The 114,915-nt window shown below is 35.6% G+C and overlaps 8 protein-coding genes across 8 annotated transcripts; 4 read left to right on the forward strand and 4 right to left on the reverse strand.

Moving 5' to 3' along the window:
- Nucleotides 1-9,166: 9,166 nt before the first annotated feature.
- LOC133317182 (uncharacterized) lies at nucleotides 9,167-10,550 on the reverse strand. Its single transcript, XM_061519017.1, has 3 exons — nucleotides 10,194-10,550; nucleotides 9,555-9,662; nucleotides 9,167-9,448 (listed from the first exon to the last, which is right to left on the reverse strand). The coding sequence occupies exons 1-3, from the start codon at nucleotides 10,548-10,550 to the stop codon at nucleotides 9,167-9,169; spliced, it is 747 nt and encodes a 248-aa protein (XP_061375001.1).
- Nucleotides 10,551-16,291: 5,741 nt separating this feature from the next.
- LOC133317177 (B3 domain-containing protein Os01g0723500-like) lies at nucleotides 16,292-19,300 on the forward strand. The gene is made up of 4 exons (XM_061519011.1): nucleotides 16,292-16,435; nucleotides 18,135-18,498; nucleotides 18,717-18,889; nucleotides 19,046-19,300. The coding sequence occupies exons 1-4, from the start codon at nucleotides 16,292-16,294 to the stop codon at nucleotides 19,298-19,300; spliced, it is 936 nt and encodes a 311-aa protein (XP_061374995.1).
- An 11,103-nt stretch (nucleotides 19,301-30,403) lies between these two features.
- Nucleotides 30,404-33,821, forward strand: LOC133317180 (B3 domain-containing transcription factor VRN1-like). The gene is made up of 4 exons (XM_061519015.1): nucleotides 30,404-30,870; nucleotides 32,261-32,933; nucleotides 33,025-33,224; nucleotides 33,313-33,821. Exons 1-4 carry the CDS (start codon nucleotides 30,811-30,813, stop codon nucleotides 33,667-33,669), a joined length of 1,290 nt encoding a protein of 429 aa, XP_061374999.1. The 5' UTR covers nucleotides 30,404-30,810; the 3' UTR covers nucleotides 33,670-33,821.
- A 13,542-nt stretch (nucleotides 33,822-47,363) lies between these two features.
- Nucleotides 47,364-48,189, forward strand: LOC133317183 (uncharacterized). The gene is made up of 2 exons (XM_061519018.1): nucleotides 47,364-47,496; nucleotides 47,618-48,189. Exon 2 carries the CDS (start codon nucleotides 47,624-47,626, stop codon nucleotides 47,999-48,001), a length of 378 nt encoding a protein of 125 aa, XP_061375002.1. The 5' UTR covers nucleotides 47,364-47,496; nucleotides 47,618-47,623; the 3' UTR covers nucleotides 48,002-48,189.
- Nucleotides 48,190-48,556: 367 nt separating this feature from the next.
- Nucleotides 48,557-49,901, reverse strand: LOC133317181 (uncharacterized). Its single transcript, XM_061519016.1, has one exon. The coding sequence runs from the start codon at nucleotides 49,782-49,784 to the stop codon at nucleotides 48,885-48,887; it is 900 nt and encodes a 299-aa protein (XP_061375000.1). The 5' UTR covers nucleotides 49,785-49,901; the 3' UTR covers nucleotides 48,557-48,884.
- Nucleotides 49,902-65,951: 16,050 nt separating this feature from the next.
- LOC133317179 (pentatricopeptide repeat-containing protein At2g15630, mitochondrial) lies at nucleotides 65,952-67,951 on the reverse strand. The gene has a single exon (XM_061519014.1). It carries the CDS (start codon nucleotides 67,949-67,951, stop codon nucleotides 66,047-66,049), a length of 1,905 nt encoding a protein of 634 aa, XP_061374998.1. The 3' UTR covers nucleotides 65,952-66,046.
- A 2,574-nt stretch (nucleotides 67,952-70,525) lies between these two features.
- LOC133317184 (diphthamide biosynthesis protein 3-like) lies at nucleotides 70,526-73,089 on the reverse strand. Its single transcript, XM_061519019.1, has 2 exons — nucleotides 72,668-73,089; nucleotides 70,526-70,827 (listed from the first exon to the last, which is right to left on the reverse strand). Exon 1 carries the CDS (start codon nucleotides 72,933-72,935, stop codon nucleotides 72,675-72,677), a length of 261 nt encoding a protein of 86 aa, XP_061375003.1. The 5' UTR covers nucleotides 72,936-73,089; the 3' UTR covers nucleotides 70,526-70,827; nucleotides 72,668-72,674.
- A 5,145-nt stretch (nucleotides 73,090-78,234) lies between these two features.
- Nucleotides 78,235-101,790, forward strand: LOC133317178 (uncharacterized). Its single transcript, XM_061519013.1, is given in 18 exon segments — nucleotides 78,235-78,470; nucleotides 78,561-83,311; nucleotides 83,358-83,399; nucleotides 83,402-83,517; nucleotides 83,610-83,798; nucleotides 90,358-90,472; nucleotides 90,650-91,700; nucleotides 93,193-93,640; nucleotides 94,034-94,087; nucleotides 94,377-97,230; nucleotides 97,325-97,438; nucleotides 97,575-97,705; nucleotides 98,304-98,396; nucleotides 98,528-98,797; nucleotides 99,168-99,477; nucleotides 99,535-99,720; nucleotides 100,837-100,912; nucleotides 100,992-101,790. Coding segments are annotated over 18 exon segments (11,136 nt in total). The 3' UTR covers nucleotides 101,092-101,790.
- Nucleotides 101,791-114,915: the final 13,125 nt, after the last annotated feature.

A 114,915-nucleotide genomic window follows, 5' to 3' on the forward strand; every position in this document is an offset into this window, starting at 1 on the left:
AAAATCAAATATCAAATATACATATACCTGACATCAAACTAACTATATCGCTGGAGAATTTCATTCTCCCGCTCCCAAGCTTGCGTCCTCAGGAGTCAGATCCTTCCCATTGTACCTTGATCATGGGAATAGTCCTGTTTCTCAACACTTTTTCATCACGTGCTAGAACCTTAAACGGTCCCACAACAAACTTCAAGTCTTTTCTTACTTCGATATTGTCCGGCTGTACAATTGTGGATTCATCCGGCACGTATTTTCGAAGTCGACTGATGTGAAAAACACTATGCAAATTTGACAGACTGTGGAGGTAAGGCAAGCTGATAAGCCACAGGTCCAACCCTTTTCATAATCTGGTAGGGCCCAATGAACCTAGGACTCAACTTCCTCACTCCTAGAGCACGCCCAATACCCGTAGTCGGAGACAAACGGATAAATACATGATCCCCTTCTGAAAATTCAAGGGGTCTATGCTTTGCATCATAATAACTCTTTTTTGGCGACTCTGTGCTTTCTTCAATCGATCCTTAATCATCATAATTTGATCGGTAGTCTCTTGGACCATATCAGGCCCAAATAACTGCCTCTCTCCAATTTCTTGACCAACAAGTAGGCGCCCTGCACCTACGGCCATACAAAGCTTCATACGGAGCCATGCCCAAACTGGCATGATAACTATTATTGTAGGAAAATTCCACTAGAGGAAGATATTTATCCCATGCATTTCCCTGCTCTAAGGCACAAGCCCTCAACATGTCCTCCAGGGTCTGAATAGTCCTCTCAGTCTGACCATCAGTCTGGGGATGATAAGCCGTGCTCAGCCTCAACTGTGTACCGAAGGCCTGTTGCACTGCATCCCAGAGTCTAGAAGTAAATTTAGGGTCCCGATCACTAATGATACTTTCAGGAACACCATGAAGTTTCACAATCTCTCTTACATATATCCGAGCCAACTGCTCTGTGGAGAAACTCGTTTTAACTGGTATGAAATGTGCAGACTTTGTCAATCTGTCAACAACTACCCAGATGGAATCAAAACCAGCCTGAGTTCTCGGTAATGCTACTACAAAATCCATAGAATACTGACTCATTTCCATTCCGGAATATCCAAGGGCCGCAGTAATCCAGAAGGTCTCTGATGCTCAATCTTAACTTTCTGACATGTCAAACACTTACTCACAAATAGAGCAATGTCTTTCTTTATTCCCGACCACCAGAAATTCCGTTTCAAGTCTTGGTACAACTTGGTAGCACCAGGATGGATAGTGTACTTACCCATGTGACCCTCAGTTAATACCTCATCTACCATCTGACCTTTTGGAACAATGATCGATCTTGTAAAACTTAAGACCGAACCTATCAGTGGACACAAAGTCCTGCTCTTTCATAGACTGAATCTCTTCATCAAGCAATTGAGCTTCTTTAATCCGCTCAACTAATGAATTCAGGACTACCGTAGTAGTCAATAAATGCGGACTATCTTCTGTATTCACAGGAATGTGGATCCGTGAGAATCCCTCAATAAAACGCCTATAATATCCAGCCAAACCAAAGTAAAACCTCCTGATCTCTGCCTATAATATAACATTTTTAGGACGTTCCCATTCTACCACTGCTTCAATCTTGCTCGGGTCCACTGCCACTCCTTCAGATGAGATGACATGGCCCAGAAATTGTATCTCGGAAAGCCAGAATTCACATTTTGATGGTTTAGCATACAACTGATGCTCTCTCAGAATCTGCAAAACAACCTTTAGATGCTCAGAATGCTCTTCTTTACTCTTTGAATATATCAGATTCATATAACCCATGAAAACGGCTGGTGCATTTGTAAGCCCAAAAGGAATAACCAGATACTCATAGTGCCCATAACGGGACCTGAAAGCTGTCTTCGGAACGTCATCCGGCTTTACCCGGATCTGATGATACCCGGACCGGAGATCAATCTTAGAAAATACAGTCGCACCACGCAACTGATCCAACAAATCATCTATACGCGGCAAAGGATACTTATTCTTAACAGTAACCTTATTCAACTGCCGGTAGTCTGTACATAATCTCATAGACCCATCCTTCTTCTTAACAAAGATCACCGGGGCTCCCCAAGGAGACACACTCGGCCTAATAAAATTCTTTCCGGATAAGTCTTCAATCTGCTTCTTCAATTCGGATAATTCCAGAGGTGACATCCGGTATGGGGCAAGAGAGATAGGTCCCACACCAGGCAATAAGTCAATTGCAAATTCAATTTCCCTCTCTGGAGGGAAGTGCGGAATTTCATCCGGAAAGACATCCTCAAATTCAGAGACAATCGGAATAACAGAAACTGGCTCCTTGTTGACGCCAACCAAACCTCCCAATAAAACATACCCGGAATCTCCTTCCTTCAAGGCCTTTACCACCTGAAGTACAGACAAATAAGGAGACTCCCTTTCTTCATCTTGAGATGAGACAGAAATGGTTTTACTGCAGCAGTCAATCTTCACACAGTACTTGGACAACCAATCCATCCCCAGAATTAAATTCACAGAAGCAAGGTGCAAGACAATAAAGTCGGCAGAATATTCCCTGCCTTCATACTTGAATTTCACATTTTCACAAACATAGTCTTCATTAAAAACTCTTCCCACAGCCGTAACAATACGCATAGGAGTTTTCATTTTTATCACATGCAGACCAAATGCTTCAGCTACATAATCAGCAATAAAAGAATGCGTGGCACCAGAATCAAACAAAACACTAAGCATTTCATCATGAATAGAAATCATACCTCGCACCAAACTAGCTGACCTCTCAGCCTCTTGCTGAGTCACTGCATATACTCGGGCAACTGGAGGTGGGAGAGGTAGAGATGGTTCCTCAACCACAATAGGAGCCGGAGTGGCCTGAATAGTAGAAACCTGTCCCCCATTAAAGGGGCAGTCCCTAATAAAATGCCCAGGTTGGCCACATTTGTAACACAATCTTTGCTCTTTTCTGCAAACCCCAGCATGAACTTTACCACATGTAGCACATAGAGAAGCAGGCTTAATATTTCCAGGCTTAGAATTTCCCGCCTTTTTGAACTTACCATCAGACTGTCTAACCTGCAACCCTTTTCCTTTAGAATTCCCAGAAGTGTTTTTAGGACCAGAATTAGGAGCAGATTGGTCCTTATGCTTCCTTCTGTAATATTCTTGAATATTTTTACACTTTTTAACAAGTGCAGCAAAAGTATCAAATGAGTCACCTGCAAGTTTTTCAGAGATGTTATCATGTAATCCTCTATGAAATTTAAAAATCAAGTCATCCTCTGTAGGTGGAGCTCTCTGGAAATGAGAGTATTTGGCCAGCTTATTGAACTTATTCAAGTATTCATCAATAGACATCTGACCCTGCTTTAGTTCTTCAAATTCACCCTTCTTCCTTATCCGGGCTTCAGCCGGAAAGTATTTCAGCAAGAATTGCCTTTCAAATAAAGGCCAGGTAATAGCATAACCCTGACATTCCAAGGGCAGACGGGTATTTCTCCACCAATCAGCTGCATCATTCTGCAACATATAAGAAGCATACAACAATTTCTGCTGATCATCACACTCCATGACAGTAAAAATGCGATCCAATTCTTCTAACCACTGAATTGCAGCAATAGGATCAATGCCTCCTTTATAATTTGGTGGTGCATGTTTTCGGAAGGCATTTAGCATTCTTTCTCTTTGCTCTCTATTAGTGGCTGGCTGTGCCACACCACCCCTGTGACTAGATTCTTCATTCACATCATTATTTCCTTCACCCTCCACAACAATGGGATTATGAGGAGGAGGAACAGGCTGTTGTGGTTGTGGCTCAGGCTGTGGCTGTTGCAAAGGCTGTGGCTGTGGACCTTGCCCACCCGCCCTCACCTCAACCAAGAGTAATCTCATCATTTCAATATTCGCCATTCTGCTTGCTGCCATCATTTCTTGATTGGCCAACCTATTAGCCTCTAACAGATCTTGATTTGCTTTCATCATCACTTCTAGCTCTCGCTGCCTAGCTGCAGCCATATTTTGTTGCATCTCAGTTAAGGCCATTATCATTGGATCTGGCTGTGAAGTATTTCCCCGCGGGTTAAGTCGGGGTCTTGCCAAATCTGCCAATATTGGATCGGTCGGGTCAATAGGAGGATCAGAAGTCCTTCTTGGGCGAACCATAATTCTGCATATTTCACACAAAGGAATGAGTTAGCTACGCTCACACTCGGTGATCAGACATGCATATCATAGTATTCCAAGAAAAACTCAAGAATATAACAACCCGAACAGTTCATGCAATATTTCACAGGCTCTTCTAGAGAAACTGCTCTGATACCATAAATGTAACATCCCCGTCTCGAGCCGGTTCAATTAACATACATATGATAAAACAGAAAACAGCGGAAGACTTAACTTACGAAAATATGAGCTAACTTTTTCTTTTTCTAACTTAATTCTTTCTCGGCGTAAACGAAAATCGGGCAGAGTTTCCTCTATAAATCGGACAACTGGGGATTTTCCAATCCCACTCAGAAGCATTTCCTGATAAACAGTTTATACAACATATCAATTCGGAAATACCAGATATCCAAATATAATCGAATACCCATACATGGGCGCATGCATAACATGGCTCCGTGCCGCTAAATCTAACAGCATGCCATCAAAACATAAACCTATCTGAATACTACATCATCATATAACGTTCCTGAATACTCAAATGTACATGCATCAAACTGACAGACATGTACAAAACATATACAGGCCATATACAAAATAAAGGATCAATATCATGATCCATCAAATGCGAAAATACTAAAATACATCAAACACTCCAAAAAGGTAGCAGCCTACAGCCACTCAAAATCCGGTCTGTCAACTGCCTCAGCCACGTGTCGTGTCCCTGCCTAGTGAGGACTCACCGGAAATCTGGGCACCTGAAAATGTGTCCCCAAAGAGGGGTGAGATTACAAATCTCAATAAGCTCCAGGTTTATAGAGAATTCTCCATACCCCTGGCTCACTCCTGCATGAAAGTCAGATACAGAGTATACAAATACAACATATAACAGATATCATAACAGAACAGAGCATATATCCATATCATATCAGAGATGTGCGCCGTCATTCCCAAGGGAGGACCCCAAGCGGAAATCAACGCACGTGTTCCCGAGGGAGGACCCCAAAGCGGAACCAGACATATCAGAGGAGTACACCATCAGTCCCGAGGGAGGACCCCAAAGCGGACGTCCGGGTACTATACAATCAATGGCCAGAGATTGTTACAGAAATCATATTACAGAAGTCATATTAGAGCAAAACATATCATGTTATCAAATAACTCTATATGAATGCATCTATACAAAGCATCTAAATCACAGCCATACAGTCCAACCATAGTTCACTAACCATGGTGGAGCACTCAAGCAGGAAAAGACTCCTTAAACATAGAGCTTACCTCTTGAAGCTTTACCAATACGCTTACTTGTGGAACAAGTTACTTTTATCGCTTCAAGAGATTTCCGATTCTTCTCAATCCCTAGGCACACCTAGAGAATAATTTACAATGCATCAATAAAATGATGCAATACCATAATTATTTCATAAGCATACATTTTATCGCTTATTTTCCTTTCTTTGCATTTTTGCCAATCCTATGCCAATACACAAGTCTAGACCTCTTTATAACCGTTGGTGTTCTTTAATTTAATCAACCATTCCCTTAGGAATTTTCAACATAAATCATGCTATTTTTCTTCAAAACTCATCACCTTTATACAATTTGTTACAACACATTTTATTTACAATAAAATGAACAAAATATGTCCCTAAATACCCTATAGGTCGAATCCTACAAGGGGAATTTCCAAAGATCCTTCTCTTTTACAATGCATTTTCGTTACTTCATTACAACTTGCAAACACCTAGGAATGCTTCCACTAAATTCCTATTTTGAGTTTAGACACCAAGTCCTTTTTACTTAGGCATTCTTACTAACTCATCCATTTTCACTCATTTCCAACACACTATACCTTCACAATACATAATATAATTTTTTTCCACAATAACTCCTACTCACTCCATGATGGCCGAAACCTAGGAGGAATATGCAATAGGACTTTTAAATTTTTATATCACATGTGGATGCTTACTCAACACTATAACTTCCTAAACAACAATAATCCATCATAAATTTCACATTCTAACATCAATTATTTCCCAACAAAATATGCTCATCAATTTCATAACTTAAATCATCAAAATAATATCATGGAAATAGAGGTTTCTTACCTCTAAACACTTGTACAAAGCCTAGAGAGCAATCTCCAAGCCAAGCTCCATCCAAAAACTCACTTTTTCTCCTCCAATGAATAGTAACTCGAAAATGAGAGGAGGAATAACTCTTCACACACTCAACTATAGCTCAAATGGATAGGTGGAATGGATTCATTGAGTGGTTTCCAATCAATTTCATGTGGTGGGTCATTGGATTTGGTGGATGGATGATGAAGAAATCAAAGAAGGAAAATTTGAAACCCTAGCCCCTTCCCCTCCATGTGCAGCTCGGCCATGCAAGAGAGAGAAGAAGAAAATCTGAAATGAATAGTGTTTCATTTAAGTGACAAGGCTATATAGGCACATGTGGCCATTTTCATCGGATGTTTTTTTATCGCGTATTTTAACTTAAATTGACCCGGAACTAACTCAAAGCTACAAACATATTTTTTTATTTCCTAAAATCATTTACATTAATTTTTTTATTTCCTAAGGAACAATATTCATAATTCACAGTATGGTTTTTGCACCGTTTTTGACGAAATGCACTGGGCATCACTAATTGTACTTCCTTTACTTACGAAACTTAAAACTTATAAACTTATCATTTTCTTGGGCCTATATTGACTTGCTTGGCATATATTGGACTTTCTTATTCTTATTTCATCAATTATTTATTTCTGGACTCTACCGGTTGCTTAAACAGCAGTACAAAATACCCGGTAGAAACACTATTCACGAGATTTTCACGGAAAGTGCCAGACTATACAATTTTTCGTTCTGAACTCATATTTGTCATCAGAATTTTCAAATTATGTTCCTAAAATTATTTTGCTCATTTTAAGCTCTACCGGTTAATTCACAAAACTGTAAATTCTCCGGCAGAACGCACTGTTCATAACATAGTCATGATTACAGTCAAAATACTCGAAATCGCTCACTGAATCTAATTATGGCATTTAAATCCTTAAATTAAATCTCTAACTAAGATTTACCAGTTAGGGTCATTATATAAGCCCTCATTTCAAAATATCAAGGTCCGTGTCTTTCCAATGCTTGGCCAAACAGTGGACCTTTTTATTTGCATCTCGTATTTTCTTGATCAGTAAAGGCTAGTGAAATGGTCATCATAACCTTGGCATCAGTGGTCTTGATCTTGGTTTTTGCTTGAGGGCCTTACCAAGGTAAGCCCTTGGATGCCCATTTTAAGACTTTCTATTTGTTTAGTGAGAAAATCTACCTTGTTTCTCTGTGAACCCTTGGACCTCAACCTCCAGTCATTCGACCTTCCTATAGTACCAACTATGCAACCCAATGATGAGAATAACGTGAAAATAAAGGAAACTGGACTCCAATTTAGTATTCACAATTATATTGAGATGCACTGCCTATTTAAATTTTTCTTGCTGTTGATATGATTTTACATGTGATGTTCATCATAGTTAAGTATTTTAGCAGCATAAGAAGTTGCAGTTCATGAATTCTAACCATATTACATTGTGCATGTGATGTGCGAACTGCTCCAGGAAAATCATCGAAGGTGTGTGATTTCCACTCAAGTTTTTATATTTGATGAATTATTATTTTGTATCTTTTAATATGTAAATTATTCACTCATTCTTCTGTAATATTGTTAATAATATCAATATAATTAAAATGTTAGCATCAATCACTTGGATGGTTAGGTTTTTCTATCAATTCTCTTTCCCCAGTCAATGAGTTATCTCTCAAAAAAATTTATTTTTTACAAGGCAATCAGTCCTTGAGTACTGATGAATGCAACAGAACATCCGTAGATCATTATCATGTATGCTTTAGTCTTCCTTGAAGATGACTTGGTTAGGAAATCCATGCAGATCCCAAAATTCTTCCTTATAGAGATGCTTGGGGAAGAACGTGTTACTAAGTTTACAATACAAGAAATACTCAACTCTACCATGGCTGATTATGCAAAAAAGGCAAGTCATTTTTATTGCTCCATGTGTGGCTGTCATGGATATAAACTTATTTCCATATTTGATGACCCAATACCAGGAAAACTTGGATGTGAAGGACAAGAAGGTAAGCACTACTCAAACAGAAGAAGAACTCAAACAATCATTCACACCTGGAAATGAATTTGGCTTCAATGTTATAATTGAGCCTGAAAATTCATAACTTCTAGATAACTTGTTATGATGGATCTAGTTGTTGAGCTTAACCATATTCACAGTTAATCGAGCAACAAGATTTGTCTCGCTCAATGATATACACAACTTAAAAGAGTTATTTTTAGATTAGGATTATTTTACATCAGTGTAAATTACATTCTCAATATTGGCAGTTGATCTCATTTATATCTAACAATTCTAATTTTATAATTACGTAAGCTATTAGATATAAGTGAATTAATAGTCAAGAATGAGAATAAATTTTTTTATTTTTATACCAAAGTAAGAATAACCTGTCATATTATTTTTATGGTCTCTTTGGTGTTCTCATAAAAATGGGCTGAAATATTCTGATGAGACTAGAAGGTAACACCAAACCGACTAAGGAGTGATATATTATACTGCCTTCGAGAATATACAGACTTTGAATTTCTTTTATTATATCCTTTTAATTGGCGACTTGTCAATGATGACCTTAGTTTTTTATGCTCTTGTGTGTTTGCGTTTTGCTCAATTTAATGTACCTGCATGATTTTGCTAACAGGATTTCCTCAGTGTACGATCAACATAATTACATGTCTTGTTAAGGGTAAAAACCTCATTCAATAACTTCAGACTAAATAGAAATAGCCAAGTTGTTGGGATTTTTGAATGTGAAGACAGAAGACAATTAAGCTCACACAAATAACATTTGAATGAGTACAGTCTCCTGTGCATATAGGATGAAAGTATGTAAACTTAAAAAAAATTCTCATATGATGGAATCACGAAGATTGGAAAATAGACCATAGAGGGAGTACTGCCGTAGATTTTTCACTTCATACCAAGAATTAAGAGCATCAAGATTCTTGTCAGTCCCTGAGAATGTCAACTGTATGCCTATGTTGCAGGCAGTCCCACCATTGTTTTGACACTTTGTGTTTGGCACTGCACAGTCTGTCTTGTTCAAGCAAACGTTTCCACCAGAACATGCATCACAACCGAAACTCTTCCAAAACAAGTTTTGAAGGGTTCCCTCTTGAAATTCAAGAACCTGTTAATCAATCAACATCCAAATTCAAAATTACATTCCTAGAGGTGGCCTTAAAGGAAATTGCATTCCTAGAGAAGCACAAGTTGATCATGTCAAATATGTTTACCAGAGTAAAACTAGTAATTGTGTGACTGTTGTCAGCAAACATAATTGGCAGTGACCTTGCTGCATATTTCTGTCCAGCAAATGCAACCATATATCCACCATTTTTGTCCTGATAAACTCACAAAATTAATAGAGAACAAACAACCAAATTTTGCAAAAGAATATGTGGCTGCAGGTAACAAAGCAGAAATAATTCTTCCAACGAAACCATGCATATTTTTAAAACTTTCTAACTTACTCCAAGGAATATTGTATACCAGTTGGTAGCCGCCTAAATTACAAAAATGTCTTAAGTTTTTCCTTGCTATTATTAACAAGTGAAAATTTGATTAGCTAGTATACAGTCTTAATTATAAGGATGTGTCATCAATTAGACTAAACACAAATTCCAAACCCACAAAAGCTATTTGATACAATTATATATCATGCCATAATATATCTTTTGTCCTTACCTAATGTAATGCCCCAAAGCTGACATAATGCAATTAACAGAGCAAATGATAATAAAGGGAACATAAAAAGAAGTGTAAAGCCAAACATATCATTCTCATCAAACTGAGTCATGCTAAGAACATCTCCTATCCGTTGCAATATACACAAAGCATTCGATTTTGAATCATGAAAACATATAATTGCATACCGAGGAGATACTCCTGTTAATGGTAAGTAGGGAGATCTCATCGACCTTTGGCCTAAAAACAGCAAGTTGTGCTCCTTTGTTTGAGAGGTCGAGGCGTTGGTCACAAGGTGAAAGCTGTGGACCATTATCTTGGAAGAAAGATTGTTTGTCTGAAAATGCAATACCAAAGGTAAAACCATCTCCTCTTTGAACTTTAGCATCAAGACATGGACCATAAACATCATTTGTATCAGCTGCATCTGCAACAAACATAGCTATCACTGCAGTGATCAACACCCGTTTCACGAAATCTGCTTTCCTCATCTTGTACATGGCAAAAACTTCTTCATCCAACCCCATCTTCAACAGGGTCATCATTTTCTGAGCAAAACCAGAAGTGAAGAATAAAACTAGTTATATAATATTCACACACCAAAAGGAAAAAAAAAAAAAAAAAAATCATTTTTTTGGGTCAACCTGTATGTATGACAGAAAAGAACAATTTTTGCGGTGATAGAAACAAAGTGGTGTTAATGTTAAGATTTCATTAAGAAAAAGTGTAATATTCGTGAGTTTAGGATCTATAGGCGGCACATTAATCCAGGATATAATATGATAAATTAAACAAGAACAATGGAAAGATTCATTTAAATTAATTAAATGAATGCAAAAATAAAAATTACTTACAAAGCAAGGAACCGATCTCAATACCTCAAAAATCAAAATATAATATTAAAGAGATTCAAGTTGAGGGCTTGGCGTGTTTGTGATTCCAAGACATGGAAAAAGGTTAACTAATCCAGGAAGGATGGTGGCAACCTTGTTTCAGAAGCGGTTATGGAAGTTGGCTTTTACGAGATATTAAAAATTGGTATTCTGTTTGCCACAGGGAAATGCCAATTTCTCGGGAGAAAACCAGAACAAGTATTACCTGTTCTAACAACAAGATAATTTACTAAGAGGAAACATAAATTTAGAGAAAGCGAAAAGGGTTTCCTTTTATTTTTTTTTCTTTCAAATTGGCCTAAAAATGCATTAAATATTTTTTTTAATGTATACTTTAATTTTGAAAAATAAAATTACATTTATGAGGACCTTAACATAGACAAAGACCTTGAGTTAGAATTATATGTTAACAACTCGGCAAAACAAACATACATATTTTCGTCATTTTAAATGTGAATGATTAAATGAGACGGACCAATCAATGTGTATCATCGTCTATTGTCAGATTGAATGAATTTTACTTTTTGTTATTAGTTTATTTTCTTCCTTTATTTTTGCTTTCGTGTGTTCCTGAAAAATATACCCTCCTACACAAATATAAAAATCTCGTCGATTATTTTTTTTTTAATTGGTGGGTTCACAAATTTTTGTTTCAGCAGGGGAGAGAAAAGTTTCAGAAACTTAATTATACCCCTTAAAAAATATATAAAGAAAAATTCAAAAAAATCTCATTTGGTATTGCTTTGAATCACTTATACTCATATACTTTTTTTTAATCACTTAATCCCGTATTATTTTTTTCATCCACACCCCTCATTAACACTATTAGAAAATTAACTAAGTATACATATTCTACCATTCTTAGAAGAAGAAAATAAAGTGATAAAAAAGAAGAAAAAAATAAGATAAAATGTTATAAAAAATTAGAACACTTAATAAAAGAAAAGAAAAAAATGGTAAAAAAAAAATCAAACGTGTCTAAATAAAAAAAATGTATAAAAAAAGAAAAAAGAATAAGAAAAGAATAGAAGAAAAAGAAATCACATTTATAAATTTTAAATATATTTACTTTTACTTTTTTCTATATTTTTTGCCCTTAGTCTATTTGTTCTTTTTATTTAGATATGTTTGGTCTTTTTTTATATCTCTATTTTATTCTCTCTTTTCTTTTTAACATTTTTTTTTTACGAAATTTTTTAGTAAATGGGGTGGCACACAAAGAAGAAAATCAGAATAAAATAGACCAAAAAATGAAAAAAAAAATAGAAAAAAATCAAACATATCTAAATGAAAAAGAATAAAATAGACCAAGGACAAAAAAAAATTAAACTAAATATATTCGAAACTCATACATAACTGTGATTTCTTTTAATTCTATTTGTTTTTCATTTTATTTTATCTTAATTTTTCCTTTTAGTTTTTTGTCTTTAATGTTTTTTTTTTCATTTGGTCTATTTTCATTTTTATTTTATGTTAGTCTTCTCTACTATTGTGTTTTTTAATATATTTGGTCTCCATATTTAGTCGACTAAATCTCTCAACAGACAACAAAGGAAAACAAGTCAGTATGATTTTTTAATCGATTAAGTAGGGAGATTTAGTCGATTAAATCTCCAACAACCATTTAGTCGATTAAAAATGCAAGGTAGTCGATTAAAGAAGGACAAATTGATAGATAGTTTCAAATCAGGGACAAAATGGTTATTAATTAATTAATGAGGGGTAAAATGGTCAAATAGCCACTTACATTCATATACTTTTTTTAATCACTTATCCCGTATGGTTTTTTTCATCCACACTCCTCCTTAACACTATTAGAAAATTAACTAAGTATACATATTCTACCCTTCATAGAAGAAAAAATAAAGTGATAAAAAAGAAGAAAAAAATAAGACCAAATGTAATAAAAAATTAGAACACTTAATAAAAGGAAAGAAAAAAATGGTAAAAAAAATCAAATGTGTCTAAATAAAAAAACGTATAAAAAAGAGAAAAAAGAAAAAGAATAGAATAGAATAGAAGAAAAAGAAATCACATTTATAAATTTTAAATATATTTACTTTTACTTTTTTCTATATTTTTTGTCCTTGGTCTGTTTATTCTTTTTATTTAGATATGTTTGATCTTTTTTTATATATCTATTTTATTCTCTCTTTTCTTTTTAATTTTTTTTTACGAAATTTTTAGTAAATGGGGTGGCACAAAGAAGAAAATCCGAATAAAATAGACCAAAAAATGAAAAAAAAAAAATAGAAAAAAAAATCAAACATATCTAAATGAAAAAGAATAAATAGACCAAGGACAAAAAAAAAGAAGAAAGAAAAAATTAAACTAAATACATTTGAAACTCATAAATAACTGTGATTTATTTTAATTCTATTTATTTTTCCTTTTATTTTATCTTAATTTTTTCTTTTAGTTTTTTGTCTTTAGTATTTTTTTTTTATTTGGACTATTTTCATTTTCATTTTATTTTAGTCTTCTATGTTACTGTTGTGATTTTTAATATATTTGGTCTTATTTTTTCTTCAATTTTTTTAGATAAATCACATGTATCCTCCACGGGAAGTAATCCTGTTCGGGACAGTTCAAAATTAAAGTTTTAAACCTCTCCCAAAAATAGTATTGAGGAAGATCGAAAATATTCTCTAATCATCACATGCTCAACTCACATGTGCCAACTGAATTATCATCAATTCATTTCTTCTATTTTATTCTATTTTCTTTTGACACATTTAATTTTGTTTACTATTTTTTTCTTTTAGTCTTTTATTAAGCGTTCTAAATTTTCATAACAATAGATTTTCTTTTTCTTTTTTTATCACTTTATTTTTTCCTATGGGTAGAATAGGTATATTTAATTAATTTTCTAACGGTTTTAATTGAGAAAACCACTTGAGATTAAGTGATTAAAAGAAAAAGTACAAGAAAATAAGTGATTCAAACCAATACCACATAGGATTTTTTGAACTTTTCCCAAATATATATAAATGTGACTTAAAAGCTTACATAAATATTATCTTTATTTTTTGCTTTCTTATTTATTGATTTATTCACTAGTTAACATAAATTTAAGGACAGACAATAATTCAGTCTTAATTGAGAACAAGTATTAATTCATGATTTTATTTTATGTAATATCAACTAAAGAAAAATACATGATTCTGTGCAATGAGGTGGAAGTGATAAGTTTTTTCTATATATAGTAGGGGTTTGAACGTGAAACAAAAGTGATAAGCTTATTTCCTTCCTTTATTTTTGCTTTCGTGTGTTCCTGAAAAACATACCCTCCTACACAAACATAAAATATCTCGTCGATTAATTTTTTTTAAATGGTGGGCCTACAAATTTTTCTTTCAGCTAGAGGGAGAAAAGTTTCAGAAACTTAATTATACCCCTTAAAAAATATATAAGGAAAAATTCAAAAAAAATCTCATTTGGTATTGCTTTGAATCACTTACACTCATATACTTTTTTAATCACTTAACCTTGTATGGTTTTTTTCATTCACATTCCTCCTTAAGACTATTAGAAAATTAACTAAGTACACATATTCTACCCTTCTTAGAAGAAAAAAATAAGACCAAATGTTGTAAAAAATTAGAACACTTAATAAAAGAAAAGAAAAAAATGGTAAAAAAAATCAAATGTGTCTAAATAAATAAAAAATGTATAAAAAAAGAGAAAAGAATAGAAGAAAAAGAGATCACATTTATAAATTTTCAATATATTTACTTTTACTTTTTTCAATATTTTTTGTGCTTGATCTATTTATTTAGATATTTTTGGTCTTTTTTTATATCTCTATTTTATTCTCTCTTTTCTTTTTAATTTTTTTTTTACAAAAATTTTTAGTAAATGGGGTGGCACAAAGAAGAAAATCCGAATAAAATAGACCAAAAAAAGAAAAAAAGAAAAAAAAATCAAACATATTTAAATGAAAAAGAATAAAATAGACCTAGGACTAAAAAAGAAAAAGAAAAAATTAAACTAAATATATTTGAAACTCATATATAACTGTGATTTCTTTTAATTCTATTTATTTTTCATTTTAATTTTTCTTAATTTTTTCTTTTAGTTTTTTGTCTTTAGTATGTTTTTTTTTCATTTGGACTATTTTCATTTTTATTTTATTTTAGTGTTCTCTGTTATTGTTGTGATTTTTAATATATTTGATCTTATTTTTTCTTCTATTTTTTTCTGAATAAAACACATGTATCCCCCACGGGAAGAAATCGTGTTCGGAACGGGTCGAGAATTAAAGCTTTAAACCTCTTCCAAATATAGTATTGAGAAAAATCAAAAATATGCTCTAATCATCACATGCTCAATCTCATGCGCCAACTGAATTATCATCAATTAATTTTTTATATTTTTTTGTTCTTATTCTATTTTATTTTATTTTATTTTGACACATTTAATTTTGTGTACTATTTTTTTCTTTTAATCTTTTATTAAGCGTTCTAAATTTTAATAACACTTGATTTTATTTTTCTTTTTTTATCACTTTATTTTTTTCTAAGGGTAGAATAGGTACATTTAATTAATTTTCTAACGGCTTTAATGGAGAAAACCACGTGAGATTAAGTGATTAAAAGAAAAAGTACAAGGGTACAAGTGATTAAAGCAATACCACATAGGATTTTTTGAACTTTTTCCAAACATATATAAATGTGACTTAAAAGCTTACATAAATATTTTTATTTTTTTTCTTTCAAATTGGCCTAAAAATGCATTAAATATTTTTTATTGTATACTTTAATTTTGAAAAATAAAATTACATGTATGAGGACCTTAACATAGACAAAGACCTTGAGTTAGAATTATATGTTAACAACTCGGCAAAACAAACATACATATTTTCGTCATTTCAAATGTGAATGATTAAATGAGACGGACCAATCAATGTGTATCATCGTCTATTGTCAGATTGAATGAATTTTACTTCTTGTTATTAGTTTCTTTTCTTTCTTTATTTTTGCTTTGGTGTATTAAAAAAATATAAATATGTGCCTTAAAAGTTTACATAAATATCTTTCTTTATTTTTTGCTTTCTTATTTATTGATTTATTCACTAGTTAATATAAATTTAAGGAAAGACAATAATTCAGTCTTAATTGAGAACAAGTATTAATTCATGATTTTATTTTATGTAATATCAACTAAAGAAAAATACATGATTCTGTGCAATGAGTTAGAACTTGGAAGTGATAAGTTTTTTCTATATATAGTAGGGGTTCGTTCAAACGTGAAACAAAAGTGGAAACCTAGAAGGAACTACTACATAGGTTACCATTACCACATTTTTGTGTGTGGACCAGTGGCTTGCATGCCACATTCATGATTCCACAATTCTATCTCCATCTATGATATCCTCTGTTACATTGATCTCTATGGCAATGATAAACTCTTCGTTTCAAACTCAAATACTGTACTCTTACAAGGAAACAACCAGGCCAGTTGAGCAGATGAATGATCAACAGGACAAGCCTTCCTTCTTTACTATCATCAAGGAAGGCCTCAACACCAAGACCATGGTGATTGTTTTGTTTATATTTTACTCCCATTTATTTCATGCTACTTTTCTAGCGAGAAATACTAGCCTTTCTTTTTTCTTTTTTTTTTCTTTTTTTTTTGATAACAATACTAGCCTTTCTTTGGATGATGAGAAACTTGAACAAAAGAAGGATTTTTAACATTAGCATTCTTGTTATATATACATGTTCTGTTTTTTTAATATAGCTTCTGGTGAAGCTACTACCATGGGCTTTTTTCCATAATCTACCCGAGTTCTTCATCAGCATTCTTGTTGATTATCAGGGTTTTGGTCTATAGGGTACAAAATGAATCTTGCTTCCTTAACCACACACAAAGGAGGTAGCTTTTATGGTCATGAACTCAGTTGTTTGTGCTATGAACCATACTACATGAACCATCCCATTTGCCTTCACTTCTGCATGTTGTGGGTAGTAGAACTAGAAAATGAACTTGTCAGTTTTTGCTATTCATCAAAGAAAGAAAATATCTACTTACTTTATGAATAAAAGAAAAGGAATGAAAAGATCTCGTGATTAAGCAATGGGACCTCTATAACATGAATAGTTATATTATCATATTTTCCTTCCAGAAAAACACTAAATGCTCTTGGTTGGTATGGATTACAGATGAAGAACTGAGGTTGCATCAGTGAGTAGAGTTTTTGAAAACCATATATTTTATCCGTGTATATTTGGTATCAGAGAGGCTGGCCATGGACCGGTGTGTATAGCGGAGACGCTGAATTTTCAGTGGGGGAGGATGTAATGTCCCACATCGGTTGTAGAGGGGAACGAAGCATGCCTTATATAAGGGTGTGGATACCTCTTCTAGTGTGAGGCCTTTTGTGGGGTGTCCCAAGAAACAAAACCGTGAGCTCGACGGTGCTTGTGCGCGGGGCAAAGCGGACAATATCATGCTACAGGGTTTGGGGCTTACATTTGGTATCAGAGCCTCGCCGCCCCCCACTTTCTCTTGTGGCGTTTCTTAGCACAGGTAGGCTGGGCCTGTTGCATTGTTCACTCTTCAAGCCCAATGGGCTCTCGTGTGAGGGAGCGTGTTGAGATATATAGTCCCACATTGGTTGTATGTGCAACTAATGTGGAGTTGGGCTCTTGCGTGAGGGGACGTGTTGAGATATATAGTCCCACATTAATTGTATGTGCAACTAATGTGGAGTTTATAAGACCTTGGGCACTCCCACCCCTTGAGCTAGCTTTTAGGGTGGTGTATCCCAAGGTTCTTTACATTAGTGTACATGTTTAAACCCCCGCAAGTACCCATTTTTCCTGTCTTTGCCATATGTGGAATGGCATTTGCAGAATATGATTATATACATAATACATTTATGCCCATTCAATTTGTAACTCAACCTGTAGATTAGTGGTTATGCATTAAAAACAAAACTTTGAAAAAGTCACTTGTTTCCTAACTATATTACTGTGGGGCTGGGGCATCACTTTCAAACTCTACAGCTTTATATTTCTTGACAATAGTTTTGTCCTTAAAATGCATGAGGAAGCCTAAGTAATGCATCATTTAGCATTTACTTAAATATTTCCGGTATTATGTAGCACAAGTCTGCAAGGAATGCCTTCGATTGTGTAATAGCTCAAGCTGTGTCCTTATCACCACTTTGGCAATCATGTTTATTAATTATTATGGCATGTATGCTGGTTTCAAGCCTAGTGTTGTTTGCAGAGAGTCCCACCGAAGTTTCTAAAGTATTTGGATGAAGACTTCTCCAGTAAAGCAATTCTTATAGGCCCTTCTAGTGACCTATGGCAAGTAACTATTTATGAGAAAGGAAATGACATATATATTCAACATGGTTGGCCACAATTTCTGAGAGACAACTTGGTAATGCATGATGAGTTTTTGCTGTTTACATATGATGGAGGGAACTATTTCCGGGTGCAAATTTTTGGTAAGAATGGATGTGAGAGTCTACACTTCAAAAAAATAAGACAAGAAGAAGTTGTCATCCCGAGGAAAGAGAAGGGTTGGCCAGAAATAACTTCTGCTGGTTCTTTACACCTCCATGAAACTAAGCCTTGTCAAGAAGGTAAATATGCTGTCTAACACATAATACATGCATGTATACAAAAATATGTGGTTACAAGTTATTACAACCTATGACTGACAATTTTAATTTGACAAAATTGTTTTGAAATGAAGAACATGTAAAGAGCATCAAGGATTTGGCCTTGTATTCCTTCATTACTCTCCAACTCCTAAAAAATGTTTCATTTCTTAAATTTTTGTTTCATGTATGTAAAACAGAACTGCTTCTGGGCAACGAAGGCTCAGTTCCTGAGAAGTACTTTTTAAAGCCTCATATTTCAACTGAACTTGAAACATCAGATGCTTACAAATTGGCCGAGTCTTTTACCTCTGACAATCCTTATTTGAAGCACCACTTGACAAAATCTAACGTGAAAAATTGTTGCATATTGGTAAGTATGAAATTTGATGAGCCTTAGTATCACAGGTACATATTGAGTGACATGCTTATTTACATGTAAAAATTTTATGTTAATATTAATATCTACGAGAGTTTTCATTCTGAATGAAGAATGATCTAACCTAAGTTGGGGTTATCATGCATGCAGCCTATCGCTACCAAGTTTGCCAGAAAGTATATTCCTGAAGTCATAGAAGAGATCATCCTTCAGAATTTGGAAGGAAAATATTGGAGAGTGACTGTGGCTTTTAATGGCACTCCAAGTCAAAGGTATACTCAATTTACAAAAGGATGGGCAAAATTCGTTCGTGATAACAAGCTCAAGAAAGGTGACATTTGCATATTTGAACTTGAACGCATAAACCATATGAGGGTTCACTTTTTTAGAAGTGCACCAAATTAGTTTGAATCCAGTGTCTGCCAAAGCTGAGCCTTATTTGATTTATGTCATGTTATTGATCTCAGCTCGTAGGAACTATATATTACAGTATGGTGTGTATTCTTAGAAGCACTCTTAAACATTACCATTTATCTTTAAGCATTTAGCTTTAGCTTTTACTCTACTACTAAAATTTGGCTGATATATATTATAAAGGCCTAATAGAAGATCAACAAACCTGAGCTTATGTACTGTCTATTTCAATTAATATTTCGTTGTGTTCTTCTAACAAACAAATCCGTCTTTCTTGAGCCTCGAGTTCTGTCAATTGCTGTCTTAAAGAATTACACTACTATTACAATACAACTTGACAAAATATATAGTGTATACTGTAAAAAAATTCGAACGTGTAACTTTCCAATTACAAAGGAGTAATTATTATTATTATTTTTTAAATTTCTCAATTGGTTTATCGATTAATCAACTAATCTGGTTAAGTCGCGGAAGACCAAGGGTGGCAAAGCTCTTCTTACCAAGTTTTAACACAGCTGCATATTCAAAATTCAAACTCAAGATCACTAGTTAAGCTGGAACATCCTCTTACCAGTGGATCCACATGTTCGATGATTTGGCTACCTTTATTTAATTAAAATGCTGAATATATCATCAAATTTCTTGCATTTATAATTAAAATGAATTTTTATTGGAATCTCTAGTAATGCATTAGATTAGCTTCAACTTACTATTATTATAATTGTATGAAACTTTTTTCCATTTTCATAACATTGCTTTTGCGTTCATCCCCTTTTCTGTTGTTATCTTATCTACTAATTTTAAACAGAGCAACACTGACATGATTAAAAGTAGTGTATAAAAATACTATCTTCGATCATCCTCAGAGCCCTTGGTAAAGAACTTATTCTCAGGCCTACATGATTATGTAACTTAAGTTGCTCCCTGTCATGTTTTGATGTGCATATTTAAAAAAATATTAAATTCAAAACGTACTTCTTTATTCAAATGTCTGCTGGGAAATGTGTTATACATTGCCACATTCTCCTAACACAATCTAAATACCAAATACAGAATAATCTATATTCTGCATAGATGAGATAATTTTCCTCAAATCATTGAAGAGATCATCCTTCAGAACTCAGAAGGATAACCTCGAGAAGTGACTTGAATTTAACGATAAAAAACAAAGTTGTACCATGTTATCCTAAGAATGGGTAGCCTTAGCACCTGATAACAAGATCAAGATTGGTGACATATGCTCATTTGAACTTGTAGCCAGAAACCAAATATTAGGGTCCACATCTGTGTAATATAGCTTGAATCCATAAAGTATGACAAAGGCTGAGAGTGATATGTCATCTTTCTCATGCTATAGTGAGTTCTGCATGTAGAAGTTGTATTAGACAATTGGGTATTTTCTCCAATGTAACATAACATTATTTATCATTAAGTAACTAGTTGTACTCTTTTTTTTGTTCAAATAACTAATTGGACTTCACCTATATTCCAAAGGACAGTCCAAAAGCTTGAGGAATATATAAGGCATGTTCTCTCTATATAGTTTCTTTGTGCCTACACTTGTAGGATGAGTAGTTTAATTATATATATGGTAATTTGATTTTTCATTAAGTGCACCTTCTGGACTATAGACTTTTGATATAACTTTTTCCATGTGCTTGCCAATTGCTACTTATGGAGATGGTTCAATGGGGAAATATCAGACTATTCAGAGAAGCATCCCTCAAAAAAAGAAAAGAGAAAACCAGGAGTGAAAGGATTTTAACAATATATAAAAGGAAATGGAATTCCTTTCTTCCTGCTCCATCCTTTTCCATGTATTTTCGGTCTCTTCTACTAATTAACTACGGATGTCACCTTTAATTTTTTTGTGGTCCCCCATCAGATACCTTGTGTTGACACGTGTAAATTTTTTGCATTTCTTAACAGTCCATTTTTTTTTAATTATTATTATTTATTTATTTTTAAAAAAAATGATATGACATAGAAGAATGGAATAAAGTGTTACAAGATCTTCCTTTTGACAATTGGGGATCTCTATATATAAATATATAGCAATCGGGTAGGGAATCTCTTTTCTTGCAGAAACCCTTTTTTTTTCTGCCTTTTTTGGCTTTCTGTGAACTACTCCAACTTTCATTAAGCCTTAAACTAAGTTGGCTTAATCAAAACAGGTTATCATTTCGAAAAAAAAAATAAAAGGAAAAAGATAATAGATATTTTTTAAACAGATTATTATAACAGTAAAAAAAAGATATATATATATATATATGTGTGTGTGTGTTAATTTTCTAATGTACTTTAGTTTTCACATTGAATAAGTAAAAACAATGATAAATATTCATTTCATATACTAGTATCACATCAAATAAATAAAATAGTAGGGTAAATTTTGGTTATAAATTGAGGCCAAAACTCCAATTGATCTATTTATCTCGCGTGTTATATAAAAAATATTTCACCACCTTTGTCATGTGGCAAAAACCTTATTGAATTCTCTTAAATGATTTATTGCTTTTATATGAGAAATTAAATTGATTTATTTTTCAATTTAATGAGATATGACTCTATTGTTAACACAAATTGATGGAAATGAGAATTTAATTGCACTTAATTTTTTACTTAATGACAAGATGATTATTTAAAGTGAGTAACTATATTATATGAAAAAGAAAAACCCAAAAATAATAATTTTGGAGGAAAATGAAGGGCATTTTGGAAAGTTTGGTTCTCTATTACAACATAAATTTCTTAAATGGCCTTTCATTTTTTTTCCCAAACTCCAATACCACATCGTTTTATAGTTTGGGAAATAAAGTTAGTGTGCATATATTATATAGGATTTAGTCATTCTCTTTTCACAATAAATAATCTTATTATGCTTTGATTGATAAAAATCACATTTTATGTTAAATTATTGGATAGGATGTTGGGAAAACTCGGTTCCCTCAAGCTCGGCTCAGGGGCCTTTGCGGAAGTCAGTCAATGAGATCCTCGATCTCAGATCTCGACAATACCTCAGCCTGAATTTCACCAGGTCGGGCAGCGCAGCGGAAAAATCAAAACGAAAAATCACAAAACAAGAGAAAGAAGAAGAACACAACCAGATTTAACGTGGAAAAACCTTCTTCAATGAAGAAGTGAAAATCCACGGGACCTAGTCCAGATCAAAAATCTACTATGAAAATAATGGTTACAAAAAATCAAATACACCAATGTGGTGGTTTCACTCAAACTCTCTCTGGAGATCTCTCAAATGCAAAACATAAAGCTTTGCTCAAATCTATCAAATAATTCTCTCAAATTTTTCTCTCTAATCTGTATACCGTTTCGCATAAGTAGTAAAGTAGTAATAAAGATCGTCTCCTCAAGGATTGAAAACCAAGTACTAAAATAATCAGTCACTTTAAGTTGAAAAACTTGATCTCTTGTTGGAAAAATTAAATTGAATCTTAGTAACCATAAAAGTAAAGGCTTATTTTTGAGTTTTTGTATTTTCAAGAATGAAAAGAAGAATAATAATGGAGTTGGTTTTGAAAATATGAGAAAGAATTGCAGTTAGGGAACACTCTCCCTATGATCTCCACTTATTACTTTGGATTGATACAAAATACTTATTTATATAATTTCTCAGATAATTATGATCTCAATATATTAATAGTTAAATCTCAATCCCTTGGTAACTTAACCCTTTAACCTCACTTAGAATCCTAATCCCTTAGTAACACCTCATGAAAATTAAGCAATGAACACAATAATTCCAACATCTGCAATTAAATATACATCTATCCCTAGTATGCATACCAATAGTTATCTTATCTCCTTTCAAGATCAGAAACCCCAATATCCCTATTTAAGGTTCTAACCCTCAAACTATTTTCAACTATCAAATTGATCAGGTTTAATAAAGAAAATATCAAATACGCACAAGGTAAGATAAATAAATTTATATAAACGAGTAAAATAATGTAAATCAATCTGTCATAACAAGGGTTCACATAGGGTTTATGACCCTAACTACAATAAAAGAACTTAGCCAGACATAGTCATATCTGTCATAAACAAATATTCAAAAGAAAGCATAAAAACTATAATTACTGGAAGGAATGGAGAAGAATTCTTGATCTTCAGTCCTCTACTGCTTGCTCCGAGTTGTGAATTGGTTACTTTGGTTGTGCTCCCAAGCTCCTTATTTATAACCACAAGAATTGAGCCCATTATCTAATCGTCCTTTTGAGTCCATCCAAGAATTTGTATTTGATTTAAACTTTGTTTCCTTTTTCATGTAAAAATCTTGGAGATTTGATTGATAAATTAGAATTTCAAATCTTTATTGTATCTTGATTCAATCTTCTCACAAATCATCTAGATTTGTTTCCGCTTTATATCCTTTTCGCATCTCTTTTAATCTTATCTCTAATTTGGAGAGAGATCTAATTGCTAAATATCCACACTTTATTTTTAAATCTTTTCCTTTTCCAAAATTGCCCCGTTGCAAAACACGGGATCTGAGAATTCGCAAACTGACGCTCTCAGCGTCAAATTCACGCTTCAAGCGTGAACGCTTCTGTCTGAAAAATTCCTTCCACGCTTCCAGCGTGAGATCCACGCTTTGAGCGTGGATTTTGATTTTTAAAAATCCTCGTTTTGCTCCAGTTTGTTTGCTTTTTCCTACAAAATTAGCATAAAATTAGTATTCAATCCTTGATTAAGATTTTGACAAATTAACAGTGATTCTTGCTCTTTTTCTCAAGATTTCATCAACATTCTTTCTCTTTTTTGGCTCAGATTTCTTATATGCTAAGTGCATATCAAACAATTCCCAGATTAGGACTTTGCTGTCCTCAGCAATGTAATATATTCAAGTTATCAGCAAAGAATAATTCAGTGAAAACATGGAACACAACATCTTAAGAATTCAGACTGCTATGCATGTATAACTCTTTGTTAAAAACTCCCAACAATGCTTTTCAGTTATATCAAGAATTAAAACTCCAGCATGAATATTCCTCATCAGTTATAAATATACTCTCATTACGCTCAGTGTTTGAGGGTTTCACACTTATTCCATCAGTGTAGCAGTAATTCTGTAACACCCCGTTCTAGAACCGGTTTGTTAACATCGCATTATGATATTAAGCGCAGTTACAATCACATGGGTTCAATTAAAATCCGGATAAATTTTTCATTTTAAAACGTACCGAACTTATAATACCCAATTTCGTGATCATAACCATATTACCTTGCGGAAACAGATAAATTAAGCTTAACATCATGTTCATTTCCCATTTTTAAACCATTAATTTACTTCTTGTTTAGTTCAATACTTCTACTATATTGTAGGTTTCTTCATTAGCTACCCGTGGCTTCAAACCGTGCTCAAATCGGAGCACTGTAGTCCAAGTTAGGACAATTTGAAGCAACACAAGAGAGTGTTGGTCACAGGCCCAGCGCGCTTCAGCGCGCTACCGGGCGCTCAAGCGCGCGTTATCGGGCGCTAAAGCCTCCATCTGGGCGCTTAAGCGCACGGAGGCAGTAAGCATCAGGCATTCCAGTGTGGATGGGCGCTTAAGCGCGCAACAGGGCGCTCAGGCGCGCTATCCTGGGCGCTCAAGCTCCCACGGGGACGTTTTAGCGCGCAGAGGCAGAAGCATCTCCTCCTTCAGTGGCGAAGGGCGCTTAAGCGCGGACCAGGGCGCTCAAGCGCGCAACCCTGGGCGCTTAAGCCCCACCCTGGGCGCTAAAACACGAGGGGGCAGTAAGCCACCCAACTTTCTGCAGCAAAGGGCGCTTAAGCGCACGCCAGGGCGCTCCAGCGCGCAATCCTGGGCGCTTCAGCCCCCACTTGGGCGCTCCAGCGCGAGGAGGCAGAATGCATTGGCACTCGCAAGGGCAGCAGGGCGCTTGGGCGCGCTCCTAGGCGCTTAAGCGCGCTGCCAGGGAATTCCAATTCCCTGATTTCTCAAGTCCAAGCCTAGGGGAAAATGCATCCCCATTACAAACCCCAAATGTCCATGCCCCAAAACTAAATCCTAGCACTCATCCAACCTCTCCTCATGAGATTTAGCTAGAATTTGGGCAGCATGACCTTTGTTTTCTCATTGTTTACCAGTTTAAACAAAAGGGTACCTAATTGATTTTCAGCCCAACCAATTCAACAACTCAATACATAACAAGCATGCATATATTGAATTTCAAGTAGGCATCATTTACATTACATATCCTTTACAAATCATAGAACTTAGCTTACAAAACACTATGATCATTCCCTTGGCTCCCATCAACAAAAGGTGTAACCAAAGGCATGAGCATAGGCTAAGTTCATCCAATGAATCAAGATATACAAATGATCATGGGCTTTCAAAATAAAATCCTATACATGTCAACTACAAAAGGCATGCATAAACTCAAAGAAATGCCATATTTCATGCATAATCCAGATATGGCCACTTGCCACCAGAGGCTCCTGCAGCATCCTTACCTGAAAGGGGGTCCCCACAACACGGGGTGAGATATACGAATATATCCAGTAAACCAGGGGTCCTTGGAGCATCTCTCCACCCCACAGTTCCATATCAGTGTAATAGCAATAACAATAATAATGCAGTAAATACATATCTATGCAAAGTGCACTACATCTCCAGGAGAAATCCCTCGAGCTCCCAAGCTGTCCTAAGGAAACTCAGATGCAAATAGTCCTACTGGCCAGCTAACTACCATGTATGATTTACGCATCGTCATGCAACATACCCACATAGGGAAACACCATCCTATGCCACACCAAATGCATACACATACGTATAACAAAGCATTACACTATTTTATTGCATTTATATACACAATCACAACCTCCACCCTTTCAGGGCTTGGTAGAACAGTCAAGGGAATTACACCCAAGGTCCGAAGGCTTACCTCAATGCTTCAGTCAACCTTTGTTCTTCACCAACAGTTTCAGCAATCAACTTTTACAAACATACACCTACACATGGTGTAATGCAATCAACACATTGCATCCAAGAGTATTTCACAATCAACCATCAATTACTCAATTCAAAGCACAACACAAGTATGAGCTTACCAATTCCAATGAGCTATTCAAGCTCCATAGCTTGCTCCAATGGTTGATCACTCACGGTTGGTCCAAATGTCTCAATCCTAGACATCACAAGGATCCAATCAATCATTCAACTCACTAATTGTTCAACATGCTAGAATACTAACCAATCCAAGCATGAATTTTCCAATATTATGAACAATTATCAAATGACTATCTAGGCTCATTTCCACCGATTAAATGACATTCCTAGCATTTTCCATAACATGCTTTAAGCTCCATTCTTCCTAGAACATAGCTAATTCAACTACATTTCATAAAAATCCCAATTTACTATTCACAAACCCTAACTCATGCAAATTTCAAGGAATCATGAGGTTCAAGGGTTAGAATCTTACCACCAATGGTCACACAACCAAGGATTGATGGCTCCTCAAGCTTCAATGGAGGTAGAAACTCTCAAAACCCCAATTTTCACCAAAGGGCCGAATTTTTGAGAGGTAATATCTCTCTCCACAATGCTCCCCACTCAAAACAAAGCTAGGATTATGAAAGAGGGGAAGAATCTAAGTGGTTTAAGCTTTTGAACGGATGAATTTGGTTGAGATTTGCTCTCTCTCCCTTTTCTCTTCCTCCCTTCTCCTTCTTCCTCTTTCTCCTTCTTTCTCCTTCTCTGGCTGCTCGACGAAATGGGGGTGGGAAATGGGGCTCATTTGGCTTTTAGTCACTTAACATAGGTTAAGTGACTTTAAGCGGGTATTGGTTCGTCTATCTATTCAACTCCAATAATTACCAAACTTTACCCAAAAGTCTGGAATATTATTCTAGGAATATTACTATTTTTATTTTTATATTTTGGGCACTTTCACCAGTACCCATTTATACCCCTTAATTTTCACTGAGTACACTTTCTAACTCCAAAGTGACTCAGATTCATTTAATTAAGCCTTATACTTAATTTCACTCACTAAAACATGTTTAATTAATTAATTACACTTGATTTACTAATTAATTAAGATGGGCTATTATAAATTCCATAGACTTGAACTTATTCTCAATTCCTAAGAATGAGGAATCCATTTGTCATGCACAGACTGATCAAAAGGTCTTTGATAGGTTGTAACTTGGCCTGGTTTGGGGGTGAGAATCATTTGGTCGGAAGCTTTATTGGAAAGATTGAAATACTGATTTTAACAATACTTCCTTCTCTTCTTCATTATGCCTCATTTTACAAACTTGGGATTCTTTTCCTTCATTTGCTACCTTTTTCTTTCCTTGTTTGCAGATGTTTTCTTTCTTTTCTCTTTTGAGCTGCAATCCTTTTTCTTTTCCTTGTTCCACTACTTAACTTTTCCTTTTGAGAAGTACTTTGATTTTTCTTCTTTTGTTCAGCGTTCAATCTCTCAAGGTGTGTCAAGAAGAACAGGATTAAGTAATTTTCATCAGGTTGAAATGAACTGGTTTAAGGCTCAAAGGGGCTTAACAATGGAAATTCTTATGGGTAGGCTATTTGGCTCTAAGTTAATAAGAATAAAAATGCCCTTATCATTTTAGTTATGCATGACAAGCCAAAGAAACAGTTCAAGTTCTAGAATCTACTACAGTGAGGCCTCTCTAAAATAAAATTCCGTTTAGGCTCAAATCCTCACAGTTAAAATCCAAACTAGAATCTCAATTCATTGTTTCACATCAAGCATTATCAAACATTTTAGCAAAACAGTTATAAAAACGAGTAGTCATCATTCTCAGATTAAAACAAGTAATTGCTCACAGTTATAATGCTTCATCCAACTCAATCTAATTACTTACTGAGTAAGCTCAGAACATTCTGGAACTGCTTGTTTAGGAATAATCTAAATTTTATTTTTTTTCTTTTCTTAAAATAAAAATAAAAATTGAATCTAACTCAAAACAGCAAATAAAATAAAAAATAAAAATAAAAATTGAAGGTTAAAATATCTCCCTTTTTTAGAAAATTTTCTGTTTAGACCGTTCTTTCTGTGGTGTAGTTCTGCAGTTCTTAACAGGTCTCGCATACAGCATGCCATGCGAAAATTCTCAGATTAGAATGTTGCTGTCCTCAGCAACAACTATACTAGTCGGAAAGTAATTAAGTGCATAATCATCAGCAGTCCTCCATAGCAGCATCATCATCCTCATCATCAGCAACAACATCATCCGGAACGGCCTGTGATGTTGCCTCTGCTGGAGATGGAGGTGGTTGAAACTGTGGTCTGAAACTCGCAGTGTCAATCCCGCGATCACTGCATAGCCTCTCCATCATCTCCCTCAGGTACCTCTGCTCGATCCTCATCTCTTGTATCTGAAGCATAAGGGAATCTGCAGGAGGTGCAGCTACGGGTTCTTCATCATGCTCAGGTGCAGGTGGTGATGCTGGAGGTGCTCCACCTGCTGCACGGGCTGCCTTCCAAAGAGCATTCCGACTAGATTTTGCGCTCATAGTAGCAAAATTTGTCTGTGTGAGCTCTGTTTTAACCTGCACATCACGGGGCTCATCATCAGGAATCTCCACTCCAGCCGCTTGACAGAGCTTCTGTATCAAAGAACTGTGAGCAAGGTGGATCTCAGCCTTCTTCTGAGTGATGATGTATACTATTCTGTCAGACAAAGTATCAGCAATATGGAGATTTTCTGTACCCATAAGGGTATATAACAGCACTGCTCTCTCAACATTGACATCACTTAAATTAGTAGATGCAATGATTGTGGAATTGATGAAAGTGTGCCAGAACATTGCTTCTGGAGTTAGATCCTCCCTTTTCAACTTTTCTGGCACTTGTGGCTGCCCACTCTTTGATTTCCACTTAGAATGAGGATGAGTGATAGCAGCTCGGACTCTCTCTGCAATTTCAGGCATGTCTTCCCAGTACAGATCTTTTTCAGCAGTAGGTTGCAATCTATTAAATGTCTGTATAGAGTGGCAGGGCTTGCTACGGTCATATGTGGTCCCCAGGAATTGCTCTATTGCTTCAGAGGAGAAAGAGATCTCATGTCCTCTCACCCAGCTCTTCCTAGTTTCATCCACTGTCTCTTGGTCAGCATTGGCACAAAATTCTTTCAGAATTGTGCTGGAGCTTGGTGCAGCAAATCCCACTAAATTCCCCCATTTTCTCCTCTTCACTGTTCGTTTCACTGGGCAATCATCATGTAGGAAGGAACTGATTTGCCTTTCTGGTATGATTTTCTTGGGGCCAAACCATTTGTAAAACCTGTCTTGAGCCTCATGTGATAAGAACCTGATACTATCAAAAACAGATGAAGAAGAGGTCCGAGCCCTTTTTGTGCCAGCAACACGACTTGCTCCAGTTTTCTTGCCAGAACTAGTTCCTTTTGTGGTGATCTGCTTGCCTTTCTTTCCCTGCACTCAGAAAAGTAACTCAAAAACAAGGAAACTCATGCATGTCAGGATTTAACAATGAAAAGCAGTCATGAAATTCCCAGAATTATTTTCCACAATGGTTCTTTTGGTATCTTTGATCATCAGAATACTTATCCAAAATAGAAGTGCACTGTATCAATAGAGTATGCTAAAAAAAAAATTATTACATACTTACACAGAATATCATAAGCATGGCCTGTAATTTCAACATTTGAATTCCAATGATCATCAATCAGACTTAAAGCATTGCTGACATGAATATTATCAAACTACTGAAATAGTCTAATATAACCCAATTTAGCTTTTAGTGCACTCATTATCAGGCCAACTCAGATACAAAACGTGATGCTCCCAATTTCAGATTTTTCTTGGCAATGAAAACAACACAAGTAATATGAAATCTCTCAATGAACTTGGGCTTAGCATTGATGAAGGAATCCCACGTAAGATATTCAATGTGGTTAAAAAAATCATGCGCTTTCCATTCATGACATTACCTCACCTGGGTCGGGCAACGCATTGTCGTTTTTTCATTTATAGGGAAGGCTGCTATAAATGGAGGTGTCCGTTAGCTTTTAATTGTTTCTGCTATTAGTAACGCACAAAACCAGAAATAATGAAAAGTACAGGGACCAAAAAGCAAATAACTCGCTCTGTTTCCATTTCCAAACTCCAAAGGCTAACAAAACAAATGGGTTTTAGAATTGCAAAGAGAAAGTTGCTGGGAAAATCCAAACTGGGAAAGCCTTTGAGTTTGAAGTGACTCACCGAGTCATTAACTCGTTAACTTTTTAATAAGATTTCGGACAAGTTGAGGTTTTTTTTTTTTTTTTTTAATTAAGGTTTTAAAAACCATTGTTTGACTCAAAAAGCAGAGAAGGTTGTATAGGGTGGGGACTGGAGAATAGGGAGTGAGGTTGTGATGGTGAAGTAGATCTGAAAGGTGAAGAAATTCAAGTAGCTAGTGCCCAAAGTTTTCATCTTTGAATCAAAGGGATATCAAATGATTTAAGGTTTGGTTTAACTGTCTCCTGACACATTCAGAAAATGCCGCATCATTCCTTCCACAAGCTTGTTCTTCCCTCTACTCTCCAAGCCAGGCAACTGGTACCTTAATTTTCTCCCCCTTTTCTCTTTCAATATATCTTTTTCTTTGCAATTTTTTTTTTTTTTTTTTTGGTTTTACACTTGAATTTTTTATACTTTTTTTGAGTTGAAATTCTTGGGTTTATCAGAAATTTGAATAAGAGTGAAAGAAAAAAGTAGAGAATGTTTATGGGTTTTCTTTTTCTTCACCCCACCACCCTTAAACCTTGTCACTCTTTCATCAAGTTTTTGTACTCCTTTATTCTGCTAAGGTTGGGAGGGAAAGTGTGGGTGATCATGGTTCGTCTCAAAAGATTTTTTATTGGAAAAAAAATTGCTTCTAACTTCTAAGAATGTCTCTTTGGTGGAGTCCTGAGTTCTGATCCTGAACTCCTGGGTTTTGTTATGTTTATTTCATGACAGTCATGCTTTGAGTGGATATGAAGAAAAATCAGAAAATTTCTATTGGGGTCAAGGTCTTAGGATTTCAGAAGAGATACTTCCTTGGGTTGACTGAGCTCAAATTAGTCCTGAACTTAAAGTCAATAAAGTGTGGTTGGCTAATTTTATGTCTTTTTTTTTTTTTACCAGCGTGTGTGTACTCATATAAACTATTCAGTTTTCTCCATGTTCCTAGTTGAAAAACCTCCCATAAAATTGCCTGATTCCTTCTTCTTCTTTTTGTAGAAATTAAGATTCTGATGGAGGAAGTACTTGAAGTAAACCCATATCTATTCAATGCAATTATATTGTTATAATTAATATCAACCGATGTAATCTTTATTGAGTCTATCTCTGTATTTGGCATTTGAGCTTCACTGTTCACATTAGGTTAAGTGTTGTAGTGGATTTGGAAAGTTCCATTATTCTGAAGTTGGCATACTTAAGCTGGACTTGTTAAAACAAATTCAAAAGCATAGAATATTGCACTTTTGAAGTGAATAAATGTTTTTGTATATCTCCATATGTGAGGTCATCAATTTGATAACTCATTAGTGAAGCATTGTGATGTTTATCCAAAGTTGCCTTGAGTTGAGGGTTCTCTCTCTCTATTAAACACTGGGATACCACAGGTATTTGTCTTATTTTTTGTTGTTATGGTGCTCCAATGACTTTTGAGAATTAGTCTAGTTTTGGATCTTGTTAGGGATAAATGCAAGATAAATCCTAGTTGCAGTTTTTGTACACATGTTAAAACCATGTTTACTTATAATATAATCGCTGCATTATGTTTCTTGTGGGTGAGCAGTGGGCATTTTAAGAAGGGCTACGGTCAGCCTATTATCTTCATCAATTAAAGTTTGGTTCTTAGAGTTAAAAACATTATCATCATGGTGGAAAGCTCCTTCTGCAGTCTTGTATTGCAAGCATTTACCATTATTTGGAACCTAACTTGATTTGTGAATTGCAGAGGATTCCGGATAACTTTATGAGGAAATATGGGGGTGAGCTTTCTCCAGTTGCTACCCTCTCTGTTCCTGATGGTAGTATCTGGCGTGTAGGATTAAAAAAGGCAGACAACAAATTTTGTTTCCATGATGGTTGGCAAGAATTTGTTCAGCGCTATGCCATTGGTGTTGGATACTTGTTGGTATTCAGATATGAAGGAAAATCATCTTTCAATGTTCATATTTTTAATTTGGCTTCTTCTGAGGTGAACTATCAATCAGCAGTACGAAACAGTAATGAAGGGCCTTACTTTGCAAATCGTCTTAAAATTTTTGAAGAAATGGAAGATGAAGATTCCATTGAAATCTTGGATTTGTCACCTTCCCGCATTACTCCTGGTACATTGCAAAACAAAGTTTTTCCTGGATCAGTAGATAAATTAACACCTGCCAAGAGTTATACGCCTCCAGCATTGCATAATCTCTTTAACGGATCAAAACTTAATAGCATAAATTGGGGAGAGGATGGGAATGCCCTTTCTTCAAGAAGTGCCAATTCATTAGACAATCAGTTGACAAGAGATATAGGTGTTCAGTTTAATGCAGTTGAGTTTAAAAGGTCTACTGAAGAATTGAAGTTGCGCACATCTATCGAGGAAAGGGTTAAAAAAACTGTAAGAAAGAAGCGGAAATCAGGTATTACTAAGCTCTTATTACTCAGTTTTCTTTATAAATATGGTTACTTCAAATTTGAATTTTATGATCAATGCTATGTGTGGAAGTACAGATGGCCATGAACCCTCTGCTGAACATGAAGAGGAGGCAGAAATGCGCCTTAGATTTTATGAAAGTGCTTCTGCAAGAAAAAGAACTGTGACAGCAGAGGAAAGAGAAAGGGCCATCAATGCCGCAAAAGCATTTGAACCATCTAATCCTTTCTGCCGGGTTGTCCTGCGGCCCTCCTATTTATATAGAGGGTGCATAATGGTGAGCCTTTTAATTCAAGGTGATATACATTTTTATTCTTCTTTAACAAGTTCAAGTTGCATGCTAAACTCATCTTTCTGCTTTTCAGTATTTGCCATCTTGCTTTGCAGAAAAGCATTTGAATGGGGTTTCAGGATTTATAAAACTTCAAATCTCTGATGGGAGACAATGGCCTGTTCGCTGTCTTTATAGAGGAGGTAGAGCTAAGTTAAGCCAGGGATGGTTTGAATTTTCGTTAGAGAACAATTTAGGAGAAGGTGATGTATGTGTGTTTGAGCTTCTTAGAGGGAAGGATGTAGTGCTTCAAGTTACTGTATTTCGTGTCACTGAGGATGTGGGATTGTTGAGCACTCCTTTGCATCAGAACCAAAACGTGAGCCATGCTAAACTGTTGAACACTCCCTTGCACCATCACCTAACTTCAACTAAAATGGTTAGGAATTAGCAGCAGGTTCATTCCTGATAGCTCAAATGTATCAAGTAGCCCTTGCTTCTGTGTGATATTTATCTAGTTTCTTTCTTCTCGTGGAACTTAGATGCTCTTTATGTCCATAAATATTTCAGGATGACTTAAGTGGAACACAGTCATTATAGTTTTCATACATGTTTCTCTTTTTTTGTTCTTTTGTTTTTGACTTGAGTTGTAAATAGAGTGTTCAATCTAGCTTTATCAGAAACCAAGTCAATGCTTGTCCTGTTGTTGTTTATATCTTGGTTTTTAATGTTTATTTTTAGTTTGGGGTTATCTTTTATAGCTTCTCCTGCATGACGGCTTGATTCACTGTTTTTAATCAAGGTTTTTTTTTTTTTTTAAACAAATTATTCATTCGAAAGTTTTTTTTTTTTTTTTGGCATCTGTATGTAACCGGAAGTAGTTAAAAAATATATTTAAAGATGATCAAATAATAATGTGAATAATCAACTTGGATCACCCATAATCTAACTCGTGTTGTCATGAAAATAAGTAATGCAAATTCGACATTTTAAAGGACATGTTAATTATGTCATTGATAGTTTAGCAAATGCAAACAGTGGAAAATAGATTCTGCACTTTCTAAGGGACCTACGCTTTGACCAAACTCTATAGTTAGTGGTAGTGGGTGCCTTAAAAGTTGTTAACGTGCATTGCTTTTTGTATGGAAATTAATGTAGATGTGAAGGGATGGAAACTAATGTCACAGCTAGGAAAAACAGATGAAGGTGAATGTCTCCAATCAAGTTCTCTGGCATTGGCAATACTTTTTATTCTTTTCTATATATTAATGGATGCTTCCAATATCCAACAAATGAAGCTGGTAAACTTCAAAAAATTATTTATTTATTTGGAATAAAATAGAAGGTTCTGCATTTTATTAGCTAAGTACTTCCCTTAATAGGAGTAGAGAAACATATTCTCCTCTATTTTTCTTTTTGAGTTAATTCCACCTTAATTATTTCTTTGAGGCCTGGTATTCTCATTAACTTCGACTCTTTGAGTCAGTTATGTGACTAATCCGGAGTTTGTGGCGGATTAGGGATGAAGATATTTAAACCTCTCCCAAAGGTGGTATGTTGAGATCGAACCGAAGCTTTTTTTTTTTACTTACTCAACTCCCTTGCTACTAACTGAGTTATCACTACTTGGTATTTTCTCTTCTATTCTGTTGGGGCCGGTTCTCTAAACAAATGATAAAGCCAAACACAAATATATATATATATATATATATATATATATATATATATATATGACGAAGAACTTTTTTTTTTTTTGGTTAATATATATTTTCTTTTTTATCTTGTGTGCAACTTTTAATTTTTCCTGGTGAGTTGGTTGCTGAGAATCTTAAAAGATATAAACTTACATGTATGCATTTGGTTTTGTAGGAAAAGGAGAATGTATCAAAATAGAACAAAAGATAGTGTGTTTAAATTGGTTACTTTTGGTTTTTGTTGGGTCTCTATTTTATCTTGGATGGTAGACCCTCTCTGGCTTCATGGGTCCAGCTGTTCCTTTCTCTTGTCCTTTTGTGGAACATCATTTTAGCGTCTTTCTTTAGCCAAAGTGATCTTTTTCTTGTGCAAGAGAAAATTATATATATATTCCTGCATTTTTGGCTTTATGGGGATTCCTTTAAAAAAAAATTTAGCCTTAGGTGAAAGCAGACGTCAAAGGCTACATTGAAAAATGTTATGTTATTTTACAACTTGATAAATTGCACTGAATTCTTTACTGGCTTGAATGTTATGTTCTTTGCTCTCCTCTTCCTATAAGTTAAAAAAAAAAAAAAAAAAAAAAAATTTCTTAGCATTTCCTCATAGTAATTTAAAATAGTTTTAATTCATGGTAAGTTTAAGGAATTTGGGAAGGCACATAATTCCCATCTGGCAGTTTAGAACAATTCTTCTTCTTTTTAAAGGTTAGAACTGAATGATTGATGTAGTAATTGTGATGGTTGCACAAACTAAAAGCATATGAATTGGGTCATAGCTAATGGGAACCCAATTTACACAGTGGCCAGGCCAGCTTCTATGTTTGCCTTAGTGTACGTTAATCATGGATATCACTGTCCAATATTCACCCCAAAAAGAAGAAAAAGTTGTCTAAATGAAATAAAACCAAAGAAGTTGTAGTCAAAGAGAATTTGATGCCAAGTACTCAGAAAATAAAATATTCAGATATTTGAATGATGAAGAAAATGGCTTAATAAAGGTCGCTAGCAACCTTCACATCATAAAACTTGATGCCGTTAAAGTTTTTATCAATATACAGTAATCGTTTCAGTAAATTATGATAAAAACTGGGAATCAAACAAATTGAAACCTGAATTTTTCGGTGTTGTCTGCGAATTGCAATTATTTCATCAAAAATATGGGCAACTTTTTACTTAGTTATTAGCTATGTACAAAAATACAAAAGAAAGAACAACTTATGGCGGTTGAACTTTTCAGAAATTGCATTTCGTAATAAAGTTTTAACCAAGGTTCAGTTAAGTTCAATAAGAAAAAGTGGCGGAGCCACGCGAAATAATCAGGTAGTGCCAAAAAAAAATTAATAACCAAATTTTTATTATTTTTCTTGTTCGGCCAAGTAATCAATTAAATACTAGAAAGAAGAAAGAATATTATAATATAAAAAAAGAAAAGAGAACAAAAATTCAATTCTTAAAATAAGTAAAAAAAGAAATTATTAGACATAATTTGGTATCATTATCTTGATTTCTTAATAATTCTTTTACAAACTACAATTTACAATATTAAAAAATTCTTATTACCGACAAAGTGGTAGATAAGCTCATAGAAAATCTAAAGTTTCTTAAATTTTAATTTTTTGATGAAAAGTGGGAGCCTAGCCCAGAAACAAATAGGAAAATTAAGGAAACCAACACACAACAATATACTCACATGAATGCCACGTGTCCCATGAAATTGTCCATCTTCTCCTACCATCTACCCCGACAAACCCCCCATAGCATCACTTTTTTTTTTGAAACTGATTCTAATTATCTCTTTGAGGCGAATCAGAACTCTCGGTATCTCTACGGGTTCGACTCTTTGAGCCGTCTATGAGACTAATCCAGAATTCGAGTGCGAGTCTAAGGATTACAGTACTTATGTCCCTCCCCAAATGGTGTTGGTGGGATTCGGACTGAGGTCCTCTCCCACCACTCAGTCCTCATGCTACCAACTGAGCCACCGGGTTCACAGCACCATTCTTTCTCTTAGCTAACTACTCAAATTTTCTCAAAACTTATTATATCCCTTTTTATAACTCTCTGTAAAGTTCGAATCTTTAGCAAAAGAAGAACAAGACTTGAAAACCTTTCTCACAATCATTTTTTGAAACCAAGCCAGTGCCCAGGAAATTTCTTGTGTTTATCCCTACCAAGATTACAATGGACAGTGAATCATTTCTGAAAACCAAGCCACTGGCTCGTCTCAATATGGCTCCGCCGTTATGGTTAAGGTGACGTTAATGGTAAGGTTGATGGAATATATATATATATATATATATATAGGGAAAAGATCTGTTTATAAATTTTTGCAAATTACTTTATATATTCCCGAAAAATATATACTTTATATATTCCTAGAAAATATATACTTTATATATTTGGACTTTTCTAGTAGTCGAAGTACATAATGTAACCTAGTGTATTTTCGGGAGTATATAGTGTAGTTTGTAATAGTTTATAAACAAAAAGTTTGTAAATATAACCCTCCATATATATATATATATATATATATATATATATATATATATATATATATATATGGGGCAGGTTATATTTACAAACTTTTTTGTTTACAAACTACACTATGTAGGGCCGGTCCTACATTAATCACACAGTGTACGACCGGTCCTACATTAGTGTAATTGCAAAAAAAGTTTGTAAACGGATCATGTCCCTATATATATATAATGTTATACCTACTATCATTTTAGCTTTACTACTCTTAATACATGATTAGTTACCGTTAGATCAATTTGAAATTAACGGTTGAAAAAAGGAAAAATTAACTACCGTTAATTTTAAATTCACTACAAAAAAACTGGTATTTGGAGGCGGTTTAACTAAGGCGGTTACCCTTAAACCGCCTCCAATTGACACATAAAGGTTGTTCTCCCGGTGCTTAAATTGATTCGAGGCAGTTAACGTGAAATCACCTCCAAAAAGATACTAGAGTCGGTTAAAATAACCACCTCTAAATGTAGCAATTAGATGCGATTTTAATGTAACCGCCTCCAAAGCACATTTAGAAGTGGTTCATGGCCTGTTGGACAATGAGATTCAAAGACAGAGATCTCTTTGTTCAGCCGTTGGGTTGTCCTCAAATTTGATCGGTGTTCTTATCTTGTAATACTTTAATTTGACCGTTCAGATTCTTAAATTGAATCATATAGTGTTATATATAAATTTTCAAAAATGGTTGTTGCACACTAAAAAAAAATCATCTTACTTTCACTTTAAAGTCACACATTGGAAGACATTTGCTCCTTCTTCTCCATTCCCTTCTATATGAGAACTCACACTAACACACACCTGCACTTGAATACAAGTACACTATTATTTATAATCTTATATTATTCTTATTATATTATTTTTAAATAAGATAAGAAATATATTTTAATTTATACTTTTTTATCTTTATTTTTTTATTTAAACAAAATATAAAGGTAATTTATAAATATTGGGATGTAAATATTTATGGTATTTGGACTGCTTTTTTGAAGGCGGTCACACATTATTTCTCAGAATATATTTTGGAGGCGGTTAAAATAACTGTCTTAGATTAACATATTTGGAGGAGGTTATTTCAACGGTTTGTGAAAACCACCGCATTTTGCCTCCCTATGGTGGTAAATGAGGCGGTTCATGAACCGCTGACCCAAGTATTTAGAGGCGGTTTTAACCACCCCAAATTCCTAAAATAACTGCCTCTGTATACCAGATTTCTTGTAATGTTTAATTCAACGGTAACCAATTACGTGCCCGTTTGAATGAGCTTTTATTCCCTAAAAAGTTGCTTTTTTTAAAAATAAAAGTCCTTTTGAAAATTTTAGATGTTTGGATAACAACTTTTAAAAAAAGAAAAATTTAAAATAAAAATTAAGATGCTTCTTTTTTTATAGCCAGTAGTTGGTTGCTTTTGAAAAAAAGCAGAAATTAAAAGATAATGTAAATTTTTAAAATACAATTTTAACCTCATCCTATCATGCTTATTTTATCTCTCCTTATCTCTATTTTATCTCTCTATAATAGCCCTAACCTAATTAATTAGCAAATTGCATGTAATTAAATAATTAAGCATGTATTAGTGAGTAAAATTAAGAATAAGATTTAATTAAATGAATCTGAGTCACTTTGGAGTTAAAAAGTGTACTCAGTGAAAATTAAGGGGTATAAATGGGTACTGGCGAAAGTGCCCAAAATATAAAAATAAAAATAGTAATATTCCTAGAATAATATTCCAGACTTTTGGGTAAAGTTTGGTAATTAATGGAGTTGAATAGATAGATGAACCGATACCCGCTTTTTAACCACTTAACAAAGTTAAGTGGCATAAAGTAAAAAGCAACCAATTCCCCTCCCCATTTTCACGACACCAGCAGAAAGAAAAGAAGGAGAGAGAAGAAGAAGGAGAAAGAAGGAAGAGGAAAGGGAGAGAGAGAGAGAGAAAGTTAATCTCAACCAAATCCATCCGTTCAAAAGCCTAAACCACTTAGATTCTTCCCCTCTTTCATAATCCTAGCTTTGTTTTGAGTGAGAGTTATTGGGGAGAGAGATATCAACCCTCCAAAATTCGCCCCTTTTGGTGAGAGTTGGGGTTTTGGGGTGATTCTCTCCATTGAAGCTTGGGGAGCGCTCATTGCATCGTTGTGTGGTCATTGGTGGTAAGTTTCCACTACTTTGCACACTAAATCCCTAGATTTTTGCATGAGTTAGGGTTTGTGAATAGTGTATTAGGGTTTTCATATAAATGTGATTAAATTGGCTATGCTCTAGGAAGTTTGAGACTTAGTAGATGTTATGAAAAATGCTAGAAACGAGCTTAGTAGTCAAATGAGTAGGTTTGGAAAAATTACAAGAATATGACACTTGGTTATGAGTTTTCTTGCATTGTTGAACCATTGTTTGGTTGGTCATTGATTGTATCATTGTGTTGTCTAGGATTGAGGCAATTGGATCAACCTTAATTGACCAACCTTTGGAGCAAGCAATAGAGATGGATTAGTCCTTGAAATAGGTAAGTTCATCCTTGTGTTGTGGTATGAATAGGATAGCTTGGATTGATGATGATGAGTTATCCTTGAATGCAATATGTTAATTGCATTACCCTTGTATAGGTGTATGTTTGTAAAAGTTGATTGCTGAAACTGCTGGTGAAGAACAAAGGTCGACTGAAGCATTGAGGTAAGCCTTCGGACCTTGGGGGTAATTCCCTTGATTGTTCCACCAAGCCCTGAAAGGGTAGTGGTGATTATAGTGTATATAAATGCAATAAAATAGTGTAAAGCTTTGTTATACGTATGTATATGCATTTGGTGTGGCATAGGATGGTGTTTCCCTATGTTGGTATGTGGCATGACGATGCGTAAATCATACTTGGTAGTTAGCTGGCCAATAGGACTATTTGCATCTGAGTTTCCTTAGGACAGCTGGAGAGCTCGAGGGATTTCTCCTGGAGATGTTATTGCACTTTGCATGGATATGTATTTACTGCATTATTATTGTTATTGCTATTACACTGATATGGAACTGTGGGGTGGAGAGATGCTCCAAGGACCCCTGGTTTACTGGATATATTCGTATATCTCACCCCGTGTTGTGGGGACCCCCTTTCAGGTAAGGATACTGCAGGAGCCACCAGTGGCAAGTGGCCATATCTGGATTAGCATATGCATGAAGTGTTGCAATTTTGAGATTATACATGTTGTTTTGTAGCTCACATGTATAGAATTATAATTAATAGGCAATGATAGATTTATGATTTGTATATTGGAATGGACTTAGCCTATGCTCATGCCTTTGGTCATCTCTTTTGTTGATGGGAGCCAAGGGAATGATCATAGCGTTTTGTAAGCTAAGTTCCATGAGTTGTAATGAATATGTACTGTAAATGATGCCTACTTGAAATTCAATATATGCATGCTTTTATGTATTGAGTTATTGAATTGGTTGGGCTGAGAAATCATATTAGGTACCTAGTTCTAAATTGAGAATTGTTGAGAAAACAAGGATTATGCTGCCCAAATTTTAGTACAAGCCATGAGGAAAAGGGCATGTATGTCCCTTTAGATGTGTTTGTATTATGCAAGAACTAAGAACCAATTATGGAGAGGAATTTATATGATAGATTTGGACCGTGGTGTATGTATGGAAGTTGTAGATATTTTTCTTAGCTTTCCATAGAGACCAATATTGTGTGAATTGGACAAATACAACTCTAGTTAGAGGTAAAATACTAAGAATTGGTGAAACCTTCAGAGCTTTGGCGCACCTGGCGCCAAACTTGGCGCACCGCGCGCCATTTTGCTCGAAAGCTTCTGTTTCGTAGCGCAAATCGCGCCGGGATCACCAGCTGGCGCACCTGGCGCCAACCTTGGCGCCTCCAGCGCCATTTCGATCAGGAGCTTCTGTTTCGTTGGCGCCCGCCGCGCCACAGCTGGCGCCGGGATCAGCAGGATTCACGCGCTCGTTTCGTAGAAAACCCATAACTTGGGCTACAGTGCTCCGATTTGAGCGCGGTTTGAACCCACGCGTAGCTAACGAAGAGATCTACAATATAGTAGAAGTTGTGAAATAAATAAGAAGTAAATTAATGGTTTAAAAATGGAATAAGAACATGATGTTAAACTAGGTTTATCTGATTCCGCAAGGTAATATGGTTATGATCACGCAATTGGATATTTTAAATTCGGCATCGTCTTAAAAAGAAAAATTTATCCGGATTTTTAATTGAGCCAATGTGATTGTAACTGCGCTTAATATCATAATGCGATGTTAACAAACCGGTTCTAGAACAGGGTGTTACACTCTCCTTTATTGTAATTTTATATATAAAAAGTACTTTTTTATTTTAACATCCAAACAAGTTTTTTTTTGTAAAAGTGAATTTCAAATCATACATCCAAACATAAAATAACTTTACCTTTTAAAAAAAATTATTTTAAAAAAAGCAATGCATAAAAAGTCATTTTTTTAAAAGCTCATCCAAACGGACCCTAAGTAATAAGATTAAAATGGTAATAAATATAACTGCTCCTATATATATATATATATATATATATATATATATATATGAGTTTCTCATTTCTGCAACGACATCAGATGAGAAATTTTACAGCAAGTATATTTATAGCAGGATCCACATGCACATCTTGACTTTCTATGTGTTACTACAAAATTTCTCATCTGTGATAATATAAGAAGTATATTTTCCATGAAATTTTCGGACCATGAGCATAAGTATTATTGCACTGCACATTCACCATCTTCCGGTGCTGTATTATTGTATGCATGAGTCTGTCATATTCAGTTTCCAAAAAACAGCAAATATATATATAGGGTCAATATACATGTATGACAAAAAAGAACAATCTTTGATAGAAACAAAGTGGTGTCAACATTTGCATTTCATTAAGAATGAAAAAAATTAAATAAAGTGTAATATGATAAATTTGTTTCCCACTAGGAAATGCCAAATTCTCGGGAGAAAACAAGAATAAATATTAACGAGTTCTATCAACAACAAAAAAGGAGCCAAGAGGATATATAGATTTAGAGAATATGAAAATTGGTTAATTTTATTTTTTCAAAATTGGCCTAAAAATGCATTAAATGATATCATTGTATACTTCCATCAAGAAAAATCAATTTATATTCACGAAGACCTTAACATAAACAAAGACCTTGAGTTAGAATTATATGTTAACAGTTTACAAAAAAAATAAAAAATAAATAAATTATATGTTAACACACTATAACGTGCTTTCATCATTGCAAAGGTGGATGATTAAGTGTGACATGCAGACCAATCAATGACCTGGTTTCATATTTTCCCCTAGTTATTACATTTTCCACATCTCTCGTATGATCTTCCAATGTCAGATTGCATGAATTTTGCTTTTGGTTATTAGTTTCTTTTCTTCCTTTGTTTTTGCTTTCTTGTATTAAAAAATTAATAATATATAAATCTGTGTTTTAAAAGCTTACACAAATATGTCTTTAGTTTCTTATTTGTTGTTTTATTCACTATTTAACATAAATTTAAGGAAATACAATAATTAACTCTTAATTGGGAACATTTAATAATTCGCAATTTTATTTTTTATAATATCAATTAAAGAAAAATACAAGTAACAATCCAATGAGCTGAAAGTGATAAAATTCTACTATATATAGTAGGGTTTTGTACTTTGAAACTTAAAACGCAAGTGACTATTACTATTTCTGTGTGTGTGTACCAATTCTATTTCAATCTATGTTCTCTGTTACATCGATCCCCAAGACAGAGAGTTTCATACCCAAATACTATAATTTTACGAGGAAACAACCAAGGAAGGCCTAAACACCAAGGGCAAGGTGATTGTTTTGTTGATATTGTTATCCCATTGATCTCATGCTACAATTAATGTTCTTTTCTAGTGAAAATTATTTTTGTGTTTTCTTGGATACTGAGAACTGGACCAAAAGCAGGACTTTTAACATTATCACTTCTCTTTAATGGTCATGATTTTGGTCTAACCATACATACATATGGACGTGGCTTTTATTGCCATAACTCATAGTTGTTTATACTTTGTATCATTTCATGCATGTCTTTGTCTACTCAAAATCCTAAGCCATTAAGTTAATGGAACCTTTCACTTTGGTCTGTTTCTAACCAATATAAAACTTCAATAGGGACCATGAGCACAAATTATTCATGCACAGCACTTGCAGCATCTTCTGGCGTTGAATTATATGCTTTTCTGTCACAATCATTTCCAAAAACAGAAAAATAATAATTAAAAAAAAAAATCACAAACTCAGGTTTACCAATTCCAGAAAAGAGTAATAAGACTTAGTCCAAAAATAGGATATCTGTCCATATTCTAATGATAACAAAAATGCCAAGGTTGCACATGATCCTAGTGGAAATGGCTAACCGTCTTGCATGCCATGGTTTCATGTTCAATATTCATTATAGAGGCTAGAGGGTGCTATTTAGTCAGAGCATACACCTTCCTCCACTATCTAGACCTTACTCTTCAGTTCTCTCTAATTTCACTGAGAAAATACTACAAGTTTGAAGTAAGGTGAGGACAAAGATGATGCTCAAGCTCATTGTATCTCTCTATCTCTCTCTCTCTCTCTCCCTCTCTCACAGCTCATTTTGTCCCTTACTTTGTAAATGCCAAAAAAAAGAAAAAAAACTGTCATTTATAATGTAGCTTTGTTTTGTACACAAGGTCTTCAACAGCTTCCTGATCAAGTTTTTTTTCTTGCTATCATACTTGGAATCATATTGCTAGGATGCTGGATGCTTAGCTTTTTATCTGTTTTTGTGTATGTTTGTGATTTATTTTCTAGCTGATGTTACACATTCCTGAGATTGAAGGAGCTGGTGATGTGTGTTTTTATTTGGCTGGAATTTGACTTGATCTACATATGGACTTTCACGATGCCTTGTACCTGAAAAATGATAAGGAAATATGCCTTCTAATCATAAATTTGGATATAAGTTTTTAACTTATTAGCGAAGAAAAGAGATAATCAGCAACACAAACATAAAGTGATAAAGACACATGTCCCAACTTTGCACCACCCAGCACTGCTTCCCCTCTCTCCCCATCAATCCCATCTTTTGGTTTAAGGTTGTCTCCATTCTTGCTTCATTGACTAAGTTTTGTGAGCAACTTTAGATTTTGTTGTCTTTCCTAGTTGACCAATGTTTTTTCTCTTTCTTTTTTTTTTCTATGGGACTAACATTCTTTTCGATGAATAAAAAATAAAAGTAAAAGTAAACTAAATATATAAATAGAATGCATGGTCCTTTTATTAGAAATAGATTCAGGACAGTGAACGATTTATTTGGACATTTGTTGGTTTTGAATATCTAGAAGGGTGTTGAATTTTCAGGACTTTCTATAATTTGGATATTGGAATTTATGGAGAACAGAATGATTATTGCAGCCAAGAAGTACCCTGACTTCTTCAAAGTCTTCCTTCCAGTGCGCAGCTCTGAAAGAATGGTATTTTGTCAACTATAGTTTCTACAATCTAGATTTACATGAAGATATAACATTGCTGTCCTTAGACTAATATTTAGAACATTGCAAATAAGAATTAACTATATTGCTTTCGAAGTGGACCAGACAAATGCTGTTGTTGACTTCAAATCATTACCAAAGTATTACAATATACCTTTTAAGTAACATTTATCTTATTCTTAGTGAGTCATAAGAAGCTCACATTTTTTTATTAAAAAAAATTAAATTGTTGCAGCTTATCCCAAATGCTTTTGTGAAGTTGACATACTTACCTGAGGATGTCATCCTTAAAAATCGTAGTGGGAGAGTTTGGCATGTCAAAACACGTATCATTGGTGGCCAATTATATTTTGATGATGGTTGGAAGCAGTTCCAAGGAGAAAATTCTCTAGAGGTTGCAGACTTTCTTATTTTTACATATGATGGAAGCAATGTGATCAAGGTTAAGATCCTTGAACAATCAGGGTGTGAAAAGATAGAGGTAGAGAAGGAGGGAGAACATAGAAAAGAAACGGATTGTGTGAGGGAGTTGATTGAGAAGGAGATAGAAGAGAAAGTAGAAGAAAAATGTGAGGAGATAATTATACCAGAGGAGGAACATGAAGAAGAGGATTTTGTGATGGAGGAGGAGGAAGAAGAACAAGAACAGGAACAAGATGAAGATGATAATGAGGATGACTATGATGATGAGGAGGAGGATGACGATGATGACGATGACGATGAAGAGTACATAGAGATGGAAGAAGAGAATGAAATAGAATACAGTGGAAACATGCGTGCACAATGTCACTGTAGAACCAGCAAACACCTTGTTATCCGCAAAGGTAAACTTTAACTTCATACTGAAAACTAATTTTGTTTATTTCATTTCAGTTTGTAGTGTTGCATGAGTCTGCCTTTACCTGCTTATTTATTTGGTTTAGAGAGGACTGTAAGAAGGTCTGCCACCAGAGGTGAATATCTTGATCTTGAAGATTATGGAATTGATGCAGAAATGTTTATTCAGCAGGACAATCCATACTTTGTTGCAAAACAAATTAAAACCAGACCCAACGAATTGGTTAGAATTATTTACCTGTTCTGTTCTAGTTCTATCCTTTTGTCTTTTCTAACCCATATAAATATTGGCATTTTGGACAATGGAGCATAGTTAGATGAGTTGAGTATGTTCATTTGCTTAAGCCTAGGTGGAGGAATTAGTACTTTTCACCACCTTCAACTTCTCATTGCTGATTAATATTCCTTTGCACTTCAAGCCCTTTTAATCTCTCCATATTATTATGTCCATATTAAAAATGTTAATTGAGTGATTATCCTTCTCTTACCCTAAATAAGTCAAGTAGTTGCAATTTATTATATTTTACTTTAGTCTTTAAGCTACGATGACTATTATTGTCTTAACAAATGCTATTACTCTTCCATCTACTGTATTTTTCACTTATGGCATCACCCTTTGCTATTGCAGCATATTCCAAGAATGATCATTAAAGACTTTTTCCTTAGCTTTCCAAAAAGGGTTACCCTTTCATGTTGCCAATGCAAGGTATAACTCTAAAATATTTAACTACCACTTTTAACAACTATGCAAGGGACATTCAATTATTTTGTGTTGTCTTGAGAATTTGAAAGTATAGTTGTGTTCCTTCTTCTCATCTGCTAATATATTTTTTTACTTACGGGATGCATCTTTGTTATTACAGGATATTCAAATAAACGAAGTAAGAAACTATCATCTCAGCTTGCCAGGACAGACACCAATCCGCCAAAAAAATACAGAAGGGATAGGAGAAGTATGCACATGGAAAGATGGTCGAGTATGTATCCTAGGGTGGGCAAGTTTTTGCAGAAAGAACAGGATCAAAGAAAATGATATATGCATATGTGAAATTGTGTTGGGGGAAGACCAAAAAGTTGAAATGTTAAGGGTGCATGCAAGTTGCGACAGGAAGGGATCAACACACTAGGCAACAATACTACCAATTATGTGGACTTGGAACTTGCTTATTATTAATTACATGCTGTAAAATATTTATATGAACTAATTTCTATAATTTTCTTATGAAATGGTTTCTGCCATGGCAATGATGACGATATTTATCTAATGCTTCATTGCACAATCATTTACATTATACTATTCCACCGCTTAACAAATTTGATGTTGAACTGAATTGCAAGTGTTTAGGGAGCGAGACTAAAATTACAGTAGTTGAACTTAGCAATTATGTTATTCAGATACAGTCTAAATCTCAAAACTAACAAGTAAGCAGAAAAAACATGTTTCAAAATTCAAATGAGTGAACTTAATTAGCTAGCAGATGGGAGTCAATTTTTTTGTTTTTTTCCTTGGCCAGCATCAAAAAGTTGCATGCCATAAAAACAAGAAGCTATCATATTTGCTTTTCAACCAACCACACCCTTCTTACCTTATCCATTTCTTCCTAGTAGTCCCAATACAAAGTCTCTTCCTTGCTACAAACCTTTTTACTTCAACAACCACAGGCTATTATTGGAAAGCCCTTCCAGCTCTACCTAAAAAAGGTTACTACTCATAGCACACATACCAATGTTATTTGATTTGTTTCTATCTTCCTTCTTTACCAGCAATTTTCTACACCATCAAGTGTGTTTAACTACTTTATATATTTTCTCCTCATTTCAGAGAACAATGGCAACAGGCTCAGCAACAATGTCTCCTGCTACAATCACTGTTGTAGGCAGTGCCACCGTTGGAAGGTCAAGCAGGAGGAAGAATAATGTGCATTACATAACAGGGCTCAATTCTTTTGGTGGGTTGAAGGCTCAGAACAGTGTCACCTCATTAGGCCTTCCTGTATGCACTGAGCAATCCTTTGCAAAAGTGGTGAGCTCCTTGAAATCTCCATTGCAGGGAAAGGGAAGAAGTGGAGGAGCTGCTTCTTCAACATGTAATGCTGCAGGCGAAATTTTCCAAATTGCAGCCATTATGAATGGGCTTGTTCTTGTTGGGGTTGCTGTAGGATTTGTTCTTCTTCGAATTGAAGCATATGTGGAGGAGGCTGAGTGAGAATCTCATAAACTTCATTTGATTCATGTAATTTTATTTTCTTAATAAAAATGAAAATTGTATCTTTCATTTAGGTTATCTAAATCCTCTTATATGAATTTTTTATGGAGACAAAGAACTGTACACAATTTTTCTGATTTCTGGCATAAAAAGTTGGTGATATATGGAGATAAAGACAAAATATCCTCTTGGAGAACTTGGAAGATTACCCTATTGAGAGTTTGCTATAAATATGTAGTCTAAATAAGAAATCAATTTCAATTGGTTTTGGTATTATTATAATAACTAGGCAGACAACTGGACCTTATAATAATTTTATTCATATCCTTTCATTTTCTGAATATGGGTCACGGAGACAGTTACTCCATCTCCCTTAGAAGTGCGTCTTATGTAAATACCATCCATAAAGAAGAGAAAGAAAATGAGAAAATGAGAAATTTTGCAACAACAGATTAAAAGAAATACCTCTTTTAAGTGTTTTTTCTTTTTTTCTTTTTTGTTATCAATGCAACACACAAAACTAAACTGTCAGCTGATGGTGAATAAGAAACATCTCTTATAATTCATTGAAATTTAAGGGAGTTTATGATGTAATGAACAAGATCTTGAGATAGCATGCTTCTTACATTTATTGAAAGATCCTACCACAGAAGACAAATACCCTAATAGACACTAGACAGTTTTAAAACTGTACCAACATCATATAGCTGATAAATTTGTTAAAGATTTCCTGACAAGTTATAAAACCCAACAGATTGTTGGATACGACCTCCATGTAAACCTGGGCTAGTATAAAATACACTATAGCTTATTGCATTGCATGGCATAAAATCAGGTCTCTTATATACACTTGAGACCTTAAAAATGCATGCACCAGGCCTTTTTAACAAACTGTGGTCGATTGTTTGGCCTGCTTAAAACTTTCATTGGCATTAGCAGAGTCTGCACCTTTGCTTTGAAGTCTCTCATATTCCAACCGGTTTGTAATGGTGCATTTTCTAGCTAGTTTCAAGCAAACAATTCCTGCAAATATCAGAATTGCAGAAAGGATCCAACTGAATTGTAAATTGGCTAATCCTCTGGCCCGAAAATAAGCCTCTTTAGAGCCACAAGTAACTGCTCCAAGCATGTCATTGCCACTGGCTTTGGCCAAATTCATTACACACCCTTCAGGGACAAATGCAGGAACCCATAGCATAAACCCCATGTTTATAAACCAACACCCTTGGAAGATGACTGAAATAGAAAGTACAAGAGCCGCATTGAAATTGTTAGGGAAAATAGTTGCAGCCAGAGATGCTAGAAGTGTGACAAGCACTATAAGCTGCAACAACCAGTGGCAATGGCCTTCAAGTCCAACATGGTCTGTGGAGTGAAAATGGAGTAGGAAGAGCTCTTGACTAAACACTGAGGATGCAAGTATCCCAACAAATCCAGAGAAGAGATCAAGTGTATCAGTTAACTCAGTCGAGAGGGAGAAACCAGCAAACAAAGCAAGGTGTATGAACATAGTTGCATGCTCAAAGTGAACAAGCTTAAAAGCATAGTGGAAATGAGGAAAGTCTAGAACTTGCATGAAAATTGCGAGGATGGAAAAAGATAAAATGGAAACAAGCTCCAAGTGTTTAAGTCTAGACTTAGGGGTATTAAATTGGTACCAGAATCTTACAGTGAAGTTTGCAGGGCCTTTCACAAGGTAAGATCTAATGGTGTTGATCATGTGCCACAGGCCAAGAAGGGCAAGTGCTGATCCAGGAACTATGTGTCCTACAAAGGTGCCCATGGCAATGTTTTTTTCTTCAGAAGACAACCATTTTTTGAGTTAGGCTTCTTCATTTAAATATATGAAGCCATTGCAAACATGATGCGTGCACGAAATAAAGTACTTTATATGATATATGATTAGTCCAAACATTTCACTAAGTGCATGGTGCATGTGTTTCCACAAACTGAAAAGAGAACCTACTATGAGCAACATCCTGAAAGAAAAGGTTGAGGGATAGGTAGTTTTCTTCAAAACTCTATGCACTCTAATTGGAAATCCGCATCAGAGTTGGGAGGATAAGATATAACTCCACTATAAAAAACGCCAAATATAACAGGAATCAACAAATACAAACCTTCCTTTAATTGTGAAACTGAAAACTACTACTGGCGATAGTGGTTTTGGCTTTCTGCATTGAACCATACAAAGCAATATGAACCACATAATAAACTTATGTGGCGAGCGAGATGTTCCCACTCATTAAAATATTTTGATTCTCCATTACATAAACTTCATGTAAAAAGAAGCATATGCTAGCGAAAGCAACAAGATTCTTGGTATATTATTTTACCACCATAGTGATGTTGTTTTGTATTAATAATCCCGCGGCATGTGGACCACTCGGAAAAGTTAAAGTTCTCATTATAGACATATAAAATGATATTTCATATTGCAAATTATATAAATATTAACAAAGAAAAATAAGACATCTATCTATCTATATATATATATATATATATATATAAAGGAGAGTTCAATGTTGAAAACTTTGCTGATGTGTCATCTTCTCATCAATCTGAGCTTTGTGTTTACACTGTTTCATTTTGAATTTTTTCCTCCTTTAGAAACTTTTTTAATTAAAATAAAATATTTTTAAAATATTTTTTAATTAATTTTAATTAAAAACGTTATTTTCTTTTTGTGAAAAATGGTGAAGCTTTTATATCAGTTCACCTTTTCAATGCAATTAAATCTCATTACCTTCTCCTTGGAAAATGTTGGGCACATGCATCTATATATATTGTTAAACATTTTAAAATTGTAAAATACGAAACAAATAAAAAAATGTTTTATTGAGTTTTGATTTAATTGAGTTGTGGTGGCAGACACCTCATTCAATGCCCAACTCAGTTGTTTCATGTCAGACTTTAATGATGATTTCTAAATTTGAATTGAGAGGCTCTTTCCAAAATTTCAAATTCAAACTGATCATGATTTCTACATTGGAATGATCGGCTCTTTTAAAACAATATATGATTTCGATTTAAAATTTCAAAATATGATTTCGATTTCGTTTTTGAAATTTCATTTTTTAAATATTTCGATTTAATTTTTTAAATTCAAATTGTAATGGTGGCAGACAATTTGGTAAATTGGAAAAATTATTTCTTTTAAAAATCAAAAATTCCTTTTTTTAAATTCGAAAAAGAAAACAATTGTGGTGGCAGACAAGTCATTAAATGTCCCACTGTTGTTCACATTGGAATTGGTCAGCTGATTTAATTGCTTTTTACATTGGAATTACTCATCTGATCTAAAATTCGAATTTTGAATTTAAAATATGGATGGTGGGAAAAGATTTGGAAAGTTTTGGGTGGCATTCAGCTAATTCTATAAAAGGGAACGTTGTGAATTGTTTCTTTGAGAGAAATTCTTTCAGAGAAATATCCTGCTTCTTTTCTTCTTTTCCGTCTTCTTAAACAAAATGGTTTCAAGATAGGATTTTATAAAGGATCATAATACTGATCGTTTTTTTATTGTTTTCGTGGCTGTTGTTATGATTTTCGTTTTTTGTTGTTGTTGATACTTTGTCTTTGTATATCGTATTTCATGCTGTGTAGTTCTTGCCTGCATTTTTTTTTCGTTCGTATGTGTAGCGAATGTTGTATTATTATTATTTTTGTTTACTTTATAAACAAATTGCTATGAATTCGTTTTCATTTTTTGTATACTAATTCTCTTTTTTTTTCATTTTCCAGGGAAGAAGGTTTCATAATATTGTTACAGATATAATTTTTCAAGTTAAAGATGGAAGTGAACCATAATGTTACTAGCAGGCACCTACCTGATAGCAAGATATTAGAGATGAAACAAATCCAAAGGCTCCGGTAACTCTGGGAATGGCTTTGTTTATACTCATGTTTATTAGCAGAGAACATAATGATTTAGAATTTGTAAATTTATCTGATAATGTAAATGACATTCCTAACGTGCACGTTTTTGTGGTTAAATTATCCTTTGTCTTGGAAGGGAACTGATAAAATTAAAGTCATAATGCTCAAAGCATGCAACAAGAAGGAAGTGAAGTGGAGTGGAAAAGCCTTCAAGAAACTGAAAAACCTTAAAATTCTGATTATTGAAGAGGCAATCTTTTCTACAGGCGCCCAACATCTACTAAATAATTTGAGAGTGCTAGATTGGAGTTATTATCCATCGCAGTTTTTACCATCTGATTTTAGTCCCAAAGAACTCGAGATACTCAATATGTCCAATAGTTGCCTTAAATTCCTCCAACCACTGAAGGCATGTATCAGTTTCAAAGTTTTTATTGTTAATATATTTTCCTCTTAAAAGTTCATAACTTAGCGTCATTTGTTGTTATTTTGCAGAGGTTTGAGACCTTGTTTTCAATAATGCTTGAAGGTTGCAAGTTCTTAACTGAACTACCAAGCCTATGTGAAGTAACATTCTTGATGAATCTGACTCTTGATAAATGCACTAATTTAGTTAAAGTTCATGATTCAGTTGGGTTTCTTATAATCTCCACTCCTTGAATGTTACAAGATGCACCCACTTCTTAACAAATCCAAAGTTTCACTGACAAGGATTTCATGTTTATGCAATGCAGTTGTTTCCTACTCCAGTCAAGTCCAAAACATCGTGACCATAAAAGAACAGATGATGATATTTGAAAATGATGGTGTGAGAATTTAGCAATTCGCAGATCAATGAAGTGTCTTCTAAATGTCATCATAGTTAGTGTTAATGTTATCACACTTAACTGTTCTATATAGCAGAAAACAATATTTGTTATCCCATATATCTACCAATTAATTGACATTAGATGTGAATTCCAACAAATAAAACCAAGAAATGCTTATGTAAATGTGCTACACAAGTGGGTGGTGACTGGAGGTCATCATTAGAAATTTTGCTTCTCAGCTCTCAGTTTTAGATTGATAGATTTTGTATTAGAAAGTACTAAATTTGGATATGACTGTCATACTTCAAACGGTGCATTGTATTTTCTACTCTCCAATTTTTTCTTCCGAAAAATGGTGTTTCACAACCTTGCATTTGATAATGACATCAATGAATACAAAGGTGAAGATATTCATTTTGCAATAGATTTCAATTGCTACAAATGGAAATCCAAACAAATTTTTATATAATTTACATGAGAACGATAGCATGAGTTTAATGAAAATTTAATTTTTCCACTTTTAGAAACGTTTCAAATTTGAATTTTTTATTTCATAAGTGGAAAAAATTTTCAGCATTCATTATAAAATATTTCACTTTTTAGATTTGAATTTTAAAATTTGAACTTGATGTGTGGGAAAATAGGTCATCGTTTATTACAAATATAAAATTACACTACTTTATGCATTGGAAATTGAGTCTATTGATTTTGCTACGTTCAAGAAAAACTATAATAACAATGAAGCCACTTTAAAATATTTCCTGTTTAATAAGTTTCTAAATTCGAAATTTTAATTCAAATTTTTAATTCTATCACTTCTTGATGCATTGGAATTGGTTAAGTCTATTAATGATATTTATTATTATACCTAAAAAAAATTTATACATAGATAATTGTTAACCCTATTAATATCCCACTATTGAGCTTAATTAGTAAAAAACATAAAATTATTTTGTGTATAAAATTATATATTAAATAAAAAAATATTTAAAATTATAAAAACATATGCATAGTTGATAAAAACAAATTTAAATTTAAATTTAAATAAAAAAATGAGAAATGACATATTTATACTTTAAGAAGAAATAAATTAAAAATTTAAGTTAAAAAAGAATAAAAAAAAAAGGTATGCGTACAAGGATTTTTATTTAAAAATATCAACATAAACATTTTAAATATATAGGTATAATCAATATAAAAAATTATAAAATTAAAAGATTAAAAATTAATTTTTCAAAAAATATGTATCATTAGTAACCATTTTGTTATTAATTTTAAAATATTTTAAATTAAAATTGTTATTAATTCATTTTCGTGAAAATAGTGCAGCTTTTTATTATGGTTCAGATTTTAAATTAAATCATGTTTCTTATATAATTAAATTTAAGTCGCAAAAACTATAATATTTTTAATTAAAAATTTAATATGAAATTATTATTATTGTTTTTGTTTAAAAAAACTTTTTTTTACAAGTCTGTTTCAAATTGGAAACGTTAGAAATTGTAACACCCCGTATATATCCGGTAATGTCATCATACTATCGTATTTAAGCTGCGCTTAATTAAAAATGCGGAATATCTTTTTCTTTTCAATTATGAAGTCATTATCATTACCAACTTGCTTATTAATCAATTAATAAAACAGCCCGTATGCAATTGCAATAAAACAGCTAACTGAAATACCTCATTAAATAAAATAACATAATGTAAGGCTCTAGTCACGAAACTATAACACGTAGACCGGACCAACTATCAGTTTATACAACCAAACTCAAAAGTACTAACGACATAGTGGCATGGACAACTCTCATGCTCACCCAAATAAGGCAACAAAGCCCAACATAAGTCTCAACATCAACAACATATAATAGTGCGGAAAACATAAACAGCATCCAATCCATCATGCTAGCAAATAAGCAGTAATATCATAATCAGCTAAGCTATGGCCTCCTGCCGCCAGAGGCATCAGTCGCCATACTACCTAAACCTGAAATAAACATTCCCCAAACGTGGGGTGAGATCTTTAAACAAGAAATCTCAGTAAGTCAAGGGTTCCTCAAGGGTCTTCCACCCCAAGCTCACTTACATGTGCAATATAAGTTTAAAAGCAGTTCATCAATATCATTTCTGAAACAGTGTAATGCAGCAGATAATCATGTCATGTGTGTCAATTCTATTCTATTGGCCAGAGAAATGCAGGAATAACTATACGTCTATTACCCACAATTAGTGCAAGACGCCACTTGCATTCACCCCGGATCACCATATCGTATGACGCCACATACTCAGGCTTACCGTCAAGATGAAACAACACATGCATATTAAAAGCCATTACACATAAAGCTCAACAACATTTCAAATATTTAAAACATGTAACACAGCATGCATATAACCATACCCCCATGGGACATGGTGGAACCACAACATGGCTAAACCGAGGACACGAAAGCTTACCTTGCAAGCTAACACCCAAAGCCAAGAGTCCACAGCTCAAAGTCAAAACACAGCAGATTCACAATCTGTTATGGACCAACAATACATCAACAATCATACTCTACAAGTATACAACATAAAGACAACGCATTTTCATTACGTTTTACGTCTTAAGGCTTCTCACCAAGCCATAGGCCTTAATCACATGATTCTGACTTACATTAATTAATTACAGAAGTTCAACTTCCTCAAACTAGGGTCCACAAACACATAGATCAGTTCTGGATGAACAGTACGCTATTGTTCCTCGCAAACCCAGAATATCCGAATATTCCTCGGGGACATATCCGGATATGCAATATCCGGATATCTCACAGGCAATATCCGGATATCCAATATCCGGATTTCACTCTGGCAATATCCGGATATCCAGATTTCCAAATCCGGATATCAATATCTGGATATCCATATTCGGATATCAATATCCGGATATTCCACGTCAAATATCCGGATATTTCGCGACAGAATGCAGTTTCTGCATTTTGCGAAGATATCCCTCCAAGGTTCCATTTTTAACACTTCCAGAAGCTTAAACATGCATCTTAAGGTTCATATGACAGTTGGTTACTTGTTTAGCTCATTAAACATACCAAGACACCTCTTTTAATCATCAAAACACAAGATCAAGGTTGGTGACACTTACCAAGGTTCAAAACAGAGCAACAATGGCTCTTGGAGCTCACCACACTGCCTCTACAGGTCTAACCTTCAAGGCACACGAAAATGACAACACAAGCTAGGTTCTTTCTCATCAAAGGTTGACACTTTGAAGCTCACAAGCCAATAACAAGAGCTCTCACCAAAGGAACACCAACTCAGCCCCTCAACACCTCACTAACAACAACCACAACTCAGAAAGGAGCACTCACCCTCTTCACAAAGCTCACACACACTCAACCAAGTGTTTAGATGGTGAGACAAAGAAGAAAGATGAAGACTTTGCACAAAACAAGCATGGGAGGCTAAGGGAAGGTGGTGGCAGCAGCTGGCCTCCAAGTTACCCGTAGAGTGGCTGAAGAATCAGCCTAGGGTTTAGTGTCAAGCACTATATATTGGCGGTTAAGTCACTATCACACAATATTAGCTTTAATTGCTACGCTTAGCATTTTAATCCCAAACTTTGGATTCTTAACCTACTCAATTTTACAAGAATTATCATATTTTTCTTATAATTTTCGGAGCACCTTTCCAGTATGCGCTTTTCATAGACAGTACCAGTTTCTGGCACCAGTTCTCATTATTTTTACTTGAAACTCGTTTTACAAGTCTTACATATTATTCTAGTAACTATCATGCACTTATTATAATTTACTGGGATACTTTTTCGGTACGCATTTATACCGACTAGCAGAACCGGTATCTGCATTTTTCTTCCGAAAAGCGACTTTCAGCATTCTTACTCACTTACTATAATTATTAAAGCCTCATAATAATTAGTAGGGTCAATTATGGAATTATTTCCTAATTTCACATAATTAATTAATTAATTTCCTTAGTTAACGGCGTGGGTTCTTATACAGAAACTGACATTTAAAGTTTGAAATTTAACTCCATAATTCAATATGAAGGTAGACGGTTGCCTTCTTCGTATGTCTGACTTTTTGTATTGTAAAGTTGTTTTTACAAAATTATTTATATTTTAAAATAAATTTGAAATTTGGAAATAAACTAAATGAAAAATTATGTGAACAATTTTTGGTGGCACACAACTCATCAATGTCCCACTGCATTTTACATTGAAATTTCCAAATTAATAATAACTCAACTCTTCTAAATTTTGAATTTGAATTTTTAACTTTGTAATGATGGAAAAACTTTTGGAAAAATTTTTGTGGCAAACAACTAATTTAATGTCCCATTACTTTTTGTTGTTGTATATTATGAGTAAAAAATACCTCTACTTTTCTTTTGATGTATGTCCCACAATTTTTTTCAGTAATTGTTAGCCCTATTAATGTTGCATAAAAAAACATTAAAAAAAATTGTAAAATAATAAAATTATTTATATTGTAAAATAAATTCAAAATTTTAAAATAAATTAAATGAAAAATTATGTGAACAATTTATGGTGGCAGACAACTCATTCAATGTCCCACTGCATTCTACATTGGAATTTTCAAATTAATAATAACTCAACTCTTTTAAATTTTGAATTTATGTTTAAATTTGAATTTTGAATTTGAATTTTTAACTTTGTAATGGTGGGAAAACTTTTGAAAAAATATTTGTGGCAGACAACTCATTTAATGTCCCACAACTGTTCTTTTGTTGTATATTATGAGTAAAAAAGATCTCTACTTTTTTTTTGTTGTATATCCTACTATTTTTTGTATGGATAATTGTTAGCCCTATTAATGCTGCATAAAAGAAACAAAAACATTAAAAAAATATTGTAAAATAACAAAATTATTTATATTGAATTATAAATTCAAAATTTGAAAATAAATTAAATGAAAAATTATGTGAACTTGATATGTGGGAAAAGAGTTCAGCATTTAATATTTATGCACTTGGAAAAGATATATATAATAAATTTGAATTTAATATAAAATTATAAATTAAACAATAAATATTTAAAATTATAAAAATACATTTATAGTAGATAAAAATTATTTAAAATAACAAATTTAAATGAAAAAATAAGAAATGGCATAATTTATACTTTACAAAAAATAAATAAATTTTTTAATTTATACATGTATAACCAATTAAAAAAATATACATGTATTTTTTTAAAAAAAATATTTAACATAAGCATTTTAAATATACATGCATAACCAATTTAAAACATATATAAAAATCATAAATTAAAATAGAAAAAAATTATATATAAAAATATGTATAATTAATATAAAAAAATTTAAATTTTAAATTTAAATAAAAAATGACGTCGATCATTCTGTATAAAATTTTTTATTAAAATTAAGAACTATTAAAAGGAAAATTTTAATTTAGTACATAAGAAAGAAATTAAACTTTCATTTTTCTTATTACAAGAGTGTAATTAACACAAATACTTGCAAAAAATAATTATTTATATAAAATACTGACAGTTAGAGGTGAAAAACTGGGTTCGGCCCGAGGGCCGGCCCGCCAATAGATTTTTATAATTCAATTGAAAATTTATATTTCTTCTTTTATAATTAAATTACTAAATATGTTTACCAAAAAAAGAAATACTAAATCTGATTTCGATTTTTGTAAATACAAATTTGTGAAATTCCAAAGACTAACGACACTAATCCTTACCAAAAAAAAATTATTTATATAAAATGCTGACAGTTAGAGGTGAAAAATTGAGCTCGGCCCAGAGGGCCGGCCCGCCATTATATTTTTATAATTCAATTGAAATTTTATTCTTCTTCTTTTATAATTAAATTACTAAATCTGATTTCAATTTTTGTAAATATAAATTTGTGAAATTCCAAAGACTAACGACACTAATCCTTGCAAAAAAAAAAATTGTTTATTATTATTTAATAAATGTGATTGTAGTAAATGAAAGTTCATATCTGAGTTAAAATATAAAAATCTAGACGCAACTATAAAAACCTTTTACATGCTGATAGTTAGTGGTGGCAAACTGGACTCAGCCCGGAGGGCCGGCCCACCAATACATTTTTATAATTAAATTAAAATTTCATCCTTCTTCTTTTATAATTATATTCCTAAATCTGATTTTAATTTTTGTAAATACAAATTTGTAAAATTCCAAATACTAAAGACACAAATCCTTGCAAATAATAATTATTTATTATTATTTTTTAAATGTGATTGCAATAAATGAAAGTCTATCTCAAAGATTAGTATAGTTGCTTTGATTCTGTTTATATGCATTTGTTGCAATGTAAGCAAAAAATATGGCTCGTACATGCTTATTTGAATAAGTTGCATTCAAATCCCGTTCAAACAACATTTTTTTTGGTCCTTAAAAAAATTTAATCCAATATTTTTTTTTGCTGATACTATGACTTTTGGGTGTTAACCTATTAGTGTTACTTATTTAATAAGTTTTTGCCTTCTGTATCGTAGGCACAAGGAACGAAAATCACACAGGAAATGACATGTGTAAGTGTTGAACTCATCCCTCCAATGATTGCTACGAAATGACACTAAATGAATAGCATTTTCATATTATAGGTAAAAGTTGATCTTTTAAATCCATATTTGCTTGGTGTTATTGTTACCTTGATTTTGTTGATGAATGTTATAATTAGCAATGATTTGTATGCATTTTTTTTATATCCCTTCCTTATGTTAACATGGTGTATTATAACGTAATTATGATGTAATTGTATGCAAAATTAATTATCCCTCTGAGTAGCATATTTTTGTTTGTGGTTGATATTTGTAAAGTTCTGTGTCAATACTGTAACTTTTTTCACCTGAAATATAGAACAAAATAGCAATACAGTTTTTTGTAAGTATAAGATTTACAGTGCGATTAACCAACCACGGCGAACGACAAAAATATTAATCTTTTTTCCCCGTGCATCGCACGGGTAATATACTAGTTAGAATTACTATAACAACGAGCTTCTGTTGAATAAATGTACAACAATAAGATGTATAATTGTAGATGAAACAACAATGTTAAACATGGCTCAACAGAGCCATCTTTATTACATGAAGATACACTGACAAAAAGGTAAAAATATATCTCTAGCTAAATGGTGAAAACTTCCAATTTTGTTTGCCTAAAAAAAAGAGAAAACAAAAAGATGAATTATGCATTTGAGATACCTCTTGGCTAATTGGTGGTCAGCTATCGGGCATCCTTCCTTTAAATTCTAAAAGTAAATATCATTTTTGGTCCTCAGCAAATTTTACGATGCTCGTTTAAGTCCCTAGCAAATAAAAGGGTCCATCGTGGTTCCTAAGAAATTCAAAATAGACTCATTCAGTTGAAATCGTGGTCCCTCACAAATTAAAAAAAGACCTATATTAGTCCCTAAAAGGACTAAAATGGATCCATTTTGAATTTCTTAGGGACCACGATGGGCTTTTTTATTTGCTAGGGACTAAAGCGAGCATCATGAAATGGCTGAGGACCAAAAAGTGCATTTACTCAAATTCTAATTGTAGTTTACAACTTTATATTGAGGACTGAGAAAAAGTTTATTTACTGTACAAGTTTATAGAAGTTAGAACACCATTTCAAAATTAGACAGAGAAAACTACGGGACTGAAAAATGGCACGAACATGGGTATACAAAGCTTGAACTTCCATTTTCATACATATACATATATATATATATATATATATATATACATATATATATACATTTGGAAACTGATCCTGGTTACCTCTTTGAGGCGAATCAGAACCCCCTGGTATCCCCACGGGTTCGACTCTTTGAGCCGCCTATGGGACTAATCAAGAGTTCGGATGCGAGTCCAAGGATTACGGTACTTATGCCCCTCCCCAGATGGTATTGGTGGGATTCGAACCGAGGTCCTCTTCCACCACTCAGTCCCCATGCTACCAACTGAGCCACCACACTTGGGTTATATATATATATATATATATATGGGATTGGATATTGTCACTGTTAGATTGGTAGTAGCGATCCCACGGTCCTCATTGGTATCTTAAATAGCCCATCTCTATTCGTTTCTCTCTCCCCCTTCTCTCTCTTCTCCTCTCTCTCACTATACACTCTGTCGCCGCCGCCACTGCCCATAGCCTCTGTCCCGACGGCGCCGCCCGCCTCCATCGTGCCGCCGTCTTCCTCCATCGCGCAGCCTCCGTCGCGCCGCCAACGCTGCATCCAGCGGAGAGCTTGAATATTATCGCGGTTTAAGATTCGAGATTCGATTTACCATATTCGAGCTCTTGCGTGTGTGTCTGTCTCTTCTTTACCAAAAATTTAAAAATTGTGAATAATATAAAGAAACTATCTATTCAATGTGTATCAAATTTTAAATTTTTTTTACTCATCTCTCTAATTTTTAAAAATTTGATACACAATGATTTAAAAATTTATCTCTCTATTCACTGAGTCTGCAACATCTTTAAGATGGATCTGTCAATGAGTGATGAAGCGAGTTAAGTTAAAAGAGAAGAAAAACCCTCTATTCCTAAAAAGCAAAGGCAAAAAGATACAACGATGTATATGGAGAGTTGTTTCGTATTTAAAAGAAGTGCTTTAGAGTTGAAGGGTAGGCTTTGTTTGTTCAAAATGCAGCTGCGGCAGCGCGACGGAGGCTTGGCGGCGGTGCGACGGAGGCAGGCGGCGCCATCGGGACAGAGGCTATGGGCAGCGGCGGCGGCAAAGTTTATAGTGAGAGAGAGAAGGGAAGAGAGAGAAAGGAATAAAGAGGGGCTATTTAAGAGATCAATGAGGACCGTGGGATCGCTACTACCAATCTAACGGCGAGATTGATTGGTAGTAACATTGGTTGTAACTTTACTTGGTTGTCACAATATCCTGTCCTTATATATATATATATATATATATATATATATATATATATATATATATGGGAAGGATCCGTTTACAAACTTTTTTGAATTTTTTTTACAAATTACACTCCTGGGAGAACATAGTGTAGTTTGTAAGAGTTTGTAAACAAAAAAGTTTGTAAATATAATTTGCCCTATATATATATGGGCTTATCATTTCTCAAGCTGCTTGAGATAATTTTATCTCTGGCTACTAAATCATAACCGTACAAAGATGGATCAAATGGTGATAAAGGAAGAGAGAGAAAAAGGAAATAATAACCATTCAAAGGTGAATCAATTAATATAAGGAAATAAATAAACAAAACGACGTAGTTTTGGGATGATTGGAAATAAACTTATCATATATATATATATATATATATATATAGGGTTTAATGTATTTAATATTACAGAAAATAAAATTATCTCCTACACATATAAAAATATATGAACTCATTTTCTTTTTCTCTTCTCACTATAAGTTTATTTGGATGTCTGTTTAAAAAAAATGTAAAAAAACCTGTTGTTTTTTTTAAGCTAAACATTTTAGCTTTTAAAAAAACATAAGTCAAAAGTCAAATTTTTTTTTCAAAAACTCAATATTTTTTTAAGAATATAAATAACTCTAACTTTTATAAAAAATATTTTTAAAATAAACAAGACATAAAAATTGTGTTTTTTTTTTAAGGGGAAACAAACTGTGGATCTTAGTGCGTTTATCCCAAAGTGGTGAATTAGGGCCACATCCTTTTCGTACAAACTAAAATAATAAATGAATCAAGTGCGTCTTTTGAATTTTGAGGTTTTTTTTTTTTTTTTTGCAGTCTTTTAACAGATTCCAAAAACAATAATAATAATAACTGTTACAAAGCATGCGCTTAATTAAATATAGTATAAGAGTAAAACTAGTTTTAATAATGTCATTCAATCATCTGTTACCACATCATTTGACGAGTTTGAAAACACGAGATGGTCAAATTTATTGAATAATGTAACAAAAACACTATCATATAACAATATAAAAATCTTTATACAAAATTAAACTCATAATAAATACCAAGTTCGTCAATGTGAAAATAACAGATATACACACTCGAGCAAATAAAAATGCATAGAAGTTTTTAAAACCAAAATAAAAATGCAAGGTCGTTTGTCTGCATGGTTAATCGTACATGGATTAGTTCATAAATATGTGGGTTTCAAATTACCAGGCACTGAGACTTTATTACAAATAAAGCCCGAGGGTTGGCATTCCGTCGCTCCTAAAATACTCATTAAAAAAAGGAGCTAAAAATGAAAATATGCTTTGAACAAACATTAAAACTTCCTTATTCAATCAACCAGATTAAATGATAAGCTGATTTTCTCCTTATAAACTATGAACTATGAAGTAATATGCCACGTCAAGTGCTATCGGTAAGAACCCACACCGTTAATTTAGGAAAATAATTAATTAATTATGAAATTAATGAGACAATTCCATAATTGACCCTAATAATTATCAGAAGGCTTAAATAATCATGGTAAGTGATTAATAATGTTGAAAGTCGTTTTTCTGACGAGAAGTGCAGATATCGGTTCTGCCTCACGGTATAAATGCGTACCGATGAAGTACTCCGGAAAATTATGAAAAGTGTATATTACTAGAATAATATATAGACTAGTATAACAAGTTTCAAGTCAAAATAATGAGAATTGGTTTCAGAATTGATACCGGCTACGTAAAAGCGCGTACCGGCAAAGTGCTGCGAAAAATAAAATAAAAATATGAAAAATCCTAGAAAAATGGCTATGTTCAGAATCCCAATTTTGAGATTAGAATGCTAAGCGTAACTATTAGTGCTAATACAGTGTGTTTAAACTTAAGCAGGCTATATATATACTTATTTTGGCCCAAAACCCTAGGACATACTCTAATCCTGCTTTTCTGGAGCTTTGAGGCTGTCACCCTTGCCATCCTCTTCTTCCACCATAGAAGCCCTCAAGAGATCATTTTTCTTCCTAGTTTCCTCATTGAATCACCATAGATGTTGAGACAAGTCTTGTGAGGTTGAGAGCCACCTTGTTCTAAGTCTTTGCAGCCTCTAGGTTGAGTGTGTGATGGCTGACTTCACTGTTTTGTGGGGAAGGAGCCATTGTCTTGGCTTTTGGAGCTTCAAGGAGCTAACTTTGTGGAGAAAGAACCATTCTTGATCACCATTTTCGTGACTTTGTAAAGTCATATTGTTGGAGCTTCATAGAGAGCTCCAAGAGCACCTCTCTTTTCTGTTTTGGAGCTTGGGGTATGTTCCTCACCTTTGATCATGAGTTTCCTTGTTAAAGATCAAGTCTTGACATGTAAAATGAGTTAAATAGGTAACCAACATGAACATGAACCTAAGAGTGTATAAAAATGCATGCTTGGACGCTGAAATGGGTTAAAAATTGAACCTTGGAAGTGATATCTCGCGAAATGCAACAACTGCATTTTGTCGCGCAATATCCGGATATGGGGTTGGAGATATCCGGATATGGATATCCGGATATGATATCCGGATATGCCCCCGACAAATATCCGGATATTCTGAGAATTTCGAGACAGTGACTGTTCTGTTCATACAGAACTATATTTGGGGTTTATGGACCCTAGATTGGTTAGTTGAACCTCTGTAATAAATATTCTAAGTCAGAATCAATGGGATTATGGGCTTATGGCTTTGTGAGAAGCCTAATGGCATGAAACGTAAAAGGAAAACGTTGTCGTTATGTCTTGAACTATTAGGATACGAATATTGATGTGATTGTTGGTATAAACAGACTGTGAGAGTGTTGTTGTGGACCTTGGACTTGGTTGGACTCTTGAGTTGGATAGTTAACTTGCAAGGTAAGCTTTCGTGTCCTCGGTTTAGCCATTGTTGGTTCCACCATACCCCATGGGGGAATGATTTATATGCATGATGTGTTTTCATGTATTGATATTTAAAATGTTGTTGAGTTGTTATGTGCAAGTGTCTTATGATATGCATGTGTTGTTCCACCTAGACGGTAAGCCTGAGTATGTAGTAGACATACAATAGGGTGATTCTATGGGTAGGTGCAAGTGGTGTCTTGCACTGATTGTAGGTAATAGACGTATGTAAATTCTGCATTTCTCTGGCCAGTAGAATATTTTGACACACATATGACATGATTATCTGTAGCATTGCACTGATTTTGGAACTTATACTGTAAACTGCTTTTGAACTTATATTGCACATGTACGTGAGCTTGGGGTGGAGAAATCCTTGAGGACCCCTTGCCTTACTGAGATTTCTGTTTAGAGATCTCACCCCACGTTTGGGGCACATTTTCAGGTTCAGGTAACTCGGGGGTTGAGACCTCGGGCGGCAGGAGGCCAGAGCTGATGTGATATGCTTGTTGTTTATACTGTTATGCTTGGATGCTGACATGTCCTATATTTATTATTATGTTTTTGTTGTTGAGACTCTGTTGGGCTTTGTACCCTCATTTGGTGAGCATGGGGGTTGTCCATGCTACATTGACTTGACTTTGTTGTTTTAGATTCGAGTTGTTTAATGTATCAGGATCATGGTCCGGACTACGTGTTGTAGTTTCGTGACTTAGATACTCACTTATTTATATTATGAGGTTATTCAGTGTAGTTAGTTGTCTATTTGCGATTACATACAGGCAATGTTTTGAATAAGGATTAAGTAATCAACTTGGTAATTAATAATGACGTCATAATTGAAAAGAAAAAGTTAATTCCACATTTTAATTAAGCAACGCTTAATAAGATGACATGATAACAAACCGGGTATACACGGGGTGTTACACCATCCAAGCACATCATCCAGAGGCTCGTGGTAGCAGAGAACTCTATTCACATCATGGTAGCAGAAAACTCTATTCACATCAGAAGAACATGACTATACAAATAACTAGGACTGATGCAGTACAATACTGCATAAAGCCACTAGCGTCTATACTCAGATGAGAGTAATAATTTAACTACAAAACAGTGCAGAGACTGAGGTCATGAGCAGACATTGAAAAGCAATAAATATTTTGCTCATTTTTTGCATCTATTCACAACAATCTTCCTGTGTAATTCAATGTAATTCAATCATTAGCTATTATTTTCTAAAATCAAACGGAAACACCAACAAACATTATGTTAAGAATATGGTACAAAACTAACATTAAAAAATTATTAAAATAAAACAAAATTATAATCTTACAATAAAAAGAAATTAGCTAAGGAAAATTATACTTTTTCAAGAACTCCATTAACTTGTTCTTCATATGCAGGTAAATGTTTGCTCAATGACACAGCCCGTAGAATCAAGAATGCCAAGACGCTTGTGTCCAAGGTAGAATTTTTTTCTTCTTGAACAGCTCTTTCTCAATTCAATTTCAAGTAAATGAAAGCACAAGTTCACTTATCATCATTTCCCACCAGGTCATCAACATTCTCCATCGCCTCAATTAAAGATAGGTAGGTGCTGTCATCTGGAGTTATACCTTTACTTACCATTTCTCTGAGGAGCTCTTCAGCATGCTCACCTTCTCTGTTTTTACACAAGCCTTGAATAAGAGCATTGTAAGTGAGAATCGTAGGATCAAATCCTATATTCAGCATTTCATCACGAACTCTAAAAGCATCCTTCATATCACCTCTTTTACTGTAACCACTAATGAGTGTATTGTAACTAATATGATCAGGTTTGATCCCCCTTCTCTTCATCTCATCAAGAAGTTGCCGAGCTTCATCCACTTTCCCTTCCCTGCAGTATCCTTGCATCAAGGTATTATAAGTGATTTCATCAGGAATAACCTTCATGTTATCCATCTCTTTCAAGAGTTGAAATGCACGATCAATATTACCATTTGCACAGTGACCATCAATCAATGCATTAAACATTATGATATCTGGCAAAAAACCTTCTTGTTGAATCTTCTTAAACAAGTCATCAGCCTCCTTCATTCTATTCCTTTTACCAAGAACGTATACAAGTGACGTATATGTTACCAGTGTTGGCTGAATCCTTTTTGTCACCATTTCATCATAAAGGCTGAAGGCTTTCTTTGCATCCCCACATCTGCAATACCCATTAATCAATATGTTATATGTAACAGCATCGGGCTTCAACCCTTTTTCTTTCATTTCTTTTATCATATTATCAGCTTCTCCCATCTTTCCTTCCATAAACAGTGCATGAATAAACAAATTATAGGTGACCAGAGATGCCATTATGCCTTTACTTATCATCTCATCCCTGTAGGCAAAAGCCTTATCCAGATCCCCTTTATTGCAGTACCCATCAATAAACGCATTATATGTTACTACATTGGGAACCAAGCCAAATTCTAACATGTTACTAAGCAACCCAGATGCCTCCTCAAGCCTTCCTTCTTTACACATCCCAGTAATAAATGAATTATACGTGTAGTAATCTGGCTCAAGACCTTTATCTTTCATTGTTTGAAAGATCACACGAGCCTCTTGGAACTTCCCTCTTAAACAGTATCCATGTATAACAGTGTTATAAGTAACAACATTAGGCTTCACCCCCACAGCCTCCATATTCCCAATAAACTCTTTTGCCTTCTTCAACTTCCCTTCTTTACACAACACATTAACCATTATGTTAAAAGTGCACACACTGGATTTGATTTGCATCCTGAACATTTCTGCATACAGAACCCAAGCCTTCTGGGTTCCATTCAATTTCAAGAACAGACTCAACATCTGATTGCAAGTCTCAATCTTGGGCACAACACCCTTTTCCTTCATCAAGTAGAAACACTCCAAAGCCTCATTGGGTTTCTTGAGTTCACAGTAAGCCCTGACCAGAAGGTCAAAGACAATGCTAGACTTAGCATTGAAACGATCACGGGCAAGTGCCAATTCATCTAAAATCATTCTGTTGGTGGCAATGCCAGTGTGAATGAGCTGGTGTAAGAGGTCAAGAGAGGGTTTTGGGGATGGAAGGCGATAGAGGATGCAAATGGCGAGGCAACGTGTTGTCAGGTCAAGGCAATGAGGGTGATTGTGAAGGTGGGTTACAAGGTGAAGAGCAAGTTGAGGGTTTTGGTGAATGCTGGTTAGCACGGAAGAGACAAGTGAGGGTGTGAGGTGTGGGGCAACCTGTTTGATGAAATGCCACTGAGAAGATTCAATGGAATGTAACAAAGTGGCTTCAGTGATTGGTGGGGGAATGGAGAAAGACGGTGTTTGGGGTTGGGAGACACAAGAGGAATAGCAATAGGAATAAGAATAGGGATGGGAGAGAAATTTGAGGATTGGGCGTTTGGAATTGAAGATTTTAAGCAATTTCATAGTGAAATAATGAAAACTCAAAAGTCAAAACTCAATACTGAGAGAACAAAATGGAACTTTGTTTGTTTAACGCATGCGCCTGCGATTGTCAAGCACTGCGACGCCAAACTTGGGAATTTAAATGTTATCCCTGAACCTCTTTTTTTTTTCTTTTTCTTTTTTTGGTATCCTATCCTTGAACCTCTTTATCCAATCACGTCATGTCAAATGCTTAATAACTTTGAAAATTAATAAGTTTATTAAATCAAATTAAATTATTATATAATATATTACTAGATGGTAATATAAATTTTGCTTATGCTCGTGCACCAAAATTAAATTTATATTCATTGTATAAGAAAAGATATTATGCTCAGACTCAGACCAAAAAACAAATGTTAATTTTACAAGTTGCGTATCAGAAAAGTACGAATCGGAGTTCATCATCAAATTTGCAGTCTTCTTAGTTCTTTCTCTGATATTATACAACAATGAGGTTGGATATATGATTTTGTACCCTCATATATAACAATAATTAATGCTTTTAATTATAAGATGAGGTTATTTATATGAAACCATGCTATTATATATCCTCTCCAAAATTAATTCTTTAAAAATGTCATTCAATTTTAGATCATTTATTTAATAATTTTACTTAGTTTTTCTTTTTTTTTTACTTCGACATCTAATTATTAAGTTATCTTTCATGAAGAAAGACATTGTAACAATCAAGTTGTGTGACTACCAATCAATCTCACCGTTAGATCGATTATGTTGATCCAACGGTTATATTTATTTCTATCTTTGTATGGTTATGATTTCCCATATTTAAAGTGAAAGTATTAAATATGAAAAATCATAACCATACAAAGGTGGAAATAAATATAAAGTATTAAATTTGAAAAATCACAACCATACAAAGATGGAAATAAATATAACTGTTGGATCAACATAATCAATCAATCTCACCGTTAGATCGATTATGTTGATCCAACGGTTATATTTATTTCTATCTTTGTATGGTTATGATTCCCCATATTTAAAGTGAAAGTATTAAATATGAAAAATCATAACCATACAAAGGTGAAATAAATATAAAGTATTAAATTTGGAAAATCATAACCAAAAGATGAAAATAAATATAACCGTTGGATCAACATAATCAATCTAACGGTGAGATTGATTGGTAGTAACTTGGTAGTAACACAACTTGGTTGTTACTAGGGGTGTCAATATAGGTTTTGACACGCGGGTCGACCCGCGACACGACACGAAAATTCGTGTTCGGGTTGACCCGCAAAAAAATTCGTGTCGTGTTCGTGTTGATGTATTCGTGTTCGTGTCGACCTGTATTTTTTAAAAAAAATTATTTTTAATTTTTTATTATTATTTTTTAATTTTTTTTAATTTCGATCTATTTTTTTTTAATTTTTTTTGTCAATTACCATTTTGACCCCTATTTTGCGTGTTATTCGTGTCGTGTCGTGTCAACCCGCAAAAAATTCATATCGTGTCAGTGTTGAAGATTTTGACACGAATAAAAATTCGTGTCATGTTAGTGTTAATGTATTCGTGTCGTGTCGAATTTGTGTCGTGTCAACCCATTTTGACACCCCTAGTTGTTACAATATCCTTCTCCATCTTTCATATGATAAACTCTTCTAACTTGTTTATAGGTCCTTTTCTAACAATCCCATATTCTACAATTATTCTGCTGCTATGTATTTTAGATTTTCGTGTCTTCCTCTTCTCTTGTTACACTTGACATGTCTCCAATTGCATCAAAATGACTAGTTACTTAAACATGACCTCATAATCGACAATTATTCCGCTGCTGGGTATTTTAGGTTTTTGTGACTTCCTCTTCTCTTGTGATGCTTGTTAAGCTTGATATATCCCCCTGTTTATGTAATTGTTCGGATAAGCATTCTTGAGTTTTTGACAAACAAACAGTCCAAGTGTTCTTTGATCATAACGTGACAAGCATGTGATTAATCTGTCAAGTTTTTAAACCGAAGGTTAACGGAATGTGTGGTTTCAAGAAGTATTTTACACCATGTAAAACTCAGAATATAACTTGCACATGGACTTAAGTCAAAGGAGGTTTCTTTGACTTTTAGCATTTGAACTTTAATCTTTGGAATTTGCATTTATCATTTAACGTGACACAACAAAATTTTCTACACACACAACATTTTGTGAAGCCCACACTTTTTGAAAAAAAAAAAAAAAAAAAACTACAACACGCAAAACGAATCTCTATAAAATTACACAATCACTTTTCCTATAACATAACTCTTATAAAACCCTTAATCTTTACACTCTTATCATCACATTCAATTCTCGTTAGTAACTACATGCTTACTGCCGTTGTACATGCTTACTGCCGCCACTTTGTTGATAACTGCATGTTTGTATGGGAAGTGTTTTTGTTCCATTTGCAGTTGACGGAATCACTACCAAAGTCGTGCCAGGAAATGTTACTCGCCCAAAACGCATTACAAATTTCAAGGCAAACAATAACCCAAGAATTGAAGTAAAGAACGTCGAGGCTTAGGGACTTATTCAAGAAGAATAATTAGCACATAGTAGCTTCTATAATTCTGTAAATGAGCGAGTGATATTATGAAGTTTAAAAGGACAAGATAAGCGATATGATATCATATCAAAGTTCAACTGAGGTCAATTACAAAATTCTTGGTTCCCTTTTACCCTTCCATAAATAACAATTATCTTACAAATAATAGTATATTCTTGTTGTACCATAATCTCTCGTATTATTCATTCTCCCTTTTTCATCTAAAATACCAAGAATTCCTATCTGCAAAACAAGATATGCGATGCTATGATAAATCAAAGCCGCGACAAAACCTATTGCTGCCTCCATTTCAGGACATCTGCAAGACAATGTATTCAATCATTTACGGAAAAGATAATAAACTATTACTAGTCTGTATAAACTCAGAAGCAACAATATGTAATCTAATTACAATACAGTCGACTATTCTTCAACTTTCAACATCTTGAAATTTATATAATGAGAATAGTATAGAACCCACAATATATAAAGGCCAGAGTCCCAGACTCAAAGGTACACGGCAATGCCAATTGGCCACTCCTCCACAAACACAGACGCAATAAAAGGATATATATATATATATATATATATATAGTGCAGCAGCAAACAAAAATCATAGTCAGCAAAACCACAAGGGACCAGCAGTAAACCCCAAAAGAAGAGTGAAAAGTAGAAATTTGTGTATAGTTGATATTTTAGCTCTGTGGCAGAACTCATTTATCTAACTTAAAAGAGCATGAGAGGGAGCTGTTGACCACAAATGGAGAACCCCTGTGGTAAATAAATTTAGCATAAAAGACCTACAAAAATTCAGAGTAAATTGCATTAACTCATGTTTCTGAAACCTATGTTTATACCCCTCTAGTTTCATTGGAATTGATTTTTTTCAGCGGTGGAAGAGTCTTGAAAAGGAATTAAAACCAGAATCTGTGTTAGGGTGAAAAATCAAAATAGGGGAGATCAGTAAAGTTCAGGATAAATAACTCCCAAAAGAGGCTTGTTTACCACTAATCAACAAAGCATAACATAGAATGATTTGAGTGCATCAGCAGGACAGACTGACACTTAGTGTCACTATACTTGCATGACATGATAAGAAGCTTTGTCACAGAATCAGACTTCAAGTCTATCGAATATATTACACACTGTAAATTGACTACTAATGGCATACTTCAGCCGCCCTTGGAATCTCCAACAATAAACATCACACAATTTTCCAAAACTTAAAGTGATCACAATAATTTGATTTCATCCAATGAACCATCCTCAACCTTCAAGTTATTTAGACACACTGTTCTCTCAGCTTTGATTGGTGATTCTGAACCAAAAATGCCAAAATATACGAAAGAGCCATCCTATAAAGTTAACTAGTTTAGAGACACACTCACTCTATCTGCTTCAACCAGTAAGCCACAAACACCAGTTGGATTTGCATGTGCAGGCAATATTCCACTTATCCTAAAGTTCATAGGTCCAACTTTTTTTTTGGGTATAACTTGGAGGTATCCCCATTCAACCTCCTCCGGTCACCTTGTCCTCGAGGTACGGCCCTATAGGCTAGCCCCTCATTGGAACAACGGGTGCATTGAGCTTCGCTACCGGAAGAAGGATAAGATTAATCCCCCATTCGATGAGGGAGACACATCCTCTGGCCCCCAAAGATTTTTCAAGAATTTGCTTGAGGCAGGGTTTGAACCCCTGACTCAAGCAAACCCTTGGGAGCTCAGTTGCCAACTGAGCTACCCTTAGGGGTTCATAGGTCCAACTTTCACTTACATTAAATGAAACCCAAAAATTATTAGTCATTCTACCAATTTGCACATCGAGAACCCCATAAATTGACTTAAAAGGTTAAAACTAATGTTTTTCCTTTTTCTCTTTACACTATTACACATCTACACTGATAAAAAAACACGTGCACTTATACTTCTATGCAATCCAGTATATGTTTGAAAACTACAACTGCAATAGAAAAACCATATATATCAAAGCAAATTACAATACCCTGCCATCATCTCTCATTTTCCCCTTCACTCTCATGTACATAAGCATATCAAATTGAAATAAAAAAACAATGCATAAAAAATGAAACCGTTGAACCCTACAATTAACCAAGTCCGAATAGCCGAAGAAGACATTGGTAAGAATTTGTTAACTACCTGAGATTCAAGCAACTGTGACGGTTTGTTGCTTGGAGGGCTCGAGAGGCTTGTTTCTTCGATTTTGATCGGAATCGGCGAGGAAATCTTCGATGTTGTAGATAACGGTGATGTAGAGGGAGCAGCTAGGGCAACGAGCGATCTCCTCGCCGAGCTTGAGGTCTTCCTTCGTGATCTGGAAGAGGTCACCGCATGGACACGGATACGTGTACGACTGCAACTCCTCGTTCCACTCCATGTCCTCGATCTCCACGTCGTCGTACGACATCGTTTTCCCGCCGCGTTCTTCAGTAACAACAAGACGAAGACGGAAAATTTTAATAAGAGGGGTTAACACTTAACAACAACAGAGGGGTTCTCTACTTCCCTTCCTTTAATATGATTCTGTTTTGTTTTTCAATTTATTCCCTGCGGCGAAAGGATATGGATTTGTGTGATAGTCTAACATGACTCAGTTTTTGTTTACTATATGAATTTTTAACGAGGCTGATTATTATTAATTTTTTTATTATTAAATTTTAATCGTTGATTTTTATTAGTCTAACGATTATAATTTCTTGGGTCATACTTATTAATTAATTATTAATTTTTCAATAAATTATAATTGGCAAAAATCAACCATTAAAATTTTAAAGTAAGAGATAACAAGTATAATCTTTCTCATTTTTAATAAGAATAGAGTTTATTATTTTTAAGATATTTATTATCTCTTTTCAAATTTAATAAGAATAAAATATTTAAAGGGAGAGGTTATACTTACTACCTATTTTTTTTACTACTTGTTACTACTAAATCTTAACCGTTGATTTATGTCAATCTAACGATTGTAATTTATGGGGTCATACTTATTAATTAATTATTAATTTGCAATGTATTATAACCGTTAGATTGACGGAAATCAACGGTTAAGATTTGATAATAACAAGTAGTAAGAAAAATAAGTAGTAAATATAACATTTTCCATATTCAAATTCAAATTTTAAAGGGATCTGTATAAAATATATTTTCAAATAAAATTTTATATTGTTAAAACTTAACTAAATCCTATTTAACAACTATTTGAATTAATTTTATTTTGTTTATTAAGAATATTTTTGTATTTTTTGCAGGCCAAATGTAAAATAAACAAGCCCCTCAAAAAAATACCCCTTAAAACGACTCTCTCTCCACAAATTAATCAAGACACTAAAGGGGTATATTAGATTGAGATTTCAAAGAATTTTAGGGGGCGTTTGGTTGAGGAGAAATTTTTTGAATATTAGAGAAATATAATTGATAGGAAAATGGTTGGAAAGTGAGTTAGGTAGGAAAATGTAAAAAAAGTTGTTTGGTTGCAATAAATTTTACCGGGGAAATTAAGTGAATTTATAATGTCTATGTTTGGATGTAAGTAAAATATAGATGGGAAAGAAAGTTGAAAGTTACGAAAATAACCCTGTCTTCAAATTTTGCCGTTTCATTTTATGATGCTGGTTTGCTTGCATATATGAACTAATTATGTTTCTTATTCAGGCAAAGAAGGCTATGGACAGAGTCTATGATTCAATAACACCAGATAACATAATCTCATGAAACTAGCTGTGATTGCTTTATCGCTACACTTTCCCAACAAATATTTGGAAACAACATGACACGTTTTGTTGCTGTATTATCTTAAATTTGGTTGATGTTTACCATACTCATCTTGAAATTATAAAGGAACGAAGAGATGACTTTTTTGCAATAACCCAGCCATATGAGGCTTCTGATTTTTTTGTTTTTTTATCTGTCATTTTAGGATGCAAGGATTGACAATGGTGAGGGTTTGCTGCCATTATTAACAAAGGCTAGCAATCTGGATTTGGGTCCAACACTTTAAGCATGTGATTGTGGTCATGGTCAGAAACATGCAAACGGAACATGCAAAAGGAAAAACACAGTCTTTGTGTTGAAAAAAACCCAGAAAAAACAGAAACATAAAAAAAAAAAAAAATTCCACCGAGTTACCTCCCACAGTGATGGTTTCGTTTGGGTTTCAGACCAGAAAAAGGAACATGGTGAAGACTATTTTCCACATCCCAGTACCCAGCATGTTTCCCTCTTCGTCTCTGCAAGTCTATGGTTAATGGAAAGTGACAAGTAACACGACTCACAAGAGGTACGACAATCTCACTTTCGCGCGCTTGAGGAGGGTATCGTGGTCATCGCACGCTTTCGCTATGTCAGCAAATAGCTAGATAAGTCAAAATACCACACATGAAATGGGATTATTTGGCTGAGTTTTTCATTTCAGATAGACATGCAAACATGAGAACTAGGGAAGTGATTTACATAGCCAACTTTGAAAGCTGTCCAACCAAACATGGTTCACCAAGAATCCCACTTCCAATTTACCCATCTTTCTCCACAAAATTCACCAACCAAACGCTCCCTTAGTGGATTGTTTTTGGACAAAAAAATTCGTTGGTATTCGATTAGGATTTTAATGGATTGAAAAAAAGTCTCGTGGTATTCGATTAGAATTTTAAAGGATTATTTTACAATCCGTCCAAATCTGTTGGTATTCAATCAGAATTTTAAACAACAGAATCACAATTTTTTGTGGTATTCAAAAATCTGACGATTTTAATGGATTTTCTATTGGCGTGAATTTCGTGAGACTTTTTAGTGAAAAATACAAATAGGATGCCTCTCTCACAATCTCACCCTAACTCTTAGGATTTCTTGAGATTCTTCTATTGCAGTATTTTCTTCTTCCTTTGGTAGGTTGACTGCTCGAAATTGGATTCCGCCATGGGAGCTTCGTCAAAAAAAAAAGAGAACATATTTTTGAGCTATTTTCATCACAGAGCAACCCAGAAACAACAAATCAACGAGATTTTAATATATTTTATCTAAAAAAACATATTTTTGAGAAATTTAGGAAGTTTAGAAAGTGATTTTTCAAGCTATGGGTCACAGTTTTTCTTGGCACAAAAAATGTGTGATTTTTGTATTAAAAACAACATATAACAGTGAAAAAATAACAGGAGAACTAAAAATCTCAAACAAAATTTCATTTTACATCAATGAAACAATATCATCAAAGAAAGATTGAAACTTTCATAATATGAACCCTATATTTCGTAACACTATATTCATGAACGAAATTCCTTCACTATAGGAAACAATTTCAAACAATTTTTGTGTCAATAGATAACTAAAAGCTTGTTTCTCAAAAGCCCCAAAGCAATTTAAGGTTTCAATGTATCGATTGAAAAAAATTTGAGAAATTTTCTAAACTTTCATGTAATTAAACCCAAAATTTCAGATTCGAAATTTTTTTAGAATATTCAATGAAAATATGCATATGATATATGGTTAGAAAACTCTCATCACGTAAAATAAAAACTCCAAGGTTTTCATGATCAATTGCAAAAAATTCCAAATGAAATTTTATCATGAACTTTGATACCAAATGAAGAAAATAATCTTCAACTCATTAGATATGTGAAAAGATGTTGTTTAGTAATTTTCAATGTTTGTTAAAAAATATATTATGTTATTGAATAAAAAAATTATATTAGGTTTTACTTTTTTTAATTAATTTCATTGTATTTCTTTATTATTTTTGCTACGGAAAAAATTATATTTACAACCTATTTTTGTTTACAACATTTTACAACCATATCTTAACCGTTGATTTCCGTCAATCAACGGTTATTATTTTCGCAAATCAAACTCATTAATTAATATTTAATTTGCAATGAATGATAACCATTGATTGACGGAAATCAACGGTTATGATATGATTGTAAAATGTTGTAAACAATTATAGGTTGTAAGTATAACCTTTCCCTTTTTTTATTGACTCTTGTAATTTTGAATGTTTGTTAAAAATTCATATGATTTTTTAAAATCTTATAAATCCATATTGTCCTTTGAAATTTTATAAATCCATATTATCCTTTTAAATCTTATAAATTCTATTAAAATCCTTTAAAATCCAATATTATGAAATCTTAATTGTAAAGAAAGTCTTTAAATTCTCTCCAATTCTAAATAGTCTTTTAAAATCTATAAGATTTTTTAGCTCAAAAAAAATCTTTTAAAATTCTAATCCAATACACTCCCTTAAATATATATTTATATATATATATATATATAACGGGAGTACATAAGTTTGAATCTATAATCTCATATAAATTATTACATCCCTTACTACTACACTAATACTATTGACTTAACATAAATGTCTTCTGCTCCTCCCATATTTAGAACCAAAAGATAAATAAATGAAGACGACTGGACTTCCTTTCATGTTGGGGAAACATCCTCTCTGCTTCATTGACCAGATTACAAATTTTTTTACAACTTACGCAAAATCAAACAGATGATCAGTAATTGAAGTTAGAAGACGAGATCTTCCATTCTTTCTCTCTAGAGTGTGAGCCATGTCAATGGACAATGTTACTTCTTTCAGCAACTGAGATATGGATGTTAAGCAATGTTAGACTTAGAAGAAGAAATATCCGTAAATAATTAAAGTGCTCAGTTTTCATGCATATAAAACGTAATTAACTAATGCATATATGGTTGTGGAAATTCTTTATTGCTCTTGTATACGTTAATGTTTGTGCAAAGTCTTAAGGCGTGCTTGAAACATCTATGAAAAAAAATAGGATATGATAACTTATCATATCTTACTTTTATTTTTTGTTTGGTCGATCAATAGGATATGATTCATTTTATCCTATCCAATACATGATTTCTTATTCTATGGAGAGAGCTGGGTTAGGATTTAACATATCAATATTGGATACCAATATATCCCCATACTATTCAATATATCCTTACGTTACTCAATATTTTTGTATTTAATGCATTGTATTTTGTTTTTTCTTCCTTCTTTCTCCTTCTATCTCCTTCTATGTAATCTTATCAGATTGCTGATCAGGTACTCAAACACCGGACATGATATCGACTTATCAGCTTTATATCATATTTTATTTATCCTTATCAGCTCTATATCATATCTTACCTTTATTCTATCATATCCAACAAATGAGCCCTAACTATTTGGGAATTGATTAACATAGTTGGCATGCAGAATGCATGAAAGTGTTCATACTTCTTAGAGCATGTAACTGATCCAACCAATGTCGAAGTTTTCCTTATTATCTAGTTTGAATATAGCTCCAGGTTATCTATATGTATAAAAAAAAAGGTCCTAATCAAGTGAATGGTGCTGAATTGGCAGTGGTTTCGATTCACGGTGATTTATTTTATGGGATTTGATTTTTTTATATGGTATATTATTTATTGGATGAATTCTGATGTTGTGATTCAATTAGTGGTAGGCTTCATATTTATTAAAAAAAAAAATTTATACGCAAGAATTAAATTCTTATGAGAAAATGTTTTTTTGTTATACAGGAAGAGCTTTGCTTCTTTTACAGTAGCAAGACATCACAATTAAAATACAATTTGACCAAATTAATCAAATAAAAAGTGGTATGATGATATGATCTAAAAATCTGTCAAGAATACAAGGTGGCGAAAAATTCATGGTCACGCAAACGCAACGCAGTAAGCCATGAAACGCAGAGATGCAAGGCTTACATCAGCATCAGCAGCAGCAGCAGCATCAGCTAGCGGCACTTCTCTCCGCCGCACTTCCCAAGGACGATTCCAGCACCGCCGCTTCCGACGGTGACACTTCTCCTCCTCGCCTCGCCGCCATCAATTCCCTCCACCGCGCCATCCTTCACCCACACAACTCCCTCCTCGTCACTCACTCCGCCGCTTTCCTCGCCCAAGGCTTCTCTCAACTCCTCTCTGACAAGTAAGTTCACTCGCCCCCCCCCCCCCCCCCCCCCCCCCCCAAAACCCTAAACCCTAATTTCATACTTCAACTTCTTTTTCTTCGCCGCAGGTCTTACGAGGTGCGGCAAGCAGCGGTTGTAGCGTATGGTGCTCTTTGTGGTTTAATCTCTTCAATCCCTGTAACCTCGAACGCGAGACAGAACCATGTTATGCTTGGAAGCTTGGTTGACCGTTTCATTGGTTGGGCTTTACCGTTGTTGAGCAATGTCACTGGTGCTGTTGATGGGAATAAGGAATTGGCTCTGGATGGTTTGCGTGAGTTTCTCAATGTTGGTGGAAATGATAGGTATGCTTTGCCTATCCTCAAAGCGTGTCAGGTCTTGCTTGAGGATGAGAGAACCTCCCTGAGTTTGTTACATAGGCTTCTGGGTGTTATTACTTTGATATCATTGAAGTTTTTGAGGTGTTTTCAGCCTCATTTCCCTGATATTGTTGACCTCCTTCTTGGTTGGGCTTTGGTGCCTGACCTTGCCATATCAGATAGGCGTGTTATTATGGACAGCTTCTTGCAGTTTCAGAAGCACTGGGTTGGTAGTCTCCCCATGTCCTTGAGGTTGCTCACTAAGTTCTTGGGGGATATGGAGGCCTTGCTTCAGGATGGAAGTCCCGGAACCCCGCCGCAGTTTCGGAGGCTTCTTGCTTTGCTTTCTTGTTTTTCAACAATTCTACAGTCCACTGCTTCTGGTTTGCTGGAAATTAACCTGCTTGAACAAATAAGCAATCCTCTTAGCGTGTTGCTGCCTCGCTTGCTGAGGTGCTTGTCTATGATTGGGCAGAAATTTGGATGGCCTGAATGGATAGAAGATTCTTGGAAGTGTTTAACTCTTTTGGCAGAAATATTGCGTGAGCAGTTTTCGAATTTTTATCCTCTTGCTATTGATATCTTATTTCAAAGCTTGGAATTTGGGGCAACTGCTCAACGGGAAGGATTTAGGAGGATTACCTCTTTACAAGTTCATGGGGTTTTGAAAACTAATCTCCAATTATTATCGTTGCAGAAGATTGGCCTCCTCCCATCATCTGTGCGTAAGTTATTGCAGTTCGATACATCAATTTCTCTGCTGCGATTGCATCCGAATCACTTGGTAACGGGAAGTTCTGCAGCTACTTATGTTTTCTTGCTTCAGCATGGGAATCAAGAAGTTGTCAATGAAGCAATCACCTTATTGATTGAAGAATTGGAGCTGTTGACGAGTGTGATAGGAAAAAACACCAGTCAGTCGGATCAGTTCAATTGTGTCATAGGTTCTAAAACATTTTCAAAACTTGAATTATTCGCGTTAATCAAGTTTGATTTGAAAGTTCTATTAGCATGCATTTCCTTGGGTGGGGATAACAGTTTGATTGGCCAAACAGAAATTGCTACGATGTATCTTAGGAGGTCAGAAAAGTTGGTGTCCTTTGTCACAGAAAAGATGAATCCTTTTAAATTACCTATTCAGGCCTTCATGGAATTGCAGTTTGCTGTTGTCAAGACATTGGAGAGGTTAAATTCAGTTGAGTTCTTAATTAAGTGTTCTGTAAGAGAACAGAATTGTGACAAAGCTTTTGTGGAGTTTCCAATTAAAAAGGAGGATGGTGATGATCAATTCAGTGATGGATTTTCAGCGGTGATTACTGAGCATCTAGAAAACTATAGCAAGCTCCTTATAAAAGCCCTTCATGTTTCTTCTCCTTTGGCAATTAAGTTAGCAGCTCTAGATTGGGGACAAAAGTTCTGTGAGAATGTTATGGCTGTTAATAAGATATCAAGCAAAAAAGGTCTCTCCTATGAAACATGCAGACATGCTGGTGTAATCATGAACTTAGTTTTCTCACTTTTAGGTGGTGCATTTGAGAGGGAACCAGAAGTGAGATCACATGTTGCAACAACTTTGGAGATGTTTATGCAAGCAAAGCTTTTACATCCTGTATGTTTTTATCCCTTAGCTGAAGTGGTACTGGAGAAACTTGGGGATCCAGCTATAGAGATACAGGATGTATATGTGAGACTACTTGCTCATATTTTGCCTACTACTGTATATACATGTGGTCTCTATGATTGTGGGAGATTTAGGCCTGTTGACCTTGGGTTAGGCAACAGTTCTAAGATGCACTGGAAACAATTATTTGCCCTAAAGCAACTGCCTTTGCAACTGCAGTCACAACATCTTGTGTCGATCTTAAGTTACATTTCACAAAGATGGAAGGTACCTCTTTCTTGTTGGATTCAGCGGCTCATTCATAGTTGCCAGAGTTCAAAGGATGCTATTTTAAGTCAGCCTGAAGAAAATGGAAATTTTGGTGCTAATTCTCTATGGTTGGATATGCAAGTGAATGAAGACATACTTGAAAGAATCTGTTCTGTCAATAATTTAGCCGGTGCTTGGTGGGCTGTACAAGAAGCAGCTCGGTATTGTATTGCTACACGTCTTCGGACTAACCTTGGTGGGCCTACCCAAACATTTGCTGCTCTAGAGCGCATGCTCTTGGACATTGCACACCTTTTGCAACTTGATAATGAGCAAAACGATGGGAACTTAAGTATGATAGGATCCTCTGGTGCTCACTTGTTACCAATGAGATTACTGTTGGATTTTGTTGAGGCTCTAAAGAAAAATGTGTATAATGCATATGAGGGGTCCGCTATTTTACCACCTGTTACCCGTCAGAGTTCTTTATTCTTTCGAGCAAACAAAAAAGTATGTGAGGATTGGTTTTCTCGTATATGTGAACCAATGATGAATGCTGGATTGGCTCTACATTGCAATGATGCTGTTATTCAATACTGTACACTGCGCTTACAGGAGCTCAAGAATCTTTCTGTGTCATCTTTGAAGGAAAAATCTAGGGCTCAGGTAACTGATAACCTCCACAATATCAGAGGAAGGTATAGAGGAGATGTCTTAAAAGTTTTAAGACATATTTCACTAGCTCTTTGCAAGAGTTCTGAACCAGATTCTTTAATTGGCCTACAAAGATGGGTTTCGATTACGTTCTCCTCCTTACTTGGGGAAGAAAACCAGTCCTTCAATGAGTGGGGAACTGTTAGACCCCTTTCATGGATAAGTGGGCTTGTATATCAGGCTAGAGGCGAGTATGAGAATGCTGCAGCTCACTTTACTCACTTGCTACAAACTGAAGAGTCACTCAGTTCCCTGGGTTCTGATGGTATACAGTTTGTTATAGCACGTGTAATTGAGAGTTATGCAGCTGTATCTGATTGGAAATCTCTTGAAACCTGGTTATTAGAGCTGCAACTGCTTCGCGCTAAGCATGCTGGTAGAAGTTATTCTGGTGCTCTGACAATGGCAGGCAATGAAATTAATGCAATCCATGCATTAGCACATTTTGATGAGGGTGATTATCAGGCTGCATGGTCATGCCTTGATTTGACGCCTAAAAGTAATAGCGAGCTTACCCTTGATCCAAAAATAGCCTTGCAACGGAGTGAGCAGATGCTTCTGCAATCATTGCTTTTCCAGAAAGAGGGAAAAAGTGATAAGGTGCTGCATGATTTGCAGAAAGCGAGGTCAATGTTGGAAGAATCACTTTCTGTTCTTCCACTTGATGGGTTAGCTGAAGCAACACCTCTTGCTATTCAGTTGCACAGCATTTTCCTTGTAGAAGAGGATTACAAGCTTAAATCATACCATGAGAAGGCCAAACAACTTCAGTCAATATTCAATTTTCTTCAGCCAGTGCCATCTATTAGTAAAATTCGTCAAGATTGTAATCCATGGCTGAAAGTCCTTCGGGTTTATCAAACCATTTCCCCAACTTCTCCAATCACTCTGAAATTCTGCATGAATTTGCATAATTTATCCCGTAAGCAAAGTAATCTACTGTTGGCAAATCGTCTGAACAACTATCTCAAAGATCATGTGTCTGCTTGCCCTGAGGAGGAGCATCGCAATCTTCTTGTCTTAAATTTGCAGTATGAGAGCATTTTACTGCAATATGCTGAAAACAAGTTTGAAGATGCTTTCACAAACCTTTGGTCATTTTTACGTCCTTGCATGGTGTCTTCAACATCTATAATATCTGATGCTGAAGAGAGAATTCTGAAGGCCAAAGCATGCTTGAAACTTGCAGATTGGCTGAGGCGGGATTATTCAGATTGGAGTCCAGAGAGTATAGTTCTTAAGATGCCAGCAGATTTTGATATGGCTGAATCAGCGCCACTTGGCAAAGACGGCAATGAAGAAAATTTAAACTGTAAACAAAATTTTGGTTCTATTACTGAGGAAATTGTTGGTACAGCAACGAAATTGTCTTCTCGTCTTTGCCCCACCATGGGCAAGTCATGGACTTCTTATGCTTCTTGGTGCTTTAAGCAAGCCAGAGACTCACTCCTTGTTCAAAGTGAAACTACCCTCCAATCATGCTTATTTTCTCCCATACTTGTTCCAGAAATTTCACCTGAAAGATTCAAGTTGACTAAGGATGAGGTGCAAAGAATGAAGTCGTTGGTTTTGTGTCTTTTTCAGGACAATATTGATATGAAAGGTTTCATAGATGAACAGGAAGATGGAAGTTCTTGGCTTGATTCTGCAGAGCACTCAAGTAATGGCAATCCTCTGCAGACATTGGTTTGGCATTTAGTGAATATTATTGAAACTGCTGCAGGGGCACCTGGTGCTGAAAACTCTGGTGGTGAATGTCTTTCAGTCATGGTATCTTCTCAATTGAGGATTTGTTTGTTGCATACAAATTTTGGGCTTGGAGAATCTGACATATTATCTGCATTGGATGATTTTGTTGATATTTGGTGGTCTTTGCGGAAGAGAAGAGTGTCCCTGTTTGGACATGCAGCTCATGGTTACATACAATATCTTTCTTATTCATCATCCCATCTTTACCATAGTCAGATGCCTGATTCTGATTATGAGGCTTTGAAGCAAAAAAATTGCAGTTACACCCTGAGGGCTACATTGTATATATTGCATATACTTCTCAATTATGGTGTGGAGTTGAAAGATACTCTTGAATCTGCTCTTTTGGCTGTTCCTTTGTTGCCATGGCAGGTTGCAAGCTAGATCTTAGGCTTTTACTTTAGTTTCTTTCAGTTTTGAGGGGAGGATTGTTTGCTGAAATTTTATTGAAATTGTCTTTTTAGGAAGTTACGCCTCAACTGTTTGCACGTATTAGTGCTCATCCTGAACAAGTGATTCGGAAGCAGTTGGAGGGATTACTGATCATGCTGGCCAAGCAGTCTCCCTGTTCTATAGTGTACCCAACACTAGTTGATGTTAATGCTTATGAAGAGAGGCCCTCAGAAGAGCTTCATCATGTGCTGGCTTGTCTGGTAATATGAAAAGTTCTGTGTGCTTAATGTAGCTTATATATATATATTTTTACAACAAATATTCTCTTAAGACCATGTGGATAATTGGGCATCAAAGTTCTTCTCCCCATGTGACAGTTCAACCGGGCTGAACTGGTCCGCTAAGATGTGTATTTAAACAGTGATGTTTAGTCCATTAATCTTTTCAGAGTGATAAATGATTCAGTATTTGTAATTTCTATTATATATTTTATTTGTTTTTGGTAGAAAAGTAAAATCAATTATGAGCTTTTATCTAATAGCTTAAATATTTAGGAGAGTTGGTAATTATCATGGTATCCTTGATTAAGTGTTCAAGAGTTTGATCCTTTTTGCCGACATTCTTCCTATAGAAATATTTTAGCACAAGTAGGCTCGTGTATTGTCCACACTTAAAGCTCCAGAGGACTCTTGCATGAGAGAACGTGTTAGAGATATAAAACCAATGTTGTATCTTCAGCTAACAGCTTCAGCTTTTGGGAGAATTGATCCTTGACATGATATTAAAGCCTCTTAAACCAAGTGCTCTAGAATTTGAGCCTTGTCGTCTCTATTCTTCTAATTTTTATTTTTTATTTTTTTTTTTAAAAAAAAGGATTTCAGTACAATTGAATCTGAAATATATTGTATATTCAAGTGTGTAAGTCTGTACAAGGAGTCTCTCTATTTATAGAGACTAAAAGACCTAACGGAATGACCTAATGGGCCAAGCCCACAATCTAGACTATTCTAATAATAATAAATTAATATTATTTCTAACACTCCCCCTCAAGCTGGTGCGTATATATCAAAAGCTCCCAGCTTGTTACAAATATGATCTATTCGAGGACCTCTAAGAGCTTTAGTGAATACATCCGCAAGTTGATCATTGGAATTGACAAATGTTGTCTCGATCTCCCTTGACTGAATCTTTTCTCTAACAAAATGACAGTCAATTTCTATATGCTTGGTCCTCTCATGAAAGACTGGGTTAGAGGATATATGCAAAGCGGCTTGGTTGTCACAAATGAGCTTCATAGGCCTTTGTTCACAGAGATGGAGTTCCTTCAGCAATTGACTCAGCCAGATGAGCTCACAGGTTGCATTTGCCATTGCCCGATATTCTGCCTCCGCACTGGATCTGGCGACCACAGTTTGCTTCTTACTCTTCCAAGAGATCAAATTTCCTCCGAAGAGAACACAATACCCTGAGGTGGATCGTCTATCTGAAGGAGAACCTGCCCAGTCAGCATCTGAATAACTAGAGATCTCTGAACTCCCTTTATTTGTATATAATAAACCTCTTCCTGGCGCCTTTTTAATATATCGGAGAATTCTAATAACTGCATCCCAATGGGAGTCACAGGGAGAATCAAGAAATTGACTTGCAACACTCACTGCGAAGGAGATATCTGGCCTTGTCACAGTAAGATAATTCAATTTTCCAACTAATCGGCGGTAGCGACTAGGATCTGGCAGTGGCTCCCCCTGTCCTGGTAATAACTTAACATTGGGGTCCATAGGTGTATCAATGGGTTTACAGCCTAACATGCCAGTCTCATCTAGGATATCCAGTGCATACTTCCTCTGACAGATGGAAATGCCCCGCCTAGACTGTGCAACTTCGATCCCCAAGAAATATCGAAGTCTGCCAAGATCTTTGGTCTGAAATTGATTGAATAAATGCTCTTTCAACTGATCAATCCCGGTCTGATCACTGCCTGTAATGATAATGTCATCAACATAGACCAGGAGATAAACACACTGGCCAGAAGAGCTATGCCGGTAAAAGACAGAATGATCGGCTTTGCTTCTGATTAAGCCAAAGGATTCAACAACTGAACTAAAGCGGCTAAACCAGGCCCGAGGAGATTGCCTTAGGCCATATAAAGATTTCCGAAGTTTACATATCATTCCAGAACTCTCCCCCTGAGCAACAAAACCTGGTGGTTGCTCCATATAAACTTCCTCCTGCAAGTCACCATGTAGAAAAACATTCTTAATATCAAGTTGGAGAAGGGGCCAGTGATGAATGGCGGCAAGGGCAAGAAACAGGCGAACAGAAGCCATCTTAGCAACAGGAGAAAAGGTATCCCCATAATCAAGACCAAAGATCTGTGTGTATCCCTTGGCCACTAAGCGAGCTTTAAGGCGATCAACAGTGCCATCAGGACCAACTTTAACTGTGAACACCCATCGACAACCAACAACAGACTTCCCGGGAGGAGCACGAACAAGATCCCAAGTGCCATTGGAGTGAAGTGCCTGCATTTCATCAAGCATCGCCTGGCGCCACCCTGGATGAGATAGTGCTTCACCTGTGGTTTTAGGGATGGAAACAGAAGAGAGACTAGAAACAAAAGTAAAATGTTGTGAAGAAAGTCTGTCATAACTCAAGAAAGAATAAAGGGGATGAGGATTTCGAGTGGATCGAATACCTTTCCGAAGGGCAATGGGAGGAGTCTCTGATGGAGGATCCGGAGGAGAAGAGCCGACGGGAAAGGGCGATGAGTCATCAAGAGGCAAAGTCGAAGGAGGTGCAGGCTGACGACGCTGGTATGTGAGGAGAGGACGATCTGCAGGTATGGAGGTAATTGGTTGCTCCTCTGGAATAGGGTCACCTGCAGCTGGTAAAGACAAGTCAAGAAAAGGAACAGGGAGGACCTGATCAACTTGGGACACTGGAGACGGAGTAGAGTGAAAAGGCTGCTGATCAAGGAAAGTGACATCAGCAGAAACGATATAACGCTTGAGATCAGGAGAATAGCAACGATACCCTTTTTGAAAACGTGTATACCCAAGGAAAATACACTTGAAGGCCTTGGATGTCAACTTGTCTTTACCTGGAGTAAGATCATGAACAAAACAAGTACAGCCAAAAATATGTAAAGGCAGAGGATAAGAAGGTGCTCCAGAAAACAAAATACTGTGGGGAACATCATTATTGAGCACAGAAGAGGGCATGCGGTTGATAAGGAAACATGAGGTGATAATTGCATCTGCCCAAAAACGGAGTGGGACGTTCATATGAATGAGAAGGGTACGTGCAGTTTCAACTAGATGTCTATTTTTACGTTCAGCGACTCCATTTTGTTGTGGAGTGTGGGGACAGGTAGTCTAGTGTATCGTCCCTTGTGTATCCAGAAATTTAGAAAATTCAAGAGACATATACTCTTTTGCATTATCACTGCGCAAGATTTGAATAGAAGCACCAAATTGAGTTTTTATTTCTGCACAAAACTTTTGATAAATTGAAAATAACTCAGAACGATTTTTCATTAAATAAACCCAAGTGCAACGGGAGAAATCATCAATAAAGGTGACAAAATACTGAAAACCCAAAACAGACATTGTTCGACTCGGACCCCAAATATCAGAATGAACAATAGAAAAAGGAGCATCAGCTCTTTTATTGACTCTATTAGCAAAGGAGGAGCGAGTGTGTTTTCCTTGCTGACAAGAATGACAGTTTAAAGACTTAAGATTGGATAAAAAGGGAATCATATGCTGAAGCTTGGAGAGGTTTGGATGACCCAGACGGCTGTGAATTAGCTCAGGAGACTCTGTGAGAGAACAAGCTACTGGAGAAGGTGGTGCAATCAGATAGTAGAGACCTCGTGACTCAACGCCTGCTCCAATCGTCTTCCCCGTACCCGAATCCTGCATAGAAAAGGATTGTTTAGAGAAGGTAATAGTACATGAAAGAGAATGAATCAACTGGCTAACAGAGATTAAATTAAAAGGAATGCTAGGTATATAATAAACTGAACTCAAGGTTAAAAGAGGAGTTGGTTTGGCTTCCCCAATTCCACGAGCAGGAGCCTTAGTGCCATCAGCAAGAGTGACAGGGGGTAGGTTATTAGAATAAGAAAGTGAAGTGAAGAGATCTTTATTACCACAAATATGATGAGTAGCACCTGAGTCTATTATCCAGGGTCCAAGAGATGATTGATAAAACAAGCAACATGATTACCAGTGTCTTGAGTAGGATGCTGAGAAGAAACCTTCTTGAGAAGTGCCTCATAGTCGGCACTTGAAAGAGTTACTAATCCAGTTGAAGGTGGCGTAACATCAGTTTGAGCAAAGTTGGCAGTCGGTGGCTTCAAATGAGGGTACTTCCTATAGCCTATATAGCACCGATACGACACGCGACACGTGACACGACACGACACGACACTCCGACACGTCAATCCTAAAAAATTATGGATTTCGACACGTTGGGACACGTATTAATATTAAATAATATTTTTAATTTATATAGTGTATATTTCATTTAATATTTAATAATTTAACAAAAAAATGAAACTGAATTAATAATACCCATCAATACGTTATAAAGATGGAAGCTTTAATCAAAAAAATAAGAACTGGGATGAGAGAGAGATATAATATCATATAGAGAGATCTAATCATATTAGAGAGAGAGATCAGAGAGAAGAAGATACAACAAGAGCGTGATAGGAATTGATAACAATGATGCTGAGATGATCTCTTATCTACTTAAGGGGAAAAAAGACAAAAAGATAAAATTGATATGATCAGGTGGAAGCTTTATTAATATATTTTAACTTTTAAAAAAAATAATTTTTTTTAAAAAAATTAAAAAAAATAATTTTTTTTAAAAAATTTAAAAAAAATTTAAAAAAAAATTACGAAAATGCCATTTGACCGTGTCGGACACGGTCAAATTCGCGTGTCGGAATGGTCAACGTGTCGGAAAAAGTCAATCGCGTGTCCGACACCGTGTCGGAGCGTGTCGGAGCGTGTCGCCGTGTCGGAGCGTGTCGGACCCGACTCTTCCTGTTTTTACAAGTGTCTGTGCTTCCTTGCCTATAGCAGCGTTCTTCAAAATGCCCAAGATTCTGGCAATAATTGCAACGAGGCCTTTGTCTGCGGCCACGTCTGCGACCGCGTCCACTGTTCCAATTGGAATCACGGGCCCGAGAAAAGAATGGAGATGGGGTAGTACCGGAGATGATGCCAGTCGTGTTTTTGGACGCATTATTTGAGCCCTCCATCACAAAATAAAAGGAGATGACCAGAAAATAGAAAAGAACTACAAGAAAGCAAGAAATCGCGCAAAAACGTTGCATAAAAGTGTCCAAACAGCGGGGTTTTCACTGATATCTTTCAAACGGATGGGACCCACAACGAACGGAGACCAGATCTGGAAAGAGGGTGAGGAGGCGAGCAAGATGGTGGTGGTCCGGCCTGGAACGGTGGCCGGACGGTGGCTCACGCGCCGGAACAGTGGTTCGGCCGCCGGAGACTTCCACCGGCGCGTGGATGCTCCGATCAACACGCGGCTTGGACAGACGGGGTCGCCTCCCTGAGCCGCTCCTGATCGCGTGGTGGTTGGTCGGAAAAGTCGCCGGAAAAGCAGTCTAACGGCGATGAACAGTGGCGGACGGTGGTTTTCTGGCGGTTTCCGGCGATGAACGGAGGCTGACGATCTTTTTCCTGATGATACGAGGTTGAGGACAAAAAATTTGTGACTAAATAAGGGTTAGGTGTGAAAGGATGGTTGCCGGTATGATGCACGACAATAAAAAGAAAGGAAAAGATATATATGCGGAAGCAGAGCCCTCAGATCGAGAGCTCTGATACCAAATTGAATCTGAAATATATTGTATATTCAAGTGTGTAAGTCTGTACAAGGAGTCTCTCTATTTATAGAGACTAAAAGACCTAACGGAATGACCTAATGGGCCAAGCCCACAATCTAGACTATTCTAGACTATTCTAATAATAATAAATTAATATTATAAATTAATATTATTTCTAACAAGTACAAGGTAAAATGGGCTTATGGGTTGTCGACACTTCATGTTCAAAGGGCTTTTGTGTGAGTGGATTTATATAGATATAAAACCAATCATGCCTTTACAGCTTTACTTAGCAAATGAAGCTTTTAAAAGGGGTGGTCATTGACAGTTTTGACTCTGAAACTGTACTACAACATGAAAAGTCTCAAATGTGTCCCTTTGTCTTTATATGAGTTATTAGGTCCGTCCATTGAACTTGAAATGACTTTGTTGGTTAGCAACGAGGTTTAGAAGAAGCAAGGGAATATACTTTTGGTTTACAGTTACGTGCTTGGTAATGTAGCATTTCCTCTTATTTTGTCATATCTTGGACGTTGTCATTGTTCATTCAATTATTGAGTTTAGGTTCACATCCTAAAATAAGTGCTCAGAACCTATATTAGCAGTAGCAGTCCTGTCTCAAGTTTGCATTATTGTCCTCAAATGGACTTAAACTTTGAAGTGTTAGTGTGTTACACTGAATATCGTAAGTGACTGAGCATCCTCGTTACAAATTCACAATATGCACTCATTAGTCTGAAATTGGAATTTGGAGGGACAAATAGATAGTAATCTGGTTTTCAGCTTAAAGCTTCTTGATAGGTACTCATTTTTTTGACCAGACATATTTATCACGATATGCACTCATTAGTCTGGCTAAAATTTCAGTTGAAGTTATTGCTTTTATACTGACTGTTTGTTAGCTTGCTTGGGAAAAGTAGCTTATAGGATGCTTAAAATTTATTTGTTTCATGCAGAGGGAACTTTACCCTCGATTGGTTCAGGATGTTCAGCTAATGATAAATGAACTGGGAAATGTTACTGTTCTCTGGGAGGAATTGTGGCTCAGTACTCTTCAGGAACTTCATACAGGTTGTTTTCCTTATTTTCCAATATTTTATTGATCATGGGATCCCTATTTACTGAATTACATTAAAGAATTAATGACTTTTTTAATGTTTGAGGGATGCATTTCATTGTTTCTTTTCATTGCACAATTACAATTTATTATCCGTGAAGCAAAATGGGGCTGACTTTATTTTGCTGCAGATGTGATGAGGCGAATAAATATGCTGAAAGAGGAGGCTGCAAGAATTTCAGAAAATGTTACTCTTAGTCAGAATGAGAAGAACAAGATAAATTCTGCTCGTTATTCTGCAATGATGGCTCCAATAGTTGTGGCTCTGGAACGTCGTTTAGCTTCAACTTCTCGAAAACCTGAGACTCCTCATGAAGCTTGGTTCCAGGAAGAGTATAAAGAACAACTGAAGTCAGCTATTGTATCCTTTAAGACTACTCCAGCTTCGTCGGCAGCTCTAGGAGATGTATGGCGAGCTTTTGATAGTATTGCTGCATCCTTGGCTTCTTACCAGAGGAAGTCTTCAATTTCCTTACAAGAAGTTGCACCACATTTGGCTCTGTTATCATCTTCAGATGTTCCAATGCCAGGTCTTGAGAAACAAATAAAAGTACCTGACTCTGACAAAGCAACTGATCTCCAAGGGGTTGTCACAATTTCTTCTTTCCATGAGCAACTCACTATCTTATCAACAAAGACTAAGCCTAAGAAACTTGGTATACTTGGTTCGGATGGTCAGAAGTACACTTATCTCCTTAAAGGACGAGAAGATTTGCGCCTTGATGCTAGAATTATGCAATTACTGCAGGCGATAAATGGTTTTCTACATTCTTCTTCTTCTACTTGTAGCAACTCTCTTGGCATTCGCCATTATTCGGTGACTCCAATCAGTGGTCGGGCTGGTCTAATCCAGTGGGTGGATAATGTAATAAGCATTTACAGTGTATTTAAATCTTGGCAAACCCGTGTCCAGCTAGCACAGTTTTTGGCATTAGGCACTGCAAATACAAAAGCCACAGCTCCTCCACCTGTTCCCCGTCCCAGTGATATGTTTTATGGGAAGATCATACCTGCACTTAAGGAGAAAGGCATTAAGAGAGTGATTTCTCGAAGGGATTGGCCTCACGAAGTCAAATGTAAAGTTCTTCTTGATCTCATGAAGGAAGTGCCTAGACATCTTCTTTACCAAGAACTATGGTGTGCTAGTGAAGGGTATAAAGCCTTCAGCTCAAAAATGAAAAGGTACATTCGAGGGACTCTTAAACTTTTGCTGATGCATTTCGTGGTTACATCATTTATGATTAAATTCATTGGTCAAAGTCCTTTGCCTATATATGTATTTGGTTTTTGTGATTTGTTTATTTATTTTGGCTTGCTTTTACCACTTCAAATTCTTGGGCTTGGAACTACTTTTGAATACTGTTGAAATTATAGGGACTTAGGCATTGATGGAAGGAAGAAAAGAAATAATAGAGATTGAATAATATTTTATAAACGTTATATGAAATGCTACAAAAGGCAAAGTGATAAACCTTATTTAGATCAAATAGGGGGCTCCTAAAATAAGGAAACAAATCATTAAATATTAGGAAATGGGGAAACTATTCCTAAGAGATTATCTAGGATACCCTAAACTATTTTAAGATATAACCTAGATATTATACGATATTTTCTAAATATTCTAACAAACACAATAAGTTTAGGTCAATCTACACTTTGAAGAGATTATCTAGGATACCCTAAACTATTTTAAGATATAACCTAGATATTATACGATATTTTCTAAATATTCTAACAAACACAATAAGTTTAGGTCAATCTACACTTTGAAGGCTTGTCATTCTTTTTTTACACACTAACTTATGCTATGATACCCCCATAGCCAAAGTTTATCATAGAGGAGAGAAAAGATATTGGCTGCCCTCAACTGGGGTGAATGGGACACAAGAGTGGACTGGGCTGTGTGTATATGAGAGGAGGACAACTGGCGTGATCTAAGTGGAGAAGAGGATAGTTATGCTCTCACTGCCATAAGGTGAGATGAATAGGAAGGGAGGTGGTTCTTGAGAGAATTAGCAGGATTCGGGAGTGATCTTGGCAATCAGGAGCTAGAGGATTTTTTATTTTAATTTTTCTTATTATTTGACTGTATTACCAAGTTATGTCATCCTAGACTTTTGTTCCTTTATTTTCTTGTGGAGTTAACCAAGTTTTTTATACGATTCTAGTTCCTATCTAGAAAGGAGATTGTATTACTGAATAAAATTAGATCAATAGACAGAAATGAAAGAGCAATTCTCTCAGCTAAAGAAGAACTTCCTTTCGCCCCAAGCTATAAGCCAAAATGGGAAGAATACACATGATCCCCCAGCACGTTTGAATTTCTCTATTTAGACATATCCATCTGATCTGTTTTTTCTCTCCTCTAACTTTCCCTCCTAGTTCCTCATACAAGCCATTCTCTGTTGTTCCCTCCTAAATTGTTTTCTTCAGCTTACGAGAATGAACTTGTAGGGGCTTTTCAGCTCATCTTTAGTGGCAGATGGGTCAGTTGGGTTCAGGTTCCTATCAGTTTGGCATGGTCTTCTTGTTATCGTTGGATGTCTATTACTAAATTCTATTTTCTGACTATTCTATTTGAAATTACTTCCAGACTTTTGGTTGGCATATGATGCGCATTTGCTTAGGCAAAAAACAGTTATATCATTATAATTTAATTTTCTTCGATCTGCAGGTATTCTGGAAGTGTTGCTGCAATGAGTATGGTTGGTCATGTTCTGGGACTGGGTGACAGACATTTAGACAACATTCTTATAGATTTTTGTAGTGGGGATATTGTACATATTGATTACAATGTGTGCTTTGATAAAGGACAAAGATTAAAAATTCCAGAGATTGTTCCTTTCCGTCTTACCCAAATGGTTGAAACTGCTTTAGGACTGACTGGAACAGAGGGTAGCTTCAGAACAAACTGTGAGACAGTTATGGGCGTCCTAAGGAAGAATAAAGACATACTTTTAATGTTATTAGAAGTTTTTGTTTGGGATCCACTTGTGGAGTGGACACGGGGTGATTTTCATGATGAAGCTGCTATTGGTGGTGAAGAAAGAAAAGGCATGGAGTTGGCTGTTAGCTTGAGTCTATTTGCATCTCGAGTGCTGGAAATTCGTGTTCCCTTACAGGTACTTACCGTCTTACCGAACTAAAAGCTATCATTCTGTGGAAGTATGTGTGTCTGACATAATTAGATGAGCTGCATTCCAAACTTTTATGTAGTTGATTTCTTGTTCAGATGTGCTAAGGAGCATATGTTTAAGTTTCAAGTGTTTGTGTAGTTTATCTGTATTGCATGAGCTATTTCAGAATTTGCATAATGTATTTGAAATAAATATGCACACACGTCGTATTTGAATTCCTTTATTTTTTGTAACTTGTAACCTTTAATTAGCTAATCCTGTGTGTGAAAATTGTCGTCATACAATGTAGCTAGGTTTTTATATATTCTCTCATACTTTCTTGAGATCTAGCTAATATATGACCAATAGCTGATTTTTTTCTCCCCCAAATCTGAGTAGGAACACCATGATCAATTATTGACTAGCCTGCCAGCTGTCGAATCCGCACTTGAGGTATGGATGAAATGTCATTTTTTTATATGTTTACATTGTGGCTTTGTTTCGATTTTTCTCAATTAATATTTTCTTAATTTAAAGGGGACAAACCGGAGCAGTGGTAAAACTGTTCTTTCATGACTGAAAGGTCATGGGTTCAAATCCAGGAAACAGCCTCTTTGCAATTATGCAAGGGTAAGGCTGCGTACAAGGATTTCTTCCATCCCACACTCGCTAGTCGGGTTTAACGGGGAGTGGTTTTTATTATTTTCTTAATTTGAATTGACTTTTGGGAATTATGTGCCAGAGATTTGCTGATGTTCTAATCCAGTATGAGCTTGCCTCTTCTCTATACTGTCAAGCTGACCAAGAGAGGTCTAGCCTTATATTGCATGAGACATCTGCAAAGTCGCTTGTTGCTGAAGCAACCTCTAATTCAGAGAAAATTCGAGCTTCATTTGAAATTCAGGCTCGGGAATTTGCCCAAGCAAAGGATATGGTTGCTGAGAAAGCTCAGGAGGCAATGGGTTGGGCTGAGCAACATGGAAGGATTCTTGATGCTCTACGATGCAACTTGATCCCAGAAATAAATGCTTCTTTTAAGTTGAGTAACATGGAAGTCACCTTATCTCTTACATCTGCGGTTATTGTAGCCGGTGTTCCACTAACTGTTGTTCCTGAGCCAACACAAGCACAATGCCATGATATAGATAGGGAAGTTTCTCAATTCATAGCTGAGTTGGGTGATGGACTAACTTCTGCTGTAACTTCTCTGCAAGCATACTCATTGGCTCTGCAAAGAATCCTACCATTAAATTACCTTTCAACTAGCGCAGTCCATAGCTGGGCACAAGTTCTGCAACTATCTATCAATGCCCTGTCATCTGATATACTCTCTCTTGCCAGAAGGCAGGCTTCTGAACTTTTTGCAAGATTTCATGTAGATAGCATTGATTCTATCAAATGCAGTCATGATGATCTTTGTTTTAGGGTGGAGAAGTATGCAATAGAAATAGACAAATTAGAGAAAGAGTGTGCTGAATTAGAGAGTTCTATTGGCTCAGAGTCAGAATCAAAAACTAAGGATCGCCTATTGTCAGCTTTCATGAAATTCATGCAGTCCACTGGTCCTTTGAGAAAGGATGATGGATTTTCTTCTGTTCCATCTAGATATGATGGGACAAACAATACTAGACTATCGGGTGAGCTAGAAGAGGAGAGAGAGAAGGCACTATCAATTCTGAATATAGCTGTAAGTTCACTTTATAACGAGGTTAAGCATAGAATACTTAATATATATAGTGATTTGTCAGGAGGAAGAAATCAATACAATGTGTTGCAGAATGATTCTGGAACTATTTTTGCTGAGTTTGAAGAACTCGTGGAAAAATGTAATCTTGTGACAGAGTTTGTTAATGATCTGTGGCAATTTATTGGAGAGGACATCCCTTTTCTTGATATTAACAAAGTTCATTCAAAGTTTTCTTCTGAAAGTAATTGGGTTTCCATTTTCAAAACCATTTTGATATCCTGTAAGGGATTGGTTAGTCAAATGACTGAAGTTGTTCTTCCAGATGTAATACGATCCGCTGTTTCTTTAAATTCAGAAGTTATGGATGCATTTGGGTTGATATCACAAGTTCGAGGGTCTATAGAAACTGCAATGGAGCAGCTTGTGGAGGTTGAAATGGAGAGAGCATCACTGGCTGAACTTGAGCAGAATTATTTTGTTAAGGTTGGTCTTATTACTGAGCAGCAGCTGGCTCTTGAAGAAGCTGCAGTAAAGGGCAGAGATCATCTTTCGTGGGAAGAGGCAGAGGAACTTGCATCCCAAGAGGAAGTTTGTAGAGCACAACTGGACCAACTCCATCAAACTTGGAGTCAGAGGGATGTTAGGACTTCTTCTCTTATAAAGAGAGAAGCTGATATTAAAAATGCCCTGGTTTCTGTGAATTGTCAATTTCAATCTCTAGTTGGTGTGGAAGAAGAAAGGGAGCTACATATTTTGAGAAGCAAAGCACTACTGGCTGCACTTGTTAAGCCTTTCTTGGAATTGGAATCCAGTGATATTATGCTGTCTTCAGCTGATGGTTCTGTTGCAATGCCTTCGAGTAAATTTCATACTCTGGCAGATTTAATAAATTCTTGGAATTCTATATCTGAGTATGTCTGGAAAGTTGGAGGTTTATTGGATGATCATTCATTCTTTATTTGGAAAATAGGTGTTATAGATTCTTTTCTTGACACATGCATTCATGATATAACTTCATCAGTTGAGCAAAATCTAGGCTTTGACCAGTCACTCAATTTTATGAAGAAAAAGCTTGAAATCCAACTTCAGAAACACGTTGGTCTCTATTTGAAAGAAAGAGTTGCTCCTAGTTTATTGGCTTGTTTAGATAAAGAAAATGAGCACTTGAAGCAATTAACAGTCTCATCAAAGGAACTTGCTTTAGATCAGGTGAAAAATGATGGGTCTGTGAGAAAGGTTTTACTTATGCTTGAAGAATATTGTAATGTACATGAAACAGCTAGAGCAGCAAAGTCAGCAGCTTCTCTCATGAAAAGACAAGTGAACGAATTGAAAGAAGCTCTTCGGAAAACTACCCTTGAGGTAGTTCAAATGGAATGGATGCATGATGTTAGTTTGAACCCATCATATAACAGAAGAATCAGATTTGAGAAGTATCTTGATACTGATGATAGCTTGTATGCAATCATTTTGAACCTCAGCAGATCTAAATTATTGGAAAATATACAATCCGCTGTGTCAAAAATCACAACATCAATGGATTGTCTTCAGTCTTGTGAACAAACTTCTCTAATAGCTGAAGGACAGCTTGAGAGAGCAATGAGTTGGGCTTGTGGGGGTCCAAATTCCAGTAGTTCTGGAAATACTTCAACTAAAAATTCAGGAATTCCTCCCGAGTTCCATGAACATATTAAGACTCGCAGGCAGATTTTATGGGAATCTAGAGAAAAGGCGTCTGACATTGTGAAGTTATGTATGTCATTATTAGAGTTTGAAGCATCAAGAGATGGGTATTTGCTTATACCAGGCCAACCATATCCCTTCAGGAGTAGTGCTGATGGCAAGACTTGGCAGCAAGTGTACTTGAATGCACTAACAAGATTGGATGTTACTTTCCATTCTTATACACGTGAGTATGCTATATTTCTCAGTAGTTGAAGTCTCTTCATGTTAGTTTAACTTCTGCATGAAAGTGAACATGTGCTCTTCTCTTCCTTTAATAGGTACTGAGAAAGAGTGGAAGCTTGCACAACGCACTGTTGAAGCTGCTTCCAATGGATTATACACTGCAACCAATGAACTCTGTGTTGCCTCTCTGAAAGCAAAGTCAGCTTCAGGTAGATCTTGCCATCTTGGTTACTGTTCATCTGTAAATGGAAGTTCATTCATGCAGATGCATGTATTCTCAAATGTTGCATGTATCAGCATTATGGTTGCATGTTTTGGTTTAATATGTTCTTTACCTTTTTATAGGTGATTTACAAAGCACGGTTCTTTCAATGAGGGATTGTGCATATGAGGCTAGTGTTGCACTGTCTGCTTTTACTCAGGTTTCAAGGATCCATACTGCTTTAACTTCTGAATGTGGTTCTATGCTTGAAGAGGTACATTCTTTAAAGTATTTGAAGTTGTCGTGCATTACTGTGGAGTATAATTTTGAACTATTTTTTTCATATGATTATAGAATTTGATGTCTGTATTGATGTTTTATGTATATGGTTCTATATTGGTAATTTTGGAGCTGCTACTTTGTATGGGGGTAAAAGGATTTCAGGTCAAATTATGCATTGCACCTGGCCTTTTAAATTATAATCTTAGCAAGACCCAAGTTGTTAAACGATCAAATATAGCATTGGAATATATACGTATTTAAATGAACTCAGTTTCATAATCTTCTGGCTCTGTAGATCGTGTACAGCAATCCTGAAGTAGGCAAACCCAACTTGATAACCAAGTAATGCTAAATTACTAAAAAAAAAAAAAAACCCAACTAATCCCAATTTATTAAAAATGATTAAATGTACAAATAAGTGAATGTTTCTCTCATCACCAGGTCTACTATTACTTATTATGATTACTGTTACCTGTAGTTGCAAACAAGCTATAGAAAGTGTGCAAATAAGTTACTATGTGTTCCATCCATCACTAATAAGTCCTCTTTCTATGGATTGTTTGCAACTTAATGTTGCTTTGTTTTTGTAGGTTCTAGCAATAACTGAAGATATACATGATGTCAACAATATGGGGAAAGAGGCAGCTGCTGTCCACCTTTCTCTTATGGAAAATCTTTCAAAGGTTTTTTATTTACCCCTTTGTATCTCAGTTTATAATTATTGACCTTCAGGCTTCACCTATAGCTGTCCATTCTGTATTTCCTGATATTGAGCTTCCCTAAAGTCAAAATTGTATTTTGGCGGTTTTGGCAGGCGAATGCCATCCTTCTTCCACTTGAATCAGTGTTGTCTAAGGATGTTGCTGCTATGACCGATGCTATAGCTAGGGAAAGCGAGACCAAGAAGGAAATATCACCCATCCATGGGCAAGCTATTTACCAGTCTTACTGTTTAAGAATCAGGGAGGCTTGTCATACCTTTAAGCCCTTGGTACCATCTCTAACATCAGCTGTGAAGGGACTCTATTCATTGTTGACTAGGTTAGCAAGAACTGCTAATCTCCATGCTGGCAATCTGCACAAAGTAATGTGACAGTTTCAATAAGTATTTTTCCATATTTATAGGATAGGATAGAATCAAATTACACCAGTGTATTCAACAAGTCATAATTTCAATTTTGATCGTTGATCCTACTTGCATCTAATGACTCTAATTTATTAGTCACGTTAGATGCAAGTGAGATCAACGACTAAGATTGAGAATGTAATTTACACTTATGTAAGATGATCTTCTACTGATATATATATATATATATATATATATATATATATATATATATATATATATTCTGCTCCAACTGCCATGACCCAGTCAATTAGCCAAAGGAAGTTGGGAAAAAAAAATTGGTTATATTTCGAAAGAGCCAATCTAGATCCATGCTCTCTATTTTCAGGCTCTTGAAGGAATAGGAGAAAGCCAGGAAGTAAAATCACAGGATATTGTTTTGTCAAGATCAGATGCTGATGGTGGGGATGCTGTTGAATTTGATGGTAAAGAAGGGGAGAGTCTCTCTAGGTCTGATGATGATGAGACTGAAGATTTTATTGGCTTTCCTCGACTTTCTTTGGAAGATAAAGGATGGATATCGCCACCAGATAGCATCTGCTATAGCAGTTCAGGGTCTGACATTACATCAGCTGAAATTAGTCTACCTGAAAGCTTGAACGATTCAGAAAATAAAGACCTGCTTTCGCAGGGGTCTAGTACCAGAAATCCCACTGGTCATAATACCACTCCATTGTCTCAGACTGATGTTGAAGAAATCTCACCTTTTGAGGTGTCCCCATCTTTTCCTTTGGAGGATAATTTCAATGACACCAGTTCTGTGAAGTTAACTGATGAGGCCTCTGAACATCCCAAGGCTACGACTTTGCCAGGTGATAAATCTGTTGCTATCCCTGCTGACTCCCAGAGTCCATCAAATGACAACTCAGACAAATTTGATGGTGAAGATGAACTGCTTTCTGCAAATAAAGTTAAGAATGGCGCTGAACATCGGGAAGCTCCTGATCCTAACATAAATGTTGGTTCCCGAGTTGGAAGGGGTATGTACAAAGTCTTGTTTTTAACATTTTTTTTCTCATCTTTTATTTAATGTACCAATCCCATATTAGTAAAATAAATACTTAGGTTTTCATTGAGAATTGGTTTAATCCCCTGCCGTGGTGTCCCAATTAATAAACATGTGAAATAATATGAACCGTATAAAATTAATGATATACAATTAACCTTCACCTTTACTCTCGCAAAGTTAGGAACCTTGTGCACCAGGTTTGCCTTTTTGACTACCTTTATTTAATTAAAGGGCTTCTCTTTTCTCATGTCACATGAGATATCATCTCTCATGTCATAGACACAATAAGTGGTGGGGCCCACCACTTATTAAAAAAGAAGAAAAAACTAAAAAGATAGCACGAATTTCGATGTCTCACAACATGAGAAAACTATCTCCTATTACATAAGAAAATGATTTCCCTTAATTAAAAGCAAAAATGTACCATTCTAATGGACTCAAACTGCTTAGGCTAGGTTTTAGTGTAAAGAATATGAAACTATCTTGTGTTGGGAAGTTAAGTCAGCGAGGTGTAATATGTCAGAGTCCAGAATTTTGCTAAGGTCAACACTTAATCTTAGTTTTTGAGTGGTTTTTTTTTTTTTTTTTGTGAATGTTAAAGAGGAATGGGTTTTAGGATTCATTTTTCCTTTCGTTTCTTTACCTAACCATGTATTCTGAAGAGACTGACTGAATGTGCTCATCTTCTCTTTATGACTCATTTTAAATTATCTATAAATTTAAATTTGAAAATGGACCAAGGTTTTGGGTGTCATACAGCTAAGATTGCATTTGTGGTTTATTGAATGTCTAGAATAAGTTTTGAAGATTGTCCTTTGATAACCAAAGATATTCCTGAACTGTAAATACTAGTGTATGAGGGAGAAACAGCAAATTGTCATTTACAGCCACATGTACCTCATAATATCTTATGGATTGAAATTAGTATGAAAATAAAAGGAATTGACTTACCCTTTTTTGTTTATGACTTTTTGCACTTATCTGCTAGGTAAAAATGCTTATGCCTTGTCAGTATTGAGGCGGGTTGAGATGAAAATTGATGGTCAAGATATTTCTGAAAGCAGGTATGGATATAGATCTTTTTGGAACTCAAAATCTTTTGCTAAAATTTTTCCTTTATACTGAGCCTTCTTTGGATTTCAGGGAAATTGGTGTTGCAGAACAAGTAGATTATCTACTGAAGCAAGCTACTAGTGTAGATAATCTTTGCAACATGTACGAAGGTTGGACCCCATGGATTTGAGGTTTCTCAGACTTGAGCATCTTCTCATATTCCCAATATTATGCAAGAATTGGCTTCAGGCATTGTTGGGTCGACTATGGTGAGGAATAGGTCCTTTGGCCTTGTATTATTTCCTTGTGACAGGGAAGCCACCACACGGATGTTTTTGCAGGTCCCATTAGTCTGGCCATATCTTGAAATCTGCCAAATCGATCACAATCACTGATCTATCCACGGCACTGTATTCTGTTTAGCTTCTGCCGTCCTTTTGATTTCGGCATTTGTCCCGGCAGAGTTATTATTTCACACCTTACATGTGGGCTTGCATCTGCCATCCCATGACATGTTGCGGAGAAGTCCAAGGCTCACAGCTACTCTCGTGGGAGATGAAAAAGGATTACGCGCCTTCTCTTCATGTCTAAACAATGTGCAGCTGCTTTGAACACCTGCTACTTGCATTGCCATATTGATTGAGGAGTATGTTTTGGATCCTCAGCTCTTGAAGGCTTAGCAAAAGAATGTCGTATGCTAACAATCGAGCTAAGACTTGGATAGTTGGATTATCCAGTATGCTGTTTCTAGCTGGAGCATTATATTTATACAAAAATGAAGTCCGGCATCCGTTGCACATATCCATGTATCATTCATCTGTACATAGGTCAAAGAATCAACCGCTCATTGCTGGTTTATTCGTTATGTAATTGGACGTATTGAATCATGCTCAAGATTTGATTATTGATTGTTCTTTGATCAATTTAACTTTATGATAACTTTTTAATCCATTTGCCGTTTTCCTGCTCTTTGATTCTTCATTATTTTTTAGAGAAAAGTTCAAATATCCTCCTTCCTTTAAATCACTTATCTTCTTATATATATTTTTTTTTTATCATTTATCATTTATCAAGTGTCTTCTTAATAGTGTTAGAATTTATAATCAATATGTTTTTTTTTTTATCTTTCCTATAAAAATATACTTCAGCTAGCTTTTGTGATTTTCTCCAAGCATTTTAAGAATTTTTTACCATATAATTTTTTTTCACTTTCAGACAAATTTTGTAAAGTGCCTATAATGTCTATTTTATCGTTCTTTTAAAAATACACTTCAACTATTTTTTGTGATCTTTTTTTTCAAGATTTTCAAGAATTTTTTACCATACAAAATTTCTTTAGTTTCGGACAAACTGTGTGAAGTGCCTATACCCATACCTGTTTTCAGAAATATCTCGACCATCAATTTCATTTAAAAGTCGGCTATACAAACACTTGTAGCCAGTAGACTTAAAAATGTCTCCTTCATTTAATTATTCTTAAATGTTAGTATTCTTAAATAATGTTCGAATAAATGCTTTCAAATGTTTGAGTAACTTACATCAATTACGATATCATTTCATTTCATTTCATATAATATGTATAGGCTAAAATTTAGGTTTTGAAAATAAAACATTTTATTTAGTTTCATATATTATTGGATTAATTTTTTTTCTTTTGCCATATATTTGAAGAAATTCGTCTTATATTTTGCTCAAGGAATGTTTCCTAAGATAATTGGCTCAGCACCAAAACATGAGGCTGGCCAATAGTAATCCTTGTAGGGCGTACGTGGCATAGATTAGAGTGCTATAGCATAGATTAGAGTGCTATACTCTTCTTTGGGTCTGAATCTGATTGAGCCAACAGAAAATTGCAAAAGTTAAACAGTGTATGGCGCAAGCTGTTTATACCACGGTTACGCCAGTGGTTTTGCATATACAATAAAATAATAGCACAAGATGAAATTAAAGCAGCTTCAAGTTCCTGTTGTCTCCGTCTCTGTTTCAAAGCACACGGACAACAGGAACGCGGTTTTGTGGGACATCCACCTTTTAATTTTAAGGATTTCTGTTTGCTACGAATGAATAATTATTTAGTATTTTTCTTAATTTTTTTTATGACTTATCCGAATGATCTCCATCTCTTTATATACACCTCACTCATGTCAAGCTATTAGGTACCAACAACAACTACAACACAAAACATCCTTAAGTTTCTTTCTTGATTTTAGTCCCACATTTTTTTTCCTCTTCAGTGTTCTAGGCTTTTGGTGCTGTTATGTCTGGACTGATAGACATGTGGACAAGCGAGCTGTCCAAGCTCAAGGAAAAGGGCGAGAGTGAGACCATTCACTCCAATGGCTCGAACCCCATTCAACACGAATCCAATCAAGTGTTCCAAGAAAAGGACAAGGGTTCAACTGGGTTGGCTTCAGCTCTTGCTAAACTCATGCAATTTAACAAGCCTACTTTCCTCTTGTCAGAGGCTTCGGTTTCCATGCTTGTTGAATGTTTTAACCCTTGAAACTTTGTGACTTTAATTGGTTTTTTAACCCCCGAGAAATTATGTGTGTGTGTACATATGCTGCTCCTTCAAAATTCCAATAAAATCCCTTGTTAATTTATAACTTTATGAATGTTTTTAAATTCTATGTTTAACGATATAAATGTATAAACATAGTCTTACTTTTTTTTTAATCGAATGTATTGAGACATTTAATCTTGTCATTGTCTTTCGTTAATGAATTTATAAGTTTTATTAGTACAACAATTAATGAATGCGGGAATTAATCCATCCCAATTAATGTATGCGCTCGATAAGTGACTCTCTTAAAAAAGAGTATGGATTGGGAATAAATATTTTCTCTCTCCTCTTATGTGTAATGCTCTTATTGATTGAATGCACTGAATTTAGGTGCAACAATAGCACTAAAAATTTATTCGTGGACTGGACTTATGATAAAAGAAAAAAAAAATAGCTCTTTGAAATTCAGAAAAAATATATATATTAAAACCACGAGAGTGAAAGGATTCTGATAAATTATTAATATCTGTTGCTTTTAATAGGTGCATAGCTTTTCAGGTGCCTTCTTACCAATCGTTGAACATTTGAATTGGTAATAGTGAAAGTTGGTAATTAAACACTAGGATGGCAAGACTGGTTATAGCAAAGGTTCAAAGTTCACATCAAAGACATTTGGAGAAAGCTAGCAACTGCACTCAGCTAGTACAAACTTGCAATCATAAAAAAATGGACTATAAGTGGAAAATTTGTTAAATTCGTTTGGAGTTTTTTTCAGGAATTTTTTTATCAATATAACGTTAATGGTAAGATTATTTTTAAAGAACTACATAATGGTGTTAAATGTTATTTTTAAGTATAATTCTCAATATTATAAATGTTATGAATGGTGTTAAACTTGAATATATTATCATATTATTATTTAAATATATTATATAAAATTATAGAATATTTTCAGTAATTGGATTTCTGTTAGGTCAGTAAACCATAAAAATCGATACATTCAGCAATTCAGTTATCGATTCTACTTTAGGGACATTACAAATTTGAGAGGCAGCATATCCTAAATTTGCCTCTTCCCATTGTTCTAGATTTCTAGTGTACACACCACAAACGTTGCACCTAGCACATATAAACATTTTCCCGTTTTGTGTATACAAAGTCACACACTTGTCATGCAAAGTTATATGGACTAATAGGACCACTGGGAGTGCTTTTTCAATGCAATCGACGCATGTAAGTCTTCCGTTCAGTTTTTGACATTTGGATTATTTAATTTTTTTAACTGCTCATCCGTACAATTTACATCTTTTCTCTCTTATTTTAATTGGTGAGTCGCATCCAATAAATGGTGCGACCATAGCACAATAAAAATTCCGGACCACTGGGGTGTCCTGTTCCATAACAAGGTTTATGGGTAGCTTCCTCACTTAGAATATTAGTTTGTATTCAGTGAGAAAGACAGAATGTGCCCTTCTGGACTTATGGGACAAATGCAGCCTAACAAAGCAAACTAATGTGACTGTGGTGGGGATGGAAGTGGGACAACCTGCTCATGTTTGCTTGTTAATCTCAACCCATGCTACACATTTTCATTGTTCTTTTCTTTTCCTTAATTTCCCTCTCTCTTCCATTATAAGAGTTAGTCTATATTGAATCATCACAAATCACAATGAGGAGACTTCTTACCAAACAAAAATGTTCCAAGACACGTCTTGTCCTAAGTAACTTAACCAAGAAAAAAGAATAACCCATTTAAATATTCTTTCTGAAATAACGGATTCTAATTTACAATTGAAAGATTGTATGTGTATCAATTTCTACTTTAACTAATATAAACAGTAATGGTTATGATTAATTGATTCACGTTATAATTCCGTTTTTCTTTTTCTTCCTTTATATAATAACCCTCAAAAATAGAAGAAAAAAAAATAAAGTCACATTTGATAAAAAAAAAAAGGGGAGTTAAAATGACAATCAAGGGATAAAAAGTGGGTAAATAAAGTTATTCAAAAAGTGAAAGTAAAAATAGAAACGTGACTAGAAAAATATTCTAATCCATTGGGTAAAGTTTGGTAGTTGTTATGGACCCGTATAAGGGGCTCATCGAATAACATGCCCAGCTAGGGACAATCTAAGATTTAAATCAAGTATATTTATGGATAGATATCCGTCAAGGATACTAATCCTAATACAACAGCATGGCAGACAGGATAGGGCCCTCATCAGAGGTACTAAAGGTCTACATCATACTACCCACAGGTAACTCCTATAAATAAGAAGTAAACCTTAAAGGTACGTTACGCACTCTCTCTTACTGTTATGTTGTCACTGTGCGCACACACACCCCATTGACAAAAGTTGTTATTAGTTCGTTGTGCACAGTGATCTGCTTGACTCAATGATATCTCCTTCATAGATACATTGGAGATGGCACTAGATTTAAGATCAACATACCAGTCTATTGGGCTGGACATCTATGTCTCCAAGACAGAACAGTAGTGAATGGAGGTGGGTGATAGATAAATTTTTATCCAATTAAAGTAACTTAAATACTTAAGTTTAGAAATAGTGCTTCATTTCCTTTCTCTCCTCGCGTGCGTCTCGTTCTTTCTTTTCTCTTCTCGTATTTGTGCACTCCAAGGAGCAAGGGAGAACTTCTCCTCCTCCTCTCCACTTGGCTTCAACCAATCCTTTGAGAAATAAGAGAATCTACCCACCAATCTCCATCTTCATCTCTTTCCTTACCCCTTCCATTCTGGCGTTGTGCTGAAAGAAAGAAAGAGAGACCCATGGCTGCCATTTTCAGATTTAAGGCTTGAGGAAGGGTTGTGACTTTGTTGAAAGCTTGGATTGTCTTCTATTTAGGGTGTGCATGACAACCTTCTCGGAATGGATGAGAATTGCGTTTGATAAAATCGGTTTATTTTTTTGTTCCCGGGATGAACCAGTTTTTTTTTTTATGCTGGGGAACAAAAACAAGAATAAAAAAATTTCTGCTTTTCTAATTCTGGGCACAAAAAGAGAATCAATTTTCTCTCTCACTCTCACCCAAGGTTATATGTTATATTGTGTCAGGCAGAACCACATACTGCTTTGAACCTTGCATCTTGTTAGACTTTTCTTCCTAAATATCGGCAAAGCATTGTTTATTTTATTATTATTATCATACTATTCATTCATTGAAAGTTTACAAATGAATTTTATATTCAATTAAACTGCAAATTGGACGAAGAAGTTCTGGAGCATTCTTCCAAACGCGGAAAGCACGAACGTTGGAGGAGCTTCCAGTACCGAAAGCTCAAGAACTCAGAATTGGATGCGTTCACCGAAAAATTCAAGAAACGTTGAATGGCGGCTGGAAAGTTCAAGAAACCAGAACGGAGGCGGTATGGTTCTCTATAAATAGGGAGCTTCATCATTTCATCAAGGCATCCCCTTCAGTTCCAGAAATCCTCAGAGAGAGAAAAATTGGAGTTTTCACTTTATTCTTCTTCTCATGTCATTCCTATGGCTGGAGTTTTCACAATCCTTTCTGGTGATGGCTATACTGTTTTCAACATTAGTTTATTCCATGGTTTATGGGTACAGGTTCTGGACAATTCTTTTCGTTCACCGTGAATTATGAATTGCCAGATGCTGTTATTGCTAAACAATTCCAAACCTGCAATTTCTGGTAATATAGCAACCCAATATTCAATGAAATTTTAATTCTCAGAATGAAAAAAAAGATTGTGTTAACAAACGAAATTCTGATTCTCGGAATAAAAATAAAATATGTTAACAAACGCAATCTTAATTCTCAGAACTCTTCCAAAACACAAAAATAGAAAAAAATTATTTTTTTCAGAAACAATGCCAGGAATTAGAATGGTTGTCATGCTTAGTGATTTGAGGCTCCCAAGGTAATTACCCCAACTCCTTCTTGTGATTTTGGACAAAATGCATGAATTTAGGGTTGTATAAAAGGGGATTTGATGGTATGGATAGTTAGAGAGTGATTTGGATATAACTTCCTTTGTTAAATATGCTTAGGATTGCTTCTTGATGAAAGACAAAAAAAGAAATCATCGTTTAGCTCACTATAGAAAATCATGATTTTTGGCTATATGTCAATTTTAAAAATTAAATGGTATAAGTAGTTGGAGGATGATTTGTAGGTGAGTCCCTTTCTGAAACATGCTTGGGATTGGTTCCCGTAAAAGGAAAAATTATGAAATCGCCATTTAGGATACTTTGATAAATTGGACTCAAAATCAAGTGTAGGTGTCTTTATGTGTAGTCTTGAAAAATTGAATGTGGTAGACTAGTATATATGCAATGATTGTCTTCACATATTTGGAATAGGCTATGATATTGTGAGAGATTGTGGTTGTGACCCTTTGGATACAAGGAGTGCATTGGAGGATAGTGCTTGATAGGTAAGCTTTCGGTCCTTGGGGTTAATCCCACGTTTGTTCCGCTAGACTCCGAAGGAGGATGGTAGTTTGATATGGTATGTTGAAAATAATTTGTTATATGTTGCATGTATATGTATGTATGTTTATGTGCCACTCAAGACGGTGTTTCCTTGTGTGAGGTATAAGACGATGTTTCCTTATACATAGTATGAGACGGTGTTTCCTCATACGGTATGTTGCAAGACGGCGTTTCCTTGCGTAATGTGTAACACCCCGTTCTAGAACCGGTTTGTTAACATCACATTATGATATTAAGCGCAGTTACAATCACCTGGGTTCAATTAAAATCCGGATAAATTTTTCATTTTAAAACGTACCGAACTTATAATACCCAATTTCGTGATCATAACCATATTACCTTGCGGAAACAGATAAATTAAGCTTAACATCATGTTCATTTCCCATTTTTAAACCATTAATTTACCTCTTGTTTAATTCAATACTTCTACCATATTGTAGGTTTCTTCAATAGCTACCTGTGGCTTCAAACCGTGCTCAAATCGGAGCACTGTAGCCCAAGTTAGGACCATTTGAAGCAACACAAGAGAGTGTTGGTCACAGGCCCAGCGCGCTTCAGCGCGCTACCGGGCGCTCAAGCGCGCGCTATCGGGCGCTAAAGCCTCCATCTGGGCGCTTAAGCGCACGGAGGCAGTAAGCATTAGCATTTCCAGTGTGGATGGGCGCTTAAGCGCGCAACAGGGCGCTCAGGCGCGCTGGCCTGGGCGCTCAAGCTCCCACTGGGACGTTTTAGCGCGCAGAGACAGAAGCATCTCCTCCTTCAGTGGCGAAGGGCGCTTAAGCGCGGACCAGGGCGCCCAAGCGCGCAACCCTGGGCGCTTAAGCCCCACCCTGGGCGCTAAAACACGAGGGGCAGTAAGCCACCCCACTTTCTGCAGCAAGGGGCGCTTAAGCGCACGCCAGGGCGCTCCAGCGCGCAATCCTGGGCGCTTAAGCCCCCACTTGGGCGCTCCAGCGCGAGGAGGCAGAATGCATTGGCACTCGCAGGGGCAGCAGGGCGCTTGGGCGCGCTCCTGGGCGCTTAAGCGCGCTGCCAGGGAATTCCAATTCCCACATTTCTCAAGTCCAAGCCTAGGGGAAAATGCATCCCCATTACATATCCCAATTGTTCATGCCCCAAAACTAAATCCTAGCCTCATCCAACCTCTCCTCATGAGATTTAGCTAGAATTTGGGCAGCATGACCTTTGTTTTCTCATCGTTTACCAGTTTAAACAAAAGGGTACCTAATTGACTTTCAGCCCAACCAATTCAACAACTCAATACATAACAAGCATGCATATATGGAATTTCAAGTAGGCATCATTTACATTACATATCCTTTACAAATCATAGAACTTAGCTTACAAAACACTATGATCATTCCCTTGGCTCCCATCAACAAAAAGTGTAACCAAAGGCATGAGCATAGGCTAAGTTCATTCAATGAATCAAGGCATACAAATGACCAAGGGCTTTCAAAATAAACTCCTATACATGTCAACTACAAAAGGCATGCATAAACTCAAAAGGAATGCCACATCTCATGCATAATCCAGATATGGCCACTTGCCACCAGAGGCTCCTGCAGCATCCTTACCTGAAAGGGGGTCCCCACAACACGGGGTGAGATATACGAATATATCCAGTAAACCAGGGGTCCTTGGAGCATCTCTCCACCCCACAGTTCCATATCAGTGTAATAGCAATAACAATAATAATGCAGTAAATACATATCTATGCAAAGTGCAATACATCTCCAGGAGAAATCCCTCGAGCTCTCAAGCTGTCCTAAGGAAACTCAGATGCAAATAGTCCTACTGGCCAGCTAACTACCAAGTATGATTTACGCATCGTCATGCCACATACCAACATAGGGAAACACCATCCTATGCCACACCAAATGCATACACATACGTATAACAAAGCATTACACTATTTTATTGCATTTATATACACAATCACAACCTCCACCTTTTCAGGGCTTGGTAGAACAGTCAAGGGAATTACACCCAAGGTCCGAAGGCTTACCTCAATGCTTCAGTCAACCTTTGTTCTTCACCAACAGTTTCAGCAATCAACTTTTACAAACATACACCTACACATGGTGTAATGCAATCAACACATTGCATCCAAGAGTATTTCACAATCAACCATCAATTACTCAATTCAAAGCACAACCCAAGTATGAGCTTACCAATTCCAATGAGCTATTCAAGCTCCATAGCTTGCTCCAAAGGTTGATCACTCACGGTTGGTCCAAATGTCTCAATCCTAGACATCACAAGGACCCAATCAATCATTCAACTCACTAATTGTTCAACATGCTAGAATACTAACCAATCCAAGCATGAATTTTCCAATATTATGAACAATTATCAAATGATTATCTAGGCTCATTTCCACCGATTAAATGACATTCCTAGCATTTTCCATAACATGCTCTAAGCTCCATTCTTCCTAGAACATAGCTAATTCAACTACATTTCATAAAAATCCCAATTTACTATTCACAAACCCTAACCCATGCAAATTTCAAGGAATCATGAGGTTCAAGGGTTTAAATCTTACCACCAATGGTTGCACAACAATGATGGGAGTGTTCCTCAAGCTCCCATGGAGGTAGAAGCCACCAAAACTCCAAAACCTCACCAATGGCCGAATTTTTGAGAGCCAATATCCCTCTCCACAAGGTTCCCCACTCAAAACAAAGCTTGGATTATGAAAGAGGGCGAGATTCTAAGCGATTTAGGCTTTTGAATCATCCAAAACCATCAAGGTTTGATCTCTCTCTCTCTCTTTCCCTTTTCTTCTTCCCTCTCTTCTCCCTCTCTTCTCTTCTCCTTCTTTTCTGTTTCTCGACGGGCTTCTGGGAAAAATGGGGGCATTTGGTGACTTAAGTCACTTAACATAGGTTAAGTGGCTCTAAGCGGGTATTGGTTCGTCTATCTATTTAACTCCAATAATTACCAAACTTTACCCAAAAGTCTGGAATATTATTCTAGGAATATTACTATTTTTATTTTTATATTTTGGGTACTTTTGACAGTACCCATTTATACCCCTTAATTTTCACTGAGTACACTTTTTAACTCCAAAGTGACTCAGATTCATTTTATTAAGCCTCATACTTAATTTCACCCAGTAAAACATGTTTAATTAATTAATTAATTACACTTGATTTCCTAATTAATTAATATGGGCTATTATAGTCACCCCACCTTTTAGCGATTTTGTCCGCAAAATCAAGAACGTACCTGTCCTTAAACTCAGGATATTGCCGGAGAAGCTCATCTTCCCGCTCCCAAGTGGACTCTTCAGGCGTCCTACCTTCCCATTGGACTTTCACCATAGGGATAGATTTATTTCTCAGCTTCTTCTCATCTCTTTCGAGTATCTTCAGTGGTCCAATAGGAGTCTTCAAATTCTCCCGGATCTCAACATTATCAGGTTGAACCACATGAGAAGGATCAGCTACATATTTCCTCAGCTGAGAAACATGAAACACATCATGCAAATTTGCCAATTGCGGAGGTAAGGCAAGCTGGTAGGCAACCGGTCCCACCCTACGGAGAATCTGGTAGGGTCCAATAAATCTCGGACTCAGCTTCCTCACTCCAAGGGCTCGTCCCACACCCGTAACCGGTGACAGCTTCAGGAACACATGATCTCCCTCCTCAAACTCTAGAGGCCGGTGCTTGAGATCATAATAACTTTTCTGACGATCCTGAGCCTTTTTCAGACGATCCCTAATCATTTTGATCTGCTCAGTAGTCTCCTGAACAAAATCCAATCCAAACCGCTCTGTGTCTCCAACCTCTGACCAACAAGTAGGTGTCCTACACCTGCGACCATACAAGGCCTCGTAGGGAGCCATACCCAGACTAGCATGGAAACTATTATTATATGAAAACTCAACCAGTGGGAGATATCGATCCCATGCAGTACCCTGCTCCAGGGTGCAAGCCCTCAGCATATCCTCCAACGTCTGAATGGTCCTCTCAGTCTGACCATCCGTCTGTGGGTGATAAGCAGTGCTCAGTCTCAACTGAGTGCCAAGAGCCTCCTGCAATGCTCCCCAGAAGCGAGAAGTGAACTTCGGGTCCCGATCACTAACAATGCTCTCAGGCACCCCATGAAGCCTCACAATCTCCTTCACATAGAGCCTAGCCAATCTCTCCGCAGAGAAATCTACCCGAACTGGCAAAAAGTGTGCGGATTTTGTCAATCTATCCACAATCACCCATATAGAATCATAACTAGCCTGTGTTCGCGGCAATCCCACTACGAAATCCATGGAGATACTCTCCCATTTCCATTCAGGAACATCCAGAGGTTGCAACATACCAGAAGGCTTTTGATGCTCAATCTTTACCTTCTGACAAATGAGACACTTAGAGACAAATTCGGCAATATCTTTCTTCATACCAGGCCACCAGAAATTCATCTTTAGGTCCTGATACATCTTTGTAGCTCCCGGATGAACTGTAAAATGACCCTTATGAGCCTCTGTCATCACTTCTTCCGCCAACTGCCTAGGTACAACTACACGACCCTGATATAATAGTATACCCTCATCATTGCAGGATACACCACTCTGACCTTTTAGTCGTCTAGCACTTTCATTTTGCAGCTGGGCTTCTTTGATTCTGGTCATCAGTTCATTCTCAATGCTCGTGATTTCAAAGCCACAAATTTTACATGGAAAGATTTTAGATAATTGAATATCTCTGAACCTCTCTATCACATCATAATCTCTAATCATCATGCTTGATATGCTCACAGATTTACGGCTCAGTGCATCAGCTACAACATTAGCCTTGCCAGGATGATATTTCAATTCAAAATCATAGTCTTTTAGGAACTCGGTCCACCGTCGTTGTCTCATATTCAGCTCCTTCTGATCAAACAAGTATTTCAAACTCTTGTGATCGCTGAATATTGCAAATTGCATTCCATACAAGAAATGCCTCCACTGTTTCAACCCAAAAACAATTGCAGCAAGCTCAAGGTCATGGGTTGGATAATTTTCTTCATGCGGTTTCAATTGCCTCGATGCATAAGCTACCACTCGCCTATCTTGCATCAGTACACATCCCAATCCCTTCTTGGAAGCATCGCTGTATAGCTCAAATTCACCCTCCGGGTCGGGAAGTACTAACACCGGAGCGGTCGTTAGTTTATCCTTAAGGCTCTGAAAGCATTCTTCACATTCTTGTGTCCAAACAAATGGAGTATACTTCCGGGTCAAACGGGTCAATGGCAACACCATGGCTGAAAATTCTTTAATGAATCTCCGGTAATAGGATATCATCAATAAACACAATCACGAATTGATCCAGAAACGGCTTAAATATGCGATTCATGTAATCCATAAACACCGCAGGAGCATTAGTGAGTCCAAATGGAATTACTTGATACTCATAATGTCCATATCTAGATCGGAAGGCAGTCTTCGGAATATCTTCCTGCCTAATTCGGATTTGATGATAACCCGACCTCAAATCAATCTTTGAGAACACACAAGCACCCCTCAACTGATCAAGCAAATCATCTATGCGAGGGAGAGGATACTTGTTCTTAATGGTAACCTTATTCAACTGACGGTAATCAGTGCACAATCTCATGCTACCGTCCTTCTTCTTAACAAATATGACTGGTGCTCCCCACGGGGACACACTTGGCCGGATAAACTGCTTAGCCGAAAGCTCTTCAATATGCTTCTTTAACTCGGTTAATTCCGGTGGTGACATCCTATACGGAGCCAGAGAGATAGGCCCCACACCAGGCAATAGATCAATCGTGAACTCAATCTCTCTATGAGGCGGGAGTTGTGGAATTTCACCTGGAAACACATCCACAAACTCCCTGGCCACGGGAGATGGTCCAATCTCAACCAGTAGCTTTTCCGCCTGCTCGAACCCCCCACAAAGACATATCCCAATGCCCCGGCCCTCAAAGCCTTTCTAACCTGCAACACAGATAGATATGGGGAAGAACTCATCTAGCAAGAATAACTCAACATCCAGCAATCCTTTTCCAGACAGTGTATCCATAGCACAGTTCTTTGACAACCAGTCCATCCCAAGATAACTTGAAGGCTGATCATAGGTAAACAAATAAAATGAGCACGTAATCTCGGCCTCGTATTTGAATTCGACATCTTTACACAACACGGATGTATAACACTCCTCTCCAGTAGCAGTAACCACTTTCATTGGAGGGCGAATGTCATACATTTGCAAATTTAGCCCAACGGCCATAAAATCAGACGTACAGGAGTGTGTAGCTCCTGAATCGAACAACACTTCAACATCCATGTTATCAATGTAAATTCTTGCACGAAATTGGAGCCTATTCTCCGATTGTTGACGGTCCATGGTATATACTCTGCCCGACCGTCTGGGACTCTCGCGTACCAGTTAAACAACGAAGACCGGAACAGAGCCGTAGCTTGAACTGCCATAGTTCTTTCTTCATTCTGAGCACTGCCTAGAGTAGTGACCGGATCTTCCACATTTAAAACAAATTAATTCTCCGGTAGCACATGGACCCCTATGCTCTTTGCCACATCCCCTACACTTGGGAGGAGGTCCTCTATCAACAAAATTTTTCTGAGCACCGGGTTTTTTGAACAAGTCAAAGGGCTTATTCGCATTCAGCTTCTTGCCTTGCACCTTCCTGTTCTTCCAATACCCGGAGCCCGTTGCTTTATTGGAACTAGGTGCCTGGGCCTCTGAAGACTTCTTGGTTTGACACCTTATACACTTCTTCCACCTTTCTACACTGGTTTACAAACCGACTGAACTCTCGGATGTCACAATTTGACATCTTCAGAGACATCTTCTCATTAAGACCCCATTGGAACTTGGAGGTCATTTCAGCCGGAGTGGGTAAGGCTCGCCCATAGTTGGCGTATTTCACCAACTCAATGAATTTTGAGAAGTATTGGTCAATCAACATCGACCCTGTTAGATCGTTATACTCATTCTGCTTTGTTGAGCCACCTGCTCTTAGGGAAGTAGTTATCCAAGAACAATGTCTCGAATAACCGCCAT

Source organism: Gastrolobium bilobum, unplaced genomic scaffold, assembly GCF_033153095.1.
Source record: "Gastrolobium bilobum isolate Gb01-03AN ecotype WA unplaced genomic scaffold, APGP_CSIRO_Gbil_v1 utg66984, whole genome shotgun sequence".
NCBI classification, from domain to species: domain Eukaryota; kingdom Viridiplantae; phylum Streptophyta; class Magnoliopsida; order Fabales; family Fabaceae; genus Gastrolobium; species Gastrolobium bilobum.

Bases quoted from the DNA above. Each gene is read 5' to 3' on its own strand.
- LOC133317182 (XM_061519017.1), bottom strand. From the start codon at position 10,550: ATGATGACCCTGTTGAAGATGGGGTTGGATGAAGAAGTTTTTGCCATG. The intron at 9,663-10,193 runs GTATGCAATTAT...TGAGTTTATCAG, and splicing joins TTAACAGGAGTATCTCCTCG to GACAAAAATGGTGGATATAT. The intron at 9,449-9,554 runs GTAAACATATTT...ATTGATTAACAG, and splicing joins CAATTACTAGTTTTACTCTG to GTTCTTGAATTTCAAGAGGG.
- LOC133317177 (XM_061519011.1), top strand. From the start codon at position 16,292: ATGGCAATGATAAACTCTTCGTTTCAAACTCAAATACTGTACTCTTAC. The intron at 16,436-18,134 runs GTGATTGTTTTG...TGTTGTTTGCAG, and splicing joins GCCTCAACACCAAGACCATG to AGAGTCCCACCGAAGTTTCT. The intron at 18,499-18,716 runs GTAAATATGCTG...TATGTAAAACAG, and splicing joins AACTAAGCCTTGTCAAGAAG to AACTGCTTCTGGGCAACGAA.
- LOC133317180 (XM_061519015.1), top strand. From the start codon at position 30,811: ATGCCGCATCATTCCTTCCACAAGCTTGTTCTTCCCTCTACTCTCCAA. The intron at 30,871-32,260 runs GTACCTTAATTT...TGTGAATTGCAG, and splicing joins CTCTCCAAGCCAGGCAACTG to AGGATTCCGGATAACTTTAT. The intron at 32,934-33,024 runs GTATTACTAAGC...GTGGAAGTACAG, and splicing joins AAGAAAGAAGCGGAAATCAG to ATGGCCATGAACCCTCTGCT.
- LOC133317183 (XM_061519018.1), top strand. From the start codon at position 47,624: ATGGCAACAGGCTCAGCAACAATGTCTCCTGCTACAATCACTGTTGTA.
- LOC133317181 (XM_061519016.1), bottom strand. From the start codon at position 49,784: ATGGGCACCTTTGTAGGACACATAGTTCCTGGATCAGCACTTGCCCTT.
- LOC133317179 (XM_061519014.1), bottom strand. From the start codon at position 67,951: ATGAAATTGCTTAAAATCTTCAATTCCAAACGCCCAATCCTCAAATTT.
- LOC133317184 (XM_061519019.1), bottom strand. From the start codon at position 72,935: ATGTCGTACGACGACGTGGAGATCGAGGACATGGAGTGGAACGAGGAG.